This window comes from Myotis nattereri (genome assembly GCF_964212035.1).
Source record: "Myotis nattereri genome assembly, chromosome: 9".
In the NCBI taxonomy this organism is placed as follows: Eukaryota; Metazoa; Chordata; class Mammalia; order Chiroptera; family Vespertilionidae; genus Myotis; species Myotis nattereri.
The window spans coordinates 29,285,989-29,430,167 of NC_138084.1; the positions used below are offsets into that span (position 1 = coordinate 29,285,989).

Here is a 144,179-nt window from a genome sequence, read left to right on the forward strand (position 1 = left end):
ACAAAACAGATAAAAACATACTTCTCAGGAATGTGGTGAAGATTAAACGAGAGTACGTTGATAATAATGTAGAGCGCTGGCAAAATGCCTGCACCGTAGGGAGGTCACAGTAAATGCTAAAAACAAAAACATCAATGCCCCCAAAGAGAGAATACTAAATAAATAAATAAATAACCTGCACTCACATTCTCCTGAACATTGTTTATTCATGTTTTGATGATTCAGAAACTCTTTCCAGATCTTGCAGAACGACCAGCATCACCAGCACACGGTCGCTGTGTTAAGCCCCACAGAAACACTGCTTGGCACATATTTGGGTCCAATTAAAGACAAACCAATTCACTGTATTGATTTGAGCCAGAAGGGGATAGATCCATGAGGAACAATTCCAGATCCTACTGATGGAATTGGACCATGAATTTGGGTACATTTCTCCTCTATTTCATCAAGAACCCCATCATTTTCCTTCCCATCTCTCAGGCAATGCCAGCTTTCCACACGTCTTTCCTGATTTCCTGTGACAAAGGTGGTAGAGATGATCCCAGGGGCTGCTGACCAGTAAGCTGGTGTGTGTGAACTTCAAAGGCCTGTTGACACAGCTGCACAGCCCTGGGCCAGGGGTGGGACAGGCCTGTCTGAAATGCTTGAGAGCAGCAGATGCAGTGGCAGGGAGACCAATAAACCACCCCAGCTTTGGGGGCACTGTTATTTAGGCAACAAAAATGCAACCTGCAAAAGCGGTAGAGGGAGCAGTCAAATGCAACCATAATATATCTGGTATCATGCGGTATATTAGGTAGAACCAGATCCTGGAAACCATGACTTTAAGGGAATTTACAAGTGCCAAGGAGTTGAAGGACCTGTTTGAGGAAGAAGTGGCTTGTTAGAGGGCTTCGTGAAGGTCTGTAACCCTGTGGGGAGATGCCCCACCCCCACCGGAGCCTGACTTGGCTAATCAGGAGCCTGTTCTGTCTTCCTGGGTCCCTACTCCAACTGAGAGCTGGCTGAGGTTTAGCTAACCCTCTTAGGCTGACTTCAGTGATGATTCCAAGAGAAACCAGGCTTCCCCCAGTGACTCTGAAGCAGCAGTTTGAAAGACGCAGAAAAGTAGACAACTTGTCCAAATGAAGTCCATGTCTCTGGAACAGAGAGAAAGAGAGAGGTGGTAAGTGATCCAAGGAATGCCCCCATGTCCTATAGCTGATGCCCACCACATACCCTGGGCTCAGAGCAAGTGACCCATACACCTGGGCTAAAGGAAAAAAATTTTCTAGGAAAGAAAAATACATAAAATTTTAAAAAAAAGATTTTTGCTAAATTGAGTGGTAAAGAATTCTCACATTTACAGGGAAAAAATAAGATAACAGTAATAATAATAGCAAGCAACACTTTGTACCAGACACTGCTTGACTGTAAATTCCAAAAGGGCAAGGACTTTGTCTCTTCTGCTCACCTGTATATACTAAGCATCTAATTCAAATTAGTGCTTGGGGACATAGGAGGCATTCAGGGTACTATGTATAGTGAATGAACAGATAAAACAGTCATGACTAAAAGGGAGTTGGAAATAGTACTTAGCTAAGGTAAAAAACAAACAAACAAACAAAAAAACATTTTATAGGGTTGTTAATTATGAGATCATTTTTTCTGACACTAGAGAGTACCAAGTATGGGCCAGACATTGAACTTGATCCTGAAGATAGAGGTTAAAAGACAAGGTATATGCATCACCCATGGACACAGACAATGGCGTGCTGAAGGCCTGGGCAGGGATGAGGGGGGATGGGGGCGGGCTGAAGGGGGTCAATGAGGGGAAAAAGGGGACTAATGTAATACTTTCAACAATAAAGATTTATTTTAAAATAATTAATTAAATAAAAAAGACAAGGTATCTTCTGGGCTTGGTGATATGGCACTCAAGACTAGAACCTTATTCCATCAAGTAACATTTATCAAGCCCCTGGTCTGGGCCAGACACCCAGTTAAACACTGGGGTGGAGTGGGGAGTAGAGAAATAAAGAAGTTCCTCTCCCTGCCCTCCAGGAGCGCACAGTGGTGCAGGAGAGGGGTCTGTAACAGAGATGCACATACAGGGTCACAGGACAGGACCTGGGGATCTGCCTGAAGGGGGTCAGCACAGTTATGCTTCAAAGGATTGCAACCAAAGGATAGCAATCACTGATCAGGGAGGTTATGAGATTCCAGCACTGACTGGGTCTTTTTCATGTAATAAGTCCCGCCCCCACTCCCTGTGTGTATAGTTTTTTATTATTCTGGAACCCGGAAAAATTGGTTCTTCCAATCTACTGATAAGTGCCTACATGATCCTCAGCTTATGACAATTTTAAAATCAGATGCTGCAGTAAGACAATGAGGACAGAATTCAGACTCCAATTCTATAAAAGGGTCCTCAGTATTTTGTGTTCTATTATCTCCAAAGAATCTTCAACATTTAGATACAGTAATTACTCAATAAATGGCAGCAACTGTTACTGCTGTCACTGAATCCAGGGCTGCAGATAACCATCCAGGGCTCATCAGTTGAGTGGAGTTCCTCATGGGAAGTCACAGGAGAGTTGGAGGGGACTTGACAGACAGTCCAGCTGTAGCCATCAGCAGGCTCTGACCAAGTCAGCTCCGCAGTCAGCAGGAGCCAGCTCTCAGACCCTCCCATCTCCTGCATCAACCCTCCCGTCATATCAACCCTCTTCAAACTCTGCCCAGATTAGACCCAACACAATTTTGAGCAGAGTAACCAACTAGGCAAAAGGACGGGGGAGGGCTGAGGTACAGTCGTGAGCACCTGAGATCTAACCCGCATGCAGGGATTCGTGAAATTTAAAGCTCCAGACAGCTGCTTTGCGGTGACTGTACCTACAGGTACTACAGAAACAGCACAACCCCGCATTGCCCTGCTGGGTCAGGAAATGGAGCTGGTGATGGAGTCACTGGGGGTGGGGGAGGGGGAGGTGGCGGTGGCAAGAGGGCAAGAAGGAAAGGCTAGGAGCCCACTAGCCAGAGCAACTCCTTCCTTAGCCCCTCAGCCACCCTGTCAGTGGGAGAGGGGCCTGATCCTTTCCCACACGGTGTGTGAGGCTCTGGTGATGATGAAAACGGGCATGATTTCGAAATCCTGAAAGGTGCCTTTGAATCTAGACACCTCAAATGATGCCCATCCCCCCCTTTACCTCTGATATCTTTTTTCATTGTTTAGTGCTGAACGTGTTTCATAATATCTCAGCCCTCCAAGTTCTACAAGCTGCAAGTACGGCGGTACAGTTGAAAAACTGGTCTAACTTCAGTGACACACATGACACAGCATAATGAACAAAAGACCAGTAACAAATGCATGAATATCCCCATGGATTATGTAACTAATAACTGGAAAACACATTTGATGGGGAAGTAAGAAAACAGATTTCAACCTGTCCTCTCTGAATAGATCGGCTGCTTCTCTCTTGGCTGGGCAGTAAACCTAAAAGTTTTCAATAGATTTATACCTTTCTCTTACACTCATGCTGAACCTCAAATCAACACACTGTATAGTGTTGAGTGGAATTGTTTCAGCTGGCTTGCTTTTTTCGTTACCTTTATCTGAAAGGGTTAAGATTTCAAAACTAAATCATTGCACTCTTAATAGAGCCACTTTTCATCATAGTCAGTGAGTTGGGTTATAATTTCACATGCTTCAATAAGACATGACAATTGTCATTGAAATAAAATGTACATATCTGTTCTTCTATATTTTGTTATGTTGGAGGAAGGGTCATCAGTGGTTCTCAATCTTCCTAATGCCGCGACCCTTTAATACAGTTCCTCATGTTGTGGTGACCCCCAATTTCATTGTTACAAATTGAACATAATTAACGCATAGTGATTAATCACAAAAACAATAAGTAATTATATATGTGTTTTCTGGTGGTCTTACGCGACCCCTGTCAAAGGGTCATTCAACCCCCAAAGGGGTCGCGGCCCACAGGTTGAGAACCGCTGGGTTAGATGGTTGAGGGCTGGTCTAAGATGTCACCAAGACTGCTTTAATTGGAACTTTCGGAGGTTGTGAAATGGGATATACGAACTGGGAGCAGGTGACCTGTATTATAATGGTCTGACTCTATAGCTGACTTGGCCGTCACTGAAATCTTTTTGTGCCCGTTTTCCTCTCTATAAAATGGGTACAACCATCCTGCAAAGGAAGTGAAGATCAACACAGTGAAGAACACGACTCTCAGTAAAAAGCGCTCGGGAACAAACACTTGGCTTCAAATCCGTGCTGTCACTTACCCCTGAGTCCTTGGGTTTGTTACTTAAGAATGCGCTGCTTCTCTTTCTGGATCCTAACCCATGGTTAACGCCTGTGCTGAGAATTAAATGAGATGCCCTCCGTGCAGCGTCACCAGAGGTGGCTGCTCCTTGCACCATCTGCCCTACAAGTATTTGGGACTCAGACACCTGGGGTACGAAAGGCCCTGTAGACCACAGATGTGAGAGCATTAGTCACCGCCTCTGAACAGATCGGCTGCTTCTGAAAAGAGTCACTTTAAAGAGGACTCCGGGCCGTAAAAACTTCAGGGAGCGGGGCAAAGCTGAACGGGAGCACTCCTATGGGTACCAGGAGGGAGGAGGGGCAGCACAATTTGTGAAACATATAGTGGCTAGAGCAGAAGCACCAACTGCCCACTTTGGCTGATGCGTTTATACCTGCACCTTGCTCCAGAAAAGGTGTACGGGGCTCAGGAAGAACAACGCGCGGTCCTGTGACTCTCGCTTTATTTTAATTCCGAGAGCTCTAGGCAACCCAAGAGCCCGCTTTCAAGTCCAACGCTTTCTTGAGCAACAACACTTGCCAGGAGCCAGGCTGGTGCCAAGCTGGCAGCGAAGGGAGGACAGAGGCACCTAACGGGCGATCACCCTGCGCACTGAGGTCGAGTTCTGCTGGGGGAAGAGCCACTGCTTGTCACCCGACCACTGGGCCTGCGGCCGGTCGCTGTAGCACGGTGACCGCAGCCTCAGTATCACAGTATCCAGGCCCTTATATCGCATCCGGGAATGTAAAAATGTCCCGCGCCGCAAGTCAGCACCGGGTGATTCACAGACACAAAGTAGGAGACGGGACCCGGGAATCGTAGCCCAGGACTTGCTGTAGTTGACACACGAGATTACAAGAAAGGAGGAAGCCCTCGCACCGAACAGCCGAGAGACGGGCGCCCTGATCTAGGTGTGGTTGGGCAATGCCAGCGGTCCCGGAACTCCAACGCAGATCCCCACAAAAGGGGAAACGTTTTAGGGCAAATAACAGGAGCAGGACAACGAGGGCGCAGGCAAGGCGCGCTGCCGCCGGGCTCCGGTTTCCCCGTCTGCAAAACGAAGCGTGTGGGACTACAGCGTCTCCCAGTCCTACTATCAATCTAGAACTATATAATATTTCATGTTGAAGTTTCCCGAGGCTGGGAAACAGGGAAAAGAGGGAAGACGACAGGGAGGGGAAAGGGAGGAGCGGGTGGGAGACCAGGAGCGGGAACGGCAGACGCCCAGCAAGCCTGGCGGGTGTTCAACCCTAACCCTCCTCTTCACACACCTGAGTTCTCACGGCTCGGCCAACACCCCGCGCCCATCGAGTTCGGCCCCCGTTGGCCAAGCCTCCCCCTCCACACACCAATTTCTTTTCGGGGCATGGGGCAGATGGCGAACGGCACAATAATGCATGCCAGGGATGGCAGAGGGAATGGTCCCGCCTGGGGTCCGAAGGCAGGGGAATGGATCTGGGGCTGGGCAGGGGATCGCAGAGCGCGCGCGTCCCCGTCCGATGGCCCCTGCAGGGCCAAACTTCATTCCCCAACTCTGAGTCAGGGGAGGGGGTGCTTGCAAATTAAAAGGAAAAAAAAAGTTGCTGAACTTTTCCCCCAACACCGTCGTAGAGGCGGGACCGGAGGGCGGCGCCTGGACGGTGATTCGCGGCCGGTTCGGATCTGGAGGCTCGGATTGGCGCGCGATGTCCGGGGCCGGGAAGAGTGGGCGTGGGGGAGGGGAGCGGCCCGCCCTGCCCGCGGGATGGGCTCGCGCGGGGAGCGGGTTAATTTCAAATCGGGGGCTTGACTGCTCCTGGACGGTCACGCTACCTCTGCTCTCCCGCCGGCCTGCCAGTCCCGGTTCCGGCGTTGCCTTCTGGCACCCACCTCGGCGCGGCACAAGGACCGACTGACGGCCCGACTCGCTGGGCTCTGGAGCCTGAGTGGGGAAGAGGTGCGGAGGAGTCCCCGCTGAGATTCCGCCCGCTCCAACCGTGAGGTGAACTGACAGGTCAGCGGGACGCCGAGGGGAGCAGCGCCCGGCCGGCCGGGCACGGGGAGAGCGCTGGGAAGGGCTGCGGCAGCGGCGGCCGTTTCCCGCCTCTCGCTCCGCCGGGGGCCGCGGAGGGAGGAGCTGAGCTCCCGCGCAGAGGGGAGGGGGCGAGCGAGGGGGAGGGGCGGGGTGCCGAGGTTCCGGGCGCGGGTTTGCCCGCGCTCTAGCCCCGCGCTGCTAAGGGGCGGCGCCGGCCACAGTCCGGCTTTCCGCGCCAAATTTTTAAATCGAGGGCGGAAGGTCCGGGCCCGCCCCTGGCACCTCCAACCAATCACAGGCCCGCGGGTGGCTCTCTGAGTGGTCGGCAACCGTTGCCCTGGAAACCGCGAGGATGCTGTCCGGAAACTGCCCCGCGGGCGGCGCGCGAACCGGGCCTGGGGGGGAGGGGGCAATTGACCTGGTGGAGGGGAAAGAGCGCTGCGTGCGAAGCGTGTGGCGCCAGCGGGACTGTACCTGGTTACCTTACTGAGCAAGGGCAGTCCTCCAGGGTTGGGTTCAACATCGTGGCGCGAACTGGCCCTCCGAATAGCTAGTACATAGCGCTTTGCATCTTCAGGAAAATCTTTATAAAAACCTGAATCATAAGGCGTTCTTTAAATGCCCAGAGTGTGTTTGGAGCTTAAGAACTGAATTTGGAAGTTGCCTATCAAGCTATTTTACAAGACTTTACTGCTGAGCCTATGCGTGTGTGTGTGTGTGTGCGTGCGTGCGCGTGTGTGTGTGTGCGTGTGTGTGTGTGGAGGGAGAAATACTAGCATCGAAATTCAGACTTTTAACCGGATTCTTGGGGTCGTGTCAGTTCAGCGGAACCTGGGCTCGCGAGCTGAGTCTCAGCCCTGACCTGTGGCTAGGTGGGAGCCTGAGCTTGCTCCAATCCCTTCGGAGGGCTTCCGAGAGCGGCCTGACTTCTCTAAAGGTGAGAGAGGGCTGTCACTGGGAATTCTGTGGGTTGTTTGAAGTCCCATTACAGCGGATCCGTTTGCTGGAAGACTTGACTGGCGTTTGATGGAGCTCCCTGCCCAAGGGGGCTACCTCTGGTCTGGAGTAAAATGGAAATGCAGACTGTCAGTTTTCGTTAGTCTTTGTGTCGGTAGCCTATGGTGTCCGTGAAGGAATTTTCAGTGGAATTCCCGCTTTTATTTTTCTTTAATTTTGCTATTTCCTTTTTTCTTTAAGGATATTAAACTTTTTAATCAAATTGTTTGGACCACTTGAACCATCAGGATATTTGGAGGAACTTCAGATTTTTGATTTTTTAAGAGACTAAAAGTATGAGAAATTTACAGGATGGAGAACGAAAAGGTACCTTTTTAACTTCAGTATTTATCCTTTGTTTTAAAGAAATTATCCTGTTTTAACTCATAATGTTTCAATATCCAATATCTTAATAATTCTACATCCTCTTTTAGTTGGCTTCTGTAAAAATCCATAAGGAAGGGAAATTTAATTTTTGAAGAGGGAGACAGTTGCCCAGAGTTAAAATAATCTTAAGTCTCAAAGAGATAAGCAGAGAGAAAAGTTATTTTTAAGAATAGTAAAATTTGTTGAGTTTATTATGATATTTCTGAGAATTTTTGAACGAAAGGAATTCAGAAAGGTCATTTGACATGATTTAAGTTTGGACCTCTTTTAAGATATTTTATTTATTATATTATTTAAGTAAGATATGTTATATATTATTTTAAGATAATTTTTTACTAAATCACCAGCTTCTTTAACTATAGGGTCTGCAAACACTCTGAGGGAAAAAAACATTTTTGTAAAATTGCAAAAGAATTGTCAGCGGGAGTGTCTTGACTGGCGTTAAGTTAACAAAAAAAGAAATGTGCAAATTTCCAAAAAGTTTTATATATTAGTCGAGAAAATGGCGGTTTTGGCGGTTACTTTGATAGCCTGAGGCTAAGGACAGTGGCCTTTAGAAAAATCCCTTCCTGGGTGAGCACCTCTCCCTACACATGCTCAGGAGGGTTTCCCATTGGATCCCTTACGTGGCCTTATGTAAGACTGCCATAGTTGGATTGTGGGCTCATGTCGGGTGTGGCTTCTCTAAGCTGGCTGTCCTCTTCTGCAGAATGGGACTTTAGGATTTGGTGAAAATACAAATGGAAAAGCACTTGATAAATCCTAAGGAGTCACAGGCATACAAAATAGTCCCATTAATCTTTGTTTCTAAAGTCACTGAGGAATTAGTGTGTCTCTCTATTCTTTCGCTTATTGCCATTCCAAGCATTTTCTTTAAAAATAGATTGGAAGGATGTGTGAGGTCCCCAGTGTCCAAAAGTAGAAGAAACATTGTCTCAGTTAGTCTTATTTCTGAATTGCTGTCAATTTACCCTCTTATGTCTCAGTAGCAGTTCCCCCACTGCCAGAGAGTAGCTTTGTGACTTTGAGTAACTAATTTTATTCTCCATCAGTAAAGTGAAGGGGTAGATATTCAAAGGGCAGGCTTTTCTGGACAGAAATCCTACTTTTTGGCACTCTGGATTTTGCTCCCTACTGGATTTTTACCAGCAAGTCTGACCACGTGCTAGCCCTCGCCCTCGTCTTCTTGGCTCTCTGACTTCTACATCAGTGCTGTTTTATTGAGCACCTACTGCATGAAGCCATTGTGCTGGATACACAGATGAATGGGACATTGTTTCTGCAACAGAAACCTTTATTTATTACAATTTCACTTGTGTTAAGGGAAGCTGAGTGAAAGGTATAGAAACTCTCTATGCTATCTTTGCAACTTAACTCTAAAGCTAAAACTATTTCAACATAAAAAGTTAAAAATATGTAAGTTCTGAATTTTTTTAATCCTTAGAACAAGATATGAAAAAAATTAAATCCATGCTTTGTTGCAAAATAAAAAAAAAAGGGGGGGAGCTTTATTTTTTAGAATGGACAGGCATCAATATCGTTACTAATTTAATCAACTCTGCAACCTCCTTTGGCACTCTTTCCCGTAGCAATATTCTATTTATTGTATAATTTCTAAAGTCAAAAGCTATCTGATAAATCCTGTTTTACAGTGAATTTAATTATTGTTTTAAACCAGGAAAATCTCTTTTTTGAGCCACATAAAAGGGGACAGATGAAAACACCTCTGAAAGAATCCACTGCAGCAAATATAGTGTTGGCAGAGATCCAGCCCGACTTTGGCCCTTTAACCACACCCACCAAGCCCAAGGAAACCTCCCAGGGAGAACCCTGGACACCAACAGCCAACCTGAAAATGCTCATCAGTGCCGTGAGCCCCGAGATCCGCAACAGAGATCAGAAAAGGGGGCTGGTCAGCAACAGAAATGGATTACCTAAGTCCAAAGATTGTTTACACGTAGGTTTGCAGAGGACTGAAGGGATTTGGGGGGAGAAGAGTAGCCATTGAAGAAATGCCAGCAATATAATGCATCACCATCCCCAGACTATTAGCTCCTTCAAAGCACCAGAAAGATTTGGACCCCATCCATTATAGCACTGGGAATTCTAAATCTTTGACTTACTTGCAGCTAAAGCTTCCCTTTTAGATCTGCCACACAGCTTATACTGGCTCCACTCCTTATACTTCCCCTCCCCTTGAGCCCCCAATTTTGCAGCTATTGAAACAAAGCACTCGTACCAGTGTTAGTCATAGAATGCAGATGCCCCTAATATATCTGTCAAACTTGATTTCAGAATGAGACATATTTACCTCTTCCTTTGTAGGAACACTTATCAGGAGACGAATGTGAAAAATCCCAACCAAGTCGAAAAGAGAAAAGCTTAGGATTATTGTGTCATAAGTTCTTAGCACGATATCCTAACTATCCCAACCCTGCTGTGAATAACGACATCTGTCTTGACGAAGTAGCTGAGGAACTTAGTAAGTATGCAAACAGCTCGCTGAAATGGTGAATAGTTAAAGTGACTTCGTGGACATACTCCTCAGACCCATGCTCATCTAGACAGTGTTTGTAGTGACACAAAGAAGGCCACAGAGAATTATGAATCTCTAAAGCCCTATTAATTCAGGAATAAAGGCATATAGTTTCCAATGTCAGTGAGTCTTAAAACAAGCAAAAAATCACAGTGGAGATTGCTTGGGACTGCATTTCAAAAGCTCTGCAGCTTTAAAGGAAGGCAACATTGTTTTATGACTTATTTCAAAGCAGCTACAACTTGAAACTTCTCTCTTGGCTCTGTGATTGAAAAGCCAGGCTGCGGAATGGTGTCTGCACAGTTTATGATGAGCAGCAGCTTGGGTGGGGAGGAGCAGGGCTTTAGCGCTCCCTGCTGCTCAACGCTATTCTGCGCTATTCTGAGGACCAATGCGTTTTCCGAGCGTTTGGCAAAATTACTGTGTCCCCCTGCCCCCTTTTACTCCTTTCTTTAAAGACTAAATCTAGTTATAGCTAAGAAGAGGTCTACGGCAAATTTGGAGCACCTTTTCAATCCTGAAAGGATCTTAAACTTTGAAGAGATATGTAGGATATTTTAATATATAGCTATTATGCTATAAAGTTTTGATCTTCTAATACATGTTTATAAAGGTTAATTTACTTCACATTTTAAGAATATGCCATTGATAGTCATCTATTTACCTACATCATTGTAGCTATGTCGAATGTCCTCTGTAATTCAGCAGGCATCTACTGGTCACCTACTATGTGCTGGGCAGTGTTGTAGCCGCTTGTGATAACATCAGTGAACAGAAAGGAAAACTGCCTGCTCCCATGGAATCAACATTCTAGTGGGAGCAATAGACACTATTCAAAGGACATAATGAGAAATTATAACGTATGTTAGTTAGAAGGTCATACACGCTATGGAAATAAGAAAACGTGGACCACGATAAAAGGATTGAGCAGGAGTGCTAGGGGTGTGCTTTGCAATTTTAAAGTAAGCGGTCAGGTCAGGCCTCAGTTTGACAAGGTAACATCTGAGCAAGGACTTGAAAGAACTGAGGTGGGGAACCGTGAGGACATCTGGGAGAGGCATTCCAGGCAGAGGAATAGCCCAGCACCAAGGCCTTCAGGCACAGGCATATCTGGCAGGTTCCAGGAACAGTAAGAAATCTCAGCTCCTTATACCTATCATGACAACCGTGTGTCTGTATGTGTGTGTGTGTGTGTTTGGGGGGGGGGGGGTAACAGAAAAAAACAGGTTGTAAAGTGTGGGATTTGGAGTATAAAAGATTTGATTTTGCCACTTACTGGCTTTGTGCCCTGGGGTGAGCCACTTAGCCAGCCTGAGCCTCTATTTCCTCCTCATTCAGTTAGACTAGAAATTTCTTAAAGCTGTATGGCACATAGTAGACCCTCAATAAATGGCACTGCTAATTCATGTCAATTAATTTGTACCCTTTGAGAGTAGGGACATGTCTTTCTCATCTTCACCCTTGTTGAGTGTAAATAAGTTGTAACATCCAGAACCTACTGACAAATAACCACGGAAGAAAAAAAGTTATTCAATTCTGTACACATTCCAAAATCTGACCCTAGTAACATACAGCTGCTCATTCTTTGTAGATGTTGAGCGCCGACGCATTTACGATATCGTGAATGTCCTAGAGAGTTTACACATGGTGAGCCGCCTGGCCAAAAACAGGTACACTTGGCACGGGCGGCATAATCTCAACAAAACCCTGGGGACTTTGAAAAGCGTTGGGGAGGAAAACAAATACGCCGAGCAGATCATGATGATCAAGAAGAAGGAATATGAACAAGAGTTTGACTTCAGTAAGAGTTGCGGTACAGAGGATCATGTCACCAAGGCAAACACGGACCAAAACGGACACGCAGACATGTGTTTTGTCGAACTCCCTGGAGTGGAATTTCGGGCAGGTGAGAGCTGATATTCAAAAAGCCTTAAGAGAAGGTTCCTTAGGAAACTGCTCTAAAGCTACTGCTGCCTTTCACGTTAAAGTGCTGCAGTTGTCAACTGTCTGGTCTGGTGGTGGTATTTTTAGAAGTCATTTGTCCCTTTATGCCTTTTAATTCTCTAATCCTCATCCTTCTTCAAAGCCTCTGTAAACAGCCGCAAAGACAAGTCTTTAAGAGTGATGAGCCAGAAGTTTGTGATGCTGTTTCTGGTGTCTACGCCTCAGATAGTGAGCCTAGAAACTGCTGCCAAGATCTTAATTGGGGAGGACCACGTGGAAGATTTGGATAAAAGCAAGTTTAAAAGTAAGTGTCATGACTCCATGGACTTTTGGACCTATTCTTAAACAATAAAACCTCGGTTACAAACTGATTTCCAAATATATTTGCTATATAAACAGGTCTTCTCTAATTATGCTTTTGTATCTTCACTTCTCCCCAGAAGCCATGGCCATCCTGCTTTAACTAATGTGTACGATTCAAAAGATACGCAAATAACTACTCTTATTTGTCTGACACTTTGACTTATAGTTTCTTAAAAGTTACCTCATTTGCTACTGTAGCACTGTCGCATTTTACTAGTATACAATCTGTGGTTGCCTGAAGTTTAAATGAGCAGTAAATTGTAAAGTGGGACTGGAACTCAGGTCTCTGCTATTTCCACTGTCTCTCATATGTCAGAGTACAAATAACTCTTCTAAAATTGTCCCCAGAAGTGACCTGCTGCACAGTCAGTTTGCCAGTTTAAAAGAGTGGTTTTGGCCGGAATATTTGCTCAAAGTTGGAATAGGATTATAGATTGGATTCCTGGCACAGAGTTCTACCCTCACATCTATAAGACTTTGTAGGAACCTCCAGGAAGGCAGAAAGGGTGTGGATAAAAGTGCTTAGCAGACAGGGAGGGGTGTGCTGCACGCCCATCTCGCCTGGAGGCATTAGCAAACCACCAAGTAGGGAATGAGGCTAGCCTGAGCATGAGACACTTTGGGGATCCAGCCTTGTGGTGAGGAAGAGCCACCTCAAGCAACAGCAGAGGCTATGGGAACACATGGGGGCTGTCACACAGACCCCTTCCCATCCCTGAAGAGCTGTACTCGTCTCGTGAAAGTATATTCAGACATCCGTGGGTTGATAGTGCCTCTATCAAGATAAAACTAAGTAGAGAGAAAGGCAATAATGCTGACAATTGGCTTGGGAGATCTGCAATTTCAGAAAACACGTCCTGATACTACAAATGAGCTGCCTGCTTTTCTAAGTCGCCAGTTTTCAGCGCTCCGTTTCCCTGGTTAGTCACAGTCTTAGAAACCATTCCAGGAACTGCAGGTGTGTAATTTGCTGAATTCCCCAGGGAACTCAGAATCTCTGGCGTGGCTAGGAAGAAGGGGCTCAATTATAATTTTGTACTACCAAGCTGGAGGTAAAAGCAGACTACCTCTCACAAAACTCATTCAGATATATAAGATCTGTAGAATTAATAAATCTAGTCTTTGCATATTACATAAGGACAGTCTTACCATTTACAAATTTTCATGAGCTATGGAACTTTCCACACTTATGATATTAAATCAGTCTATTGTTATAAACTCTCACAAGCAGGGAAGCAATGCATTTATCATTAATGCTTTATTTCTTTTGTTCATAAAATTCTTCTGAATCCTCATTAGAAGATGGTCCAGTAATGGTGACTTTTGATCAAAAAAGCTGTGACATGTTCCTGACAGGGTGATCTCATTCAGTCAGTTTTCCTTTTTCAACACACGCTTCTGTCACTTCACAATTCAGTACAAATAACTCTAGATTACCAGACTAGATTTTTGTACCAGCAGTCACTTAGTCTTTTCAATATTTAAAACTACTTTTTTGTTTTAACTAAAGCAGTATCACTAGGCTAACTTTAAAAGAATCATATTTTCTCTGCCTAACATTGCCGGTTAGGATCGAATGGCTCTTTGAATATATGAAATCCTTAAGAAGCAAAGCCCTTGGATCTTTCATTATTCTATTAAGTGGTGTATATGAATTTTTTTCTCCCCAGCAAAAATTAGGAGGCTGTATGATATAGCTAATGTTCTGAGTAGCCTGGATCTCATCAAGAAAGTTCATGTCACTGAAGAAAGAGGCCGAAAACCAGCTTTTAAATGGACAGGCCCAGAAATCAGTCCTAACCCCAGTGGTATGTATCTGCTTTCTTAAATTCCTTGCTTCATTGTTTTGAATTAACACATATTTAGAGATTGTTCTCCCTCCCCCTGCCTACCCATACTCCACATGGGAAGAACATATACAGGATAAATGAGAAGATGAGTGCAATAAGGAAGGTCTGGCTCAGGGGTCCTCAAACTTTTTAAACAGGGGGCCAGTTCACTGTCCCTCAGACCATTGGAGGGCCGGACTATAGTTTAAAAAAAAAACTATGAACAAATTCTTATGCACACTGCACATATCTTATTTTGAAGTAAAAAAACAAAACGGGAACAAATACAATATTTGTATTTGCATGTGGCCCGCGGGCCGTAGTTTGAAGACCCCTGGTCTGGCTACTAGCTCCATCATCAACCTAAGGTTTATAACCACCTCCCACGCGGGCCCAGGAGGTAGAATCTGTATGGGAAAGGATTTGGAAAAGTTGAAAGCACCACAAAACATAAGATACTATGGCTATTGTTCTTATGCTTCTCAGTGACCATGACAGAGCCTGTCCACATGGAGAATATGAAATGAATTCGTTCCGGGGTCAGTATCCTAGTCTCCATTTCAGCTCTGGGATTCTGACAATGCATTCCATCAAAGCTCCCGCACAGAAGTGTCAGAAAGTGGCAAGAACATGGGCTGTGGAGGCAGAGGGAGACTTAGTGTCCGGTATCTGCTCTGCCACTTACTAGCTGTGTGGCCTTAGGCACCTTACTCCTCCAAGGCTGCGTTTCCTCACCTCAAAATGGGGAGAACCGTGGCGCCGTTGTGAGGTTACTGTGAGGTGGGACGTAATCTCAGAGAGAGGTCCTTTGGCCCAGGGATGTGGAGTGCAGGCTCTGGGGCCACCCTGGTGGAGTCCCACATTCCACCAGCTGAGAGACCATGCCTCAATTGGTTAAGGTCTGAAATGGGGGTGCATTTCCTGAGAAGTACCTCCCTCGTGGAGTTGTTGAGTGTCTTACTCAGTGTGTTCAGGCTGCTATAACAATACCATGGACTGAGTGGCTTATAAACAACAGAAATTTGTTTCTCACAGTTTTGGAAGTCCAAAATCAAAGTTTTCATTGTAAGCTCACATGAGGGAAGAGGAGCTCCGTGAGTTCTAATCCTGTTCAAGAAGGCTCTGCCCTCATAGCCTTAGCACCTCCCACAGGCCCCGCTTCCTAATATTATATTGAGCATTATGTTTTGACATATGAATTGGGTGGGTGGGGGGGCGCACACATATTCAGTCCATAGCAGTGAGGGTCACCGTATTTCATCAGATTAAGACTCCACTGATGCTCTGGCCAATGTTGCTCAGTGGCTTGGGCCATCCTCTCATACACCGAAGGGTCGTGGGTTCCATTCCCAGTCAGGGCACATACCCAGGTTGTGGGTTCAATCCCCAGCTGGGGCACATGTGGGAGGCAACCCATCAATGTTTCTCTCTCCCTCTCCCTTCCTCTCTAGAATCAATGAAAAACATCCTGGGGTGAGGATTAAAAAAATAAAAGACCACTGATTATAAGATGCACAATTCTTTATATATCAATAAGAAAAAAAAAAACCCCGATAATTATGCCATAGCACACCACTGCTTATATGTTACAATGGGTTTTCGAAATGCTAAGTATGAAATCTTATCTCAGAATTTATTTATTAGGATAAACAAAGTTTTGTTTAGATAAAAGCCCATAACAGTGTCTGGCATGTGATTGGTGATCTACAACTGCTGCCATTTAATTCCTAAAATCATGTTAGACCTGCTTTGACCTTACATCCCAAGAGGAAGAGTCGCCCACATTTTAACACCCCGCCCTTTTCTCTTTCAGGTGTGAACCCCGTCATTTCTTTCTCCACCTCAGACGTGGAAGTGAGGCAGCCTTCAAAAGAGAACTGTGCCAAAAACCTCTTTTCCACACACAGGAAGCCAAACTTTACGCGGCACCCATCTCTTATCAAACTGGTAAAGAGCATAGAAAGTGACCGGAGAAAGATCAATTCTGCTCCAAGTAGCCCTATCAAGACCAGCAAAGGTGTGTTTTCAGTCATGTCAGGGCTCTGCTCAGTAGAATTCCTTATTATCTGATTTTTTGTAGATCCCTATGGGACTTGTAGGAGAATTGTTTCCATATCCATATGCTTAACCCCCTTTGAAGCCTAACTTATGCATGAATTAGACTCTAATTATTAGAGGATAAGTAGTTTGTGGGGGTTTTCATTTAACTGCTGTGTGCTTTGGGGCGAGATGCATTTTTTGTGTTCCTTGGGCTTCAGTGACCTGTCATCTGCTTGAGCATTTATTCTTTCGCTTCGACCAATACCCACCCCCCTTCTTTCTATTTTACCAGCTGAGAGTTCTCAGAATTCTGCTCCCTTTCCAAGTAAAATGGCTCAGCTTGCAGCAATCTGCAAAATGCAGTTAGAAGAGCAATCAAGGTAGGTTGACAATCAAGGTAGGTGAGATGAATGACTTAGTTGCACCATTGGCTTACTTACTTTATGTAAGAAAAGGCACTAGCCTTGGAAACTGGGGAGACAGTCTTTTCTGAAACTCATAGCAAAATATTACAGAAACTATCTGCTGGTTTCATAAAAGCAAGGCTTTCAACCTGGGGCAATCTAAAGTGGTAGAACATTTTAGAGAAAATGTGTTTATGTCATGTTTTAAATCTTGTCTTTTAGTGAACCCAGAAAGAAAGCAAAACCACAGCTGGTGAGATCTGTGCCCTGCAAACCAGTGGCCCCTCTGGACTCCTCCGTGAATGCTGAGCTGGAGCTCCCAGCACCGCCCCTCATCCAGCCCCTGGGGGTGGTCCCTCTGTTCCCCAGCCCATTGTCATCTGCGGTGCCCGTGATCCTACCTCAAGCCCCTTCGGGCCCGTCCTATGCCATCTACTTGCAGCCTGCCCAAACCCACACCATGACACTGCCCCAAGGCCTGAGCCCGACAGTCTGCCCTAACCCCTCTTCTGAAGCTACAAGATCAAAAGACTGCACTGATGCCACCACTGAGAAAGCAGCCAACGATGCCACCAAGCCCAATGTCTCCATCAGGCCCGGAAGCCTGTTGCCCATGCCGGAGAGACATGGTGCACAGAACCAAGACACAGAACCTGCTGGAGAGAGAGGCTCAAAGAGGGCAAGCATGCTCGAAGACAGTGGTTCCAAAAAGAAATTTAAAGAGAACCTGAAAGGATTTGAAAATGTCTCCGCAGTAAGTACACCCTTGCAATGTACAAAGTATTAGGGACTTCCCAATTGATTAGAGGAGAATTTGGTGGCTTGTGAAATCTGCCAGATAAAAGAGCAGTCTCTCAGAAGACAAGGAACTGTTCCTTAGCATCTGTAATGCAAACAAAGCCCCAGACAGCTAATCCCCTGGCTGGGACGATGGCGGGGACATTTTTAGCCTTTGGAGGAAGGGATTATTTGCTGTCTTTTTAAAGCACCACGGGTGGTTGTCCTTAAGTCCATTTCTCCACCACACACTGGAATGCAAACACCTGTCATGAAAGTCTTAAATAATTTATAAGCAGATGTAACCTCCAATGAATGGATGGATAACGTGGGGTTCCGGTGACTCCTACTTTCTGAGTCAGTGCCTAATGTTTGTTCGATGTCATGTAACTGGCACCTGTTGCCTAGAAGATAAATTGCTCCCCCTGTTTTTACTTTCTAAAATGTAAACCAAAATTTCTATTTTGTGTAAGTAGAAAAATCTTAACTTGTAAGTATATTTGACACACTGGTTTCTAGGGATTGTGATGTTCCAGATCATTTTTTCCCTAGGTGGAGTTTAGTTCAAGAAGGAATTAACATTTATTGGATGTCAGAAAGATTAGGCACTTTTACATACATTATCTCATTTTCCTCCCTTAGGACAATTATATGTGAAAGACATGATCACAGAATGAGCACCACTCAATGTGGAAGCAGAAGTTAATCTCTCATTCTGTCCCTGCTACTAACTCGCGTTATTTTATTTCTCTACATCTGGTTTTCCCACATCTATAACGAATTTGTTCCACCAGTTTTTCCCGATCATCTGGGTATAAAACACTGTGCTGTGGTCCAAACCAAACCAAACCCAGCACCTTCTTTTGGTGATGGTTACTTTTGGGTACTTGCCCAGGGCCCTATTACAGTTTTTGTGAGGCTAGGTGAATTTATTACGTGATGATATATGTAAAGGGATGTGATTCTTATAAGATGAAGGGTATTATCTGTAACTTATTATTAAGGAGGCTTTAGAGTTTGTCAAGTCTTCCCTTAGGATGGCCTCATGGTAACCGTTCAAAATCTCTTAGTATAGTATCATCTTGTATTTAATATCCATGCTAGGGAGAAAATACAAGGCTTGTGCCTGAATGGATTTTTTTGGGATGTCCATAATCTCTTCAGGCCAATGGGGTAATTTAATAATGGTCTCCTGTTGCTCACTTAGTTATTCAGGATTAGGGTTTTCAGTGGATAGATTTTCCATGTCCCCCTGCTTCTTTTTTCATCTCTGTGACTTCATTTTGACCATTTCTTTGTAGCATGAACTGAGCAGAACAAAGAAAATGTATTAATTTGTGTGTTAATTCATTCAGCAAACATTTACTAAGATTCTACACTTCTGAGGGTGGGGAGAAGACAGTATACAAATAACACAAACATATCAGTAAATAATAAGAACTACAGTGAAAATAAAATAGAATGTGTAATAGGAAGAGGGGGTAAGAGGGCTAATGTAAGCTAGATGAGATCATAACATGCAAGTTGAAATATGTCAAATTCATTCATCCTGTTCACTTAATAATTCTTTTTTTTTTTTTTTTTCTAAAAGGGAATTGGCATGGTAGGCTAAAAGATGTTATGATGAATGTGGTTTGCAGAAAACTAAAAAATAACTATTAATGGAGTACTACAGGTTTTGCTAAAGACTTGAAAGAATTAAACCAGCAACTTGTACCACGAAAGCATGATTAACAATAGCAAAATAGCAAAGAGGATTTGTAAAATCCCAATTTTCATGGGTTAAAAATTTCTATCCCTTTCAAGGAACCTACCAGTAAAGAGAATGAACAGTGCCAAGCAGCTAAGAAACTGAATTTTAAAGTTTGTGGTCCACTTTTAGCATTGTGGATTCTGAACTGACTGGTTCCCAAGGAAAAGACAGGACCTATTAACAGCTAGATCAAAGTGTAGACTGTTGTTTTAACAATGTCCAGAGGAAGATCTGGAGGAAGATAAAAGGACACACACATACACACACACACACACCTGTTTACAAGAGCTGCTTTTAGCTATTGCCAGTCCTGCTCAGGGTAAGACTGAAGCAGGCTTCTTGGGCTTTCTCTGTTTGCTCATGTACAGTGATCTAGCAGGCATGGGGAGGATGCACACAGCCTAACACTTTGGCCATTTCCATTGGTCTGTAATGTTATTGCCTAAAGCTTTTGCTGCATGGCAGTGAGTCTCAGGTGAATTAATCCGTTCTCTTTTTTTACCTTAGTTTTTGAATTCTAGTGCCATGCTCTTTAGTTTGTAATAGTATAAGCATGTTTTCTTGATAATCACTAGAACCTAAAGTATTAGAAACAAATCTGTAGATGTATAATTCCTTTGTTCTAAGTCAGGGGTCAGTAAACATCATTCTGTAAAGGACAAGATAGTAAATATTTTTGACTTTGTAGACCATATGTCTCCGTTGTACCTATTCCACTCTGCCATGGTAAAAAGAAAATAGGAAAGCAGCTACAGACAATGCGTAAATGAATGGGCATGGCTGTGTTCCGATGCAATTTTACTTACAAAAACAGACAGGAGGCTGGCTTTTGGCCCATGATTTGGCAACCCCCTTCTCTAAGTCAACATTTCTTAAAATGTGTTTTCTCTGAATTCCACTACTACCAAAAATTTAGTTGCCAGATAGCCTGGGAAATGCTACAGGCTGGAGGCCCCCGCCTTGGAGATTTACAATGCATGCACTATTAAAGAAATTCTCTAATTAAAACACCATTTTCCTTTGTTGAATTCAGCAGTTCCCAAACATACGTGAGCATGATTCAAGCAGCGCCTGCTTGCATCCCCTGAAACTAGGGTACCTCAGAATACTCTTTGGAAAATACCATTCTATGTAATTCAAGAACAATCCATAATAACATAACAGTGCCACTATGGTGTCTAACTGCATTAACTTGGTTCCCACAGTTCGCACCACATCATACCAAGGAATCGGAGCAGGAATTAGAATGTCAGTGTGAAGGGGATCTGCTGGGTGAATCCTACTCTAAGCAGACTCAATGGTAGCGTTATGACACTTAAGGCCACAGAGGGCATTTAAGAAACACATGATTTGTGCCCTGGCTGGTAGGCTCAATGGTGAGATCACCAGCCTGCACACTGAAGGGTCACGGGTTCGATTCCTGGTCAAGGACCTATACCTGGGTTGCAGGTTTGATCCCCAGCTCTTGTTAAGGCTCATGCAGGAGGCAACCTATCAATATGTCTCTCTCACAACAATGTTTCTCTCTCTCTCTCTCCTTCCCCTGCCTCCCTTCCAGTATTTAAAATCAATGGAAAAAATATCCATGGTTTGTATGACTCAGGCCAAGTGTTAGAATGGAAGGGAGGGATATTGTCTTCAGGGAGCTGTATAGCTGTCCTGCCTGTAGCCCCACTGTTTGAAAGCATCAGTCTAATGAGACAACCACCAAGGTATATTAGTCCTGGAAGAGGCACAGGGCCATTTTTCTTCTAGTATTTGTGTTTAAAATAAACCCTTCCTCTTTGTTTTCTAGACACTGTTCCCATCAGGATATCTAATCCCTCTCACCCAGTGCTCATCCCTGGGGGCAGAGTCCCTTTTGTCTAGTAAAGAAAACTCAGGTACACTTTCCCCAAACCACAGGATCTACAGCTCCCCGATCGCAGGTGAGTGTACATCAAGCATTTATTCAAACACGAGGGGCCCAGTGCACGAATTCATGCACTTTGAAAGGAACTATGGGCCACAAGGCTGTAGTGGACACAGGGACGGGCCTTGGCCCATTTCCTGCACCCCCGCCCGGCCCCTCCCGTTGCAGCCCCCAGTCCCTTGTCTGCCGGCAGCCCCACTCCCGCCTCTGCTGCTCTCACGTGTTGATGGCGCCGCACCCTCTGGCAGCACAGAGCAATTGGGGCTGGTGCCAGCAGTGGGTGTGAGCAGGGCTGGCACCACCAGTGGGTGCTAGGGGTGGCTGCTGCCCCAATCACCCCTCAGGAGCAGGGGGTGGTGGAGAAGCCCTTAGGGGCCATCAGGGCCGGCAGCGGGTGCAAGCACCGGGTGAGACGCGGCACGCAGGAGCAAAGAATTTTCAGTAACCACCAGAGGCTCACCCCGATGACAGCGACCAATGTCCCACCTTGGTCTGGCACCCCCGCTCACCTGCTCCACCATCCTGCTGCAGCTGATGCCCACCATGTTCTGCGTGTACCCCCCTTGGTGGTCAGCACATGTCATAGCAACCGGTTCAGTTGTTCCACCCTTAAGTCTATTTGCATATTAGGGTTTTATAGATGGATCAGTCTGAAGTTCATTTAAACCTTGTAAACTTCTTGGAAAAATGCCTGTGCTTTTAAGATATTTCCCCTCCTTTTCTTCCCAGGTGTTATTCCAGTGACATCATCTGAACTCACTGCTGTTAATTTTCCCTCTTTTCATGTAACACCTTTGAAGCTAATGGTCTCACCAACTTCCGTGGCAGCCATACCTGTAGGGAACAGCCCGGCTCTCAGTTCGAGCCACCCCATTCCTGTCCAGAACCCAAGCTCAGCCATTGTAAACTTCACCCTGCAGCACTTGGGGCTCATCTCCCCCAGTGTGCAGGTGTCTGCCAGCTCCGGGCCCGCAACTCTTCCCATGTCCCCAAGAATAGAGGCTGTTAGTGTCGTACCAGAACATGTAGGCACTCAGCAAGGAAGGGCCACCCGGTATAACTCGCCAGTCCTGGGCCAGAACCAACCGAATGGACAGTCCCTTGCTATGATGGGGGCACAGCAGGTGAGAGTATTTCCATTTAATTTATTTTTTCCCTGGGGTTATTAAGTCCCAAATGTCAGTCTTGCTTTTGCTTTTCTTCTTTGGAGAGGGAAAGGATGGGGGTGTGAGGAGGCTGAAGGCCTGCCTGCTCTCCAAGCCTGGAAAAAGTGTGCAAATAATGCATATTATTGCATTACTGTGAGCTTTTTTTCTTGCCTTAACAAAAATAGCTGAGAATGGAAAACTCATCCAGGCTTACCTAGCCGATTTCAAAGTATGCTGGGCTCCCACGTGTGACATGGCCTTCTAGTCCAGTCTCATAAGGCTGCTAGAGTTAGAGCATACCTGTCTGTGGTGTGGGTTTGACTTCTTTATTCCATTCCTCTCTTTCCAATCAGCCTGTTCCAGTAACACCCAAAGGGTCACAATTAGTGGCTGAAAGTTTCTTCCGTACCCCAGGTGGACCAATGAAATCGACGGGCTCACCCTGCATGGATATTGATGGTGCTAATAAAACCTCCATAGGAACTCTCTTTGTCCCACAGCGAAAACTGGAAGTGTCAACGGAGGATGTCCATTAATTGACAAATTTGGCTTCATTTAATTTTCTAAAGAGTTGTTTAATAGAGAAAATGTACTCAGACTGGTTTGGAGAACACATTCCCTGAAAATACTGTAAATACGTTGGGGGTTTACTTAATTTCAAAAAAAAACACTTATTTTCATTCATATATATATATATATATATATATATATATATATTTGTATTAAGCTAAATTTGTCATTAATCCTAAAAAGTAAAAGTAAAATGTTGAACTAAGGTATATTAACTTCTAGGGGAAAAGAATGAATTATTTCACCTGTGCCTATACCATTATGCAAAGTAACTGTATTAAAGTTTACTTTCCTTTGAGTGAATATGTGACATGCCTAACACAGCATTCTCTTAAACTTTGCACAAAGAAAAAGCTGTGATGTATAATGTATTTTTAAATAGAACTATAGCTATATTTTTTGTAACTTTAATCTGTTTTTGTTGCAGTCTGTCTTTTTGTAAAGTTTGCAACAATCCTCAATCAAGTCTATGGAAAAATTATTTATAAATGTATTTTTAATCATAAATTGTTGAAATTAAAACTTTTCTAAAATGTATTTAACATTTTCATTTGACCAATTAGGGCACTATGGGAAGAAAATGAGAATTTATCTAACTGACCTCAAGGGCAAATTCTTGGTGTGGAGCATCATTCCTCCTGGGTTCCTTTAGAAACACAAAGTTTACCACATGTTCCTTGATTTTGCCTCTCATTTGATCTTCCATTGGCTCCATTTTTACAGAAGTGAAAATGGCTTCGGAGATGCTGTTGCTTGGTCAAGGTCACCAAGCTAAGTCTCATGTGCTTTCCTTCCTACCCAGGGAGGTTAGAAATGAAAGGGGGATCTGGGGTGCTTGCTACTCTGCCCTGGCACCACCAGCATCTACTCCAGGCCTGCTGTCTACAGAGGAGGTGCTGCAATACAGTCCTCTTACCACACTTTCCAAATGACCCAGCTCCAGGAAGTGGAAAGCAGCAGTTTCGGATTTCCTCCATACTCAAAGCTCTACACTAAATCCCTTGAGCTCCAAGAGAAAACATGAGTTACAATGTGCTGAGTGTGCATCTCCTTGCCCTTCCTTTGTTATGGGACAGATTGCACCTTGAGAATTGACATGTGCCCTCCCAGGTCAGGTCTTAAGGATCATCATATCTATTTCCCACATGTTTACTGTATGCCGGACACTGTGCTACTTATTTTTTAAAGCTACTCCCTCTATGAGCTAGGACTGAGGTCACTGAGGCTCTAAGAAATTAAAGCAATAAGTCCAGAGTCACACTCAACCATGTCTATGGCCCTCTTTATCCATTACCCACCTGCCTCCATATGCAAGCCTAGCAACTCTGGTAGAAACCAAATGCATTGTATCAGGATAATCTGAGCATTTGTAAGGTCACCCCTTTCAAATTATATATATATATATATATATATATATATATATATATATATATATATGTGTGTGTGTTTTGGTTTTTTTTACATAACCAAATACAGCTAAAAGGGGAGAGATTTTCACATTATCCCCTCTTCCTTCATACAACTAGATAACCAATATGAGCTATTCCAAAGCCTCTGCCTTTTACACTACTTGAAGGACATGTGAATGGTTCCTGATAGAAGAAATGGCTCCTGCCTTTAGGTGTTTATTTATAAAATGCAAGGGGTAGGCAAAAGTAGGTTTACAGTTGTCATAACAATAATATAAGAATAAACTTTCAGGGGCTGTGAGAGGTGCAGGAAGAGATTGGACAAAAATCTTACACCTATGGATGAGGACAGTGGCGGGGGGTAAGGGCGTGGGGTGGGAACTGGGTGGAGGGGAGCTATGGGGGGAAAAAAGAGTAAAATTTGTAATCTGGACAATAAAGATTTATTGAAAAAATAAAAATAAACTTTCTTGTACTCACAACTGTAAACCTATTTTTGCCCACCCCTGTATAGTTGAGGGAGACAATATATACGTGTGAATAAATGAAAGAATTTTCATGCAATAAAAACAAAAAAAATTACCAAATGGTAAATACAGACAAAAGATATATTTCAGTGGAGGCTATGAGATTCAACTGTGCCAGACAACTTTGAGGGAAGCACCAGCTAGAAGCTGTTTACATCCCGCCCCTCCCCTATAGCTGAGCTGGAGTGATTGGAGGCCTGGGTGTGGTTTGCCCCCCTCATCAGTTTTCCACAAGAAATACCTCCCCAGGATTGACATTTAGGGAAACCAGATGCACAGAAAGAGGTATGTTAGGCTCCACAGCAGCTCTGGGGATTATCCCACTCAGTTCTGCCACTCTGACAGATTCATGGGTTTGCTCCAACACCCACCTCCTGGTATTCATGTCGCTGTGCAACCCTCTCCCCTACAGTATATGTGGGACCTATGTGGGACCTATGAATCCCTTCTAACCAATAGACACGGTAAAAGTGATGGGATAGCATGATTACATACACACAATTATGTGCTTCCATAAGATTGTAGTGCCTGTATTGCTGGAGCCTCTCCCTTGCTTTGAGGAATCCAAGTAGCCATGTTATGGAACCCAACATAGCAAGGAACTGTATGCAGCCTCTGAGCTGAGGGCAGCCTGCAGCCAACAACCAGAAAAAAACTGAAATCCTCAGTCCTACCTAGAGCTACAAGGAAATGAATTTTGCCAGCAGCCTGAGTGAGCTCGCCAGTGGTTCTTCAGTCGGGCCTCAGATGAGACCACAACCCTAACTTACACCTTCATTGCAGCCTGATGAGATCCTAAGCAGTGAACCCAGGTAAGCAGTCCCTGGACTCTTGATGCATGGGAACTGTGATTTAATAAATGTGTGCTGCTTTAAGATGCTAAGTTTGTGGTAATGCTGTTAAGCAGCAATAGAGAACTAACACAACACACTGGTGCTCATAACTATCTTCACCAGTTTGTCTTATTATTGTTCATTGCTTTCATAGGCATTCATAGATGTAGACATCAGGGGGACGTGGTAACTCCAAAGGCTTTCATGGGAGAAGCACTGCCCATTTTTAAAGCTGGAAGCAACTTTAAAGATGCCACATAACACAGTACTGGACAAAGTTAATTGCCTGGTATGCAATTTCTGTCTTCAAACTGCCTTCTGATTTCCAGTTAAGGAATTACAGTGGGCTGTAACTGGAGGTCCCTCATCTCTATAGCAACGGTGGGCTTGCCATCCAGGCTAGGTCAACTTCCCTGAAATCTGATGTTTCATTTCATCCTAGCAATGATCTCACCTTTTTCAGTTCCCCTGAAAGTTTGTTGCTTGGGTTCCTGGTTCCCAGCCTCTGGAAAGGCTTTGGCACTTTCCCACGTTCAAACCTGATTTTCAGCCCTCTACCCATTCTGTGGGCCTTTGTATCCTTCCAATAAATTTCCTTTGATTGAAGTTGCCAATCATTTGTGAGCCTAGTAACCAAAGGACTCTTACAAATCACAGAGGGAAACCCAAAGCCAAAGCTTCCCAGTTCCCATACCAGTTAGTTCTCTGTTCCCTGGTCCTGGAGAAATACAGCCAACAAGTGAATAGAAAAAGCCTTCAGATATGCTTATCTCACCAGAAAATGCAAGCAACTCACCTATGTTCAAATGAATGCAAAGTGCCATTTAAAATACCTGGAAGGGAAATAGTTGAAATAAAAGGCACAAGGAATCTAGGAAACTAGAGCAATAGAATTTGATGAAAATACACACACACACACACACACACACACACACACGTATATATATTTTAAATCCAGCTTTAAAACATGTTTCCTCAGCCTTGTCCTTTTCAAGTGATTAGTGTTCCTACAGATAAAGGATAAGGAGATTTCCAAAACTTAAGCAGATAAGCAATCATATTAATAATATAGAAGACTATGGGCGGACTGTAGATTCTTTACAGTATTTATCATCACTTGGTAGTTTTCTAATCTTGAGGGCCTAAAATAGGAGATAAGCTGGAAGGAAACATGTCACTATTACATGTTTTAAAAAAGTATAACCTTTTATTTAACTTTTAAAGAAGTGGTTTTACATCTCAATTTCCTATGCATTCAGGTCAATTACTTACTCAGTCGGATAAGTAACTAAATGTGAACTTGTCATGATTGTCAACAATTCACAGAAAAATATAGGTAGTGAATATGTTATCAGTGTCCTCCAATAGTGAAGTAATTAACTGCATTTTGAAAGGCTGCAAGAGAATCTTCCAGAGTTCATGAGTTAGGCTCAGAGTCTGGTTTGTCCTGTAAATACTGAATTCTATTTTTTTAAAATATATATTTTATTGATTTTTTACAGAGAGGAAGGGAGAGAGAGATAGAGAGTTAGAAACATTGATGAGAGAGAAATATCGATCAGCTGCCTCCTGCACATCTCCCACTGGGGATGTGCCCGCAACCCAGGTACATGCCCTTGACCGGAATCGAACCTGGGACCTTTCAGTCCACAGGCCGACGCTCTATCCACTGAGCCAAACCGGTTTCGGCCTGAATTCTATTTTTAAAATATTTATTCAATTATTACCCTATGCTCTGCACTGTTTTATGCAAAAATCATGCCTGTTACCCTACTTTAGACAATAAAAGATTCTCTGTATGAATCTTCTAGAAGTTTATCTAAAATGAAAACATTTTTATTTTAGAGACTATTGATTAAAATCTTTCTAAAATGATAAAATAAGTTCCCCAGATTTCTAAATAGAGTTTCTTGAATATAATTTAACTTTTTCTTCATGTTTAAGAAAAAGATGAGCACTACTGTTTTGTTAAATTCAACAAACAATTTAAGCCACCTATGACAGAGTCATGCCTTGGGGGCTATTAAATGTGTAGATGTATATCCTCCTGAAATGAATGGCTCTAGAATATTGTATTTTTCAAGTTCTGATTCTATGGTTCTTTGTCTCCAACTTTTTGTGTGTTTGTTATCCTTACCCGAGGATATTTTTCCATTGATTTTTTTAGAGAGAATGGGAGAGAGGAGAGAGAGAAACGTATACATCAATTGGTTGCCTCCCACCTGTTCCCTGACCAGGGCCAGGGATCAAGCCTGCAACTGAGGTACATGCACTTGACCAGAATCAAACCCGGGAACCTTCAGTCCATGGGCTGATGCTCTATCCACTGAGCCAAACTGGCTAGGGCTATCTCCAACTTCTTTTTTTATCAGCTTCAACTTTCCTCTTCCCTCTACTCCCATGATTAATCTCTTGTGTCCTGACCTAGGAAAACTGCAGGATTCCAGGGGAACTACAGGCACTACCCTTGCTTCTATACACCATTCCAAGTTAACCGTTGTAACTACTTAAGAAACGCTCTGTTTCTCCCCTGTGTGGAGAAAGCAATAAGCTTCTTCCCAGGTGTTTTCCTTGCCCATCAGTGGTCTTTCTCATTGTCCACAGGAATCCAAACTTGTTGACCATTGGAATCTGGGACCTGATGAGATGCCAGGAATGCTGAATATAAATTATACACCTGTATTCATTATCAAAATCCAACACTCAGACAATAAGAGCATTTCTACATGGAGATATCCTGAGAAACAGGACAAATCCTAGATCTATTAGGGGAAAGGGTGAGACTTGAGGTATGAAAAGAATAATTTTTATTGAGCACCTCATTATATCTACTTCAAAACAATACTATGAGGTGGTTACTAGTGGCCCCGTTTTACAAGGGGCATAAGGAGCATGTCGCAGTCACACAGTATGTGTGCAAAGCCAGCATGTACTTGTCGGTATGTCTAGTGACAAAGCCCGTGCTGGTTCCAGAACACCGCACGCCAGAGCTTCATCACATGACAGCAGTCACGTGTTTTCAGAATGGGGTGAAACAGGCTGACTCCAGACTGTTCATGACTAATGAGAACAGAGCTTTGGGAGCATTACTCCCAAGGCAGGACAGCTATTTCTATTTCAGGCTGGCTGCCTACAGTGAATTACACTCAACTCGTTTAAGCCAGAACGACCTTTCACACAAAAAACCCTTCGTGTGTGGCTGTGCTTTTGACTTAGCCTTTTGGATTGACTGGTTGGCGACAGCTCTGATTCTCCAACTCGGCCTTCCAAACTTTCACTTCCACGGCTTCTCCTACAATCAATCGCACAAGGTCTCATTTCTATAAGAAGTCCCTTATTGCTCTAGCGGGTTTGGTTCAGTGAATATAGAGCATCAGCCCAAGGACTGAAGGGTCCCAGGTTTGATTCCGGTCAAGGGCATATGCCTCAGTTGCAGGCTCGATGCCTGGTCCTAGTTGGGGCATGTGTGGGAGGCAACCAATCAATGTGTCTCTCTCACTGTCTGATGTTTCTCTGTCTCTGTCTCTACGTCTCCCTTCCACTCTCCCTGGAAACCAATGGAAAAATATCCTTGGGTGAGGATTAACAAAACAAACAAACAAACAAATCCCCTATGCATAACTCATCATGGTCTGCTTCCCTGATTAAACCCTGACTATACAATACCATGTGGCACTTTTGAAAAGAAATGGGGTGGGGGGAGTTCGGTGGTGGCCAGGGGCTATCTACTACCCAGTGCCCAGGGAATAGGATGAGTCAGCTAGTTCGAACTTTATAAACTAGGGGCCATTTTGGTTGCCGATATTTTTATAGTTGCAAATCCAGGGGCTAAAACCTTTTTAAGTCAAAGTGCCCTTTACAAAGTTCCATTGCATGGAACTCAGCCACATTCCACTACAGCTATCTGACCCAGCTCAGTGACCAGGCCAGGAGACCCTGCATCCCAGATCCCACCTGGCTCAGCTCAGCTAGAAAATGCATGGCCCGGAAGTCAAAGTCTGGCTGCTCATCCTAGTTCTGACCCCTAAATAAGGCACTTACCTCCCAGGGCTGGTTTCTTCTTCAATCATTATAGAATGAGCTCAAATAATTTCTGAGGTCCCTTAGAAATAAACTTTTATGACAGGTAAATTTAAACTCACTAGTAATTCGTAGCACATAAGCAGAGCCTGTACTCAACCAAAAGAATTTTGTCAAATATATGGAAAGGGCTAATCCTACAGAGGAAAGGAGGCTCTTAATGAAACCACTAATCCTCAGACTTGAGCCTCCATGGCATTCCTCCTGGCTAACACCACATAAAGCAGATTTAGAACCTGCTGCTGTTATTATTGCAAGAAGTTGTAATTTCCACAAAACTAATCTTACAGGTTGTGAGTCCATTTATTCTCCTGTTGGTTTTAATATCTTGGCTTTTTCTACCAGTTCTCAATTTTCTTTTTGCTGCTCTGTTACAATATTTGAGATGACCTAAGTGATCGAGAGCTTCAGGTAGACATTTGAAGGAAGTGAGCAAACTGGCACCTCACTAACAAGCAGCTTTATGAATGGGATATCCTATATAATAAAAGCTGAATATGCAAATTGACCGAATGGTGGAATGACCGGTCGCTATTACACACACTAACCACTAGGGGGCAGATGCTCAATGCAAGAGCTGCCCCCTGGTGGTCAATGTGCTCCCACAGGGGGAGCACCATTCAGCTAGAAGTCGGGCTCACGGCTGGCAAGCGCAGCAGTGATGATGGGAGCCTCTCCCACATCCACAGTAGCACTAAGGATGTCCGACTGATGGCTCAGGCCCGCTCCAGTGAGGAGTGGGCCTAAGCCGTCAGTTGAACATTCCCTGAGGGCTCCTGGACTGCAAGAGGGTGCAGGCCTGGTGAGGTCGGGACGGCCCCGGTGAGGTCAAGACGGCCCTGGTGAGGACGAAACGGCCCCGGTGAGGCTGGGACAGCTCCCGTGAGGTTGGGACAGATAATGGGGACCAGTATAGACTGATGAACAGGGGTAGATGCAGAGGCAGAGCAGCATTGAACAGACTGTCAAACTACAGTGGGAAGCCTGGGGAGGGTTTTGGGGGGTTGGTTAAGAGATCAACTGAAGGACTTATATGCATGCATATAAGAATAACCAATGGACACAAGACACTAGGGGGTAGGGGCTGGGGGAATGTCAAGGGGGGTGGGGGGGTGGGAAGGAGACATATGTAATACTCTTTGTAATACTTCAAGCAATAAAAATTATTAAAAAAAAAGAAAAGAGGGTGCAGGCCATCCTGAGGGATCCCCCCTCCCCAAGTGCACAAATTTCATGCACTGGGCCTCTAGTTCTAAATAACATAGAGCCTGAGGTTCTGCGGCTTGGAAAGCACCTTGGAGATTATCTCAACAAAAGGTTCCCAAACTTCCATCCTGGACTGTAACTTGGGCCTTCAAGCCAGTGCCAGGTTAGCTAAAGGGTTTCGTGTTCAATTCCGGTCCAGGGCACATACCTCAATTGCAGGCTTGGTCCCTGGCCCTGGGCATGTGAGGGAGGCAACCAATCAAATCTCTCTCTCACATGGATGTTTCTCTCTCCTTCCCTTCCACTGTCTCTAAAAAACAATGGCTCAGGTGAGGATTAACAAAAAGAAGAAGAGGAAGAAGAAGAAGAAGAAGAAGAAAGAAGAAGAAGAAGAAGAAGAAGAAGAAGAAGAAGAAGAAGAGGAGGAGGAGGAGGAGGAGGAGGAGGAGGAGGAGGAGGAGGAGGAGGAGGAGGAGGAGAAGGAGAAGAAGAAGAAGAATCTCTTACCCTTAGAAACAGCATGGAGGGACCTGGAGAGTATTACAGTAAGCAAAGTAAGCCAATCAGAGAAAGACAATTGTCACATGATCTCACTGTTATGTGGAGTCTAATGATCAAAATAAACTGATGAACAAACTAGATCCAGAGCATGCAACACACTAATTTTGAAAGGGGGTGGGGGGTAATTAACCAAAGAATTCTAACATCTCTTCTTGATTCTTTTTTAGAATTTCTATTTCTCTGTTTACATTACCTGTTATTGCATATTGTCTACTTTTTCCATTAACGCTCTTAGCATATTAATGATAGTTGTTTTAAATTCCTAGACTGGTAATTCTAACATCCTTAAAGAACATGATGTACTGGGTAAAGAAACCTGGTACTGGTTCCCATGGAGGTTTATACTTATGAGTTTCTGCTCCTAAATCGTGATTCTCTGATTCCACCTATTTAACTCTCCAATTTGGGGAGCAGCAGTTTATCCTGTGATCTCAATTTTCTGATGGCTCTAAGAAAAGTTGTTGATATTCAATTTGTTCAGCCTTTACTTGTTAGAATGGAATAATGACCTCCAAGGTCCTTACATGCCAGAATGGAAACTAGAAGTCCCTCAAGTAGTCTTCAAGTGGAGAAGGATGAGCCCTATGGTAGATGTATACAATGGAAGATAACTCACCACATGGATGAATCTCAAATACACTATGCTAAGTGACAGAAACTTGGTTCAAAGGGCTGAACACTGTGTGATTCCATTTACATAACATTCTGGAAAAGGCAAAACTATAGGGTTAGAGTACAGATCAGTGGTTAACAGCGGTTAGGGATTGGAGTGGATTTAACTACAAAGGGTTAATACAAAGTAATTTGGAGAAGATGGAATTGTTCTGTATCTTGATTGTGGTGGTGGTTTGCCGGGAGCCGGTCCATCCTTGCTGTTTCAAAGGACCTGGCATATATGGCATACTGTTCTTAATATGTTTGCTCACCTTGGCACTATGTGTTTTAACCAAGGTCTCCTCTCTGAGAAAGGTTGTTTCCCCAGGTAGGGATTTTCCCCTGAAGTTAGGGAGGGAATAAAACCCCTCAACTAAGTGCCAGGCGGGTAATTAATCACTTTAACTATGAACAATCATGCTTAAGCTACATAATCTTTACTCCCTGGAATGAAGATAAGAAACGCCCTAACCTTTGTAATAGAGATTGATAGGATTGAATCAACTGGTATAAATACAGATGTAACAAGACAGCAAGACACAGAACTTAGGACACAGAACTTAGAAGACAGAACCTACACAGAACCTACAGACAGAAGAACTTCGCTGGAGAGAACATGGCAAAAGATCCTGGACTGAACCTGACTACAGAAATTGGCAAGAGAACCTGACTAGAACCTGGTGACTGAACCTGGCTGGAGAACCTGGACAGAACCTGGCTGGAGAACCTAGCGAGGGAACATGGCTACAGAACCTGGCTGGAGAACCTGGAGAACCTAGCAAGAGAACATGGACACAGAACCTGGCTGGAGATCCGAACCAGAACTTCGCTGGAGATCCAGACCAGAACTTGGCTGGAGATCCTGGCTAGAGATCCTGGCTAGGCTGCTAATCAACTGAATGCTGCTTCCGTGTCCTTCCTTCTTCGCCGACTCCGTCCACACCTTTGGGGACCCCTGGACCTGCTGGGGTCGGACCCCAGCAGTGGTTATGTGAGTTCATGCATTTTTCAGAATTCATAAAACTGCACATAAAAAGCACATAAATTTTAAAAAATTGCCATTATAACATCTCATCTGAGTTGTTTGCAAACTCTGCTTGAAGATTTTCTGTGATGAGGAATTAATCTTTTCAGAGGCCACTGGTCCTATGAATACAAAGCTTCCCCATGCTGTGAATGGGTTACAGGTTACCATGATATTAAACATCTCAGCCCTCAGGCAGTCGGGAGTCATTAGACCAATCTTTTCCATAGTGAGCTCTATAAATTCTGTAATTTTTCTCTTATTGCCACAAAGTGAAAAGGGATTCACTATGTTATTAGATAGCTCAAAGATTTTCTTCTACATTGAAACAATATCAGCCCATCTGCAGTGACAACCCTCATTGGTCCGAGGTTTTCCCTTTCTTGGAACCAATTTTCTCGCTCCTTATATATATAACAGTTCATCAGATATTTGGAGATTTGCTACACATTTTCATATTCCCACCATCACCAATTTTTCTCTGAGTAAATGTGCCTGGTTCCATGGGCTATTCCTCATATGGCATGTTTTTATGATTCATTTCCCAGAACAGGATCTTCATTGTCAATATTCCTTCCCAATTTCCCAAATAAAACATGATGTTTAAGTTTCAATTAGCATAGGACCTATAAGGAAAAATTTTTGTTTATTTAAATCAGTCCCATGATATCTGCCTTCACACACACAGCAAAGAAGGCATAATGCAATCTTCTTTTGCAGACTGAAAAAATTACAGGGTCTCATGACCATCAAGTTTTGTAATCTAACTGTACTGGCTCTATAGCCTCTGAGAGTCTTGCAACACTTTCAAATTCTAGTATTTTGGGAGAACTCACTAGAAGGAATTCATATACTTAAAACATCACCGAACAAGTCAACAATAACTGTAACACAACCACCAATACCATCTTCAGCATCTATAAAAGGATCCACATCTATAAAAATATCCACAGCTGTCATACCATATACTTGGCCACCCTCCACCACTATGGCATTCTGTTACTAGAGCTCCTTACTACACTGACCACTTAAACACTCATGAGGCAAGATCCTCCCATCTTCCAGTAAACAGGAGACCTTTCTTAGGTTCCAGCTAATCCTCTCAGGAAATTGTTTTTCAATCACAAAGCATCTTGCCATCTACTTAGTTCACATTCCAGTGGACAGGCATTGCCATCATAGTATGTACACTCAGCAAGAAAAAATTTTTTATCTCCTTCAGGTTTATGGAACATTAGTTGGAATCCCTTGGTCTATGGCTTCAGATGTAGCAAAAGTAGTTTTAACAAACTAGGTAACAAAAAAGGAAAAGAAATTGGGTTGAAGTCTGCCAACCCAAGACATCCCCTCAATGGATATTTGAAACACACATTGCAAGTTATAACTCAGATTTGACCACAGATGATTTTTCTAACTTCTATTTCTATTAATTCCTAGGTCAAGGAAATACAAATGGAACAAAGCCTATTTCTACAGGCTAGAAAGAAATGTCTGGATAAGTGGAATTTCTGCTAAAGCAATTCAAAAGTAGAATTTTGCTTGAATGGGTCTATAAAAAATGAGAACAGCTCTGCAAAAAGACACTGTCAAAAGAATGAGAAGGCAAACCACAGCTTGGGAGAAATTATTTGTAAAAGGCATTTGATAAAGGACTGTTATCTAAAATATACAAAGAACTCTTAAACTCAACAATAAGAAAATAAACAACTCAATTAAAAAATGGGCAAGCCCTGGCTGGTGTGGCTAAGTTGGTTGGGCATCATCCTGTGCACCAAAAGGTCACTGGTTTGATTCCCAGGCAGGGTTGCAGGCTTGATCCCCAGTAGGGAGCATGTAGGAGTCAGCGATCCATCCATCTCTCTCTCTCTCTCTCGCTCGCTCTCTCTCTCTCTCTCTCTCTCTCTCCTCCCTTTCTCCCTCTCTTTCTCTTTCTTTAAAATTAGTAAAGACATTTTTTAATAGGAAAAAGTCCTGAAAAGACACCTCATCAAAGAAGATATACAGAGAGCAAATATCACATTAAAAGATGTTCAATATATATGTCATTAGGGAACTGAAAGTAAAACAATGAGATACCACTACACACCTTTTGCTATCAGGAATGTGGAGCAATAGGAATTCTCATTCATTGCTGGTGGGAATACAAAATGGTACAGCCACTTTGAAAATCAGTTTGGTAGGCTAAAAAGGTCCCAGTGAGGCTGAGACGGTCCCTGTGAGGCTGAAACGGTCCAAGTGAGGCTGAAACGGCCCCTGTGAGACTGAGACGTTCCCTGTAAGGCTGAGACAGTCCCAGTGGGGCTGAGACGGTCCCTGTGAGGCTGAGACGGTCCCAGTGAGGCTGAGACAGTCCCAGTGGGGCTGAGATGGTCCCTGTGAGGCTGAGACGGTCCCAGTGAGGCTGAGATAGCCCCTGTGAGGCTGAGATGGTCCCTGCAAGGCTGAGACGGCCCCTGCGAGGCTGAGACGTTCCCTGTGAGGCTGAGACGGTCCCAGTGAGGCTGAGACGGTCCCTGTGAGGCTGAGACGGTCCCAGTGAGGCTGAGATGGCCCCTGCGAGGCTGAGACAGTCCCTGCGAGGCTGCAACGGCCCCTGGGAAGCCAGCGGAACCACACAAGCCGCCCAGATGGCTTCGTCGATGGCCTGCAAACCAGCACGCAGACCCAAGCACAACTATCACCCGAAGGGCGAGAGGGGTGAGAGCAGCTGTAGTGTTGCTTTCTCCTCACTTTTGGTAATGAAATCCTCATTTTAAACATAAGAGGACACATTATTTTAAAAAGCTGTTACGTGTCTCCATACCCTTTCTGAGTAGAGCGTGAACAAGTTGTGAGAGACCTTTCCGAACACAGGGACACATTGCGAATGGAAATAGCTACATTTTCCATATGTATGACCTTTGACCCGGCAACAAAAAGCATACACCTATGGATGAGGACAGTGGCGGGGTAAGGGCAGAGGGTGGGGTGGGAACTGGGTGGAGGGGAACTATGGGGGGGAAAAAAGGGAACAACTGTAATAATCTGAACAATAAAGATTTATTTAAAAAAAAAAAAAGAAAATCAGTTTGGTGGTTTTTTACAAAACTAAACATGCTGCTACCAAACAATACAGTAATTCCACTCTTAGTATCCACCCAAAAGAGTTAAAAACGTATGTTCACACAAAAACCTATACACAGATGTTTATTGAAGTTTTATTCATAACTGCCAAAGCTTGGAAGCAACCAAGATGTCCTACATGGTTCACTTAGTTTTAGATAACTAACTAAGTTGCAGTACATCCAGACAATGGAATATTATTCATCAGTAAAAAGAAATCACCGATCAAGCTATGAAAAGAAATGAAAGAACCTCAAATGCATAGTACTAAGTGAAAGAAGCCAATCAGAAAAGGCTTCATACTATATGATTCTAACCATATGACATTCTGGAAAAGGCAAAACTATGGACACAATAAAAAGATCCATTTTTCAGAGGTCAGGAGGGAAGGAAGGGTGAATAGATAGAGCACAGAGGATTTTTAGGGCATTGAAACTATTCTGTATGATACTATCATTGTCGATATATATCATTATACATTTGTCAAGATTCATAGAATGTATGCATAGCCCATGGACACAGACAACAGTGTGATGGAGGCTGGGCCCAGGGGGTGGAAGGAGGGGCTGGGTAGAGATGAGCAAGGGGTAGGGGGGGATGTGGGACATCTGTAATACTGTCAACAATAAAAAAAGCCATCAAGAGTGAGCGAGCCCTGATGTAAACTATGGAATTTAGATGATAATGAGGTATCCGTGGAGGCTCACTGATTGAATGTGCCACTCTGGTAGAGGAAACTGATACTGGGGGAGGCTGTTGCATGTGGGGGCAGAGGGTGTAGAGGGTGTATGGAAACTCTATGCACCTTCCACTCAATGTTGCTGTGAACCTGAAATTGCTCTAAAAAATAAAGCTTTTTTCAATGGATAAAACAGCATTTCAGAATATTGGAGGGGGGAGGTGCTTTCTTGTTATGCAAAAGGAAACTGCCACAGCACCCAGCAAGAGCCAGCAACACAGGGACACAGGTCCACTCACCGTCTTGAGGATTCCGTTCCCAATTTTCTCTGTACCTGTGACATATTGTAAGAATGCCTTCCCTAAAATCCTGAGCTTAAAACTCAACATCCAAGCACCTCTCCTTCCTCTCCAAACTGTTTTCATGTATGACCTTTCCACTTTATTCTCTTCTTTATCTTTATGAACCCAACAGGGCAACTATTATTTCTGAGGTTATCGCCTTGCCTAATGTATAGCCTTTCAATTTTAAAGGGACAGAGCCCTGATGTTTTGATAGTAAGGAGCTTTTTGTCAGCTCTTTTGTTTGTTTGTTTGTTTCCCTCTCTAATGAACTCTCACTTCATAAAATATTTTGTACTTTTTCTAATACTCAGATTTTATGTAGTGGGGCCATGGTAGGACATAGGTGTTTTTATGACAAGATAGAATGTCTGCTCTTATTACTAAGGGGTCTTCACACTCAAAGAAAAATAAAGACTTAGCTTTTCTAACTAGAAAAGAAGAATCATCAAATTTTAGAATTAGAAGACAACTTAAAAGCCATTTTACCCAGCATGAACGTTTGTAAATAATGAATCAGAAAGGGGAGCCAACTTGTCAAAGGCACACAGCTAAGCTAATAACAGAGCTAAGACTAGAAACCCATATCTGTCCATTCCAACCCATTCCAACTCTTTCCGCTTTAGCCACAGCACAGACTTTTTGGGAGAGCCAATAAAAGTCTTCCAACTGTTCTAAAAATGTATCCAATTCTTTAACAGTTTAGGTAGAGTGACTATATGCTTAAATAATTTCTTCTTGCTAAGTCTGTGCTTTCTGTTTTACTGATTAACTCAGATCTCATAGGAATTTAATATATCATACCTCTCAGTAATATGAATAAATTTAACCCAAAATTTTCAGCTTGCCTAACCAGGTGCCAACTCCAAGAATAAAGATAATCCAGGTGCTCTCTGTTCCCTAAGCGTTTACCATCTCATGAGCCAAAATAACATGTGAACCAGACACAGTTCCTTGTAATGAGAAGTGTGAAGGGAGTGTTTGGGGGCCTGGCACAGAGAGTGGCACATTCTACCTGGTGGGGGTGGGGGTGGAGGTCTGCACTGAAGAGGCAGCATCTGAGCTGCTCATGGGAGGATGAAGAAGATTCCACCAGAGGGGGCTGGTTCAGGAGGCAAAGGACATTCCAGGCAGAGGATGGATCATGAGCAAAGCAGAGAGGCATGAAACTACTCGCTATTTTTAGAGAACAGTGATTAGACTGGAGAGGCTGAAAGATAGGATAAGGGAAAGTGGGATGGTGGGAGAAAGCATTGGAAAGTTAATTTGGGGCAAGATGAAGAAAATTGAACACCAAGTGAAAGGTTTTTTGTTTTTAATCCTCATCCAAAGATACGTTTTTATTGATTTGAGAGAGAGAGAGAGAGAGAGAGAGAGAGAGAGAGAGAGAGAGAGAAACATAGATATGAAGAGAAAAACATTGATCAGTTGGTTGCTCCTTCAACCTTTTGGTATATAGGATGATGATCCAAGCAACTGAACCACGACAGCCTGGCCTGTATCAAAGATTTTTAATCTGATCTTATAGTAATGGGGTGTCAACAGTGCTCTTCAAGCTGAAGGGTGCCATCATCAGACCTGTGTTTGGAAAGAGGGTTCTGGTAGCAGCGTGAGACATGGAGAGAGGTGGGGAAAACTGCATGGGAGGCTTCAGAAAACGTCTAGGCAGATATTTGAACCAGAGCAATAAGAGGAGCAGGGCTAAAGAGGGCTGGATTCAAAGAACTGTTGAAGTATCTGTTGCTGACACAGGTGGACTGTCATGGAATCTACTCAACCCATGGAAATATCTTCTAAGAAAACAATTTCATTGATCCACTCTAAATCTCTGTGAGTTCATTGCATTTGCCAATTTGCTGGCCTTGCACGGGTCAGGGGGCTTGAACTGCTTTGGGCTTCTCCTAGACTAGAGGCTTTGTACTGGCTGAATAACAAATGTAGGAACAGCTTCTACTGAACCCATAGGACCACTGATGTAAAGCTCTGCTGATCTCTCAGTGCAAGCTGAACTTTGGCTATGGAGGTGCTCAGACCGACAGTGGTTCTGGGATCTACACTGTCCTCTCTCCTGACGCCAACCAGATGTGTTGGAATTGCCCTCAGAGCACTGCCTCTGGAGCAGAGAACCTGGTTCAACCCCTGACTTTACCATTAATTAGCTGTGTAACCTGCACTCTCAAGTCAGGTTCTCTGTCTATAAAAAGGGAATAATAACCCCTACATCCTCCCCTGCTTGAGAGAAACACAGAAACAGACATAGAGGGACAGAGAGAGGAAAGAGATCACACCTGAGAGAGGAAACACGTGGTCATGCTTTTAAGCTGAAAGCATTATGTAAAGAACACATTATCACTATAATCAGCAAGTGATGAATGGCCATAAAAAACAAGAAAAATTTTAAAAATCTGGATGATGCATGTAAATTCAGCTATTTGTTTCATCAAGTCTCACTTCATTTTAGTGAAGATGGCAATATTTATTTTTATCTCTTGGGGGGAAAGCATCTTAATACATTTAAGTGTGACTTTACCCATTTCTCTGCCTTTCCTGGATGGACATGTGGCCAGGAGCAACCTTTGAATGATAGTCTTAAATTAATTCTATCTTTGCAATAAGAACCAGAGACACATGTCATGCTCATGGTGCACAGAAATACTGAGGAGCCCTAGTAACGCTAAGAACGTGGCTGATATTGAACACATTAAGGTCCAATCATGTTTCCTTTCAGAGTGGCTGGGCGAGCAGATAGAAGCTGAGATTCCCAGGCCTCTGTGATTGACAGCCTGTTCCTTCTTTGTATGGCATGGTGTACAGCAGTGGTTTCCAAAGTTTAAGGGGACCAGCACCTGAGGGAGCATGTGAAACAATACTGGAGTATGAGAAAATAAATTGAAACTTTTATTATAATTATTTCTATATTTTTAGTATATCCCTTTGAGTACATTTCATTATGTATATATTACAGTAATTTTTATAATTTATAAATATATGTACACATATGTACATATGCATGTATGTGTGTGTATTGTTCAAACATGTTTACTGAGGGGACCATGATCAAACAATTTGGGGAACCACCACTGTGGTTCATTCGTCAAAGGGGTTTGATCTGAGTTTAAATTTCTCTGTCTCCTTAGTGATCTGTGTTTCCAAATGACTTACCAGTTTTTAGTGATTTTAGGGGAATGAAGAGAAAGTAGTGGATTCGAGGCCTGACATTGCCACTGGCTTACTGTTGACTCACTGTGTGGCCTCAGAGAAGTAACTTAGCCTTCCAGAGCTGCACTTATTTCATTTCTCCTTCAGACAATGGGTATAATACCTTCCTTACAAAGTTTCATGAGGACTAAGTAGAATAATGTTTATTCTGACTTGGGGTATAAAAGTCATGTTTTAAGGCATGTATGTGTTTAAGATTGTACTCATTGTTCCACCTCACTCTCTTGCCCAATCTTCTTCATGTCCTACATTTCTCAATGGCTTACTCATTTATGGTTGTTCTGGGGGAACAATGAGACAGAGAAGAGTGGATTCTAGTCTTAATCTTACAATTCACCTACTGCTGAGTCAACATTCAGCTAATATTAATTGAGCACGCTGCTATGTATCTATCACATGCTTACTATTATCTGCTCTTCATAGAGTCCAAAGGGATTTGCTTCATTTGTCAGATGAAGACGCTCAGCAGTACTGTTCAAGGGAATGTCTGCAGTAATGTAAACATGCTCTGTCTAGGCCGTTCAATTTGTAGACACTAGCCATGTGTGGGCATTTGGAATATGGCAACTGTGACTGGGAACTGAATTTTTAATTTTTTTAAATTTTACATAATTTCAATGTAAATAGCCACTTGTGACTACTGGCTGTTGTACTGAACAGAACAACTCTAGAGACTGTTGAACTAGCATCCACGTGTAAGGCAAAATTAAGGCTGTTATGGGCTGAATTGTGTTTCCCCCACATTCACATATTGAAGTCCTACCCCCAGTACCTCAGAATGTGATTGTATTTGAAGACATTTCCTTTAAAAATAAAATGAAGTCATATGAGTGGGTCACAATCCAATGTAACTGGTGTCCTTATAAGAAGAGGTAATTAGGACATAGACACACATGAGGGAAGAACTTATGAAAACATGTGGAGAACATGATCGTCTACAAGCCAAGGAGACAAGCCTCAGAAGAAACCAACCCTGTTGATACCTTGATCTTGGACTTCCAGCCTCCAGAATTGTAAGAAAATTAATTTTTTATGTTTAAGCCACCTAGTGTAGGGTGTTTGTTATAGCAGTTCTAGTAAACTAATAGAAAGACCCTTTTCAATTATGTGAGAATTTAGTTCATTTACAGAGACTCTATCAATGGATTTATCAAGAATGCATACCAATGTTGCCCCAATAAATTTAATAATAAAAGAATGGATTCTCTCTCACCCTCTCAGAATTTAAAATGTAAGATAAAGAAAGCAGTAAAATGTATAATTAGGTTCAAATAACCACTGATGCATAATGAACAAAATGAATTACAACCTGGAACTAAAATCTCAGATGATCTGCACATGGAAGGTGGTGGGCAGGTGTGTATTTCCAAGGGCAACATGAAGGAAGAGGGCAACGTGATGATGGTAAGAGTGTGTTAAGGTTCTTAAAAGTTTCTCATCTCACAGAAGAAACAGAATATAACTACCAATTAAATCTAGATGCCAATAAAAATATTTATTATAACATTAGTTTTTAAATTAGAGGAAGAGAATAATTTCTAATTCATTAGAGAAAAATATGGCACAATTACAACCATTATTAAAAGGCCAAAAAATAAAAAGGAAACATTATAAAAATAGAACAAAATAAGATGAAAGGAATCATTCCTTATGTATCCAAAATCGCTATAAATGTGAATGAGTTAAGATCCCCTTTTAAAAGATGACTCAAGTTAGTAAAACCCAAAATATTATTGGTTATTAACTCTAGGAAGGCAAGTAGGATTATGGGTGGAAATTTTCACATTTTACCCTAAACACATCCTTATTGTTTAGTCTTTCATAATAAAAATGTTCTCCTGTGCTATATAATTAGAAATGCTTTTTAAAAAAAGAGCCAGAGACACTATAGTCAAACCCAAATTTCCTGGCTCCAGAAATAATCCTACATAATAAAAGGCTAATATGCAAATTGTCCCCTCGGGAGTTCTATGGACTGGGAGTTCGACTGCTCACTATGATGTGTGCTGACCACCAGGGGGCGGCACGGAATGAAGGAAGGCCCCGGCCGACAGCCAGCAGCCAAGGAAGGAAGGCCCTGGCCAGCAGCCGGCAGCTGGAGGGAGGAAGGTCAACCAGGGGCAGGAAGGTCCTGGCCGGCAGCCGGAAGGTCCGCATCGACCCTGATCGCTGGCCAGGCCTAGGGACCCTACCCATGCACAATTTTGTGCACCGGGCCTCTAGTTTATTATTAAAATTATGTATAATAAACTAGAGGCCCGGTGCACAAAAATGTGTGCACTCAGGGGCGGGGGGTCCCTCAGCCCAGCCTGTGACCTCTCACAGTCTGGCACCCCTCGGAGGATGTCCACCTGCTGGCTTAGGCCCACTCCCCAGGAGATCAGGCCTAAGCTGGAAGTTAGACATCCCTCTGGCAGCCCGGGAGCCCTTGGGGGAATGTCCACTTGCCAGCGAGGAGCAGGCCTAAGCTGCAGTCGGACATCCTTAGCACTGCTGAGGAGGCGGGAGAGGCTCCCACCACCACCGCTGTACTGGCAGCCATCAGCCCGGCTTGTGGCTGAACAGAGCTCCCCATGTGGGAGCGCACTCACCACCAGGGGGCAGCTCCTGCATTGAGTGTCTGCCCCCTGGTGGTCAGTGTGTGTCATAGTGACCAGTCATTTCCAGTCGTTCTGCTGTTAGGGTCAATTTGCATATTACCCTTTTGTTATATAGGATAGACCACCTATTTTTGGCAGGTAAGTTCCTCTTTTATCAGCTTTATATATTGAAGTTCCATTTAACATGGGGGAAAAAAGTATTATCATTCTAAAAAACCACTTGAAATTTGAAAGCTGCTATTCTAGGAGACTTCTAAAGTCCCTTATAACTTTAACATTCTAGACTACTCACCATTTCCCCATTTCTAAGATGAAGACTTTTGCATGAAAACATAGACCAAGGATATTTCATAGGTTGTACTATGTTCATATTTGTGAAATTAACACAACCTTTTTACAGTGAAATAGTCCATAACTCAACCAATTTTTTTTTTGTGGGCCTATAACTAAAGGGCTAATATGGCTGATAGAAACTAATACAAATTTTATGTATATACCTTTTGATTAGGAACTACCTACATCTAATCTCAACATCCCGGTCAACACTAGTGGAAAGTGCCTTCACCTGAGAGACAAATGACCTGAACTGCAATCTGGAACCTGCCAACGGCTTATTGTCTGGCCTTGAGGAAGTAGGTTACCTCAGCCATAACATGAAGAATTAGTTTATTAAATCTCTGAATTTCTTGTCAACTATCAAATTCTACAATTCATGTGAGTCCTTGATGCTTGATCCAAAATATGTCATACCAGGCAAAAAGAAATTAAACCTCCAATGAACATGTGGATTTACAGAGACTTATAAAAACTGGTCATAAATATGATGCCTGTGGGGTTAAATTCTTAAGTAGAAAAGATGGTGTGCAAAGTAACTCAAAACTTTTGAGAGAGAACTTTTTTTCCTAGAATAGTGGGCCATGGAGCAACAGGACCCTGATGATTACTGAGCTTTCCCCCCAAGCTTCTTTGAAGAGTGTGTCTAAGGATTGTTTCAGACACCCATCACTCTTATTTTTAGCTCTGAGTTCTCTTCACGAGTGTACTGACCTGTGCCTTGGAGTTCAAGAGGGCTCCCAGATATGGCTCATGATTCATTTGCAGGTACCTCGCATTGATTTCCAGAAAGGTCAGAGGAGTAGGAGCCTGGAAAAATGATTTTGGACATAAATTCCTTCTTTGCGTTTGTTCCTGGTCCAACCAATTGATCAGAAATTTACACTCCACAAATTGATCTCTTAGGTGCCATAGGCGATTGGCAATGAAAACAGAAGCAATATTGTTCTCCAAGGGCCCCACAGCTGGTGTGGGGGGAACAAAATGCAGGGCTTTGGTCACAGGCTATTTTCAGCCTCTGATAGCAGTTGTGTTACTCATGTCTCCCCTCAGCCTCCCTCCCGCCCTTCCCTCTGCAGGCCAAGGCTGGCGAAGGCCTCCATATATTTAAAAGGACATTAGCCCCTCCTTACTCAGTTGAGCTGACAGAGACCGAACAGACAGGTAAGTTGAGAAAAACAAGTGTTTGGGCTGGAGGTGGGCTCCCGGCTTGGTGGCTGGTTGAGACTATGGAAGGTCCCATAGAGTAAGGACGTGTTTCACATCCCAAGTATGAGCAACCACTCTGGTGGTCCTGTGTGAGGATATTCAGTTATGCTCAACTCTGGTGTGGACCTAACTGTTGTTTAGAAAATTCCTAAAAAGGGCAATTAACATTTGGGGGCTTAAGAGAACCTCACAGACAGATAAATGAGTAAGGTGTTATTTTTTATCTAAAACTATTTTCATGGTGGAATAATGTTTCCTATTATCTTAGCCTAAAGACCTGAATTCTAGTCCTAGAACCACATAATGAATGGATGTGTGACTCTGAGAAGCTCCTGTCCTCAGGGTCTTGGTCTCCTCTGCAAGGATCAGTATGGATGTAGTGGCTTTTTTCTAGAATGTAAAATACTGCACAGTTATAAACTGGTGTGATAGGTACAGTAGAGCAGAAGCCAGCTTTCCAGTGCTCCAAATACAAGGAATTGTGCTATTCCAAAGGTGTAAGTGAGTGAGTGAGATTTTTATTCTTCACCATGCTGTCTTGCATATAGGAAATACTCGGTGACATTTGTTGGTTTAAAATAGATTTTCCTATCCCAAGGATGTTTAGCAAAAGACTTGCTTTTAACAATTTTAAATTAACCAAAACAGTATCTGAAAAAGGTATTGCTATGTTGAAAATCCACTGAGGGCTCTATTTAGTAGGAGGATAATTCCTAACCAGGAGTGAGGGGGTGATTCCCAGTGTTTCCTCTAGGCTCCTGTCAAGAACTTTTTCTTTTCTTCTCCTCGCCTCCCGCCTCCTCCCACCCTTTTTTTTTTTACATCCCAGTGAATGACAGGCATGAGTGTGACTAAGAATGAGGAGTGGTTTTAAGCAATGGTCTGAGCGGAGACGCTACCCAAAGAACAAAGCCGCCACCTCTAATTTCTGTTCCCATCCCTGAGATGGGACTGTGACTCCTCTAACAAGGAGAAATTGGTGAACTAGTAGAAGAAATTTTGTCTCTCTGCAGTGCAATTCAATGAAAATTTAATGAACCTGTATTAACCACATCCTGTTCCAGGTCTGGGGAGGCAGAGGCAGCACTAATGCAGGGAAGGGTGGGCTGGAACAGCAGGAAGGGTGGGGAAGTAGGAAGAGCCTGTGTCCTCAGTTTACTTTTGGGGCTGAATCTCAAGATTGGGTACATCCAATTCATCACAGTGTATGTAAAACTGCTTTATGACCCAGAAAATGTATGGGATTCTTCTGGCTTGGCTTTGGTTCCATTTTTTAAAAAATATATTTTTATTGATTTCAGAGAGGAAGTAAGAGGGAGAGAAAAGTAGAAATACCAACAATGAAAGAGAATCATTGATCGGCTGCCTCCTGCACACCCCCTACTGGGGATCAAGCCCGCCGCAACCCGGGCATGAGCCCTGACTGGGAATCAAACCCTGACCTCCTGGTTCATAGGTCGACACTCAACCACTGAGCCACCCCGGCTGGGCCTTTGGTTCCATTTTTATGAACTCAGTCATTAAAATGAGCCCTGGCTGCTGGCAGGGAGCACAGCTGGCCCTCAGGACTTGGTGTTCTCTCCAGTCCAGGCAGACAGCTGCTCTGGGGCCCACATGCACAAGCCATTCATTAGAGAACAGGGAGGCAGCCTGAACATCACTTCTCTGAGTTTCCATTTTCTGAGCAGGAAAATTAAGGTAAGGCCAAAGGGATTTGCTAGATTCCAATGCGATGAAGTATAGGAAAGTACTTTGCAAAGCGTAATAAAGCTGCACAATACTCGAGACCTTTGAGAAAAGGCGCAGGCCAAACCCCATGGGCTGCAGGAGGATTTCCTGCTAAGTGCAAGTGTGATGACAAAAGTCCAGAGGTCAGAGTGAATAAGCTGAGCGGGAGTTAGAAGATGATTGATTCGTTTTACAAGAGGAAGGACCCAGGATAGAAATATAATACACAGGAAATATAACTCCCGAGCAGGCAGACTTCCAGTTACAAGCGTAGGGCTCAGATATCTGGGAATACTGTGTCCACGGTGGGACTTCATGGCCAAAGAGAAATGTGATGCCTTCAAATGTAAAAAACTAGTTCTTGATCGCAGTGAAGAAAAGGAGGAAGACCATGATTGTCTTAAGGGCCACGGAGGACGGGAGACTCTTCTGAGCCTCAATAAGGTCCTCATCACGGGAAAGGGTTGATCATGATTTGCTGGTTGTTTACTGCCCTTTTTTACTGTGGCAGGGGAACAATAGTAGCTTATTGAACTGGCACAATGAGTCCTGCAAGAAGTCATTCTTCAGGGGAAGAAACAAGTTTAAGGCAGTGAAGTAATTACTCAGGGTCACACGGCTAGAAAGTGACAGAGCCAGTGCTACAGGGTCTTTATAAACAAATTACAGCGCGGCTGGTGTGGCTCAGTGGTTGAGTGTCATCCCATGAACCAGAAGGTCACTGGTTTGATTCCCAGTCAGAGCACATGCCCAGATTACAGGCTTGATCCCCGCTGGGGGATGTGCAGGAGACAGCTGATCAATGTTGATTCACTCCCATCAATGTTTCTATCTCTTTCTCCCTTCCTCTCTTTCTAAAATCAATAAAAGCATATTTTTTTAAAAAATTACAAAGGTCAAAGTAGAACAAAGTGAGTTTCTGAGAGTGAAAGTTGGCCCTCCTTCAGAGATAATATCAGGAAAGATGTAATATGACCCCCATGTTACACCCTAAGAGTAACAGGCAGGCATGTCTACTGTGTCTACATTTTAAAGGGCCTTTTCACAGGGAAGAAGCTTAGGAGGAAGCTATTGACCTTGAGTGTCCTACATGTGGGAGCTGAAGGGCACTGTCTCCCTGAGCCACAGGGAGGGACTCTGCTTGGCTCTGCTGCTTCCCTTCAAAGCACAGGTCACCAGAGAGGTCAGCTGGAGTTAGGCAACAGAGCTGCCAAAGCAAGGAAGTGCTGCCCTCGGTCACCAGGCACTCTGATCCCCCAAGGGGGCTGCCTCTCTCCCTGGCCTGGCTGTGTCTCTTCCTGGGTGCAGCACACTCTGAAGGCTGAGAAACAGAATTGCTTCACAGTCTGAACCAGAAGGGCCACAGAGTAGAAGTAAAGAGAAATTGCTTGTTTTAAGAAAATGGATTTAGACCCTGGGTGGGTAGCTCAGTTAGTTAGAGCATCATTCCAATACACCAAGGTTGTGGGTTCAATCCCCAGTCAGGGCATGTACAAGAAACAACCAGTGAATGCATAAATAAGTGAAACAATAAGTCGATGTTTATCTCTCTCTTGCTCTCTCTAAAAATCAATAAATAAAAATTTAAAAAAAATAGAGGTAAAAATAATAATAGCAACACAAACTATTAAACACCTGCTATGTATTAAGGATCTATATATGACATCTTTGCTATTATTATTATTATTATTTTATTTAACCTGAAAAGAACCTTCTAATTCAAGCCTCCCCATCCTGTCTTTGTATGAGGACACTGGGCTCAGAGATGTTATGCAATTAGCCGACAATACCACTGATTGTGTCGTTAGAAATCTGGCCAGTCTTTCCGAAGCCTGAGTTCCACTATGCCACATCATCTCCCTTACCTGGATTAAGTGACAAGAGAGGAGGCAGTGTTTGAGAGGGGATGCAACTGGGGCAACATTTCTGTAAGGTGAGGCTCCAGTTGCCATTCAGATCCCTCAATCTGTCTCTGGGCTCGAAGGACCCTTGAAGGAGACTCACAACACTGCAGCACTTGGACATCCATCCCCAGTCGAAGTAATATAAATAGTGAGAGAGAACTCTTCAGCCCCAAAGGAGTCCTTTCCATGTTTGAATAGCATGGCTCTTAGAAAGTCCTTTATGTTACTGAACCGAATTCAGTCTCCCTGTTACTCCCACCCACGAGTACTCTGTCCCATGGAGAGACGATGGGTTAACAAATTCCAATGCCCATTGTCTGGGACGTTTGGTTAATGGAGGTGCTGAGTCTTGACCCCTCTCCAGTGGGTTGTGAGCAGGGACATGGGACATAGAACCAGCTTAGCTGAGGTTTCAATTGACGCTCTGCCATTTACCAGCCGTGTGACCTCAGACAAGTCACTTATGCTCTAAGTCTGTTTTATTTATCTGCAAAATGGGAATAACAAACTTAGCTCTGTAGGATAGTTACACTAAAAATAGTTTATATAAAGGCAACTGATGCATGGTTAACAATAAGTAATAGTTAACATTAATATAAGAACATAGCTTTGGGGTCAGAGAGACCCCAGTTTCAAGTAACCATGCGACCTTGGGCAATGTAATTTCCCTCAGACTCCATTTCCCCATCTCTAAATTTTGTAATATTACCTAGCTTGAAGGGCTGCTGTGAAGATTAAATGAGATATGACACAGGCCCAAGGGTAGGTCCTCAGACACACATTAGCTTCAATAATAATCCTATATAATAAAAGTGTAGTATGCAAACTGTCCCCTCCACTAGGAGTTGTCCGGGAGTTCGACCAGGAGGCAGGGCCGGCTAGGGGAAGGGAGGGAGTATTTAGCCAGCAGCTAGCAGCTGCTAGGGAACCTACCAGTGCATGAATTTCATGCACCAGGCCTCTACTGTTATTATATTAGCAAAAATTATTATCTCTTAGGTTCCAGATAAAAGTTTCCAAGATCCAAAATCTTTGTCTCAGCCAGTGCAGACAACTAAATCACTGTGGGATGATCAGGCATCTAATAGGATGACTAAATGAACCAACACTGAGCTAAAAGTGGCATTTTCGATTGAGGTCCCTGCTCGGTCAGGGCCTAAGATTCCTTCCCAGGTACTTTAATGGACAAAGAGGAAACTGAATCATCACTGGGTGCCCATTTTATCCACCCCACCCACTTTTGCCCTAAGGTATCACCCTTCCACTCCATAGTTGGTATTTAAAAAACAAAGAAACAAAGTGTTGAATTAGGAAGAATGTGCCTAAGATACACAGTTGGTTTTTCTTTTAAAAATTCACATGGATGCATGGCCACTTTGAGTTAGTACTGAACTAACGGGCTCTTACATTTTATAATACTCTACAGTTGACAAAGTTATTTGAGGTACTTGAAATGCTACAGACCTACCAGCAAGAGCAAAACAGACAGGACTATGATGCCCGTTTTAGAGAGGATACTGAGGTTCAGAGCGTTGAAGGGTTTTCCCGATCATATAGCTCCGAAGAGGCAAGACAGATCTGGGACTCTGATCTGCATCTCACCAGGGCTTTCCCAGCCCCCACTACGGCACCGTCCCAGCGTGATCGCTGCCACAGCGTTATTCATTCAGAAGTCTGCACAAGTTGTCTCTCACTGGGACCCGGGACCCAAAAGTCTGGAGTCCCCCTCGCACCAGCTGACGTAGCAGGGCCCTGCCTTCTGTCTCATCCCCATCAGTCTCAGACTGCACCCCGTTTCAATCATGAGCAACTTCCTCAGTGACAACGCAGCCATCTTCCCTCCCCCACCCTCCCAGGCCCAGGACATGGATGGAGACTGTGACCCAGGGGACAAATGGGGCTGAGTGACAGGCAAGCCTATATTTGGTGTCCCACCCCTTAATGGCCCTCGCCTGTGCCGGGCAACACTGATAAGCCCACGGCCCATCCCTTGGTGTCTTGCCAGCGTGAACTCACATTGTGGGCCTGGCGAGGGGAGTGTTGAGACACAGGAATTCCAAAGTAATGCAGGAGGCTAAGGAGGTTATGCACGGCAGCCAAGGGCCTAGATGTGCTTTCAGACCACAGTGACTTACTGCGCAGCTGGTGCTGATGCAGGCCCTGCTATAAAGGGCGCGACGACGCCCTGCCTGTGAATAGCTTCTCCATAAAGTCCCCCTTACCCCAGGCTCTGATTTTCCGTGGTTCCGGTCACCGGCAGTCAGCCTTGGCCCAAACATAGTAAATGGAAAATTCCAAGAAGTCAACAATTCGTACGTTTTCCATTGCAAGCCGTTCTATGCTGCGTGATGAAACCGCCCATTCTAAGTGGGGATGAAATCTCGCGATGCGTCACCCAGGACGTGAATCTCGCATTCACGCTGCGCACGCGCCCCGCCCCTGCCGGTCACTCAGTCACCGGGTCGGTTTTCGGAACAAGTGTTGTGAGACCCCAGGGCTGTGGGTCAAGTCGCCCGCATTTTTCTGAATAATGGCCCCAAACTGGGAGAGTGGCAGCGCTGGCAACTCAGACATGGCCCAGAGGAGCCGTGCAGCGTCTCCTGCAAGTGAAACGGTACGGATAGGGCGCACTCTTCTGCCTGGTGTCAGGCATCCTCGGGGGTCCCGGGGGGTCCCGGGACATGTCCCTGCAGGGATTCTGCTGCAATGCTTTAAACCCCGCCTTTCCTCGACCTTCACAGTGGTCCTGTGCGGAACGTGCAGGCGGTGGTATTATCGCCATTTTTCACCCAAATTCAAGGTCGCCAGGTCAAGCATAGAATCCATGTCCTCCAATTCAGGGTGCTTTACCACACCCTTATCTCTGGGCCTTGAAGCATTGAAAGAAAAAAATCGGGGGTGTCTTCTGTGTTTGGCCTCCACTGCTACAATCCCATCTTTAGAGATCAAACTGGGCACCTGTTTAATCGAACCTTTACGGATTTCTATTGTGGGTTTCAAATCCCGACATGTGTATGTCAGATGTTTATGATCACTTTTTTTAAAAACCTGTACTAGGATAGGTTACTTTGTGAATAAGTTATTATCTATAATCTTATCCTCACTTTTAAAAGTATCACGTGTAGGCGATTGCAGAACACACCCCTCATACATCCAAGAGGCATATCTCTCTCCCATTAACTTGCAGAACCTGCCAATGAAATCTCCAGAGGAGATCTGAAGGGAGAAATTTGACCTCGGGTTTTTTTCCTTGAACATTTCCACATCATTAATTTCACAAGTGTCACTGTCACATTCCTGGAGGTCTATGACATTTCTCCTTTATTTTATATCCTATTGAAACTCTGGATCAGAATGAACATGGGCAAAATTATGTGATTCTATTCTTTTCCAGAGAATATATCATCTTTAATAAGGGAACGATGACTCTAAGGAAAGGAGGTTAGCTAAGAAAATACTACCAAATGTTTACTTAGGCCTCACCTTGTTTGTAAATGAGGGCGTTGGTCAATCATGAAAATCTATTCCAATCATAAAAGTCCTAAAATTTTAATGAAGTAAAATAAATAAGCAGTTTGGGCTTGGGGGGGGGGAGGGGGGGGCGGGATATTAAGGCCTCTATGCCTTTCTGTGTGCTCTTTTCTCTGCCTGAAGTGTTCTTCCTCTTTCTCTGACGAACTCTTAGTCACCCTTCAAAACCCCATTTGGATGTGACATCCTCTGTGATCCTTCAACACCACTGCTCTCATTTCTAAGCTAAACGTGGGTAGCCATTTCCTCCGAGTCTGCATGGCACGTCTCACAAGACTCTTCTCTGGTGCCTACCTTCCTCAATAGAATGTGGACTTCTCAGTTCTGGGGGACACAATTCTCTTATTATTTTTATGTTTTCCTCCCTTGGATCCCTCACTAGTACCTGATGCAGTGCTTGACACATGATAGTTAGGTAGAAAATGCATAGTGAATGAATGAATGAATGAATGAATGAATACCGACTTGATTTCCAAGCCTTTCAACTCAAAATTCATTATTCTTTCCACTAACCAAACAACTTGAACTATAGAAATAGAAGCATTAATTGTTTCCTTTAAAAAAAAAAAAGTTCTCTACAATTATACTGAAATAAAGAGCCTGCTTCTATGAGAGGAAGGATAGGATGTTCCCGGCTAACCTCACTCTGTTTTTGTAAATGGGAAAAGCTCCTTGCAGGGACATTCAGGTAGGGATGTTCCCTTTGGTCTGAGTATCAGGTTCAGTGGTCTGTTTGCTATTTACCTTCTGTTTCTTAGCAAAACCTGTCCTTGCTATGAGTCTGGGAGACACATTCCTGACCAGTGACCAGGAGGGCTTAGTGGCAATGGCCAACTATTATAAGAAGGTGACTAGCTCCCCAGGAGGGAAAGAGAAGGTCAGAAGCAGCCACTTGGAATGAGCTGATAGTGTTTGGTGTCGTGACAAGATGACACACCAGGCTTCGAGAAACCAAAGGGTCCCAGTGAAAATTCAAGCCCCCCTGGGGCTGGCAGGATTTCAGAAATTTCACTGAGTATGGATGATTTATTTTAGTTTTGCTCTGGAGAAACTGAAAACTGGATTCATACTTATCCACAGACACAGAAAGAAAACCATTTTTCTGATGCTCCTCCTTACCTAGTCTCTCTCTCTCTCTCTCTTTCGCTCTCGCTCTCGCTCTCTCTCTTTTATCCTCACCTGAGGATATTTTTTCATTGATTTTTAGAGAGAGTAAGAGAGAGGGAAAGACAGAGAGAAATATCAATGTGAGAGAAACACATTGATTGGTTGCCTCCTGCATGAGCCCTGACCAGGCCTCCAGCCGGGAGCAGCCTACAACTGAGGTACATGCACTTGACAGGAATCAAACCTGGGCACCCTTCAGTCAGCAGGCCGATGCTCTATCCATTGAGCCAAACCGTCTAGAGCTGCCTAGTATCTCTTAACTCTGTAGTGAGGAGACAGTGATGGCCCAGGGCTGTGGGTATCCGCAGCTCCTTGCAGCGGAATGTGCTCAAAGGGTGTGGGGAGATACACAGCATCCTCACCTGGCTCTTGTGATCACACCTGGCCCTAGGAGCTCTGTCATGTACCTTCCTGCACATCATGTCACTTGGTCCTCTAAACAACACTATGAAGCAGCAAGGAAAAGAGTGACTCTCTTGATAGCATAGCTGGGAAGACAGATGTAAGAAAAGCTACGCAGTTGTTCTCAATGCGCACAGCGAGGTGTGGGTAGCCCCGAGAGCAGAAGGTCGGTTTCCAGACCACTGATCTAGGATAGTGCCAATATAGCTTATTGCCTGGGCTGGGATATTTCCTTAAAAAGGAATTAATAGGAGGAATAAATCTGAACAGGATATTTTATAGATGATAGATTATAGATTATATGTATTTTTATCAGCAAGATTAGCTAAGGCTTTGCTACCCAAAGGGTGGTCCACTACTAGGAGCATTAGCACTGCCTGGAGTCGGTTAGAAATGCAGAATTTCCTGCTTCTTCCACCAGAATCTGCATATTATTAGCAAGATCCGAGGTAAATGGAGAAGCACTGGACTAGGTCAGAAAATAATGCCACTTTAATAGGTTATTGCCACATCTTCTTCTTTTGAATTGCCACTTCTGATGGAATATTTCTTAAAACCCTAGATGGAAAAAATTATGACAATATTTGTATATAATTTTATAGACACAAAATTAGCTCATCCATTCCCTCCAAGAACACTGAGAAGTCCATAGGAGCAGGTGCTTTTGAAATTTAACAGAAGAGGAAACTGAGTCCCAATGTAGCGAAGTGACTTGCTCAGAGCCTTCCTTATTCAATGACTTGCACACAGTAACTACTGAATGAATGAATGAATGAATGAATGAATGAACGAACGAATGAACCACAAACAAAATGGGGCGGTATCCTGATCTTCAGACCACTGCATTGTCAATGATTGGTTCACTCCCGAGGCTGCCTAAATTTGGGGTATTTGCTTTATATCTTGTTAGACTTGACCTTGGTCAGAAAGTCTTCAAGATGCCGAATTTGGGTGGCGGTGCAAAATGTGGAGCCTGTGAAAAGACAGTCTACCACGCGGAAGAAATCCAGTGCAACGGAAGGAGTTTCCACAAGACCTGTTTCCACTGCAGTGAGTTGGGTGAACACCACGAGGGCCCCTCGGCATGCAGGGGGCGTTTCAAAGCTCACATTTAGCCACCGATACTTATATGTCCATGGTTCTCAAAGTGGTCCCGGGACTAGCAACATCAGTGTCACCTGGAACTTTGTGGCTCCCACCTTAGGAAGGGACGGTGCTCGCCTGAGCACCCTCTCTCCAGCCACTTGCCCAGCTCAGAGGCCATTTCCCTGCAGCTCAAAGTCAGAGCAAGCTGGCCTCAGTGGTGAAAACTTTAACCCAGTGGTGACATTTGCAAGGTGTGACTTGGCAGAGAAAGACGGCCATTGGTTATCTGGACAGGATGGATTTGGCTCTAGGTGTCTTTCCCACTGGCCAGCTGTCACTGAAGTCAGCTGCAACTGGCTTTTCCTAAGAAAGAACTTGTGTCAGACAGGGGAACACATGCCAGTTGTTTAAGAGTCAGAAAAGGAAGCGGTTCTGGGCCTGAGCACCAGTCACTTGCAAAGGGAATTTTTAGCATCACCTGCCAGACGCAGATTCACAAATGTTGAAGCTGGGGCAATTTTAAGATCTCGTGGTCCACCTGGGAGTCTGGCTCTGCTGGACTCCAGTGACTTCGGATAAGTCATTTCTCACCTGTGAGTCTGGGCTGTAAGCATCCATAGCAGAGCCAGGAATAGCACCTGAATCTTTGACTCCCTCTAGTCCAGCGGTTTTCAACCTGTGGGTCGCGACCCCTTTGGGGGGGGGGTCGAATGACCCTTTCACAGGGGTTGCCTGAGACCATCGGAAAACACATATATAATTACATATTGTTTTTGTGATTAATCACTATGCTTTAATTACGTTCAATTTGTAACAATGAAAATACATCCTGCATATCAGATATTTACATTATGATTCATAACAGTAGCAAAATTACAGTTATGAAGTAGCAACGAAAATAATTTTATGGTTGGGGGTCACCACAACATGAGGAACTGTATTAAAGGGTCGCGGCATTAGAAGGTTGAGAACCACTGCCTAGTCAAATCACACTTTGACATTAGTGCATTCTGGAATTTTTAGTAGCTAGCCCTATTTTGGGAGAACAGTCTATTTTGGCCACTTACCTTCTTTGCTTCCCTCCAGTAGATCTGGCTTAAGGGTCAGCTTTACTGGATATTTGGCAGATTCCCTCCTCCCATAGTCTCCCACCCCCACCTCCCTGCCACAGCCCAGTGACCACAAGGTATCACACTGTTTCAAACAGAACTTCAAGGGGTGGGCTCCATCTGTTGCGACAGGAGACACTGTCCTTAAGCTGCCAGAAACAGTAGCGTTTTATCTGCTGCAGGCGTTTCCATTCTCTCTAACCTCCCGCAGCAAACATAAATATCATCGAAGAACAGGGGAGAATACTGTTCCGAGTGATTGGGTTGGCAGATTTACTGATGCTTTGAGTTTTTAACAATGGGTAATTCTTTTAAGTCACCAGACACGTCCATCAGATTCATTATTATTACAGTTATCCAAAAGTCACTGCTCAAGAGAGTTTATCCCATAACCCTATGGCTTTTGTCCAAAAACAGCTCGTGTTCTTAACAAAGAGTGGGAGTGAGGAATATTGGAAAGAACACCGGCATTGGAGTAAAAATGACTAGGGTTTGAGTCTGGGTTCTGCCATATACTGTGAGACCTTGGGCAAGTCATTTCTCCATCAGGCCTCAATCTCCCCATCTATAAACGCAGGTGGCCATACCTACCATACGGGTTGTTATAAGAAGAAAGCTGGAGGTCTTGATGTGGAAATTCAGCTTTCTAGGCCTTTGTTCTCCTTTGGTCAACTTTGATACCTGAGTAGGAACAGAAAATGGTAGTGAAGGTCCCCGCGGTAGGGGGTCTGTGTTTCCCGGTCCGCAGGAGGACGTCCCTGTTCAATAGAGCCGTGGCGGAAAGGATGTGAGCATGTGGTGGTGCATTCCTTTCCACCCTTTGATGTTTTCCTTAGAACGCGTAGGTGGGATGGATGGGGATCTGAACAGTATACATTCCTAAAGTGGTAGACAGAAAGATCCGAGAGAGAAGCACACTTTTTAGTATTACCATCGAAAAGTAAGTTCACAGGCGACCCTATAATTCCCAGAAATGGGGTTCAGAGAGGCACAGTCTACCTAAGCCTGTCCCCACCAGTGTTTGCCCAACTTCTAGACAAATCTTAATACTTCCTACCAGCACTGTCCAAAGTAAATATAAGCCACATATGTAAATTTAAATTTTCTAGTAACCATATTTGTAAAAGGTACAAAGAAACAGGTGAAATCAATTGTAAAACGCTTCACTTAATATATATAAAACTAGAGGCCCAGTGCATGAAATTCGTGCACTGGGGGGGGGGGGCGGGGAGTGTTCCTCAGCCTGGCCTGCAGTCCAGGAGCCCTCAGGGGATATCTGACTGATGGCTTAGGCCTACTCCCCTGGGGGAGCGCACTGACCACCAGGGGGAAGCTCCTGTGTTGAGCATCCTGTGTCCCATCATAGCAACTGGTCATTCCCCCTTTTGGTTGATTTGCATATTAGCCTTTTATTATATAGGATAATAATTTATGTGTAATCAATATACAAATTATTAACAAATTATTTTATATTCTTATTTTGTCTGTATTGAGTGTTTGAAATCCACTGCACACTTTGCAATTATAGTACTTCACGTGGCAGGCGAGTGTCTGGGGTACTGGATAGCACAGCTCACTGTGTCTGTGCTTGAGAGTGGGTCAAGCACAGGAGCGGTATCAAATGGGCCAGGGTGTGCCAGGGCATCAGCAGTCCTGCAGTGACAGGAATGAGCACTGGAGGAGGAGTCAAAGCTCTGAGGCCAGGCATGGCTCAGTTGTATAATCGTGGGCAAGTCACTCATCTTCATTTACACATGCATGCATGCATTCATCCACCTATTCATCCATCCATCTATCCATCCATCTACCCATTCAACAAATGTTTATAGAGGACTACTAATTCTGGGCCAGACTCCATGCTATGTTCTGGGGATATTAACATGAAAGTCTTGCCCTTAAGGAACTCAGAATCTAGAACATCTATAAATATTTAAGAAATTGTTCTAATTGGTAACTGAGAGCAACAAGGGCAGAGACAGATATACACCTTATGTGCCCAGATATAAAGCATTTTCCTCCCCAAATTATCCCTCATAAGGGTTTTTCTTGTTTTCAAAGCTTTATAAAGTCTCCCATGCTATAAAACACTCTCAATTATTTTATTATTTTTTTATTTTAACAGAATTTTTAATACCCATACCATTGACATAATTGTTTCATGAACTTCCATATGTCTCTTTCCCCAATCACACAGCCACCAGCCTCTGGCCAGTTCTACCTCATCTATATCTTTATCTTCTACACACACTCTCTTATTCAATTCATTTTTTAAAATAAAATACCATTTGAGGAAGGCATATGAACCTGAAACAACCTCATCCAATGCTGAATTGCTTATAGAGGTCATTTGATGGAACTGGTTTAAAAATTAAAAAGGAGGCAAGTAAATTGAATGTATGTGAGTTCTTATTCCTGGGACTGTGACTTCCCTCTCATGATCACTGAGCATCACCATGAACAACCATGAAGGATCATTGTTACAAAGCAATCGAGCCTGTTGTTACTTTGTGGAAATCCTACATATTTCTAAAAGCTGCCCTCATGTCATGTTAACAGGTACTTCTGATTGAGACACAATTTCCAGGTGACAGCCTCCCACCAGGTGCAAACGGGGCTGCGGAGAGTGGAGATGAGCTGTCCGGGAGGCTGGGCCAGGTGTCTCAGAGACACTGCTGATGCTGAAGATGCAGAGAAACAATCTGGATACCATTGTTTCCCAAATTTGTGTGCAATTAGGAAAAAAAAAATAACATCTCCAAATCAACATGTGATTGAATTATGTTGTTAAATACTGTAAGTAGGGATTTGACACTTTCATTTATATCCTTAAAAGTTTTTCTTTTAAATTGGCAAAATAAATCTTTCTATAAATCCTCTCTCTGGGAAAATGGGGGTTTGCTTCGTACACTTTTCCTTATGGGGGACACTTTACATTAGATAACATTACGGTGACCAGGGGGCTTGAGCCAAGATAAGCCCTAAGGGTCTCTGAGGCAGGACTGCCCCCCTCGCCTCCTCTCGGCTTCCAGAACTGGATCAGAAAAAGCCTCCATGTCAACTGTCTCCTTGAATGTCGCAGTGCCCTTCTAAGGCCATGATAAGTAGAGAAACTTCTCAATCCTAATTCTTATGTGATTAAGAAAAAGTAAGTTCCTCTCCTGCCTCAGCCCCTTACCTTCTACTCACACACATACTTCCCTGATTTCATTTAGGAAGTCACTCCGGAATTCAGGTTCTTCCGATTCAGGGACAATAATCTTAGCTGACCCAAGCCCACACGCCTGGTTCCACTTCCACCTCTTTCTCGCTGGGCACCACTGAACACACTGCTTCCCTCTCTGTGCCCCAGGACAGGTGCACCGGTCAGGAATCAAAGTCTTCTTGGCCGAGGGCCCCTCTGCTCGGTCTCTTGGCCTCGAGCATGGCTTTGGAGGTGCAGGGAAGTGGGGAGGAGCCTAACCCCAACCTCCGGACCTTCCTCTCTTCGGCAGTGGCCTGTAGGAAGGCTCTGGACAGCACCACGGTCGCAGCTCACGATTCGGAGATCTACTGCAAGGCCTGCTATGGGCGCAAGTACGGCCCCAAGGGGATCGGGTTTGGACAAGGCGCTGGCTGCCTCAGCACCGACACAGGCGAACACCTGGGCCTCCAGTTCCAAGAGTGAGTGGCTGCCGCGCTTCTCCCAGCCTGCACAGCCCCAGTTATCAGGACAGTTCATCCCGTTCCCATAGCAACGTTTCCTGAAAGTGGGAGAATGAACTATTGTTGACTTGCCCACCATAGGAATCCTCAGTCTGACCAAGTTTTAATAATGGGCCATCTCCCCCAAAGACTCTTTAAATTATCTGCCTTTCTAAAGGGCAGTTACTTGTACACCATGGCCCTTGGTTTTCATGTCAAGAGAAAACCAAGAAAGTGCAGATGCTTCTTTGTTTGACCTTTATAAAACTGCGTGGAGTCTCATTTCTTCCCTTTGAGCTCTTCTGTGTAAATCACACAAATATGGCAGGGAAGCAATGGCCGTTTGCTGTGTGTATGTTACTAAAAGATTTCTTCCCTTGGGTTGTACGATGACTAATGTCCACAGGAGGAGTGGTTCTGGGGGGGGGCGGGGGGGCCTGGGCCTCAGGAGCAGGGGTCCTCAAACTACAGCCCGCGGGCCACATGCGGCCCGCCGAAAACATTTATCCCGCCCGCTGGGTGTTTTTGCCGCTGCTGTGTGCATAGGAATTTGTTCATAGTTTTTTTTTTTAAACTATAGTCCAGCCCTCCAGCGGTCTGAGGGACAGTGAACTGGCCCCGTTTAAAAAGTTTGAGGACCCCTCCTGCTCAGGAGTAAACAATTACAACTACCCTGTGGGTCCCCCCTGCTGCCTGTTGCCAACACAGTGCTGAGGTTTCCCCCACCATTATCCTAGGGGAGCTGGGACCTCACACTGTGCCTCCTCCATCTGCCAGTCTGTCCTGATGACCACGCTGACCCCCAGCCCAGAACTCAGTCTAGACTGGCAGCCACTCACCTGCAGCTGCTGTCTGGCCAGCTGGTGGCCGGGCTCTGCTGTCTGGCCAGCTGGTGGCCGGGCTCAGCTCTGCGGTGGGACTGGGCAGAAAGGCCGTGTCCCAGGGAGGGCCTGCCCCACAGAGCAGTCAGACCATCTGAAGAGCCACCTGGTCCCTTCCAAAGAGAAGAGCCCACGGTAGAGCCTGAGCAAGTGCAAGGATGTGTGATTAGTCATTTTAATTTCTCTCATTACTCATTCCCAACCAGATACTCTGTTTAAAGAAGACAATACCAAGTGAATTCTCTGCCATGCTCTACCCAAGGCTCACTCTTCTACGTTAGGGTTTTCTTATGATGCTGCACAAAGAGGGACAAGAGTCTGGAGACCCTGTCCCAGTGCTTATGAGTGGCCCCTCCACCCTCACTTTCCTCCAACTAGCCCTGCCCACTTTAGAGGTCATGGTGAGAGTCAAGGGATAAGTGGACAAGAAAACACCAAAAGATATGGAAACACGGGGGTTGTTATTGTGCCTCTATTTTGTACGTTGCTCTCATGGGGACAAGGAATGGACTACGGTTTGTTTAGTATTAACTGTCAAGATCCCATCTTGCCCTATAATATTTTCACCACTCATTTTGGAAAGTAGACCAATGGGCTTCCAGATGGAACAGAAAAATCTCTACAGTCACAGCAATAATAACAACACAGCAACAAAATGACAATAATAAAAGCTAACATACATGGAACACTTCCTAAGTGCTTTACCATAGAAAAGAAAGGTTTAAACTAATCATAGCTAACATTTAGGAACCCTTATACATACCAGGCAGGCACTGTTCTAAAAGCTTTGCTCATGTCACCTCATTTAACCCTCTCAACAACTCTGTGAGGAAGGCACTATGACTGTCCCCATTTTCTAGATGAGGAGTCTGATGCACAGAGAAGTTAAGTAACTTGCTCAAGGGAGGGCAATATGTTTCATTCATCTATTTCCATCAGGTCCCCAAAGCAAGCACGGTCAGCCACCACCAGCAACCCTTCCAAGTTCACTGCGAAGTTCGGAGAATCAGAGAAGTGCCCTCGATGCGGAAAGTCAGTCTATGCTGCGGAGAAGGTGATGGGAGGGGGCAAGGTAAGGACTTCTATATGAGCCAAATGGGAACTCCTTATCTTCACTGGATTGGCTGGGAGGAATGAGAGAAGCAAGTAGAACTGTGGGTGGGAGCCAGACCCTTCATTCCCTTCAGCTCTGAGGGACCACTTTAGGAGCCATCCATCCTCACCCGCTTTCCCGGGCTGAGGCTGTCCCCTGCAATGCCCTTGGAAACCAGAACTGGTGACTTCAGTGCAACAGGCACTAGCCCACTAGCTATGAGCCACTCGGTAGAAGCTCCAGAGATAAACATGCTCAAGCCTCCCTGCCCTTCTGGGTCCCAATGCTTCCAGAAGGTGCCACCACTACATAACTCAGTCTGCTGCTGGCCTCACCACTGACAGAGCAAACATCTCACAGCAGCAAGACACAACCTCCCTCAAATGTCCTGGCAATCGGGAGAGTGATCAAATGTCTGACACAGCAAAGCACACTCGCTCTACAAGCTCCTCTTTCAGGCCTGACCCCAGGCTCTGCACCAAAGGATCTGGGCCTGACGAAAGGAAAACATCCTGCTTACACTGAGGGGTGGAAGGGCCATGGAGAGCAGTGACTGACTGACTTCAAATATCAGGGCAGTGTCCACCCCAGAGTGAAGACACATGAGAACCCCTGGACCATGCCTGGTAGACATGCAGATGTGCAGAAGGCAGGTGATCTGAATGACCCAAGCCATGCACTCTTCCGACCGGAAATAGAGAGTTAAATGAGGTTGAGTTACCTGGATAATTGCTTTATTCACTTTTCTTCTTTAACTTTATATTCCATATAAATGTTACCCACTGTCCCAAATCCAAGCTCCCCTCTCCAGTTTCTTGGTCTTCTAGCCTGTTCTGAAGGGATACATATGGAAATCACAACGATAAGTTTATTTTTTAGGGGTTCTGAGAATTGCTGGCCAAGTCCATAGCATCTCATTTTCTTCAAATCCCTGGAAAAATTATTCTGGAGGCTGATTAGGTACAGGAATGGTCAAGGCAGTGGCACTCCTTTAGATGCGCTGGTCAGGGTAGTGAACATGGAAGCAGATGTGCTGCCCCCGCATTAAGTATGTAACTCTCCTGTGCTCCTCAGCCTTGGCACAAGACCTGTTTTCGCTGCGCCATCTGTGGGAAGAGCCTAGAGTCCACGAACGTCACTGACAAAGATGGAGAACTTTATTGCAAAGGTGAGTGGTTCCGGAGACTCTCTTGAGATGTTTTCCTGAGGAGGGTCCTGAGGAGAAGGCTCCTGTCTGCAGGACGCACGGCTGCTCAGCCTGAGCAGGGGTTGGGATCTCAGGATGGGAAGACCACCTAAAAAAGAAATCTGCCTGACCCAGCTCTGGTCCTCTCCATTGGGGCATGTGGGGGATGATGCTTACAAATGCTCAGGGGTGGTGCCCAGGGGAGAGAAGATGAGGAGGAAGAGACCACAGGCCTGGACAAATAGCATCACATTTTCTGAAAACCCAAAAGCCCTCTGTCCACCTGAGTGGCAGGTAGGACTGATTGGGGAGGATGAACTCAGTTTGCCCTCTCCTCAGTTCATCAAAACATATCCTTCTTCCCTCCCTCCCTCCACTGCTCTTTCCCTCTTTCCTTCCTGACATTACTGCTGCTGACATTGCATATCACTTTACTAACAGAGATAGAACCGACAAGTAGGTTTTCCTTTTGGTCCTCGCAGCTCTGCCCCTAGCTGCCTCCATGATCCCTTTGCCTTGCGCAGAGGTAATAGAGGCATAGCTCTTCCCTGATGCTACAAAAGGGAAGGGATGCGTTAGGGCCAAGGTAATGTGTCCTCAACCTCAGAGCCTCTTCCAGACCCCAGGAGCTGTGCTGGAGTTGGGTGAGGGGAACACTGATAGGGGAGCAGAGGGAGGACATTACTAATCAAGACTGTAGGTTGCCAAGGCTTTTCCCATGAAGAGACTGAATGGTTGGCTTCTCCTGGCAGGAGAGGACACAGTGTCCTCAGCATTCATAAGCCATAAAACCCTAAAAGGCTGCTGTGAGCAGCAGGGAGATCAACATGTAGACAAATAATTGCATGTCAACTGAAAAAAGCTCTCACAGCAGAGACCTACACAAGGCTGTGACATACAGAGAGGCCAGTGATCAGGGTGGGATGTGAGGGATGCTTCTTAGAGGACAAGCTTCCTCTGGTCTTGAAGGATGAGTGTGGCTTTGGGAGGGGGCATTCCAGGCACAGGAAGCAGTGAGCACAAAGGTCCCAAACTTGGGGCATCGTTGTCTGAGCCTGGAGAGGCAGGAAGCAGCAGGGGACAGGGCTGGGCAGGCAGCCAGGGGCCAGACTGTGTCAACTCCAATGAGAAAACATCTGTGAGCATAGTGAAGCACAAAGAAGTATAAGCAATTTTTATCAGAAGATCTAAAGTAAAGTATTCATTTTACTTATAAATTATCTTACAAAAAAACATTTATTAAAAGGACTAGAGGCTCGGTGCACGAAATTCGTGCATGGGTAGGGTCCCTAAGCCTGGCCGGCAATTAGGGCCAATCTGTGGGGCAACCAGCAGGGTGATCTGGGGGTGGAGGGGCCCACTGGCACCCACCTTTGCTGGCCTGGTGCCACCCACTCGCCGGCCCTGCCCCCCATTGCCAGTCAACTCTCTCTGTGGGGCAACCAGTGGGGCGATTGGGGGGCCCACACTGGCACCTGCCTTGGCTGGCCTGGGGCCTGTGGGCTGAGGGAAGCTCCTGCATTGAGCATCTGCCCCCTGGTGGTCAGTGTGTGTAATAGCAACCAGTCGTTCTGCTGTTTGGTCAATTTGCTTATTAGGCTTTTATTATATAGGATGCTTCTTACAGGTGAAAACTGTAGGCAGACAAGGAACTGAAATAATGGTGCTAACCAACCCTTCTCTCTCCCCCACCCTTTTTTTGTTCCCAGTTTGCTATGCCAAAAATTTTGGCCCAACAGGTATTGGGTTTGGAGGTCTCACACAACAAGTGGAAAAGAAGGAGTGAAAAGTGTACCCGTTCTCTGATCTTTCATCGGCCTGAAACATTTCCCAGTGATTTTGCCCAGATGGACACCCTCCCAAACATCCTCTCGTCGGTAGTTGGACAGGACTTCTCTTCAGACGTGATCATAGTCTTCACCCAAAGTTAGAAGAGACCTTTAGAAGCAAATTATTAAAAGTTTAATCTGATTCCTGGGATAGGAGAGGCAATAAATACTTTACCAGTAACTTGTATGTCTCTGGATCTTTTCTTTCAAATTGAGGAGAGTTTTTAAAAAGAGAGGTAGCTCGACAAACTAGCTGCAAAGAACTAATACATGTTGGTGTCAATGTGGACGGAGCGAGGAGGAGGACACACAGGCCAGAGAAGAGCAGTCTTCCTGAATCTTCAGCTGAGCTTCCTGTAGTCTCAGCTAACAGAGAAGAAAACAGGGTCCCTGCAGAAACAGACAACTCGACAGCAGATTTGAAAAGGGAATCAAAACTAACAAAACTGCTGAAGAGGAGGTCCTTTTGTCCCATCACAGGCTTGGCAATGTTACACATTTTGTGAAAACTAAGAAAAGGAATGAAATGTGGCATTGGCATCTGTGTCATAAATGATATGAGGATGATTTTCTTTTATTCTGGCACAATTCCTGAGGGTTTAGCAATTTCTTAAAACTTCCCTTACATCAAATTGCCAGCACTGCGAATGAAATGCAGCCAATTAAAAATGTCGGTCTGCCGCCTCAGCAAGTTCTCTGTGGCTCAAGTATCTGTCTTCGGCCTCTGCTTTTCACCACCAAAGCTTTTCTCCCACCACATGCACTTCTGAATTATTTGGAGTAAATGGAAATAAAAATCTGTTGCTAGCCCTGGCTACTGTGGCTTGGTTGGTTGAATGTCGTCCCATGCACCAAATGGTCACTAGTTCTATTCCTGGTCAAGGCACATGCCCAGGTTGAGGGCTTGATCCCCAGTAGAGCGTGTGCAGGAGGCAGGCTATAGATATTTCTCTCTCTCCCTCTCCCTCTAAAATCAATAAGAATATATTTTTAAAAATTGATAAAAATCATGAAGCACTCAACTGAACCATAGGCTTTTCTATGCTCAAGTCCCAAGAATGCTTTCTTTAAAATGAGCAGTTATTCAGGGCTGCTTACATGCTATCATGGTCAAGGCCCTGCACGACATTTATTATTTACTTTTTGATGCTTAAAATGCAATTACACCTGATCCCTTTCTGCATTTGATTGGCATTAATAGAATGGTTCAGAAAGAAAAAATAGCTAGCAGAGGTTGTTTCCCATTCCACTTTCAAAGAGAAAATGCAACTCAAGCCAGTGCGGCTCATTTGGTTGGAGTGTTGGCTCATAAACCAAAACTTCATGGGTTCAATGCCCAATCAGGGCGCATGCCTTGGTTGTGGGTTTGATCCCTGGTCCGGGAGTGTTCAGGAAACAAACTATCGATAACTCTCTCACATCGATGTATGCTTCACTTGTCCAGGAACTCTCACTGGGGTCATTCAGTTCCATCAAAACAGCCTGATGATGTAGTTTACATTCTCTTCAGAAGCAAGCACAGGACCATGTAGTTTTAACTTAACTTTTTTGCCAGAGCTTTATAAGAGACTAGAGGCCCGATGCATGAAATTCGTGCAAGGGGCTCAGCCCTCGCAGCCTCCGCTTCATCCAGAAGGATGTCTGGAAGGACATCCAGAAGGTGGTTCAGCTGTTTTGCCTAATTAGCATATTGCCCTTTTATTATTATAGATTCCCATCATTGTCAATAATTAATAATACCAGTGATTAATTGAACTAACTAAACCCAGTCCTCTTTAACCTGCCTGACTTTGAAAGCAGTACACTACCCTGGCCCTTCAGGAGGAAGTCCCCACACTAGAGACTTGCAGGCTGAAGCTAAAAACTTCCGTCACCCTTAGCATTGCCCTCGCCCTCACCCTTCCTTGCCTCACTCTCTAAGCCTCCCTGATTCTGACTCCAAAACATCTCTAGAACATACCCCTCCATTCCTATTCTTTGGTATGTGTTTCAGTCTGCTAGGCTTCCATAACAAAGTACCATGGGTTGGGTGACTTACACAACAGAAATGACTTTTTCACAGTTTCAGCAGCTAGAAGTCTGAGACCAAGGTGTCGGCAGAGCTGATTTCTTCTGAGGCCTCTCTCCTTGGCTTGTAGATGACCACCTTCTCCCTGTAGTCTTGTGTGCGTGTGTGTGCATGTGTGTGTCCTGATAGTTTTTTCTTCTGAGAACACCAGTCATGTAGGATTAGGGAGCACTTGAATGACCTCATTTTAATCTAATTACCTCCGTAAAGACCCTATATCCAAACACAATCACATTCTGAGGAGTGGTGTCAGCGTGGAAGGAGCAAGGAGGAGTTAGAACTTCAACATATAAATTTGGGGGCATGGGTATAATTTGGCCCATAACAGCATGTCATATAAGGATTTTCATGAATTGGCCTTGGACTTACCTCTTCAACTTACTTTAGTTTAGACAATCTCTTCCATATAAGTAAGCTCCACCTGTACTTGAAGACTTAAAGCTTTCCAAAGATGCCAAGTAGCCTCACGCCATCATGCTTTTGCCAATGCTGTTCCTGTTGCCTGGAATGTCTGGAAGATGGAATCCCCTCCATCTTTACCCTCTCATCCAACTCCTTAGCCTGGTGAACTCAAAGTCACAGGTCCAATGCCATCTCCTCTGCAAAACCTCTGCTAAACTACCTGAGAATTAATCTAGCTCTGTTTCCACAGCCAGTATATAATATGGCATGTGAAACCTTGAATTCTCACCTGTCTTTGTTAGAATGTGGCAGGCTTGTCTTCACAGTGCCCGACAAATAGCAGGCACTTAACAAACATTTGTTGAGTGAGTGAAATGGAAGAGTGCAGGCAGAACTAAATGCAAATTCTGCAAGAATTTCAAAAGAGTTTACTAGTACTATCTACTGGAGTGAAAGGCCTTGGTATTGGAAAAATAACAAAACAAAACCAAGACAACATTATTGTGGATCAGCAGTCTTCCTATTTCTCCTCTGCCTCAGGGCACACTGTTCTATTACATCTCCCATGCTCCCCTGCCAGAGACTGGGACACGGGGCTCAGTTGGCCAATGGAGGTCTGACCTCCAAGGAGACCGGGGGAGTCTCCGGGCGAGTCTCCATTCTCTCCAGACCTGTGGATGTAGAAGGCCAGTGGGCACTGAGGCCCTAGGCAACAGTGGAGCCACTAGGTTGGGAAGGAGCCTGGGTCCCTGCATGGAAGAACACCTGCTAACAGCTAAATGGACTAATGTAAAAGGGAGAAATATGTCTTGTTGTGTTAAGCCACTGAGATTTAGGGGATGTATATTATAGCATTAACTCCTTTGCCTAACACCCACCTGAAACACTGGATGTCTTACACCTGAGATGTGTATATCTCACTGCTCAGTGTCCATCCTGTTCATTTAAATCACAGGAAGAAGCATCAGGATTTTGCCCAATATTTGTGAAACCGATTCGGATGTGCTATTTCTAATGTGGCTATACAAACATTTGGGAAAAGAAATGAAGTTAGGGCAAAATAATCTAACAGTCGCATTCCTTAGGCCCCAAATAACATGATCAGGTTTCTTAGCTTTAAAAAAAATTAAAACAAAACCTTTCTTTTCACCTCCAAGCTATGGCCTTCTCCTCTCCTTTCAGAGTCCACTTAGTTCTTAGCATCTCAGCATCTCCCACCCGAAGCCACCTTCTAATCATAAACTCTCTGGTCTTTCTTCAGTTGTTTTTCTAAACTCTCCTTCGTTCCTGACCACTGACTGTTTCCTCTTTGAAATTAATTCTTCTTGAATTCCATGACGCTGTACTCTCTTGATTATCCTCTTACCCAACCTCCTCCAGTCCTTTCTTCCTCCTCCAGTTCTCCAAATCCATATTTCTCCACAAGGTCACATTCCTGCCCTTCTCCTCTCTCTCACACATTTTTTTTGTTTGTTTGCGTTGTCACCTTTGGTCTCTTTTTCAAATTGATGTTCTCATTTCAGGGGGGCAGCTCTCTTTTTCATTCTCATCCCAATTTTCTTCTTCTCCCTTGTAACAATCTCATCATCCGTGCAGATGACGTTGGCCTCTTTCTGGCTGCCTTCTAGACTTTTCCACTGGATAGCCTGCAAGTATCTCAAACAGCAGGCACCAACCACCAAACTCATCCCTTAGTCTCTCCGCCTGTTTTCCTTATCTTAGAATAGCACTGCCATCCTCTCATTCACTGGGTTCAACACCTCAAAGTCACCTGTGATTCCTCTCCCTCTCCCCGACATTCACTCAGTAATCTGGGCCTGCCGGATTGCTTCTGTGCCTTCAATACTTCTAGCCTGGACCATTATTAAAAGCTTATCTCTAACATACTTTATCAGTCTGGGTCCAGTCAGAAAAACAGAAACCACACCAGTTGTGTGTTGTTGTTTTTTAAGAGAAATAAAATAATAGAGGGAATTGGCTAAACAGCAGCTAATATTTTTGAAAATGTAAGGAGGAACACACTGACCTAACACAGAGGTAACTGCAGGAAGCGTCTACCACCTCTGGGGTGGGGAGACAGAAAACAGGTGGAGGAATCCTAGTTTGGATGCCTCGAGGAGAAGTCTCCCAGGGACTAAGTCAGACCTCTGAGGAGAGAGCCCTGCCTGGTTACTGCTGGTGCTTCTAAGGGGTATAACAGGACTGCTTTGGGGAGTGGGAGGTAAGGCAGACACTGATTTTCAGGTGTCACTGTCAGGGTGAAGGGCCATTGTTCAAACAACACTGAGAGGAATAGCCGGCAAGTACAATGGAATAACTCCTTTCTTCCCCTCTTTCTTCCAGTTTACTGTCAGAATTTAATAGAAAGTCAGCTGGCAAGGAGATAGTTTTCAGAATTCTGGCCCCAGAACAGGCAACACAGAGGACAGAAGGGTGAATTTGGTGCATTTCCCTACCACTACCACAAGTTAGTCTCTCTCTCTCTCTTCTCTCTCTCCCTCCCTCTCTCTCTCTCTCTCTCTCTCTCTCTCTCTCTCTCTCTCTCTCTCTCTCTCTCTCTCTTCAGTCTATTTCCCAAAGATTTCTAAATAGCCAGCATTTATTGATCATTTACTATGTGCCTGTTAGAATTCTAACCACTTTACATGTATTAACACATTTAATCCTCTCAACATTTGGAGGTATATGCTATTAGTATCCACATAATACAAATGAAGATACTGAGGCATGAGGATATTAAGTCATTTGCCCAGAGTACAAGTAGCTTGTAACTAGTAGATCCAGGAGTCGAACCAAGGTGTCTAACTATAAAACACTGATTCTCATACCTTTTTTTTTTTTTTAAACTTTCACACTGTGTACTTGAGGGAAAAGCCAAAATAGAATGGTGGAAAGTAAGATTCCTTAATTAAAAATAGTTCTCAAACTACAGCATGTGCACGTAAGAACCACCAAGGAACTTTGAGACAATATGGATTCCAGAATTCACTTCTCAGACAGTAATTTGGAAGGTCTGAGATGAGGAATTTAAACTCTGAACACTTAATCCTGGATGCCACACCCCGACCTGTGCCCAGCCTGATTCTGATGTAAACTGTCTATGGACCACAAGTTGAGAAGACTTACCTGGCAGTGGTTGATAAGAGAGGAAGAGAAGCTATAACTTGAAAAAAAAAATCCTTCCATAGGTTCCCATTGCTCTTGGGGTAAAAGGTAAGTTGAGAATCAGTTTTCAAATACAACTCTTGATCACATCATGTCCTGCTTAAAACCCTTCAATTCATTCAACAAGCTATTCCACAGATTAACTCAAATAGTTATTGAACACATATGTGTCAGGCAGTATTCTAAGTGACTGGGACTCTAGAGTGGTCGTCCCACTTAGTGTCTATGTAACCTTGGAGAAGATACAACTTCTTTAGATATCATTTCCTTACCTGCAAAGGCTCTGTAGGAGAAAGAACGAATCTGGTTAGAGTACAAAGCTTGGTGCAGAGTGAGCACGGTAAACAAAATAATGTTCTGTTGTTTATTCAGAGCCTCAGAAGTTACATGAGGATTTTAGCTTTTACCCTAAGAGCAATGGGAACCTATGGAAGGGTTTTCAGCAGGAAAGTGACATATCCAAGGGTGTATAATATACAATACCAAGAATTAAAGTCAGTATTTCCTCCAGGACAAGGGAAATTAGCAATTATAATCACACCAGTCTAATATTTTCAGGTTACTTAGTGAAAATAATTCATCTTTAAGACTTCTTATGTTCAATTTTCTAAGTAAGATGGAAAACTAAATTAAATCTTGCTTATTGGTGTTAACAGTGATCTCAACTCATGACTAGAATCATGAATCAGTTTGTTTTATACGTACCTTTCCTCAATTTAAGATTTGAGAAATGTTAAGTGTCAGAAACTACAAAAGAACTACAAAAGTTTTTTTTATTAAGTGTGAAAGCAAAACAGTATATCTATTTAAATATTTTTACATATTTATAGATAAAACAAAGACAAATAATTTATCAAAAATTACAAGTTTAAAGAACAGACTATTTTGAAACAGCCAATAAAGTATCTGAAAATAACACTTTTTATCCATAATTAGTGAATATTATCCCCCCCAAAAGTAACTTGCATTTGTAAAAAATATAAAAGTTTTTTTTTTAGATGTCTGCCAAGACTGCTCTTGCTAACTCTAAAAAAAGTATAATGCCTTTATCGACAACTTCTGTTTTCACCAAATGGCTTTAAAAACCACCTGTGTTTCCTCTGGGCTTAGGTGAACTCTAAATCTTCACTTTTACACCACAGGGCGTGAACATAAACATAAACACAAACAAATCAGAGTGAGAGCTTTGGGCTGCTTTGCTTCATACTGAGCGAAGAACTTTTTCCTTAGCTGGGTGAAAGACCATGGTGTATTGTGACGTCCAATCTACTGCATAGGGCTTCACCAAGCCAAAGCAGCCACACTGAAAGAAATCTGCAAGGTTCTGGGTGAACCCAAGGCTGCAAGAAAGGAAGAGAACATGTCTTACTACGTTTCCTGTGTAGCTCTTGACAAACGTTCATTCACACCATAAACATTCACTGAGATTGTACAATGTATAATGTCCTTTGGAGCTCCTACAGGAATCCAGAAGTGAATCAGTTACTGGGCTTATGGGACCTTAAAACAGAAGCCTAGTTCCAGTTCTGGAACTGAATCCCTAATTTCAAGAGTCCCTGGCTTCTGCCCAGAAACCAAATAGCTTCATTTTGGGTCTCCCACTCACTGGGACTGGTCACTGCCATCAGTAAGTTTCTTTCTTTCCTTCCCACTGCCCTAATTCACTTTGATTATCTCAAAGCCCAGAAAAAAAACAATCAACAAGATGGGTTTTTTCTAAACCTATATAGCTCTCTAAATGATGCCCATCTCAATTCCTCCCAGTTCACTTTACATCCTGGAGATTGTCTAGTCCTCCAAAACACTATTGATATAGTCATAGCCCTTCCTTCCATCTCCATCATGCTCGCCCCACAACTTTCAAGGCTCAGCTGAAAATTCCACCTCTACCACAAAGGCTTCCATACTTTAGTATTTATCCCTCTGGTTAAACCACTAAGAAAGGGACTTTATTAATATCACTGCCAGTCTGAAACAATCATCACCAGCTTAATACCGCTCTCCGCTCTCTATCACTTTAGCCACCTCTTCCCAATAAAGTCATTTTCTTTCCTCTTTAAATACACATCAGAGTCACATCCCAGGCTCTGATTTCCTTGTCTAACAGCCTAACAGTTTCATCTTGTACCACAAATGTGCTTTAAAATAGACTGCTCATGAGATATGCAGTGAGTGCTCAAATCCCTGGAGGACTCTGGGTCACCTCCATAGCATTCCCAGCCTCCAAGACCCCTATACATGTGACAGGGAGATAAGCTTCAAAGCCTGATCCTTCATATCTTAAGATGACGACCTTCCTATACAAACATTCTCATTTTCAACTGAGGACAGGTTTTATACAACCAACACTCTAGGAAGAACATACCCCAACCTCAAAAGCTGGCTTCTCCCTGACACAGGTGGGCACCTTAAACATAGGGCTGAAATAATTACTGGTGATAGAAAGCCAGGTTGAAGATCTTGGCAAAGTTCACAATCTAACGCTTTGTACAGATAGCCTTATGGCTGCCTTTCTCAGCCACATGCTTAATTATCTCACATTGACTTCATGCCAGCAATATGCAACCTTGTGACCATGTGGCTTGACTGCAGAGATTCCCCATCTTGGCAAAACTTCACAGTCACTTATTATTTGTGCTGAGTCCAATAGACTAAATCCCAAATTCTTACCACCTTGGGGCTCATGACCTTACCACTCATCTCCACTGAGGCTTCCAAGAAAAAAGAGGGTCAACTCTACCAGATAGCAAGTCAGAGGACACCAGCATGGCCAAGGGTGGTGACACTGGATTGGGCAACCAATGGCTAGACTAGCATCTTCCTTAGGACTCAGTGCAAAGCACAGATCTCACTTACTTGTATGGTGTCCTCCTGAGGGACAATGGCTGCTTCATATGCCTGCTCTGCTTCAGCAGGCTGGTTCTCTCATGGGAGGTCAGGCCCAGAAAAGCAATCTGAAAACGGTTGGGAGGTACATGAAAAATACCACATCAGGGCTCCATCACTCTTAGCAGTGCACCATGGGAAACTGGAAAACATGCAGTACCACCCCCCCTAAAAAAAACAAGTCAGTATCACCTAGACTTCTCACCAAAGGTCAAGGTGAAGGCAGAGACTCAGCAGCGCTAAGTAGACTCTCCTATGTAAATCTAGTAGCTGGGCTTTCTTTTTTATTGTCTTATTTTATTAACCTTCAGGAAAGCACAGTACACTGACTTAATGAGAGTCATGAAATAACTGCTTTAGTAATTACTTCAAGCCATGGCTTATGGCCATGTTTAGATTCTCAATAAATTCAGCATGCAACTTTTAGATAAATAAAATAATATAAGCTCCGTATCAATGCAATTATTTCAACTTGCATATTCTTCTTAGTATCTCTTTGAAAATAGCCAAGTGAAAAAGTTAATAATCTTAAGTAAAGAATATTTAAATCCCTATATTTGGAGAGAGTTAAGAATTAAGGTAACTTGAAAACTCCCAAGTCATTAAAAACACTACTATTGCCCAGCAGGTGTGGCTCAGTGGTTGAGCATCGATCTATGAACCAGGAGGTCACTGTTTGATTCACAGTCGGGGCACATGTCCAGGTTGTGGGCTCAATCCCCCCTGGGGGGTGTGCAGGAGGCAGCCTATCAATGATTCTCTCTCATAATTGGTGCTTCTATCTCTCTTCTTTCCTCTCTGAAATCAATAAAAATATATATTTTAAAAAATACTACTATTTACTGAGTTATCTCATTTAATCCCCCCAAAAAACCCAAACATCAAGTTCCTTATCTTTAAAACAGAGATTATCATCTTCATTAGATTGTTTAAGGGTTTGAGATAATATATTTAAAATACCTAGTGCAGAGGCTTACAGGGGTGAAGCAACTGGTCCAAGGCCCCACAGCTTAGAAAGTGGCAGAACTGGGACTGACACCTCGGTCAATGTGAGAACAGAGCCCATGGTCCTAACTAGCAGTCGACAGTCTCAGTATGACTGGCCACAGTCAAAACCATAACTCACCAGAGCCCTCAGGAACTGAAAGGCTTCGAATAACTGAGCTGTTTTGTTTATTAAGAAAACTTTGCTCTGAATTCCTATACTTGAAAACTATCCAAAGCATTGAGTCCATTTTCCTGCCTTAGAAAATATACACAAATACATTAACCTTTTTTTGTTTATAAATTTAAGAATATTATAGTCTCACATACTTGTACTTATTCTAAGAGTCCATAAAAGGAGGAAGAAAATTAGAATTGATGCCTCAAGTCTTAGGTTCTACATCTAACTCCTCTTGCTGGCCCTATGGCCACAAGCAAGGCATTCAGCATCTTTAGGTTTAGTTTGCTCATCCATATAATGGAGGAGATACTACTCTGGCACAGTCTGCATCTCAAATGTTTGTAAGGAAACAGATGGGAAAGTGCTTTGGAATATGTAAAGCAAGTATAAATATTAGGTATTATAAATGACAGTAATTCCTGTTAATAATCGCAGATGCTGATATCCATTCTTAGCACTAGAGTCTGTAGATATCAGAGGGATAGGAATTTAAGATGAATGTTCAGAAACTTCAGTTCAGTCAGTTTTATTAGCTTAATTCCTTTCCTTAGCAATCTTCCCTTTTAAAATTTTCTTTATTATTATTATTGTAGAATTGATTACTTCCCCATAAAAGTGGAACGTATTTTGCTTTCATTGAATAATGCTCTAATTATCTCAAGTCTTACAGTAAATGACGCAGAGGCGCAGACTGATCAGGGATGGAAACGCCATAGAAAGCTGAAGATGACTACTGCCCTGGAGCCTGGACTTTCTAATGGCCATGACCTTCTCTGGAAGTGCAATTACCATGTCCACTGGTTAGTGGTGTGTATTTCATTTCTTCTCCACTTCTATCCACTTAAGCACTGCATAATAATGATAACAGGCTTGGAAAAGTGAGGGAGAATAATCGCCTCATGCTTGCATGCTTTACGGTTTATACCATGCTTTCAAACACCATACATTTTCACTGCATGATGGAAAAAGCCCTTAAATGGGACTGTCAAAAGACCTAAGTTTCCCGTTCAGATTTTCCTACTCATTGGATGACCTTGAACAATTCAATTCACCTCTGTACCTGTGTAAAATAATAGGTTAGATAATTCCTAGGGCCAACACTTAACAATTTATCATTCTAACTTTAAACCCTGCTGTGAGAGTAGACAGGCATTATTATCCCCATTTCACAGACAAGGAAACTGAAATTCAGGAGTCAAATAACATGCCTACACCCACAGAGAACGTGACAGTCACTAGAAACTAAGTCTTCTGATTTGAAATTAAAGTCTTTCTACCCTAATACAGGTTATTGGAAATATTACCCAAAGGCATTATAAGAAGAGAAATAAATACCTGAAAGAGTTGATTTACTAATAAAAATGATGACCATGAGAAATGGAAAGTTGCCAGCAGGAAGATATATAAAACCCAAGGGGAACAAGCCACAATCTGATTGAGGTAGGTCCATAGTCCATCTTCTCTGAATGTTGTGGCACAATGATTTGACCAATCTGTGAATTCACAAAAAGGAACACATTATTTAAAAAGACAATAAATTGCTGATCATTATGCAGGAAGATTAAAAACCACTGAAGTTTTTTAGGGAAAAAAGAAAGGAAGACATAATGGCCCAGATCAGAACCTGACTTCAAGATTTTATCTCCCAAATGCCAGCTCTTCTAACACAGATGAAAAACGGTACCTCACTGTTAATTATGGCTATGATAACAATGCATTGGTAGTCAGCAGTGAAGAAAAAAAAGCAAAAAAGGTCAACGAAATCATCATTAAGATCAGCATATTCAGCATAAAATGCACTGGCCAGAGAAGTTAATTGTTCAAGAACTCAGGAATGATTATATCCTATCTAATAAAGAGGGAATATGCTAATTGACCCTCACACTGTTGCAAATATGGCAGCGCCCTCAGCCAATAAGGAGGGAATATGCTAATTGCTGCCACACCCTCAAAGATGGCAGCGCCCACAGCCACAAGATGGCCAGCAGGTGAGGGCAGTTGTGGGAGATCAGGCCAGCAGGGGAGAATAGTTAGGGGCAACCAGGCCAGCAGGGGAGGGTTGTTAGGGACGACTGGGCTGGCAAGGGAGTGGTTAGGGGATGATCAGGCTGGCAGACAGAAGTAGTTAGGGGCAATCAGGCAGACAGGCAGGCAGGCAGGTGAGCAGTTGGGAGCCAGCAGTCCCAGACTGTGAGAGGACTGTCCGACTGCCGGTTTAGGCTTGATCCCACAGGGGCTAAATTTCATGCACTGGGCCTCTAGTTTAATAGATATTTGTCTTAGAAAATTCTCTATCTTATCCATGTTATAGCAAGATATGGGCCATCACAGAACTAAATATAAACTCTTATTAAAGCCATTGTTGTGGGCACAAGAAATCCTGTAAGCACCTAGATACCACTGGAACACAAGCTAAGAGCATGCAGTTTCCGAGCGTACTTCTGCACTGGCACCGTAATTTATCCTGCAGAGGGAAAAAGGCCAGGTGAGGAAATGCACGAGAAAGATGCCCCAAGAAAAGTACAGAAAGAGAGTAAGATTCATATGATCACAGCTCAGTTTTTCCCATAGGAGAATTTATTTATATGCCAATTAAAAGAGGACTTCACTGTGATCTTCAGAAAACTGACCCCTAACCCATATAGCTAAGACAGTAGTGAGGTGAAAGTAGGTAGGAAGCAGGAGAAACAAGGAAACAGACCTTTAAGGTTATATAAAGCCAATGACTTTTACAGGCACCATGACTGTTAATAAAGGGCAAACTATTTTTGAAATGAGAAATCTGTAGATTTGTACCCGGAGGTTTCATAAATGCCTCTGACAATTTGATCAGCAGTTTTAGGCAATTTCCCAGAGCAATACTTAAGAGCTCCTGGGACAGGAAGGATATATGAGTCCATGACTTCACTATCAACCGACTGTCCATTTTTGTCCCAAATATCTATATATTTTTTTGTATCATTTAAGTCCCAGCTATCTTTCATGGGTATATGCCAGAAGCATTCTAACAGCAATCATTACAGAACAATAATCAAGGTAACAAGGCAAATTACACTCTTCAGAGCTTCTCACTGGGACGGCACAGAAAGAAGCATCCCATGCACCTGGTATGACATAAGAGAATGTAATTTCCACCAGCAGGCAGCAAAGACAGCTGAGTAGGAAGAGTATTGACTTTCTTTCAGCTTATGGTCTTCCACTGGGAATTATTTCGATAACACAGCATGACCTCAAACTAAAGATTCCATAGAACTGATTTCAGATTTAATATAAAAGATATACTGTAAGTGGCCATGTACATTATCTGATATGCAATATAACACTTTAATATGTACTAACACATTCACTGGCTAATGAGAGGGAACTCCTATTGTGGTTCCAAGTCAATTTTTTTCATCTTTAGATCGCTCGGATACTTAGAATGTTCTTTCTAGCAATAATCTAAGATCTTTCTCCCTGTAACTTGTACAATGCAGACACGTTGAGTTACTTATTGTCCACCCTGAAAACAGACCTCTCAAGATGAAATGGATGGTGCCTGTACAGAGCCAAAAGGAGCTGCAACTGGATCACACAGAGAGGGTGCACAGCAACAGGAGTGTTAATGGTAAACAAAAAAGGTGGGAAGACAGGGAGGACGCATTAGAAAAATGGAGCACTTTTTTTTTAAGTTCATTTTTCCTGTATGTGAAATGATAAAAGATACAATGTCCTCATTCATTGTAAAAAAAAAAAAACCTGTCAAAATATAAATGGGATAAAAGTAACCAGATATGTTCAGCTAGTTGTAAGTGAATGTAAAGGTGAGACTGTTCCTAAGAAACAAAACGTTATATACAAATTCGTTCAGAGCCAGAGGATACAGACAAAGAGGAGGGAAGAACTAATGCATGTCATAAGAAAACAACTTGGAAAGAATGAATGTAATGGAAAATCACTTCTGTCCTTATCAATACAGTCTTATGCTGGACAGACACACCAAACAAAGGGGACTATTTTTAGTGGAGAGAGAAGGAGGAGAGACAAGAGTGGTGTAAAATCTGGCTCCTTTTCCCTAGGATCAAGTCCAAGGCACATGCTGGTCCATGGGCCAGCTTAAAAAGGTTTTCCAGGAACATGCTTTAATGTCAGGCCTTCAAAGGGCAGCCCTTTCAACAGAAAGAAGCACTGAAAAAATCTTTTATTTTCTACACCACAGGACATAATCTAAGAAGTTTCAAATTCCAATGCGCAGGATCCCTGATGGCCTTTGGCAAGAACTGAGATCAGGGATCACAACCTTCTGACTATAAGACCCATTTGAGATGGTGACAGTTATATTGAGCCACAAAAGCATTCCCAAGTGATGTCAGGTGGGAAAGGGGCTGGCAAGGTAATTGAAGTCCTCTCCATGCCTATAGCAGAGCAAGAAACAAACCATTTCACATAGATATTAGCAACCTCTAAAAATGAAACCCCAGACCAAACAGAACTTATAATACTGAATGTTTCTGGGGAGGGGAGCTGGGAGGCTGGGGGACAATGTAGAAGCAACTATCTTTCAAAAACTAAAAATTTTAACTAAAGAAAACCAGGAGGGCAGGGAGGACTTAGGGAGGGGTGGAGCATGGGATGATAAAGGAAAAAGAAAAAAAAGTAGGAAAAAACTTTCCTAATGTCTTCCTGAATCGTTCCAGATTTTAGTTCAAGCAATAAATTAGTATTTTATTGGCAAAATACAAGACTTGAGCATAAATATATGCTCAACAGGAGGGGGGATGGAAATAGAAGCTCTAGAGCCAAACTCTCCCAAAGTTTTCACAATAAATACACAACAGAGTCAAAATAAACTACAATAACAAAGTCAAAATAAATCACAAGCACTACAGGTTTTTCCAGTAAGGTAACGTATTCCAAGGTTTGAAAAGCAGTCATGCATTCTTAGGAGCTACCAAAATCCTTCTTGCTACAACTTAAAAGCTGTTCTTAGTTGATCACCTTGGAACAGCTGGCGTCACTCCCTACATGAGATGCCCAGAGATGGCCTTTACACTGCTCCTAAAAAGTCATTTTCCTTGCTCAGGAATGCAGAATAAGTGATCTAATATTTTCTTCCAAGTTATTATTTCCAACCTTTCAATGATTGGTACAGTTATAAGTTGTGACCTGAGATTTATCAAAGGAAATGAGCTTTGAGTTTTGTTCCAATGTGACAACCTTCCAAGTCCCCCAACCTGTCTTCCTCCAATCTCCCCCTGCCTCCTTTTATTTACTTACCACTCCACTTGCTTTTGTACCTGAGCAGCTGATTTTTCCTCCTTTCACTGGATGATAAATCTGCACTTGCCTTAAATAAATTTGTATTTTTTAACACTTTTCTAATTTATCAAGATCATTTTAGAGTAAAATCTTTTCAAAGGTATTGACAACTAACCTCTCGTAGCATTTCCTGCAGCTTCCCAATGCCAAGAATCTTACCAACATCCATTTAGATTTTATTAGGGTATAGTTTATAGTCACCTAGCCCAAATGTGATATATAAGAGTTCACAAGGACAAGTGTATGTAGATGTGGGTACATGAGCTTGCTGTAAGAAAAATTTATACTTACACATGAAAGATTCATATATAATCCAGTTACACACAACGGAAAGGAAAAATAAGAAGAATATGTAATAGCGATGGTTGCCGAAACCTACATAAAAAAGAAAATCAACATATTTAATATTTTCGTACAATTATGTTCCAGACCAAGAGCCTATTAACCACTTCCTGTCCACAGCCTTCACAAAAGTAAAGAAATAAGCTGTTGCTGTGCTTTTAAGTACCATTAAATCAAAACCAAACATGTCATGGTCAATTGTCCATGTTAACTGAACTAATATTTATTCAATACTTAAAAGAGGTTTTTTGTTTTTGTTTTTAATACAACAAAGTTTACTAAACATATACAGCTCTAGGATGGCCTATACCAGTGATGGCGAACCTATGACACGCGTGTCAAAGGTGACACGCGAACTCATTTTTTGGTTGCTTTTTCTTTGTTAAATGGCATTTAAATATATAAAATAAGTATCAAAAATATAAATCTTTGTTTTACTATGGTTGCAAATATCAAAAAATTTCTTTATGTGACACAGCACCAGAGTTAAGTTAGGGTTTTTCAAAATGCTGACACGCCGAGCTCAAAAGGTTCGCCATCACTGGCCTATACTGTGCTGGAGGGAGAAGCAGGCAGGAATTGGGGAAAATCATACCCTGTCTCTCCCTTTCTTCCATGTGATAAGCTTATACAGGTATTGCTTCTAGACAGCCGGCTTCTGGCTGAGCAGCACTCCCCCTGTGGAAGCGCACTGACCACCAGGGGGCAGCTCCTCCATTGAGCATCTGCCCCCTGGTGATCAGTGTGTATCATGGCAACCGATTGTTCCGCAGTTAGAGAAGATTCTCTGACAAGCAAGAGCTACAAAATGGATTCCCTTCTACTTTTTCTATGAGTCACACACATAACTAAATATAAGCTTAACTTTATGTGGTAATTGAAAAATTTTCACCTATGCACCGTCCAGTCCACAGGCAGTGTTGGTCGTATCGAGCCACACAGGATTTGCACACAGGGCAATGGAGTGACCTTAGTGGCTTCCTTACCTAAGTGGGCAATTAAGAGAGGACCAAGCAAAAATCAGTCTCTCAAACTGGTAACAAATCACAAACAAAATCTTATTCCTAAATCATAAAGACAGTGGCACAAATCATCCTAAATATCAGACCATCAATTCATAGAAAGGCTCTGGAATGCCTTTGTAATATTTACAACTACATGTCCATTTTGTCAAAGCCATCACTAAAGGGGACCTGAATTCCAGGGCTACCAGCACTGACTAATGGGATGAGGCAGTACCATACAGCACAGTGGGCACTGGACTGAGGAGAAGGTAAAATGAGGTACATTTCTGGCTCTGCCAATAATTGGGAGAAAGTTAATTCTCCGTTTAGGCTATAATACCTAAACTGCAAAATGAGAAGTTTCACTAAGTGGTTCTTGGGTCACCATGAGCCTCTGGCTCCAAGTTAGTTTTAACATATGCTTCGTGGCAGGAAAAAGCAAACAAAACATACAAAGAGATTTTTAATCATAGACAACGTCAAGAGATCATAAACATCATTCCCCATATGTTCAAGGCAGAAAATTGTCCTGACAGTAATGCAAAATTAGAACCTGGTAGAAACAAAGGTGTAGAAATATACCGCAAAGATTTGATAAATGTTTACATGAGCAATGTAACCAAGAATTTGCTTTTACTATGGGAGAACATTATGAAGAAAAGGCTCACTCACAAGACACGATGTACAAAATGTCCTGAAGTCCAGACAGCCAGTCTCTGCGAGGGTGATGATATTCTGAAAGATATGCAGTTTGACCTTACATTTGCATTTACTAGGGAATGTATAATGCATGGTCATATACCATAATCACAGCTCTCTCCCCAAACTGAAGTAGCTAGCAGAGCAATTTGGAAGATTTGCCAACACATCATTCTGTGCCTGAAATAATGTAATTTTTTTCAAGGCTGTATTTTCAACTACAGCCAATAAATTAGAATGCACAAAAATTATACCCCCTTCTCTCCATCAATGGCAATGACCTCCCAGTTATAATCTGTTGGAGAAAAATAAACACAGACACTCCTAAAAAGAAACAAAAACTACCAGCATACAACAGAACTGATGGTTATAAGCACCAAGAGCTCAGTCTTTGAGGAACACGGGGTTTAGGTAACAAAGATGACACTCTCCCCAATTTCTAAACATTCACAGGCAATGGAAGACATGCCATGTCATCTGACAACTTCATATCTTAGTCAATAAGGAGGAGGACCCTCCTGCCCCCCGCCAGCTCCTGCCTACTCCATGCATTAAATGAGGGACTTTAATTATATGATCATTATCTAAGCGTTACTATAAAAAAGCAGAAGACCATATCTGCCAACAGAAATTACATCTGAAAAAGTCTTGGTGAGGTATTACTTTAAAGAAATTAAAAATATATATTTCTTTAATTTTCATATAAACAAATGAAAAAGTATGACAGTAGAGAGATATTATTTTGCTGATTCATACATTCCACATTTAATATTATTAGGTGCCAGGCACTAGACAGTCATGACAGAAACCAACATGGCTATGAAGTTCACCCTCCTATTTTAAAATCAGTAACATTACAAAGAAAGCTCACCGTTTTCCTTTCTTCTTCAGAAGCCTTAGTGAAGCCTGGATCCGTTGCCCAAGTCTTATAGAAAAAATAGAGGAAGCCTATCATGCTGAAAATAAAAACAAAATAGAAAGGAGTGCCTGCCAGATGTTAAAGCCAAGTTAAGGAACATATTGGACCTCCCATAATTATGACACAAGCAAATTTCATCATTGGTGCCTAAGACTCTCTCTTCTCTGCATTCTATCCTCATCTTCCTTTATGTAACACATCCTGCCCCCATAGCTGGCTCCATCCTATGTTCTAATCCTATGGGAATTTGGTCATGGTTGACAAATTAATCCCTTGTCAAATAGTTGAAACCCACATGAAATATTGATAGGAAGAGTTGCAATACATGAAGAGCATCCTGAAGAATGAAAAACATTCAAGATCCAAATAAATTAATCTCTAATGGTATAATGTGGCTCTCCTGAGAGCATCCAGAAAAATATTTTCTGATCATTCTAACCAAATCATTCAAAGAAAAAAGCCACTTGGTTCAGAGATTTCAACTAAAACTATTTTTTTATATATTAAATGCTTGCAAAAATTTCCTACTGCAAAGTTTAATACCTAGACATAAGTGATTTAGACTGAGTTAATTTAAAACAAAAGAAACTGCTCTCCCTGCAAAGTGATTATAAGTCAAATATTATTTGGGAAAGGCACATGATATAAACTGAGATAAAAATTGTTTCAAGTATAAATGAACAGTCCTCACTACAAAATCTTTGTATAAAAATTAAAATTTTGCTCCAGTAAAATTGTGTGCAGTAATCAACCAATACGCCAGTAATAAACCAACGTCCTTGCCCAATTTAAATCATTATTGACACAGTAGCTTTATTTGCCTTCCAGGGTGTTGCCAAGACGTCTGGTGCCAAACTTCAGAGTAGAAAAGGTGGTCATAAAATAAGACTCTTAAACACTTGCTGCTCAAATTGTGAGCCTTGGACCCACAGCAATGGCTTTACCTGGGAGCTTGTTAGAGGCAAGAACCACAGACCTTACCCCAAAACAGCAGAATCACTCTGCTGTAACTCACAGAAACCAGCACAACCACATCTGGTTCAGGTCAGAAGGAACGAATCTTATTGGTTTAGTTTACTAGTTAATCTGTAGCTAGGCCTGGCTTTAAGAAAGAGATAGGGTACAGAAAATTGTGTGAAATTGAATTTTAACAAATATGCTTACTTAGAATTAATTAAGAACACTATTTAAAAGTCCACAGGACAGATCTTTTGTTAAAGAATCCCATCCTTCTGCTCCCCCTGCCCCAGAAAATCGTGATCAACATATATGACACATTCCCAAAAACACACCAATGAATCATATGATTACCCCTCTTATTAAACTAACTGAATTTCTGCTCTGAATAACTTACAACTCCTCTCCCTCTAAGTAAAGTGAATTGCACTCTATCTCCTCACATAAAAGCCAAACATTCCTTGCTTCCACGCCCTTGCTTTGTGTGCTTCACTGACCTCAAATGCTCCCCCCTCTCCACCACCGCCCCTTCCCCGTCTAATTATAAAACCACACTTTTAGCATGTCCAGGTTCTAAACGCCTTCCAGACCTAACTTACACCCCCTTCCCTTTGTAGGTCATTCCCTACAGAGGCTTCTCCCTCTTATCGGAATCTAAGAATGCTTATTCTATGGCACTTATACCTCAAATTATAGTTATTTGTAGACATCTCAACCTTTCCAGTTAGCTTGTGACTCCTGCAGTCAATAAGTTTCTCAACTTGGACTAACTGGCTTTATTTCCTTAAGAATTCTTTAGATACTTCAGCTCTACCCTATAGATCTACCCTACAGAAGCCTATTCCTCATGCTCAGTGAGTGCTCATTCTACACAATGCACTGGTTTCCAAATGATAGATTTCCAAATGCGAAGGCAGTGCTCAGGCTAAGCAGCAACATTATTCTTCACAAAACACTGTTCCTTACACAACATTGTTCCTGGTCAAGTTCCTGTTTATGCTCCTGCCTGCCCTTTTCTTTTAAAAGAACAGAATTGAAAACAGAACAAACACACTTCAGGTGTGTGCTGACCAGTGCAGAGGACAGAGAGACTGCTGCTGTCCTTTGCTTGGACACTCAAAGCCTCATAACCCTATTGGCGGATACGCTGGCTTCCGTGACAGCGCATCACTACCCACACCCGGCTTTTAGTCAAAGCCCCTGGTTCTTGTTCACTTGACCTGAAGCTATGTCATTTTCACACGTGCTTGTACATATTCTCTGAAACCCAGTACGGGACTTCACATGAGTTTATGCCTCTTAAACTTTACTCAGCTATAGCCAGAATCTTTCATCTTTAGTCTTTAATCTTACTTCCCAACTCATTAGTATGATCTTACCTCCTTCACTTGATACTGTCTCATAAAAACCATTATTTCCTGAGCCAAAATAAACTGATCATCTGAGGAGCTAACCTAGAGCTGCCCTTAAAATTAATTTCAACATGCAGCCTTCTACACAGATTTTATTTATAAGACTAGTTAATAATAATAATAGGTATTATTTACAGAATTCCAATTACGTAATGGGGACCATGGTCAGCAATTTACAAACATCATAGCACAGTAGTCCTTGCAGCCACCCCACTATTATCCCCAGTTTAAAGAAAAACTGAGACTCAGTGAAATTAAATAACTTGTCCAATGGTACATAATAAGGAAAAGGGCCAAAACTTAAATTCATGCTGATTCCAAAGATGGTCCTCTTTCCACAGTGCCCCAGACCCTCTTCCCACATGGCAGCTGTAGAAGCAGAAGCCCCCACACAATCCAGACTTGGCAACCTGAGACAAAACTAGTTTAAACACTCAGATGAGCCTTTACAGGGTAGCGCTTTAGTTCATACCCATGGCAGTTCAAACAGCATTTACCATTCAGCTTGAAAAACACCGATCCGACAGCGAAGTGTGCCACCTACTGACTGACATTCTCCCACCAGTAACAGGCTCATATGGATGCCTGGATCAAATGGCTTTATGCTGAACATGTGAGTAAAATATCCCATCTCGTCAACTCCAACATCTTAACATTCTGTCTGGCTACGGAAATCAGTTCTTCTGATGTAATGGCATCTTTTCAAACAGTGAACAGTTTGTAATTAAACTCAGCTGCATACCAAATTCTTCAACTGAGGTTTTTAAACTACAGTAGAATTACATTGTTGTTAATATTGATTCTATAAACCTGAAATAATTGTAAAGAATAACTACAGTACTTTTTGTGCAAAAATTGAAATAATGTAGTTGCTCACAATTTTAAAAATTCATCAAGAAACACAATTGTAGAAAAACCAAGATGGCGGCATAGGTAAACATCTGAGTTAGCTGCCTCGAACAACCACTTCACAAATACAACTAAAAGACGGAACGGACATCACCCAGAACCACGGGAAAGCTGGCTGAGGGGAAATTCTTCAACTAGAAGGAAAGAGAACAGCATTTGAGACTCAGAGGAGGCGCAGTGCGGAAAATACAAAGGTGCGGAGGTGCGCGCGGAGCGGGCTGGTAGCTGAGGGCGCGGTTGTCGTTTTCAATCAGGAGGGAGTCTCAGATTCTGAGCTCCAGTTCTGGGTGAGTCTCTAGGGACCCAGACTCAAACGGGAGAAGCGGGACTGTCTGGCTTCGGTCGGAACGCGAGGGCAGCTTTCTCTCCGAGGTCTGCAGCGGTTGCTGGGACTCTGAGAGGCAGAGCCTCTGGGGACGGGACTGAGAGCAGCCATAACTGCTCCCTCTGCCCGCTCTGTTGATCCTGTGTGACCCGCCCCGCCCAAGCCCTGCACAGTGTCATTCACTGGATAGCCTCAGGCAAAGGCTAGATTAGCACCTCCCTAGAGGACAGAAGTTTTCCCACTGCAGACACAGCTGATTCTCACAGCCAGTTGGCCTGGAGGTCAAATCCCCCTAGTATTAACTACAACAATCAAGGCTTAACTACAACAAGACTGCGCACAAAGACCACTAGGGAGTGCACCAAGAAAGCATAAAAAATGTGGAGACAAAGAAACAGGACAAAACTGTCAATGGAGGATATTGAGTTCAGAACCACACTTTTAAGGTCTCTCAAGAACTATCTAGAAGCCGCCGATAAAGTTACTGAGATCCTCAAGAAATCTAATGAGACCCTCGATGTTATGATAAAGAACCAACTAGAAATTAAGCATACACGGACTGAAATAACGAATATTATACAGACTCCCAACAGCAGTCCAGAGGAGCGCAAGAATCAAGGCAAAGATTTGAAATGCGAAGAAGCAAAAAACACCCAACCAGAAAAGCAAAATGAAAAAAGAATCCGAAAATACAAAGATAGTGTAAGGAGCCTCTGGGATAGCTTCAAGCGTACCAACATCAGAATTATAGGGGTGCCAGAAGAAGGGAGAGAGCAAGATATTGAAAATCTATTTGAAGAAATAATGACAGAAAACTTCCCCTACCTGGTCAAAGAAATAGACTTACAAGTCCAGGAAGCGCAGAGAACCCCAAACAAAAGGAATCCAAAGAGGACCACACCAAGAACCATCATAATTAAAATGCCAAGAGCAAAAGACAAAGAGAGAATCTTAAAAGCAGCAAGAGAAAGAAACTCAGTTACCTACAAGGGAATACCCATACGACTGTCAGCTGATTTCTCAACAGAAACTTTGCAGGCCATAAGGGAGTGGCAAGAAATATTCAAAGTGATGAATGCCAAGAACCTACAACCAAGATTACTTTATCCAGCAAAGCTATCATTCAGAATTGAAGGTCAGATAAAGAGCTTCACAGATAAAGAAAAGCTAAAGGAGTTCATCACCACCAAACCAGTATTATATGAAATGCTGAAAGGTATCCTTTAAGAAGAGAAGAAGAAAAAGGTAAAGATACTAATTATGAACAACAAATATGCATCTATCAACAAGTGAATCTAAGAATCAAGTGAATAAATAATCTGATGAACAAAAAAAAAAAAAAAAAGAAACACAATTGTAAAACTGTTTACTCCAATGCCACATGGGTTGTTAAACAAACGAACAAACAAACAAAATCAGCCATCTCTTCTCAACAGTATGTCAATTACCCGAGAATTTACCAGCCTTGGGATCTCTGTGCTGTTACTTGATGGTTATGTGTAAATTTAATTATTTTTATATCACATAATGATATCATCTAAGCTTTCATTAAATGGTGGCAATAAGGTTAGTGCTTAAAAAGCTGCCCCCAAATCAGTAATTATGAGACAAAGGTTAAATTAATAAAGTCAAATGAACTCCATGGTATGCTGTACCATTCATTTAGATTAAAGGAATCTGAAAAATATTAGCAATAATGCTCAGAAATAAGAAGCACCATTAAAGTAGAAACGTGCTATAATGAAAGTAGATGTATACACTCTAAGAGTTCATATGCCTCTCACTTTACAAATGAAAAAATATTCTTAAATTTGAGTGTATGAATCTCTCCCATAAGTACTACTCTTTCTTTTTAAAATGCCATTACCAGAAATAGAAATAACAGAGAAGTTAAAGGAATATGCTTAAAGGTACATTTCTATTCACCACATTCCTTCTCCTACCTGTAAGGAAAACAAGTTTATAATGGGTTTCTAGAATCCTTGGAAGGGAATAAGGGATACTGGAAAGAAGTAGGAAGATGGAAAATTGGAGGAAATGCCTCCCTCGTACTGGGAGCTATAAATAGCTATAAACTAAGAAGTAATCCCTGTTCCTACTTCTAGGTGACTAGATTTTGGTCAACCCTAAAAGCACAGCACACCCCTACGCTGGACTTGGTCTGAGCCCTGCTCTTCAAGTGATAAACCTACTTGTTAGGTGAGTTTTGTTGTTGTTGTTTGTAAACCATGGGCTGCCATCCATTAGCAGGCCATGAAAGAATTAAGTGGGCTGTGACCAGCATGTTTTTTAAAAAGAAATCTAATAGGATAAAATAAAATTTCAGAGTAAAACACATATTAGGAATACCATTTTCTGAAATGTTTGCTTCACATATGTTTTGGGTAGCAATGTATACTTATTTTTATTGTGGACTAAGATTCACCACCTAGGTTAATAACACTGTATTGGCCACTGCTGAGGAGGCCACATTTCCCCCAAATCCCTCCATGTAGGCCACCTTGGTACCCAGAAGATTTATTAATAACTATAACCGCTGACCAAGTTAAAAGATCCATCTGACCTTGAAGAGAAACTCAATGCAATACAATAATATTTTATGGACCCAAATAAAATAATATTTCATTCTACTGTTTCCTTCCAATGAGTAATAAATACTAGACACCTACTGTTTCCATTGTGTGCTCTGAGATTATTTTCAAAGTTGAGTAGATTTTCAACACTAAACATATTCAACTAAAATCACTAACTGAATACAAATATTAATTGCATTCCCTGGATCTAGTCTAACATCTATATTTCTAACAATGGCATTACTATTTTTTAAAGGCAAAAAGAGATAGGCATTTAAATTTAAGCTTGAAGGATATGAGGGAAGAATAAGATGAACCAAGTCACAAATATCCAAAAAATGGAACTTAGCAGAAAGACCGTTGGTAAGTACACAAGGCACTTATACCCAAACAAGAACCTAAAAGAGAAAAAGATACACAGGAGGTATTAGTGAAAACAAGTATGACTCACATTAATTTTAGTTCTAAATTCCATTAAATAGTAACAGTGATAATAATGATTCCCTTAAATACCAACAACAGCTTTCACTTACCGCTTACCATGTGCCACTTTCCACAAGGTAATGAGCTATGCATTAGCATCCACCGTTTTACTCATGAGAAAACTGAAGCACAAGGGCTCTCAAGAAGTAAATGTTCTCGTTCTTACAGCTAACTTACACATTACTTCATCCCCAATCACTTTATATTTTCAATGATTCTTTTATTTCTATTGAGACATATCATATTTGTATTTATTTTGGGGGTGGTCACAATCATATGTACAAATAATCCAAAATGCAAATTTTAAATACTTGGAGATTCACCTTCCCATCTGACAAGCTTTCTTCTAGAGCAGTGGTTCTCAACCTTCCTAATGCAGTGACCCTTTAATATAGTTCCTCATGTTGTGGTGACCCCCAACCATAAAATTATTTTCGTTGCTACTGCATAACTGTAATTTTGCTACTGTTATGAATCGTAATGTAAATATCTGATATGTTATATGTGTTTTCCAATGGTAGCGACCCACAGGTTGAGAACCGCTGTTCTAGAGGCTTGCAGGCTATTTCTGAAACATACATCCCTTTCATCCCACAACAGCTTGAGAAGCAGCCACTGGACATAAAAAGATACATAAAGATTAAAAGTGGCACTAGTCATCAGAACACCAACCATCTCACTTGGATATAACAAGAAGCTTGGAAGTCCACACAAAACTTACTCAAATGTTAATATGGTAGTTTCAAAATAAAAAAATAAATAAATCTGTCTTTCACATTACATACTCAATATAGTAAATCTATGCATGAATATCGTTTACCTGGACCTGTTTTTAAATTTATAGGAGGAAAAGACAACAGTTGATGACAGGCATGAAAACGGTTTTTTAAAAGCTATCAAGATCATTAGGATATTATGATAAAATATTTGAGAACTAAAATCCCAAACCTAATATGCTGCCAGAATAGGCCATATGGAGCCCATGTAACCTCCAGGGCATGACCTGACTGAGATTGTGCAGCAAAAATGTGTTTGAACTAATTAAGTAGTACAGTGAACTATCTCATTTGTAAAAGACTGTTTACTTCTGACAGGCATCACATAGCAGCCTGGATCAATAAGCAACTGCCCCTGGAGCCTAATAATAGTAGAAGTTTGCAGCTGCTTACCTCCACGAAATTGGGCTCTACAATTTGTGAGAGAAATAAAAGCAGTATGGATAAAGTGGCCATATGCATTTGTCTCCCATTTGAATTGTGTTAATATGTCAAGCCTGGCATATGAAGCCCTCAACTCACTTATCAAAAACAAAAGTCTTCATATACTTTTTTATAATTTGGGTTTTTATTAAAATAAACAAAATTTCAAATACCCCTATCCAAGATCAGTAAATACTACCCTTGCTTTCTCTCTGGAAAAACAAAAAAGTGATGATTATGATACCTGGTGATTTGGCTTAAATTTTGTTTGGAGACTGAGTCAATCCACTTAGTGAAAAATGAATGACTATTTCTAAGTTATAAGTTTTCTGAATAGCAGACAATTTAGAAACTTCACTATTTTCCATAAATTTGAGCTTTTACTTTATGTTTAAATTCTAATTCACTTCCAGCCAACTGTCCTGCTCTTGAGTGACAGAGAATCCTAAATGGTAAGATTCCTCTAATACTCTGTTTTTTCTTATGACAAAGTAGCATATGCTTATTCCAGAAAAAGCTGGCAGGCATAAGAAGGGCAGAGGAATCTCATGATCACACCCTGAAGAGAGCAACACTATTTACTTTAAGGTCTTTTCCTATGGATCATCATTACAGTTTTCTTTCACTCAGGAGAGGTTTCCTACTTGTATGGGCCTTGCATTCCAGGAAACAGTGGTTAAGTGCTATGAAGAAAACAAATGGGGAATCGGAAGGCCTCACTAAGGAGGTGGTATTGGAACTTGGGCCTGAATGAGACATCTCCAGCTATGCAATCAGAACATGTCAGACAGAGACCAAGTGAAAGCCAAGGCCCAGGGTGAGAGGAGTTTGATGTGTTCTAAAACCAGAAAGAAGGGTAGAGACAATGAAGGAAGGAGATGAAGTCAGAGGGGAGGAAATGAATCACATAATACCTCCTAGGCAAGGAGTTTTGATTTTATTCTGAGTAGAAGGAAAGCCCATGGAGGGCTTTAAGCAGGGAAAAAAGACAGAACCTAATCTGCCTTTTTAAAAGACTATACTGATTGCTAAGTGGGGATGAGCTGGGGGGGGGGGGGGGGGGGGGCGGGGCGGTGGGGGGAGAATAAGAGTTGGAGTCAGGAGGCCAGTTAGGTTTGACCGAGGGTGCCAGTTGTGGAGATGCAGAGAGAAGATCCAATGTAGGCTGAGCAAGAAGGACTTGGTAATGAGCTGGATGTGGGAAGTGAAGAGAAGGGAAGAATTGAGAATGGCATTAATCCAAGGATGATAGCCATTATTCAACGTGAGAAACTGGAAAGGGTAAAAGAGATGAGTGTGTGACAAAATTATTCAGCATTGCGTGTCAGCCATGATTCTAACCATTGAATGTGTGTTGACCATGAGACAGGCATTGTCAAAATTATTATCCTCATTTTATACACGGAAAAATTGAGGCACAGAAAGGTAAAGCAACTTGTTCAAGATTGGCCTGCTATATGAATCTGACTCTTAACCAATGACTATATGGAACCATCTATAATAATAAATGAATAATATGCTAATTAGACCGGACATCCTTCCAGACATCCTTCCTTCCGGACAAAGCCGCAGTGGGCGGGGGACGAGGCAGAGGCGGCCACTGCGGCAACAGGGGGCCAAGGCCCTTGCACAAATTTCGTGCATTGGGCCTCTAGTGTATAAATATTTTCCTAAAAATAGAACCACACCATAGTTACTATTTTATAACCTCCTGTAATTTAACTAGGTTGTTTCCACCAAATAACATTAAGAACAAAAATAATTAGTTCAAAATGAATTTAGATTTAGAAAAGAAAAAAGCAAAATTTCTGAAAAATAGGCAAAAATGCTTCAAGATGCAAATTAGTTAAAAAAATCTCCCCATTACTCACCAAAATTACCATTTCAAAAAGTGAGCTAGGATATTTATTTTCAACTAGTTGTCAATTCAATTAAATTATTGTGTTGACCAATTAGCTTTCAGTCCAAGCACATGCTACCAAAGTCCTTCCTTCCCAGCAACCCTGAGGATGTTTCTATGTGATAAGTAACAGAGCTCAATAAAAACCTGTAATTTCAGCTAGTCAATAATAGAAATAAGCAATCAAATTGGAATGCAATAATCAGCCTTGCAAAGACTAATATACACACCTTGGAAACAAAGATGTCAGAAAAAGCAATGTTATTAGAAGACATCCTTTTAAAAGCCAAGAATCTGAATTGAAGTCCAGTATGTATCCAACAGCCCACATGGTAATCACAGAAAGCATCAGCAGCAGGAAGAGCTATTAAGAGATTCAGAGTTTTAGAACTTTATGGATTTTACCTCCTAAGTATCTAATAATAATTAGTTCATCAGCAGAGCTACTTCTTAAACATATAATAACAAGTAATACAATAGCAGAACAGAGTTTTCCTTCAAAATTGCTGATTGATAAATCTGATGTTTGAGAAATTACAAATCTTGGAAACAATCTTTCAAAAGCCTTACATTTTATAAAATGTTACTTACACATATTTTGTTTTGCTTTCCTCTCCGTCAAGAAATGGTGGTCGTTTAGAAAAGTGTTCATGATAGCTGACATTTAGAAAAGCAATAATTTCTTTCAAACAATATTATATGCCAGAAAGCATAAACCAAGACAAAAAGGCCACACAAAAATCAATACACCCAAGATTTAATGAGGAGAATATAAGAGTTCCAATCTGGGCACCAGATGGTGCCATTCCCTAATAAAGAGGGTGAGAAGGAACAAGTTTTCAGAAAAGATGAGTTTAGCTTAGCACATGTGGAATTTTAGATGAATGTGGACACCTAGTGGATATTCAGGAGGCAGTCAGAAAAGCAGGTCTACCACTCAGGAGGAAACCTGGACTTATCAGCATATAGGGGGTAAAGTCATGAATGAACAACATTCCAAGGACTGTGTGCAGGTACAAAGGGGGAGAATCTTGGCCAACACAAATAATTAAGGAGAAAAAGCTAAGTCCTCGGAGGTAACTAAGAAAGAGTGACCAGTGCGATCAGAAATGCAGGATGAGAACCAGGAGAAAGAAAGGTTCCCCAGAAGCCAGGGAGGAGTTTCAAGACTGGAGTCATTCTTGGTGTCAATGTCACACAGCGGCCAGAGACTGAAACATGTCCTCGCAAAGTCAAAAGAATGAAAGCCTATGAACCAACAGTGTGGCTACCTGCACTGAAGCTGGCACCACATTTTTACAATGCATGACCTTGGCAGCAAACAGAGAAAATATATTCTGCCCTATCTTCTTCAATTTTTACTTCTCTGAGCCATATTCTAAGAATGGATAATTTCAAATGATATCAAATCTTTAAAATTTTTCCAAATTAGATTGCATAACACCAAATGAGCAAATTTAATTTTTAGACAAAAAAGGTAAACTTAAAATCTACAAGCAATTTAACTTCAGAACAGAAATAAGAATTAAATATGGAACTCAAAATTTTAACTCCAGATGTAACACTCATAAATGAGCCACACTATTCATTTATTCAACAATTATTCCAGAGCATATACAGGGTGGGGCAAAAGTAGGTTTACAGTTGTTCGTATGGGAAATACAATAATCCTATTTAATAAAAGGGTAATATGGAAAATACAATAATTCTATTTAATAAAAGGGTAATATGCAAATTGACCCTAATAGCAGAACCACTGGGAATGACTGGTCACTATGACACACACTGACCACCAGGGGGCAGACACTCAATGCAGGAGCTGCCCCCTGGTGGTCAGTGCATTCCCACAGGGGGAGCTCTGCTCAGCCACAAGCCAGGCTGATGGCTACCAGCACAGCGGTGGTGGTGGGAGCCTCTCCTGCCTCCTCAGCAGCGCTAAGGATGTCCAACTGCAGCTTAGGACTGCTCCCCGCTGGCAAGTGGACATCCCCCGAGGGCTCCCGGGCTGCCAGAGGGATGTCTGACTGCCAGCTTAGGCCCGATCCCCCGGGAAGCAGGCCTAAGCCAGCAGGTGGTCATCCCTTGAGGGGCCCCAGACTGTGAGAGGGCACAGGCCGGGCTGAGGGACTCTCCCCCACCCCGAGTGCACAAATTTTTGTGCACCAGGCCTCTAGTTAATAAATAATACAAAATTAAACTCTGTGTTTTGTGTATTCACAACTGTAAATCTACTTTTGCCCCACCCTGTGTATGTAGGCACTATTCTAAGCACCTCAGATACATCAATGAATTTAAGGTCTTTCTCTCATGAAGTTTAAATTCTAGCAGGGAAAAACAGACAAATGTACTAAGAGAATTTTATAATACATAAAAAGCTCCAGCCCTTGTAAGGACTTTGGAGCCTTGTAAGGACTTTGGCTTTTATTCTGAGAGAAAGGAAGAAATGTAGGATTCTGAGCAGATAAATGATAGGATCTGACATACATTTTAAAAGATTCATCTGGCTGCTCTGTTGAGAACAGACTAGAGGTGAGTCAGACAACTGCAATAATTTATATGAAAGATAATGGTGGCTAGACCAAAATGCCATTGGTGGAATGGTGAGCAGGCATTAATGGATATAAACTGAGGGCAGAGTAGCCTATACCTTTTTCTAATGGCCTAGATACATGTTATGACTGAGAAAAGGCACAGGTGATTGGAAAGCTGGAGTTGCCATGTACAGAGCTGTGGAAGGCTATGAATGGAATAATTAGGGAGGGGTGGGGAGAAGATGAGGATTTCAGTTTTGGATGTTGTATGGAGATGCCTATCAGACACTGAACTGGATAAGTTATACAGGTAACTGGGAGATACGAGTCTGGAAAGGTCTGAACTAGTGAAAACATTGGGAGTTACCAATACTGTATATAGATGGCATTCAAAGCCATGTAAATGCATGAAATCACTAAAGGAATGAATGAATACAAATAAAAGAAGTCCAAGGACAAAGTCCTGGGGCACCCTACTGTATGAGGTGGGGGAAAAGCAAAGGAGTTGGCAAAGGAGACTAAAATAAATAAACCATTATTTATTTCTCTCTCCCTCAAATACCTAAATGCAAAATAGGTGTAGTATTCATGATGACCCTCTCCATAGAAATCTGGTGTTAGTTAATTTAGAATCATTCTGAAAGTATAGTTACCTCGCATTTCTGTAGCCACCTCCAAAGTCTGAACTTTTTGTTAGCTCTCATTTTGGCTTCTGTTTTTAGCATGTGAATAATGAGCCGATTTTTACTTTGTAGAGCCATCTCAAGAGGTGTTTCTCCCTAAAAAAAGAAAAAAAAAGTTCAATCACATTTTTTTAAATATTTTATTGACTTTTTACAGAGAGGAAGGGAGAGGGATAGAGAGTTAGAAACATCGATAAGAGAGAAGCATCGATCAGCTGCCTCCTGCACACCCCCTACTGGGGATATGCCTGCAACCAAGGTACATGCCCTTAACCGGAATCGAACCTGGGACTCTTCAGTCCCCAGGCCAACACTCTATAATATCCAAACCGGCTAGGGCTCAATCACATATTTTATATAGCATGGGTACTAGACTTTTTTTTTTTATTGTATGATTCCATTTTTTTTTTTAAATTGAATTTATTGGGGTGACAATAGTTCACAAAACCATACAGGTTTCAAATGTACAACTCAATAAAACATCATCAGCACACTGCATCCTGTGCCCCAAGCAAAGTCTCTTTCCATCCCCATTCCCCTGCTCCTTGCCCATCTCCACCTGGTCTCCACCCCACTTTCCCTCTGCTTGTCACCACCCTGTTGCCTGTGTCTCTGTGTTATATATACATACTTTTTGGCTAATCCCTTCACCTTCTTTTATCCAGTTCCCCCACCCTACTTCTCCCTAACAGCTATCAGTCTGTCTCATGTATATCCATGCCTCTGTTTCTTTTTTTATATATATACACATTTTTATTGATTTCAGAGAAGAAGGGAGAGGGAGAGAGAGAAACATCAACAATGAGAGAGAATCATTGGTTGGCTGCCTCCTGCATGCTCCCCACTGGGAATCGAGCCCACAATCCAGGCATGTGCCCTTGACCAGAACCAAATCTGGGACCCTTCAGTCTGCAGGCTGACACTCGATCCGCTGAGCCAAACTGGGTAGGGCCATACCTCTGTTTCTATTTTGTTCATGAGTTTATTTTGTTATTAGATTCCACATATAAGTGAGATCATATGCTATTTGTCTTTCTCTGACTGGCTCGTTTCACTTAGCCTAATAATCTTTAGATCCATCCATGCTGTTGCAAAAGGTAAGAGTTCCTTCTTTCCCATGGCTGCATAGTATTACATTGTATAAATATACCACAGCTTTTTTACCTATTCATCTACAGATGGGCACTTGGGCTGTTTCCAGATCTTGGCTATTGTAAATAACACTGCAATGAACAGAGGGGTACATTTATTCTTTTGAATTAGTGTTTCACATTCTTAGGTTATATTCTCAGAAGTGGGATCTTAAAATATATCCCCTAAAGTGAGATCACTGGGTCAAAAAACAGTTCCATTTTTAATTATTTGAGGAAACTCCCTACTGTTTTCCACAATGGCTGTACCAGTCTGCATTCCCAACACGAATGCAAGAGGGTTCCCTTTTCTCCACATCCTTGCCAACACTTGTTGTTTGTTGATTTATTGATGATAGCCATTACGGCAGGTGTGAGGTGATATCTCATTGTGGTTTTAATTTGCATGTCTCTGATGATTAGTAATGTAGAGCATTTTTTAAAAACCTCATCAGATTCATAGACTTAACATATTTGTTAGCCAGCTATTATTATTTACATCTATCCTGTAATAACTGAAGTCATATGTATAGCTTACCTTTATGTTAATTTATCAATCTTCTAACTGAAGATATAATAAACTAAGGGAGATAAATACCTGGTCATACCTTAACATTTCGGATATCCAGGCTAGAACCAGCTTCCAAAAGTTTATCAACTGCAGTAACATTTCCTGCTGCCACTGCCCAGTGAAGTGGGGTGTTTTGGTGTATTTTATCAACCACATTGAGAGAAGGATTAAACTTTAAAAGAAATCCAGTTGGTTCTGGCCTGTTTCAAAACAATAAAATACCAAGGGGTATTAGAGAGATGAATGATTTGAGGGGAAAATGTAAATAACCAATCTTTTAAGCTAATATATCAATTAACAAATCAAAATTCTGAAAACTAAGTACCTTCTTTGTACAGAGTTCTATTGTAGTTGCTAATAGAAGAGAAGCACATGCCCCTCAAAAAGATATCTATTGTGTGACTATATAGAAAATATAATTTTCACATCAATACAATGAAATAACTACTTTTGTTTTTCAAACTTTTACTTTCATGCTGTTATTTTATTAACATTTTCTTTTAAATTATACATTTAACTTTGGCCAATATAAAATTCTATGTTATTCATCTAATTAAAAATTAAATGTACAATACTATATTTGAGGAGATAAATCAAAAGCTAACTTCACATTTTCCTTCTAACCTATTATTAAATAAAGTTGGGTATAAATAATATTCTAAAATATGTGTTTATCTTAGAAAGTTATGGACTAAAAGGCAGAATTCAATAAATATTGTTTTATCATCAATACCTCCCTGACCTTCATGACTACTTGAGATTCTTTTAATAAAATAATATTCTACTTAACTTATTCTACCGAGATCTGTAAACACTGTATCTGACTTCAGAGTTATCGGCAAAGATGACAAAAAGCTTTCTAATAAAATTCTACCACTACCCCACCACTCTATGAATGAAAAGGAAATGACATCAGAACTAACTCTGTTCCTAGAAAAAAAGTCTAAAGTAAAATCAAAATCAGAAATTGAGCATAACCTTGGAAATAAACTGACAAAGTGAAAACTAAAGCATATATTTGAGAGAAAAAACACAGAAGATGGACTATATGCTGGTCATTAATCATGTGTTTATAAAAGAAATACACAGAAAAACTTAAATATGCAAGTACTTGATGTGAACATATACACTATTTCCATAGGTCAGTTACAATTAATATTTTCTGAGCAGTCATCAATGTTGGAGATCCTCAACATTCATTGTGTTCTGCAAAGCAGATTTATCATCTAGATTTCAAATTATGAGAACATTTAAACTTGTCTTTGTTATGCATATATATTTTTATTGTTGACAATATTACAGATGTCCTGAATTCCCCCCCCCCATTGCCATTTTTAAAAAATGCATAATAAGAAACGTAAGTCATGTTAATAAGTATATGCTATCAGGGGAGGGCAGAGGTGGGGGAGAAATCAACCAATGAACAACCAATGAACTCATATGCATATATGCAAAACCCATAGACACAGACAGTGGGTGGTGAAGGCTTGTGGGGGAGAGGGGTTGAAGAGGGCAATGGAGAAAAATAAAAGGGACATATGTAATACTTTCAACAATAAAGATTTATTTAAAAAATAATAAATATATGCTATGGAATCTCTATCTGTTCTATAAAGAAATTATCCTATATAATAAAAGGCTAATATGCAAATTGTCCCCTCAGGAGTTTGACCAACCAGGAGTTCAAACGCTTGCTATGACGTGCACTGACCACCAGGGCATGGCACGGAACAAAGGAAGGCCCCAGCCAGCAGCCAGCAGCCAAGGGAAGGAAGGCCCTGATTGGCCCTGATCGCCGGCCAGGCCTAGGGACCCTACCCGTGCATGAATTTTGTGCACCACGCCTCTAGTTTTCTTATAGTAGCTTTCAAACTCTTCCCCTAAGCTATCAGAAAAGAGAAAATTATTTCAATAGTGCTTTTCTAAATATAACTACATAAAAAGTCCATATCACAATCACAGAGGGGAAAATCTTATTTTATTCTTCAGAATGTACTATCATTTCATATAGATTAAGATACTTAAAGTTATATACACAAAAAAAGAAATGGTCAGAAGCAAGAATCAGAATGAGGCAATTCAATTAAACTCACTTACCCAAGTACTTTGTGAGCTGATAGCATGAGAGGTGTCTGCCCATTTAAATCTGTCATATTCACACTCTGTTCAAAAAGAAGGGTCAATCAGCTTAACTGCAGACACAGTCAAAATTCTCTTTTTTTTCTTAATAGAGGTATCTCTTCAATGCATTAGCACTACCACTGTGTCTATAAGGAGGGTTCAAGTATCATTTAATAAAAGAATGTTCTGCTTCACAGCCATAGGATAAAAGTTCATTGATTTATAGAAAATATTTTTAAAAGGTATATCTGAATATGTGATTCAAAGTGTTATATAATATGAATGGAAGAGAGCTAAGGGAAAGAGAGAAATAATAATCACCATCAAATATAAGAGACTTTAGAAGCAAAGACCCTAGAAGTCATCTAGTTTTAGACCTTAACTGGTAGTACATTCACCGGTACTATCACCTTTTACACAAAGTCATTCAGTCTCTACTTAAACACGTAACAGTAATAGTGAACAACTATCTTCTGATTGTATTTTCTTTTATCATATTATGTTTTAAAAGGTAACACATGAAAAATTCTTTTCTATTTTTCTAGAATATAACAAAAAGAAAAAAGAAATCATACCTCCTTTTAATACAATGGGCCCAGGTTCGAGGTATACAATAATGGTTCCAACCAAGCCAAAGAAAGAGTCTCAATTATTGAAGGTCTTTATGGGCCTTGGAGGAGTACAACATGGGAAGGAACCCAAAGAGAAGCAGGAAGGATTCCTCCTCAAACATATTTCCAAAGTGAGCCCAAGGAGGTTATAACTATTCTACTTCAACTGGCTAAGTCTGAGAGAAAGTGCTCATTTACAGAGAGCATAGTCATTCCACAGCATTTGTGCAAACATGTGTCCACGCCTGTTATAGGCGAGTCTGCTAATACATAAACTACTTTGCTAAGAGAAAGCATATCCCAGACAAATATAGCTGACAGTGACACTCCCACTGCCAATAACCTATAATTTAACCTGTGCCATAAATGGATGCCTCTTAAGGCAAGTCATTTTTCATGGAATTACTTTAGAGAACAATAAGAAGCACACATTCAAATTGGTCTCCCATTTAGACTCAAACAATGAAAGCAATGATGGGTTAATTCAGTGATCTGATTACCATTTCTACATTCAGCCAGAAGAAAAATATAGGCTTTGAAGTCATGTTTTTGAAAATCTCTGCAAGAATCATAAGGAAAACTATTACTGGCTTACAAGCTTAAAAACATCTATTACATATTACTGAGCTAAATGACCTGTCCTTTTTGCTCCAATGAAGCTAGAAAAGAATATTCAACAGCTAGACCTACTGAGGCTAATATTTGAATATCTAGATATTTTTCACTTATACTTTAAAAATGAGAACAGACTACTAATCATCTTCTCAATCTCTTCAAATTTATAATAGCTATAGTATAAGATATGTTTCAAGATATACCTGTCCCTTTGAGATGAGATAGGCTATAATGGGCATGTGTTGAAATAATACTGCCAGGTGGATGCTGCTGAATCCTTCTCCATCGATGAGGGTGGGGTCTGCACCATACTGCAGTAATAATATGACCATGGGTAAATGTCCTTGTCTGTAAATAAAGAATAAAAAGTATACTGTATTTCTGTAGCAAAAAATAAAAATAAAAAATTCAGGGAGAAATTGATATCCCTGAGAAATGAGAGATTTTAGTTAGATATAAAAAGTATTTCCTAACAATAAGGTTTTTAAAACTCTGGAGATTTTCTAAATGTCCTTTACTTAGGTGTTCCACACTTAGAACTATCTGGACAGTCCTTCTTGAGGGCAGGTAATAACCTTAATAACCTCCCAATCTACCTTAAACCTTTGTTGCTACCATGTATAAATAATAATATTACAGGACTAATGCTAAAAATGTAAACTTTAAAACCAGTTAGACTTCACTGTTGCTACTTTAAAATAATCATGAGCCAGATACCCTGCAATATAACATTCAGTCTGCTGGTATACTGTAATATTATTCTTAGGAACTAGATATTTTTACACCTGAATATGGATCATTTTCCACATGAAGCTTACATGTGGATGAGTTCACCCTAGATTCTTCAAATTTATTGGCTATGGAGAAAAGATTCAATACCTTGCCTTAAATGAACAATTATTCACTTTAGTTTCAGGTTCATGTCAACCCCATCAACCATACAGAATGGAGTTAAGATGAAAAATTAAGAAATTGTTAGGTATTTAGACAGGCCTATTAACTTCAGCTTCAGATAGCTAATATTTACCAGAGGAAAAAAAATTGATTTATAGTTCACTAAACTACCACTTTTAACCATGTGATCAAGTACAAAATGTATGTATTTTGATTACATAAAAGAAAGTATAAGACACACATTTGAGTTTGAGCATCACATTGGAGGCCCAAGTTAAACACAAAAAACATCTGTCTTTGGAAACTCCTTAAAGCTACATTTGTTTGTTTGTTTGTTTGTTTAATGAAGGGGGGAGGAAAGAAAGCCCTTCAAATGGTCTCTAACTGCAGTTTCCAATATGATGGCTAATAGCTACATGAGGCTATTTGATTTCATATTAGTTAAAATTAAATAAAATAAATTTTAAATTAAATTTAAAATTCAATTCCTTAGTTACATTAGCCCCATTTCATATTTCACATATGGCTAGTGGCTACCATACTGGATAGCACAGAAGAGAATCCCAGAAAATTCTAGTGGAAAATGCTGATCATTAATGTTCAGAAAATAAACTTAAGTCACTTGACTTTGAATAGCAATGTCAGTGTACAAAAAAACCTTTACCTGATGGCCCAGTGAAGAGGAGTTGAATTTAAATCTCCACCCAACTGATCAACCACAGCACCTTTTGAAATATAAAACCTGTTAAAAACAGACATAGATAAACAGATTTAAAACTTAAAATTCATATTGAGAAAGAAAACTTTATTCTTAGTAATAAATGTATTGGAAAACAGAAATTATAAGAACCCTCCCTAAAACCTCACAGATCAACAGAAATCTGAAAGATTCACACAACAGCATCAAACAGAACCCTAGTGAAATATTCATAGCATATAAGTAATTACTCCTGGTGTCATGAGCATTCATTATAACTTACATACTGAGCATGTGATAACTATTCTGCATATTCTAACTACCACAACACTCTGAAAGGTTTATATGTAAAAGGTTCAGGATCACACAGATATGCTACTTAAATTGAAAGAAAAAGTGAAATTATATCACTTTAAACAGCTTAAGATTAGAATTACTATCTGGGAATGAATTTTAAAAATAGTAAAAAATAATTCAAAATCCTTTTAGAAAAGTTAGACATTCTGAATGTTTTGCTTTCTATTTGGAGACACAGATATGATACATTGAATAAGTGAATCTGTAAGGCAAAGAGACATTTTCTTCTGTGGTTTACAGGAATTAGTCTCATTATCTCAAAGTTGAGCTTCGCATATCATTATCAAACAACGCATCAGTTTATTTTCACAGAAGAGGGGTTCATCTGTATGTGTATTTATTTTAAACTTTAGTATAGTTTTATTTTCTCAAACCTCCAAAATTTAATATATATAATACAATTACATGTAATTCACATACATACATATATTTTACATGCTAAGGTATAAAATAAAAAATAATGGTAAGGCAGTATTGCTTTACGAAGAGAAAGTATTTTCTACAATCCAATACATGCCTACTTAAAAATGTATTGCACATTTAGCTTTTAAAAAAGGTTAAATTATTCCCCTATTCATCCATTCCCCCTGGCATTATTAAGCAATGTAAAATATTTCAATGTTTCTTCTATACTACCTGAATGAAACTTTCTGTTCTATCCGGAGAAAGTTTATCTTACACTTTTTCTTTTAAAAACAATGTTCAATTACATTGCCTGAACTTTATCTTTATAATGGGCCCTGTGGCTTTGTCTTCAATTTTCCTTTTTGAGCCAATGACACCCCTGGACTGGATGATCTCCACGGTCCTTTTCAACGCTCAGATAACTGATGTGTGGCACAGTTTCAGGTATTCATTTACAATAAAGGACTATGGATGCTTCAACATTAAAAGTTGCACTTGAAGAAAACACAAATGAAGGAGAGGTCTAGAATTATAAATACACAATTAATACACATATATCCCATCTTACTTTACAAGATCCAGTCTGTTGTTAATAGCAGCCCAATGAAGAAGCGACACATTTTCTTTGTCTGGTTGCCTGACATCATATCCTGCTTCTACCAATTCTTTACATCGTTCAAAAATCCCGTATCTCAAATAAGAAAAAAAAGGACATAATTGATACCATTAAAATAATTTCAAATATCAAAATTTCTTTCTTTTACCAGGTTTTATCTCATCTTTCAGTCAACACAGAAATACATTAACAAAGATACATATCAAGAGGCCATATTGTAAAGCCAAACAACATCCATTTGGAGTTGAACTTGATTTTCTTAAATAAACTTTAACATTCACATTTGCCCTCCTTCAATAAGTTTCATTAGATTCTCCACTATATGCCAGGAATGTATGGTGCTGATTCCTGACTATAATCTCAATTCTTGAATCAAAAAACCAAGCCCATGCAATGACCTCCCAATTAAGGAGAGAGACTAAAATTTGGGATGGGATAAAGTCAACAATAAAATGTAAACATAGCATAAGGTATGTATGGCAAAGGAAGAAATCAGACATTCTGAAGGGGATGAACCATGGTTTATGAACTATGTTTTGCAGGCTGAAGGGAGGGCATTTCAGGCAGAGGGAACAGCATGTACAACAATCAGAGATGTGAGACTGCACAGATGTTCAGAGAAATAGAAGCAATTTAACACTGAGGAAGGATAAAGCATATGGAAGAGCACGGTAAAATATGAGGATAGAATGGAGAGACTGCCTGGGCCTTCTGTGCCATGCTTTGAAGTTCGTAATTCATCTATTGTTCAAAGGGAAACTACTGCAAGCTTTAAGGAGGAACGCTCTAAGACTCGAGTTTTAAGGAAGATCGCGTTAGTGGCAGTATGGAAACTAATTTGCAGAGGGTGAAGCAGAGACTGAAAGACCAGTTTAGAGGCTCTTGCAATAAATACAGGTGAGAGGCAATGAGAGCCTAAAGAGAGGGATGGACCTGAGGAATGTTTAAGAGAGTTATTTAATTGATTGACTATAAGAATGAGAAACAGGAGAGAAGTATATATTTTAAGACCATAATAACTTTTAAAATAATTCATTAGCAATATTTCTTTTAACAAAAAATATTAAGTCCCAACAGACCACATTTAGCACGATATAAAATTAAATCATTTCTACCTCACCAAAATGTGTGTGTGTCCCTATCTATCTGCCTTTATGGCATTTTTAAGATAGAGATAACTATCTTACAATGCTAAATGAAAATATTAATAAAAGTAAATTGTTGATGATACATACATTTTTCATCTTTTAAATGTCAACTTTAACATAAGGGAAAAAATAGTCCCTTTACATGAGAAATATAAGAGTACACACTAATGAGGATTTTCGTGGTTTAGAAAACACAAACACACACATACACGCGCACACACACACACACGCACACACACGCTAGCTTTTGTTTTTTGTGGGGTTTTTTTTTTGCCTTCCCACATCTATCTAAAGATCTTCCCACAATGACTTAAGAAGGTCTAAGACCTCAAAGGAAAGTTTAGGAATGATATAAAATGTGAGATTTTTTAAATATACATATTTTTATTTCAGGGAGTAAGAGCAAGATAGAAACATCAATGATATGAGAAAATCATTGACTGAGGTCGAGCCCGCAACCCAGGCATGTGCCCTGACCAGGAATCAAACAGTGACTTCCTGGATCATAGGTCAGTGTTCAACCACTGAGCCACACTGGCAGGGTTAAAATGTGAGTTTTTAATTTCCTGTGTGCATAGCCTAATTTTTCACATTTATCTTATAGAAATTTACCAGTAGCAGAGAAACATTTAAATGTTTCCATTCTAATTAAAGCTAATATTTATCTTAAGAACATTCTCATCTTCATATAAATATAATAATATAAACAATATCAAATAATATTCATGTAAAGTAGTGGTTCCCAGGGCCTCGAGAATTCATATAAATTAATATTTAGAATATCCAAATAACTGTCAATTATTTTTTAACAAAAATTATATACAGTGGGGCCTTGACTTACGAGTGTCCCGACTAACGAGTTTTTTGAGATACGAGCCATCTCTCGGCCGATTTTTTGCTTTGAGTTGCGAGCTAAAATTCGGGTTACGAGCCAGCTTCAGATACCCCACCGCTAGTTGGCGCAGCGAACGTCACAGTGAACACCACAACATCAGCCCAGCATCACGTGTCTCACTCGTTCACTTTAAGATTTGACATACGAGTAATTTGAGTTATGAGCTCCGTCACGGAACGAATTAAACTCGTAAGTCAAGGCCCCACTGTATTAGTCTACATTAAGGCCAAACAGGCTAATTAATCACCAAACATCCTTGCTTTTGACAACAATTATATCAAGTTAGTGTGGCAACATTAGTTCTTTTCATGCTGATTAGAAGCTCTGATAGTCAGATTTATATTTGATTATTAAGAAAATGTATTAAAAATCAATGTAGCTTGATGGACAAAATATTTCAAAATATATTCAATGGCAAGAGATGGGTGGATGTTAATAATCAATGAGATTCACGAGGATAAACATGCTAGAAATGATTTAATACCCATATCTAGAGATCTTAAGGATCTCCTTTCAAAACATAATTTCATTTTTGGTGCACGCAAAACAACCCACTATATGCTTCACGTGGTCAGGAAGCCTAATTCTACTTTACTGACTTTCTTCTAGCACACAATAGGTACACAGAAAGTACTCAATAAATAAATGTTTAAAATATCCATAAAGGTGTGAGCTGGTATTTTTCCATCCCACCTATATATTTTGGTTGTAGTACATTTTAAAAGACTCAGATTTGTGTTTCAGACTCAGAGGCTAGTTCAGTGATGGCGAACCTTTTGAGCTCGGCGTGTCAGCATTTTGAAAAACCCTAACTTAACTCTGGTGCCATGTCACATATAGAAATTTTTTGATATTTGCAACCATAGTAAAACAAAGATGTATATTTTTGATATTTATTTTATATATTTAAATGCCATTTAACAAAGAAAAGTCAACCAAAATAATGAGTTCGCGTGTCACCTCTGACATGCGTGTCATAGGTTCGCCATCACTGGTCTAGTTTTAGTGTCACTTAAAATGATTCATTCATTCAAGCCAGAAGACAATAAAAGCATTTACTGGGCACCTAATACAAGGCAGGAACTGTGCAAAAGCATGGGGCTACAAAGATGAAAAAAAAACATGCTTTTGCTAAGAAGCTGCTCACAATCTAATGAGACAGACTGGTAATAAACAGCTAAGGTACACTGCGTTAAGTGGTCTGATGCTGCTATAACAAACATACTAGCAATGGAGTAGGAAGTGAGCTGGGTATACACTGGATGCCATGAACTGCACATACATTATTACACTTGAACAGAACATAAAGGTAAAACAAAGAACTGGGAAGACTTACTGAGTAGCTTTTACAATGTCACAGTTACTAGAGTCCTCTATAAGAGGAAGAGCTTCTCTTGCCTTGGCAAGTTCTTTGTTTTCATGTGCACAGACTCCATGTCGACCAAATCCTGGAGGGTGGGGGCCATGGCTGTGATTCCTGCACTGGAGAGTAGGAGTAATTTGACAAAGCACAGGAAGAGAATTAATGTCACATTCAATTACATAATGAAGAATTTGCTACTGTCACCAATATCTATGTTATTAAATTTAAAATATTTTGAGTCTTAGAGTTGAATACAAGGGAAGATTTTCATCTTCATTCTCTTCACGAGGATTAGATGCTTAATATTAGAAAATTCCAAAGTATATGTATGTTTTGTCATAAGACAAAGCAAAGGCACACAAATAGATCTTAATACTTATAGTAGGTGGAAGGTCATGGCTATTGACATTACAAATAGGAAGGTCGCCATGCCTGTTTTGGGAGTTGTGGCAGATACACACTAAAGAGATCCCTAATGAATCAAGTTCTTGAACATGTATAGCTTGAGTCCCACAAGAAGAGGGGGAGATATTTTAAAATATTTGACTAAACAATAGCCAAAAATCTGCCAAATTTAGTGAAAAACTACAAACCCACAGCTCCTAGAAGCTCAAAAAAAAAAAATCAAGCAGAATAAACCTCAAATTCTCATACCAAGGTATATCATAATCCAATCACTAAATAAATAAAGACATAATCTTAAGAGCAACCTTAGGAAAAAGACACATTATGTTCAAAAACAAAGATAAGAATGAATTCAGACTTCTCATCAGTAAGTGCAAGCCAGAAGACAAAAAAAAGCACAATAGTTTTAAAGAGCTGAAGGAAAATACTGTAAGCCTGGAAACACCAGCAAAAATATTCTGCAAAACAGGGATGAAATGTACACTTTTTCAGACAAAAGTTAAGAAAATTGCCATTTTTTAACTGAGCTATTTGTTTCCTTAAAAAGTTTTGAGAGTTCTTTATATTATATATTCTAGACAAAAGTCCTCTGTTAGATATGTGATTTGCAAATAATCCAATCTTACATTACCAGAGATACTATTATTTAATTTCGGGTATCCTTTGTCATTATGTATACAGGCAGTCCTCAGGTTACGTATGTCGTTTCGTGGTTATGTCACCATCTCCCATTTATTTATAAAAAAAGAAAAGTTCCATCATTTCGACGTATGTACATATGTGCTTTATGTTTTTTATTATTTATTTACCACAAATAAAGGTCAGGAATTGTTAGCTTTCTTTTAAATTTTTTTAACTGTTTCACTTCATTACTGCTGTGTATGTGCTCCATGTGAGTGACGTAGGTGCTTATGTAGATGGGTTCCGACTTACAGAGAAAATCACCTTACGTCGCACCATAGGAACGGATCTCCGACATAACCAGAGGACCTACTGTGTACTCTAACATATCTACCATTATACAGTATATATACATATATGCTTTTGTCATTTTCTTAATATTTATTTTTTAAAAACAATGGGATCGCATTCATCAACTTGCTTGTCTCACTTAACCATGTACTATGTATAGCTATGCTGGTCAGTAATAGTTGAATATTATTCAATTGTATAGATCTAGCATCATTTATTCAACCACCTCCCTATTGTTAGTTCTGTAGGTTAATTTCAGTCTTCACTTCTACAAATAATCCTATAATTAACATCCAGTACATTCCTGCCAATCTGATGGCTAAAATATGACACCTTGTTTTTCATTTGTGTGCCCCTCATAGCTAATCGGAGTTTTGGTAGTTTGTTCGTTATGTTGACTAGCTCTCATAATTTCTCTTTGGTGGACTGCCTTTTCACAGTCTACTGTTTTTCTAGTAGACTGTGTATCTTTTTCCATTTGTATGTTAGGAAGATTAACCCTTTGTTTATATACAGATTTTTCATCACAGAAAATTGACTCATTCTAAAGATACAAATTTGTTTCCTCTAATAATGTCTTAAAGCATTAAGGACATCAGCTTCATTTTTCATGTAGGAACTTAGGGAGGATTACACATGTCAATGTAAAGAACATGGGCAATTAAGAGCATTTATTTACTTATTCAACAATTAATTATTGTGTACTTATGATGTACACGGCCCCCACCCTCTGAAGACATGGGTATTTATCCTCCAGGAATTTAAGTCTAATAGTGCAGGTAAATCAGAGACATATGGAAGGCAATATGATTAAATGGCAAAAATGGGCGATAAAGACTAGAGAACAGCATTTTGTTTGGGGGGGGGGGGAGGGACCCTAAATCCAGATCAGAGTAAAACCTAAAAATGATTATATAAACTCAAAGCCTGCTTTCAGTCAATGGTCTCCAAAGTGAGGCAAGTGTACATAAGGCTATATATGCACTGACCCATTAGATAATGGGAAAAATGTTAAAGTTTCTATTCTATTACAATGCCTTTGATCTTTATTTTTAAGAGAAAGATGCAAAATTTTATAAATTTGGCCTCTTTAAGCTTTACTGATTTGAGCACTAAGTTGCCCTCCCAAAATGAGCAAGTGAGTTAAAGTATAAAGAGGCCATGAATTAAGATAATAACAGCATAAGTACGCACAAACAAGAGTACTGCAGAGCTGACACTACTCTTCAGAGCAGGTAATCTTCATTAGTCACACAAAGTAAAAACAAAGACAATCTAAACAAAATGCCAGCTTCCCTCCAAAAATATTCAAAATTACCAAAAAGGGTGATTTGAAGCAAATTTATATTTACTATCCATAATTTAAAACCTTACCATGTGTATATGTTGACCTATTAATGAATGAATATAGTTTAGAAATATATTGTCAAATCTTACAATAACATGCTCCATGACAATATGAATTTGGTGACTGACCCCTGTCCCAAGCCCCCATGTACATCAAATAGAGGGGTGCTGAACTGTTTAAGTCCCAGACAACCATATAACAGAGAATCATCCCCATCGCATAGGGGTTAGAGTTACCCATTGCCAACAAGTGATGATAAATTGCAGTCAGCGCCTGGATGATCTGTACTGTGCAGCTGGATCCCTGAGCTCCCAGCCAGCTTGCAGTGCAAGCTCCATTCATCACTCCATTCAGCTCAAAATTAGTGATATTTTACAAAAATGAAAATTTTGGATCCTACTTTTCACATTAGTGTTTTATTCTAGGGGTACAAGTTCAAAATTGTTTTACTGATAGCAGTGCATGATCAAAAAAGTTTAGAGACGACAGCTCTAAGTTATCTCCTTTGCTCTAGATTTGCTCCTTCCCAAAATTTTCCACAAGAGCTACAGGTGAGACAGGAGATGACCTGCTTTGGGGGAGGTTAACTAACGAGAGACAGTCCCATAAAGATGTTTAAGGAAAACAACCATATATTCCCATCACAAAGATTAAAGCAGTTTATTTATGTCATGATATGAAATCCTTCTTAGAGATTACTCTCTAGTTATCAAAAAATTATTTTTATGGTATTCTCTAGTTGTTTCATTTTTACTACATTGAAAATGCAAACTCCTTGAGAATAAGGTCAAAGTCTCAGATTTCATGTTGGCTTGTATGATGGTGGCTAATTACCCCATTTTTGGCTTCAGCTTCTACATTTGTAAAATGGAAGAAGCAGGTCATATAGCTATAAAGTTCTTTCCAACTCCATGTTGTATGGTAAGAAGAACTGTTACAAGAGTCATTAATGACATGTGCACTGGTAAAGACTTCACCACACAAACAAACATCCTTTTGCAGTGGAAGCTTAACTGCTACATGGCTACCTACAATATTAAGGTAAACAGAACAGATGAAGCAAATTCTCAGGAAGCCAGCAAATTACTGAGTATTCATTAATCATTCATTCAGGGAAATGTAAAGAACACCTACTACCTACCAATCACAGTACTAAGGAACTAGGTAACTAGGTAATCGAGTAAGACACAATTCCTACTACAATCCATTCATTCATTCATCAGATATTAACTGAATGCCTAGTATGTGCCAGGTACTGTTCTAGATGCAGGATATGGCAGTGAACACAACAGACAAGATTTACAAAAAGGAGCGTAGCTAGCTGACTACTCTCCTTCATGGGGATAACAAGATATTATGAAAATCACATCTGTGGTGATTTTTATAGCAAAGCCCCCAACTTCTTTGATACTTCTCCATCACAGGAGAGGTTCCATGTCCTTCCTCACAGAGGAAGCTCAGTGACACTCCACTACTAAATTCTCAGAAGTGATTCCCAGGCCTTAGAAACCGGCAGCTTCCTCCTGTCTCCTGAGATGCTCACTCTTGGAACCCAGCCACCATGCTGTGCAGAGGCCCAGCCACACGTAGGTGACCCTGCTGAAAGTCAGCATCAACTGCCAGACATGTGAGTGACGACAACACCAGCCCTCGGTGCTGAGTCATCCCAGTTCACGAGTCTTTCTAGCAGAGGCCCCAGATACGGTGCAGCAGAAACAAACCATTCCTGCTATGCCATGTCCAAATTCCTGACAGAGTCCATGAGGGTGGCAATAGCTGGTTTACACCACTATGGTTTAGGATGACTTGTTACACAGCAATAGGTCACAGGAACATCTTTAAGATATAAGGGATCATATGATATTTCCATGAGATATCACGAATCAAATCATTTTACTAAGTAGTAAATAAATACATTTAAAGTTACAATAGGCATTAATTTTAGAGAAACCCAAAATCTGCAAAACCGTATGCAAACTCTGATGAGGGTCACTGTTCTGCAAGATTATCAAATAAAACAAAAAGAGAGATCTGACTGATAACCTTTAAAATTTCTCAAGACATTAACAGAAGTACCAGAGTTCAGTTTCCAAGTTCATTCACTGGACAATTATTTACAGAGTACCCACTAGCGCTAGGTATACAGCAGTGAACACAACAGATAAACATCTCTGTCCTCAAAGCCCTTAATTCAGTGGAGGGAAAGAGACAACAAACAAGACAAGTAAGTATGTTAAATGGTATTAAATGCTGAGAAGAGATAAAAGCAAGGAAGGTAACTAGGGAATGTTGCTGGTGATACTGGGGAGGGCTTGCCACACGGAGGTGACATTTATGTCAAGACCTTAATGAGGTGTGGAAATAAGCCATGCGGGTATGAGGAAAGAGTATTCCAGATAGAGCAAATATTAAGTACCAAGGCCTTGAGGCCAGTATGGCCGGGGTTAATTGAGCAAGCAAGCAAGTAATAAAAAATGAGGTCAGAGAGGAAACTGGGAGCCAGATGGTACAGGCCTAGCTTGGAGATACTGGGGGTTCAGTTCCAGACCCCTGCAATAAAGTGAGTATCTCAATAAAGCGAGTCACACACATTTTTTGGTTTCCCAGTGCCTATAAAAGCTATGTTCACACTATAGTGTAGTCTATTAAGTGTGCAATGGCATTACGTCTACAAAAACAATGTGCATACCTTAATTTAAAAACTCCTATTGCTAACAAATGCTAACCACCATCTGAGCCTTTAACGGGTCGTAATCTTTTTGCTGGTGAAGGGCCTTACCTTCAATTTGTAAAAAAGCAGTATCTGCGAAGCACAATGAAGCAAAGCGCAATAAAACAAGGTATGCAAATTGTACTGGCAAATTCTGCCCCAAAAAAACATCAGTTCTCAAGGTGGAACCAGAACCAAATTCAACCAGAGCAGGAGTGTTTTTGTCTGTATTGTTCTGGTTTATCTCTGCACCTGTAACAGTACCTAACTCCCAGTAGAACAAATGAAGTCTTGGCTCTGTTACTTAACGGCTATTAGACTTTTCACAGATGACGTCCATATTTTAAGCCTCAGGCCTAATCTCTAAAACTAGAATCATGATCCCTCCCCACCTCACAGCGTCACAGTGAAGGTCAAGAATGGGGGAATATTTTGCAAACTGTAAAGTACCATATGTAGGTAAGATCTTTACACAACTATGGAAACACTTAGTAGCAATTATTATTAACAACAATGATATCTCTACCTTGCCCCATTAATTTCAACCTCTGAATCACTCTCTCCTTCCATCTCTCACGGAACTGGGGCAGGGCTGCCTTCCCTTCAGCAAGAGGGAGTGGACTTTTAGCCCTTTAAAGGCTTTTGTAAATGAGTGGCAGTAATTAAGATATGATGGTTACTCCTCTCAGCTTTTCCTTGAAACTCTGGGGGGCAGGGGGGGGTGGGGAGGGGGGGATGAGACATAGCTCCCATGTGAAAATTCTACACTCTTTTGGAAAATCCAGTCTGCATGCGAACCTTTTTTATTTTTGCCTGTCAAAATCCAAGAACACCTACTAAGAACGCCTTGACAACTCCCCACGTCTTATTCCTCACGTAAAGCTACATCAGACTGTTGGAAGAAGGAAGGGGCAGGGGGAGCATGAGAAACACTCTCTAGATTGGACTTCTTTGAGAGGCCAAGTAATCCAATCATCCAACACTGCTTGAACCCTGCTGACAACAGAAAATCCACTGCCTAACTCACTCCAACTGGAGACAGCGTCAGTGTTCTCATCTGTATCTAGAGATTGCCATCTTCTCAAGGATGCGTCCATTCTGGAATAAAATAATGCATTTAAAGGCACTTGGCACATGCTCAACATTCACTAAAAGTTGGCTGAATCTGGGTATGCTTCATTTGTTCAACATATTGTGACAGCTACAACATGCATTGGGAAAGGGCCATTTTTCTTTTTCTTTTTTTTCAAAAAAGGACAAAAAATCTTGTTCTCTTGGAGCGAACTTGTACCTCCTGTAACGCCCCCCAGCGGCCCGTTCTGTTCTCTGGAACTACATCTGGCTGCTGGTAGTACCTCCACATTAGAGAGTCCTTTGGGTTCTGCAGGCAGCTATCCCCGCACCTCCCCTCCCAGCCCCCTTTCTCCAGCCTGAACGAGCACCCCGGCCTCTTCCAAGGAGTAAGCAGGGGTGTGGGAACCAGAGCTGCAGCAGGGCTGGGTGGTGCGAAGGCGGGTGCCCCGGCGCCTCTGCCAAAAGGGAAATCAACAGAACCGCACTGACTCCGGCCCAAGGTCAAGACCGGCGGGTCCAACTCAGGTGTGTCACCTGACACCTCTCCCAGGAACAGCCACCCTCCCCTCCCAGGCCCCACAGCGGCCCCGGCCAGGCACCGGGGGAGTACCGGTCCCCGGGGGTGCTGTGGCCCGAGCGAGGAGGCTGGAGGCTTGGCGAAGGCGCTCAACCCTCTGTCCAGGCCTCCTCCTCCCGGTCTCCTCGGAGAAACGCCAGCATCGTCCTCGGGGTTTCCAGGCCCCGCGGGGAGCTTCCTCAACCCACGCCCTCGCCTGCCCGCAGCCGCCGCGCCGCGCCGCGCCAGGCCCCCGGGTCAGCCATCCCCGGCCGCACTCACCTGCGAGCCTAGGCCCGGCCCCTCCATCGCCCCAGTGACCGCAGGGACGCCGCGAAGTGGCGGATGCAACCCGCTGGCCAGCGCGCCGCGAGCCTCCCGTATCCTACTTCCTGCTCTCGGCCCCGCCTCCGCCGCAGCCCCGCTCACGCCTGTCTCCGTCAGTCGGCCTCGGGAAAGCCAATCCCTGCTCTCCTCTCGCCTGGGGGCGGGACTTTCCTGCCACCGGGAAGGCGAGTGGGGAACCGGGAGCTGGAGGCCCCGCCCCCAGTCTGCGGTGAAGTTCCAGCCCCAGGTCAAGACCGCATTCGGAACTTGAATCCCAGCTCCCGCACAGCCTGAGTCCCCGCCCCGCCTGCCGCGTCCGGTAAAGCCCGCTGCCCCCGTCCACCGCCAATGTCTGAATCTAGTAAGGAATCAACAAATGTTAACTGAAAACATTTGCCACTCTCTACTTCTGCCACCTTGGCAAGTCGCTCCCACCATCTGGGGTTCTGTTTTCTTCATACAACACAGAAAATAGATGAATTCCATAGCTCAGGCTACAGGAGGATTGGGCAAGAGGTCGCCACCTGCACTCCCCACGCCTCTTTAATGTCTGCACTGAAGGAGCTGGCATCTAAGATCTGTTCAGCTCAAAAGACAGCTATGAAGATAGGCTAAGCCTTGGTCCCTGACCTTGGGGAGCTCCAGTGGTGCAGTGGGGCTCTCCCACTCAGTCCCCAGAAAACCGGAGCTTTTCTAGCCCGGCACTAACACAATCGTTGTCATTATTCTTTGAAATATCTGTTGCTAGGCTAAACTAGATTAAGACCTTTAGGAGTTAAATTGGGGGAAAAACTGAACGTGTTATGATTCTTTTATTCTATTAAAGCAATACTAAATCACAATATAAATGTCTAGAAATCTAATGAAGTGCTGGTTTTTCCCATGATAAATACTATAATAAATAAAATTGTTAAAATGTGTTATTGTTTTTATTATAACACCCCTGCCTATTGGGCACACCAACCATGAGTTGTCCCAAAAGCCCATCATCATGCCCTTTTAGGGTGGGAACCATTGGTACCCATCTCTGAACTCCCAGGGCCCATCACAGCCCAGGGATATGGAAAATGCTCAGTATAATTTTATTGAGTGGAGGAGCACATGGATAGGTGTGTCATCAACTTCTATGATACAAGGAAGGACAAATTGAGTGACAAATGGAAGTGCAGGCAACTTCTGGAAGAGCCAGAGGAGCAAGCAATTAATTTAGTCAAGCTAGGATAAGGCAAGGCTTCACAGAGGAGAGAGTCTTTGGTATGGCCATTTTGCTTAGCTAATAAGAGCACTGTTTATTGATCACTTCCTATGCATTGGCACCCATGACAGTGTTTTCACATACATTATGTCTAATCTGTAAGATGAGTGTTATTTTTCCCATCTCCCAGAAGAAAACAACTGAGGTTCAGACTGATATCATAAACCCCCAAGTCACTCAGCTGATAAACGGTGAGAGAAGATTCAAACCCATTTCTCTTACTGCAAAGTGCTTTGACTAAAGTGGTTTGGTTATTTCACTTTCAAGGACTGAATTAGAAGATGTTTTGGAACTTGAGGGAGGCTTGATGTCTGCTATTTCAATGCTTGCGCATTAATATCCTAACAGATCAGAAGGTTCTGGAACAAGTAAGTCCTAACACTTCCCTCTGCTTCTTTTATGCCTCCCCTGAGCTACTTCAGATTGGGATAAGGATATGCATTACTAATGGCTATATGAAATCAAACCCAGTGAGGCCTGAAGTGCCATCATTACCTCTCATCTTTGCAAATGCCTTTGGCCTGTAGACATACCACAGCAGAATAGCATGATACATGGAAGCATGTTCCTGGAGAAGACTGCGTGAGCCTGAATCCCAGCTCCAGCACAGAGTATCTGTATGCTCTTGGGCAAGTTGCTCAATTTCTTTGTGCTTCCGTTTCTCATCTGGACTCAGAAGGGTTCCTAATATATGATATGCACTATACTGTATGGGTTAGCTCTTATCATCATCGCCAGCGTCCCCAACGTGAGTGGATGTGGGGGAGAGCACTGAGTGGACCAGCCAAGTGGCGTCATGCAAAGAGTTTAAGATATAGATTCAGCAGACCCATCTTCTTGTCCTAACTTTGCCTTCACTTAACTTTGCCATAACAAAGTACCACAGACTGGGTGGCTCACAACAGAAATTTATTTTCCCACAATTCTGGAATCTAGAAGTCCAAGATCATGTCTCCACAGGGTAGTTTCTTCTGGGGCCTCTTTCCTTGGCTTGTAGATGTCCATCTTTTCTCTGTGTCTTCACATGGTCTTCCTTTTGTGCATGGTATCTGTGTCCTAATCTCTTCTTATAAGACCACTAGAGGCCTGGTGCGAGAAATTCACGAACAGGTAGTGTCCCTACACCTGGCCAGCGATCAGGGCCAATCAGGGCCTTCCTTACAACTGCTGGCCAGGGCCTTCCTTCGTTCCTCATTGCCCCCTGGTGGTCAACACATGTCATAGTGAGAGATTGAACTCCTGGTCTCCCAGTCGGACTCCCAAGGGGAGGTTTTGCATTATGTTTGTGTGTGTGTGTATACACACACACACACACACATACACACACATACACACTGGAGGCCCAGTGCACGAATTCATGCACATTGAAAGGAAATTAATTAGAAGAAATATTTTAGAGGCCATTAGGGGCCATGGGAGGTTGGCTCCAGGGCGTGCCCAGCCCATCTTACCCAGTCCCTATCAGCCAGACCCCAGCAGCAAGCTAACCTACTGGTCGGATTGTCTGCCCCCTGGTGTTCAGTGTGCATCATAGCAACTGGTCGAGCATATTAGGCTTTTATAGAAGATAAGTCATAATGGATTAGGGCCCTCCCATAAGACCTCATTTTAACTTACCTCTTTAAAGAGCCTACTTCCAAATATAGTCATATTCTGAGGTACTGGGTGTTAAGGTTTCAACATATGACTTTGGGAGTGCAAAATGTAGGCCATAACACTGTGTTATCCTGGGCAAATCACTTTCCCTCTCTGTGACGGTTTCCTTATGGGGCTGCGAGTAGCAGCAAAAACACTAATCTGGAATGTCCCGCTCAGCTTCCATCATGTAATTTCCCCAGCAGAGACTAAGCTCTACCTCTCCAATCCCCATAGCACTATTTTTTTTTTAAATCTCTTTTCAATGACATGATTTTCCTAATTCTGCAAATGTATAGTATTGAGTTCCTACTATGTACCAAACACCATTCAGCACTGGGGATTTAATACTGAGCAAGACAAAAACACCTATTCCCTGGCTTCCTGGGGCTAACTGTCCAGCAGCAAGTGACATACTTTAATCAAACAGGCTCACAAATATTGACCTCTTAGAGTCAGCCTTGTCTTCTTGGGTAGGTCTTCTTTCCTCTACTTGGCCATGGGCTCCTGGTGCACATCCATCTCAAGATCTGGCATGTGCTAAAGCCTGTAAGAAGTGCTGTCCAAACAAATGAACAAATGAAGGAATACAGCGAAAGCAATGGTTTACAAAAGGACATCTAAGGCAGTTCAGCTCCCTAAATCACTCTAAGAAGTACTGACTTCACAGTGCTTCACAATCCTTGGCTTTGAAAAAATATTCCGCATTAGGGTTTGCTAATCCTTACTGTCACACTATGGATGGCAACTGACTGTGTTTTTTTACTGAACTTTTGGTTCTGGCCTTGTTTCTTCAATGACCCTGGAAAGGACAGGGGCATTTTTTTGAAACAGGGGCTTTGGTTATAATTATTTCAGCATTGGAATCAAAATGAGCATTTGAAATGTTAAAAAAAAAAACAACACACAAACACACACACACACACACCACACATCTGTCAGCACAAAGCTTCTCTCAGATACCAGTTAGGAAACCCCCCTGCTCTCTGGTACTCAGCTAGCAGGGCTGGGGTGGGGATGAGTGCTCGCAGGGAACAATTCAGGCAACAAATATTTATTGAGCTCCTAATATGTGCCAGGCACAGGCTAAAACATGTAAGTACAGTCTCTATTCTTCTGCATTTCAAGTCTTTTGGGGAGGCAAATACTGATAGAGGTAGGGGTGTGTGTGTGTGTGTGTGTGTGTGTGTGTGTGTGTGTGTGTGTGTGTTTAAAGAACTAGAGACAATGATAAGTGCTAACAAGAAAAAGTACCAAGAATATAACACAGGGACCCACATTAGCCTGGGGGGATAAGGTAGGGTAGAGGCCCTTTTCATAATTTATAACACTAGCTCAAAGGACTTTTCCAATTTCCTGTTTATAAATGGGGAAACAGGCTCCAGGAGGGAAGTGACTTGTCTAAGATCGCCCTGTAAATTAGTGGTGCAGATAGGATTAGGACACCAGCCCTCAAGCAGCCTCAGATTTCTAACTATAACCAGCCTCACAGATTCTCACAGCTGGCGGTTGCAAGATGGGTCAGAGATAGCTTAGAAGTCTTGTGCCATCTCTTATCTCCTATCTATGAAAAGCTTCACAGTTAAAAAGTGTGAGTCTTTCTTTTCATTTTATATACAAATCATCAAGGTCTGGTAATTAGGTACTCTAAGAACTACAGTTAATATGATCTGGGTGTAGAGATCATGGTGCACACCTCCTATATTTTATTTTATATTTTACCTGCCAGATTAACCAGATTCTTATGGGTGTGTGCGGCGGGTGGGGGAGGAGGCAGAAGGAGAGGGATGGAAAAGCAGGAAGTATTCCTACTATATTTTGCTGGTTGCTATTTTGAGTCTTAGTCACCTGCTTGCAGTCACGCATTTAAATACCAACTCCTACGGAAAGTTTTCTGGATGTGTCCAAATTGCAACAGCAATACTCCAGACTAGGTAATAAATCTACTTTGACTCTAATATATATTTTGAAAAAATCTTTTCTCTATCTTTTGCATCCATCTATCATAGCTCTGTATTAATTGGTTTACATATGCATCTCCCCCTGGCCTCTATGCTCCTAGAAGACACTTAAATATCATTTCCTCAGGAAACCCTTCCTAGATTCCTAGAGCAGGTTAGGACCCCTGGTAAGTGTCCCTATTACCTGTCATTCTTCTAACAGCACCATAAAACATTATTTAATTCATGTTTTGAATATCTGTCTTCTCTGTATACCATAAGCAGTCTGGCCCTGTCTCAGACACAGATTAATTCCAAATGCATAGCCAGTACCTGGCCCATGGAGCCACTCAATGTTCAGTTGTTGAATGAATAAACAACCTTATATTATTCATTTTTATTTATACCCCTATTGGCTAGCACAGTGGTTGGCAAACTGCGGCTCGTGAGCCACATGCGGCTCTTTGCCCCCTTGAGTGTGGCTCTTCCACAAAATACCGACTTCTGCGCATGGACCACAAAGTTTCAATCGCACTGTATGTGCGCGCCCGCACGTGGTATTTTGTGATATTTTGTGGAAGAGCCACACTCAAGGGTCCAAAGAGCTGCATGTGGCTCGTGAGCCGCAGTTTGTCGACCACGACCCCAGAGCATCAGGCTAGAGAATGGAAGAGCCCAGGCCCAGAATCTCTGATGACAGTGGCAGGACTGTCTCCTGTGTGACAAGGCTGTGGCCTTGCCAATGCTGTTACTGACAAGAATCAAGTTCAGGGCCTCGGAACTAGCTGCAGGTTCAGGGTCTTTCAAAACTTCATACAGGTATTTTTTCCAAAAGTATTTTCAGATTCCTACCTGCTTGAGGGAATCAAGGTGGGACGTGAGTTTTAGAAGCTCACTTTCTGTGTACACGTAGAAAGAGACCTTTCTACTTTGAGCCTCCAGGCTCTCATCTGTAAAATGGGAATAGTAATAGAATCCACTTCATAAAGTAGTTGTCAGGATTAAGTGGAAGAATGCATGTAGTGTGCATACACTAAGTGCTGTATAAATGTTGGCCGTTACTAGGTACAAAGGCAACTGAGAAAAACTGAAATAGGAGGGGAAACGTGGCCTCAACATTGATCAGAACCCAACTCTGGAATATTCATGACTGTATAGGAAATATAATGACCAAGGTTCCACTGGCCAAAATGTATTCCAAATTTCAAAGAGGACTTTGGTTTGTGACATTTAATAGGAATCATTGTTCTCTCTCCACCACCCTGCCCTACACACTATACCATTTGTGTTGATGAGAAAAGCCGCATGGCCCTCAGCTTTGCCTTCACCAGAGGACAAGACACTGGTTAAATCTGCTGTTAGCTATTGCCTGTCGGGCTCCAATTATAGCAACAGAGTGGTGTCCATGGTAACCAGCCAAGCTGGCTTGCCGTCGTGCAAGTTGTTCAAAAATAGAGAAGAAAGGGCCATGGAAGGCCAAATTGGTTAACTGTCATCTGTTTCTAAATGAAGAAAACCCACACTGTGCTTTGGATAGATGGTGAATCCAGGCAACATCTGGATTTCCCAAGCTAAAGGCACTAAGGTCATTCCTCAGGCCACTGAGTTCCTGCTGAATCTGACCACTGGGCGAGCGGATTGTCAGCAATGGCAGTAGGTGAGATGGCAGGAGTGGCAGAACATTGAATAAAATGTTAGGGTCAAATTCTGCCACTTTTTGGACCTTCTCTGTCTCCCTATTGCCTGCTCTAAAGTTCTTTGTGGGACTGGAGTTGAGCACTGAGACACCTTTAAAAAAAACAAGGTAGCCATGATCTGTCTCTATTTCCCCTTTTGTGTCTCTGTGCCTCTGGGCATCTGTCCTGTTCTCTCTTTAATTCAGGGTCTTCTGCTTACTCGTGTTTTCTGCTTGCTTACAACTTCTGCATGTACATGCCATTGACTCCAGCCTTGACTTTGTAAGATTTTACAGACCCAGCTTTGACTCTGTAAGGTTTGACAAGCAGGTCACTGTTTCTGTGCCTCTTCACTTAAACCAGTGGTCGGCAAACTGCGGCTCACGAGCCACATGTGGCTCTTTGGCCCCTTGAGTGTGGCTCTTTCACAAAATCCCACGTGCGGACACACACGTACAGTGCGATTGAAACTTCGTGACCCATGTGCAGAAGTCGGTATTTTGTGGAAGAGCCACACTCAAGGGGCCAAAGAGCCGCATGTGGCTCGCGAGCCGCAGTTTACCGACCACTGACTTAGACTATTGAAAGAGAGAATCCACTTGGCTCTTATTAATTAGTGGCTTAGATGGCCCTCGGTCACTTATCTACTGTGACCAGTCATCTGTGATGGAGTGGCTTGATTTTGCCATGATCACCAAGAGATTTAGCAAGCACTGTAGGTGGGGACAATTCACAGGGAAGGATACCTATATTACCTGAAATGCTCTGAATCAGGAATTCATTTGCACTTACAAGTAAACACATTCAGCAGGATGTATTAGTTTCCTAAGGCTGCCATAACAAAATACCAAACTGGGTGACTTAAAAGAACAGAAATCTATTCTCTCACAGTTCTGCAGGCTCCATCCTAAATCAAGGTGTTGGCAGGGCCACACTCTCTCTGAAGGTTCTAGGGGAAGATCCCTCCTTGCCTTCTCCTAGCTTCTGGTGGTTGATGGCAATCCTTATTGTTCCTTGGTTTGTGGGCACATCGCTCTCCAATCTCTGCCTCCTTCATGGTATTCTCCCTGTGTGCGTCTCTCGGTGTCCAAATCTCCCTCTTATAAAAACAGTCATTGGATTAGGGCCCATCCTGATCCAATATACTCTCATCTTAAGTTGATTACATCTTCTAAGACCCTATTTCCATATTCACAGGTGCCAGGAGTTAGGAGTTCAACATATCTTTTGGGGTGGACACAATTCAACCCACAATAGAGGGTAAGAACTGTCAAGAGAATTAACTTAATCCCAGTGTGTCTGTCTGAGAGGTCCTGAGAAGACAGCAGTTTCTATTAGGGAGGAGGCAGACTTAAACTAGAGGTAGTTATGGGACTTGAGGCACTTCCTGGAGGGAGAGGCCAGGATAAGGTAGGGTAATGACTACTAGGAGACAGTGATGGGAACTGGGTTACTCAGCAGTTGGGGGGAAAAAAACATCAGGAAATGAGAAAAGATAGACTTTTTCTTATTTCACAAACCATGGCCCAGGACCCACTGAGAGGTCACAGGAATCCAGAGCCAACTCGCAATAACACCTAAGACAGTGCCTAGTAAATAATAGGTACTCAGGAGATTTTAGTGAGAGAAGGAGAGAGAAAGGAAGGAGGAAGAACAGGCTGAGGAAGAAGAGAAAGATTGGCTGCACCGTGCAAGGGCTCCCATGATACCATTCTCTGCACCATGGCACTCTCCGATGCACCTGTCTCACTGTATTGCAACCTCCTGTCTACCTGTCTGCCTCTGCCGTCAGTCTCTGACTCTGAGTCAAGGATGCGTGTCCTGCACAATTGAACATACAAAGCAGGTGCTTCATTGTTTTCTGGATGTGTTGGGGACAATAAATGACGCCTGTTTTTCCTCCACCCAAGTTCAGAACACGTTATGAGTGACACACACAAAAGTCAGATGCATAGAGATAAAAAATGTCAGCTTTATTAGTGACAGAAACTATTATTAGAGAAAGGGGTTTAAGTCTGCTGGCCAATGGGCTTCTAATACATCACCTAATACATCATCTAATGCATGAGAGAATTACCCAATCACAATTCCTGGTGGTCCTGGACCACTGCAAGCATTGGAGTGTTTGGGCACTTGGTTTAGAGTAGAAGGGGTGCTCCTTGCAGGCAGGCAGTTTCCAAAGGGAAGATCAAGAGGCTGAGCTGAGTGTGCAAAGCTTGGCTCCCAAACTCTCTTGGTAGATAAGTCTCTCCTCCTCTCTTCGGGATGGGGGAAGGAAATGAAGAGGGAGAAATAGAGAGAAGCCAGAAGTATTACTCCAACCTCCCTCCACATGAAAACACAAAGCCAGGGGAAGGAAATTTTCCAAAAGGATTGGTTGAATAAATGAATCAACAAATAAATGTTTCTAATGCTGTTCATTCTTCATCTACTATTTATTTGTCTGCCTCAGTCCATGACTCTGAGTCAAGGGTCTGTACTGGGGAGTCTAGAACTGTTGCAGGGTAGAGACCCTATGCTATAAATAACCACCCTCACCAGGCCTGCCACCAAGGCCCAAAGTGCGGAGAGGACAGTGGACAATAGTATGTTAGTCACTTGCTGAGATATGCCTCAACTGCTGAGTTGACTACAGATGGTCCTTCCTAAGCGACTCCTATGTACCCAGCTGGCATGGATTTTATTGGCTATACCTCCCCAGTCTCAAAAACAGGATACCCATTCCCTTGCTGGATAATATATTGCATTTGCTCAGGAGGGAGAAGTTTGGTGTCGTTGGGCGGTAAAGAAGGTATAGGATGCATCAGCTCAAGTGGGATTCCTTGAGGCTTCTGTATATAAAGACAGCAGTGACTAGAGATAATGTTAGGCCACAATTTATTTAAGCCATGGCCTAACTGAAGGGCTACTGAAGTCCTGCTCATTCTTAGCTCTTTGGTGCCCCAACACAACTTGACCTTGATTCCCAAAGGTAACTGGCAGAGGGCCTAATAAGCCAGATCAACATGCTCTAAACAGTACTTTTTTTCTTACCCAGCCAAGTATGAAATGGCCAGATTCTTAATCCCTCTCAATAAGTGCTTGTTAAAGATTACCTTGATTCAGCAAGTGCATAAGGAAGGCTGGAGCTGAGGCACTGGCTTCGACAAGGTAAACAGTGTGTGTCCCGAGAGGCAGTATGGTCAATGCGAAACCTAGGAGTAAGGTTTCTACTACACATTAACTTGCTACAGACCACTGAACTCAGGTTCTCTAGGCCTCAGGCTCCTCATCTGTGAAATGGGCTGGGGAAGGGCTGGGTTCAATGCCTTCAGCCCAAGCAGAGCACCCAGACTGCTGGCTGGCCACCAGGGATGTCCTGCCTGGTGAAAATCTTTTGACAGTAATTTTTCTGACTGCTCCATGTTTTTTGCATCTTCTTGCAGCAGGTGTTTTCTCCTGAGTGTGGCGTGTGTAGAATATTAAAATACAAAACAAAAGTGTCACGGTGACTCACAATTTAATATTTGCATTGTGATTATCTATGACAGCTGTCTTCTGAATCCTCAGATATTAACATTCCAAACCTCTCCCAAGTCATATTTCATAATCGCTCCAACGCACATCCATCCATGAATAAGATTTCATTATTAAGAATTTCATTTCTCATAATGGATTTTATTTCTAATTTAGGCTTCATGAGCAATGCGCTGAGGTGACATGATTTATTGCTCCCAGGTTGCTGGCCTTGGATACTAATTCTGCCTGTGTACTGCTTTTATGGCAGGGTGAACTTCTGCTTCTTCATCAGCCTATTCCCAAAGGAGGAAAAACTGTAGCCCTAACACAGTCAAAACCAACCAACCAACAACAATAACAAAATCCTAGAATGTGGAGGCAAACATTTCCTTAGAATGAAAGGGTCACATTTGTTCAAAAGGCTATTATCCCATCCATGGGATACTGAAGTTGGACAGAAGAAAACATCAGACAAATAACTGTTCTAGTAGGAAATGAAGCAGACTGATTAATTTTTAATTAGCACCCATATAGAATAAACATTCTTGTATAGTAAATATGCAAGCAATCATAAGCATTAGATTTCTACTCATAATGGAGGTCTTTCTTATCAGCAGTGAAATAATATATATGGAAATGTGTATCATTTGTTATATATACATGTGCACGTGCATTTTCCAGAGCTCAGCAAGATTGTGAAGAGAGGGAAAATTAACACTTACTTAAGGTATTCGTTTCCTGTAGTTTCTATAACAAAGTAACATAAATTTGATATCTTAAAGCAACAGAAATTAATTCTCCCATAGTTCTTGAGGCCAGAAACCCAAAACCAGTATCACTGGGCCAAAATCAAGTTGTTGGCCAGGCTGCACTGACTGTAGAGACTCTAGGAAAGAATCCATTCCTTTTCAGTTCCAACTTCTGGTGGCCACCAGCATTGCTTGGCTTCTGGACCCATCTCCCAGTCTCTTTCTTTTTTATCTTTATACCATCTTCTGCTCGGTATGTATAAAATCTCTCTCTGCCTTAGATTCTCACAGCCAGTTGGCCTGGAGGTCAAATCCCTCCCAGTGTTACCTACAACAATCAAGGCTTAACTACAACAAGACTGCGCACAAAGACCACTAGGGGGTGCACCAAGAAAGCATAAAAAATGCGGAGACAAAGAAACAGGACACAAATGACAGAAATGGAGGAAAGCAAAATGCTGGATATAGAGTTCAAAACCACATTTTAAGGTCTCTCAAGAACTGTCTAGAAGCCGCCGATAAATTTAGTAAGGCCCTCGAAAAGACTGGTGAGACTGCCGATAAATATAGTGAGATCCTCAAGAAATCTAATGAGACCCTTGATGTTGTGATAAAGGACCAACTAGAAATTAAGCATACACTGACTGAAATAAAGAATATTATACAGACTCCCAACAGCAGACCAGAGGAGTGCAAGAATCAAGTCAAAGATTTGAAATATGAAGAAGCAAAAAACACCCAACCAGAAAAGCAAAGTGAAAAAAGAATCCGAAAATACGAAGATAGTGTAAGGAGCCTCTGGGACAGCTTCAAGCGTACCAACATCAGAATTATAGGGGTGCCAGAAGAAGAGAGAGAGCAAGATATTGAAAATCTATTTGAAGAAATAATGACAGAAAACTTCCCCTACCTGGTGAAAGAAATAGACTTATAAGTCCAGGAAGCACAGAGAACCCCAAACAAAAGGAATCCAAAGAGGACCACACCAAGACACATCATAATTAAAATGCCAAGAGCAAAAGACAAAGAGAGAATCTTAAAAGCAGCAAGAGAAAGAAACTCAGTTACCTACAAGGGAATACCCATACGACTGTCAGCTGATTTCTCAACAGAAACTTTGCAGGCCAGAAGGAAGTGGCAAGAAATATTCAAAGTGATAAATACCAAGAACCTACAACCAAGATTATTTTATCCAGCAAAGCTATCATTCAGAATCGAAGGTCAGATAAAGAGCTTCACAGATAAGGAAAAGCTAAAGGAGTTCATCACCACCAAACCAGGATTATATGAAATGCTGAAAGGTATCCTTTAAGAAGAGGAAGAAGAAGAAAAAGGTAAAGATACAAATTATGAACAAGAAATACACATCTATCAACAAGTGAATCTAAGAATCAAGTGAATAAATAATCTGATGAACAGAATGAACTGGTGATTATAATAGAATCAGGGACATAGAAAGGGAATGGACTGACTATTCTTGAGGGGGAAAGGGGTTTGGGGGATGCAGGAAGAGACTGGACAAAAATCGTGCACCTATGGATGAGGACAGTGGGTGGGGAGTGAGGGCGGAGGGTGGGGTGGGAACTAGGAGGAGTGGAGTTATGGGGGGATAAAAGAGGAACAAATGTAATAATCTGAACAATAAAGATTTAATTTAAAAAAAATCTCTCTCTGCCTTCCTTTTATAAGTGTGCACATGATTGCATTTAGGGCACAGACAGATAATCCAGAATAATCTTCCCACCTTAAACTATTTAACTTAATCACATATGCAAAAATTCCCATCCCTCCCCACTTTTGCCATAAAAGGCAACATTCATAGATTCCAAGTATTGGGACAAGAATATCTTTTGAAGGGCCATTTTTCCTTCCTACCGCACTGAGCATTTACTCTGTACCATTTCCTAGTGCTGTGTTCAATGAGCAATGTCCGCCCTGAGCACAGAACTTAAAGGGTGCAGGTTTCCTCATTCCCAGCTCAGGGTTTTTTCCTACTGCATGCTGCTCATAGATGGCTGTAGGAGGATGTGCAGGTATACAGACACAGGTAGGAAATCCACAAGGATAGTTTGAAAATAACATCAAGAGGCACATAAATCTTGTGCTAGTGTTTTCTTGACTCACAACAGCTATGTGGTATGTGTCAGCCTGAAGTCAAGTCTTCAGGTAACCAAGCACCACCAGCTCTGTCTGTTCAAATTATAACCCTTCAAGGACTATTGAATATGCACCCCTCTAGGAAGTCTTCCCTGATAGGACAGCAAGTGCTTTTTCCCAACTCCTGTGCATTTTGTCATATGCATTTCAAGTTTCCCTTAGATAGGGACAGGAACAAGTCATCCCTGTCTCCACAGAGGTTTCATGGGCTTTTACGAAAAAGCCTTTAAGTGAATTCCCTAAAACTCACCTCCAAGATTTCAAAGTTTAAAGCTAACCTTTCCCCACACCCCCAGGGTCAACTGAGAGAGACCAGGCAAGTTGAACCAGCTTCATCCCCTGTTCTGCCATCACTTCCCGACCACATGGGCAAGATAAGAGGAGGCTTGGGAATAAGGATAGGGTTGGCTTTTGGAGAAAGCCATGTTTGAGGAGAAGGTTATCTATCTCCTTTGCTCACCTCCCCAGAGGGAAGTGCACAGGGCTCTTGACTGGTTTTTCTCTCTGCAGCAAAGTTCCCATACATTTGGTTGGGATTGCATTTGGGTGCAAGTAACAGAAAAAGTGACCTGAAGTGCATTGAGCTGGTGGTTGCTGTATTAGGTCCTATTGGGCATGCTCAACCGTGCCATCAAGGACACAGGCTATTTCTTTTTGTCCCACCATCCTTATGTTGGTTTTCATCCTCTAGCTTGTCACTTTATAGATGCAAAAGGGCTTTTTCACTTCCAGGTTTTCTAGTGTTTAACACAGGAAGAAGGGGGAAGAAAAAGGACACTCTCCTTGCAGGCTCAGCCTTCTGCCCCTGCTCCCTACACACGTATTGTATGCTTCCATGGCCCGAACTGGGTCACTTGCCTGCCTAAAGGCCATCATCTGCCAACGGGCAAGAGGTTCTATGTCTGACTTTGATGAATCCAAATGCATCTCTTAGAGCTCCTCTCCTGATAACATGGGATCTCTGCCTGTGCAAAGTAAAGAAAGGGAGCTGTAAAGGCTCCTGGGCAGGCAATGGATAGTTTCTGCCCCACCTTAAGAGAATCAATAGCTATTTTGGTGTCGACAAAAAGAGGACACTGACACACCATTCCCTGACTGGGCACTTGCCAGGTCCCAGGCTGGCTTGCCTGCATCAGTGCCATCAGATTGGGACAAAAGGACACTGGAGAGAGCTGGGCAGGCAGAAAGGGGGAGACAGGCACTGCTCCCTGGACTTCCGGATTATTGAGAGATAAGGAAGATGACTCCCGCCCATGCCAAGTACCTCAGGGTCAGGGACCGAGGTGGACAGGTGAGATGGGGGTTATGGGCTTGTGGGTGACCATCACTGATGCAGTAAGAGTCAGCTTGCATCCGGGGCATGAGTGTAAATTGAGGCTGCACAGTCAAAGGCATTACAGTTTGTAAAAGAAGAAGCATTTTTAAAAGGCTCCACCCTCTGTGTAGTTTCACACAGATTCCTTCAATGCCTTCCCATCACATTTTTCACAACCATCATGTCAACACCGTACCTTTGTATTCAGGGAGCAACTGTCTCTCTTTCCGTTCCCCTCACCCTTCAGTCTAGTCTCTAGCTGCTTCTGGACCCAGTCTGTTAGGAACTGAGAATATGGGCAATGTGGTTGTCAAGTACACCAACTGTAGTAGCAAGCAAGGGCTTGTTCTTAGAAGTTAACAAGACCCAGGTTATAAGCACGGAAGTCCAAGGTCAGCCCCTTCCATGCTGAGGCAGCAATTCCCTGCTGAGAGTCTGGCTGCAACATGTCTAGCTGATTGTAATGCAAAGCAGACTGAGAGGAGAATGCTACTTTATAGATGAAGAAACTGGAGCTCAGAGAAGTGAAATGAGTTGCCTATAGGCAACTGAGAGGTCACAGAACCTATAAGTGACAGAGCTGTCTATCTTGTCCAGGTCTCCTGGGGTCGCATTCTTGGCTCTCTGCCACACCATGCTGCCCTGAGCCTTTAAGAAAGAAAGAGGTGGTCCCCTCCCCTCTTCCCTTCCCTCCAGTATTTTCTGTCTCTAATGGATTTACCACCTTGATACCACATTCAGCTCACTTGGCATCTCTATGGAGAAGCCAGATCTCGTCCTTCAAACCTTTTCCTTCCGAGAGCCCTTATTGCTCATCAGGAGCCTGGGGAGGAGGGACCAGCTATGGGGCCAATAGGAAAATCTGGGGGTTACATTCCCAGAAGTATATAAATTGGTACACATTTTCTGGAGAGTCGGTAGCAATGTGTATCAAAAGTCTTAACAATAGGGGTACACTTTAATTCAGCAATTCCTACAACAAACTTATCCTGAGGAAATAATCAAATAAGTGAATTAAAATACAACCAAGTGCAAGAAAAGAAAAAACAAAGTCCAAAAGGTTTCAGTAAGAGATTAGGTATCTATACAATGCAACACCATGCAATCGAAGTGATGATGTCTGTCCACACTTATTGTTATGTAAATAAACATGATAAATAAAAAATAGGCCATATGTATAGTATGTATAGTCTGATCTCATCCTTTGTAAATACATTATAGTCTGTGTGTGTGTGTGTGTGTGTGTGTGTTTCTATACAGTGTGAACTCTCCTAATTAACATCCAGTCACTTAGCTGACTCACCAGTTGAGTCACTTCTCCCCTTCCACCTGGAAAACATCCGGGGCTGATGCTTGAGCCACTGAGGCTTCTGGATGGAGAGCTGGGGGCCTTTGCACCCATTCACTGCTCTCCCACCAGATAACTCATGTGCTTAGTGGATTCAGTTATGAAGTTCTCTAACCTCTTTATTCCTATTGACTTGTTATTGTAATTTCGTGGTTAAATATTGTATAAATTGAAAATAAATGAGTGAAAACAGAAAAAAAGCAACTTTAAAAAACTAATTTCACTTAGTTTTTAAATAGGGTAAGAGCTATTGTATTGGGAAAAGAACATAGGTTCCTAAAAATTCAAGATTCTTCTCTCAGACTGCTGCACAAACATTTATTTGTTTGTTTGTTTGTTTGTTTGTTTTTTGTTTTCTTTCTTATTCAAAAAAGCCAAAACAAAAATTTGGAGATGCAATGTTATAGTGTCTCTATAAAAAAGTTAAAGGTGAACTCCCTTCAGCAGTGACATAAAAGGCTATATCAAAACACTGATATATTTTCCGTTAAAATTGAAGATTTAAAATATACATTTAATATTATAATTTCTTACTTCAACTTCTTTCTTTTTTTTTGCTTAACCCACTAAATACTAGTCCTAATACTAACACATAAAAAGACTTCTTTTACATATATCTAGAAAAAGAAAGTTATTCCTGATATATCTGGAGGAATATAGTGAGATTCTGGTTGATTTTTACTCTCTTTTTTGTACCTTTCTTCACTTTAAAAAGTAAGTGTATCTATGACTTTTAAAATTATAAAATATCACAAAGTCAGCATCATTTTTGGAAAGGTAAACAGGAACTTCAGGATTAAGGAAATGACATGATTGTCATTGGGGCTATGCTATCTGTCTTCTCCTGATATCTGAACTGTTTGGATTATGGATTTATAAACCCTAATAGTGATGATGAGTTTGGCTCCTTGGTTCCACCCCATCCTAAGAGTCAGGTGATGTCAGCACTCAGACATCTCAACACAAGTAATTACCATAAGAAGGGGGGCAGGACTTGGGCAGAGCAGGGCTTGGGAGGAGAAATGGGCATTCCCAGGTGATACAAACAGAGAACTGTGAGGAAGCCAGAGCAGAATTAGGATGCAAACCCGAGAGGCACAGTTCTGAACTCCTCCGGTTCCTTTCATTCACAGAGCTTGCAGTGATTGTTAAGTCATGTGCTGACAGAAGTCGCCTTGCAGGAAGACGGGCTCAACTTTCTCATATAACTAAAACCACAAGCCTTATTTTTTTATAAATATAATTCTTATAATTATTTATAAGTAATTATTCATTCTTGACTTACAGAAATATCTGTTGAATATTAACTTTTAATCATAATAACTAATCTAAAATTATAATAAAGTTGTTCAAAGTCTTATGTTAAAAAAAAAAGGAAACAAAAATCTGTTCTTTTTTCAATGCCTTTCTACAATACATTGTGTTTTGGTGCTGAAAAGGCTGAGGCGATCAGACATGAAAAAAAAAGAAAACACCTGACAGGTTGAAGTCCTGCCTGTGGAAATAGGGTTATTAATTATGCAAGGATGTTCTGGGGAGATGGAATTTGTGGCAGCTCAAGTAGAAAAGACTTGGAGCTCTTGGAGATAACAGTCAAGGCGGGGGGGGTCACTTATGAAAGTAAATGGCGGTCTCATCACACACAGTCTAGCTGTGACTGGCACAGGGACTCAGCTTAAGGAACAGTCACCATTCAGGCAGGAGCACAGGACCTGCAAAGGAGCAGAGATGAGAATGGATTCCACCTTCCCTTCCAGTGGCTGTTGAGAGCAATGGCAGGCATCTCTCTGAGATTAGAGCCCTGAGATCATTCAATCCCATTCCAGGCAGTACTTGGTGAATTAACCTCAATCTCATGCCTAGTGATGGGCTTTGGAGTCAGCTAGACCTGGATCTGGATTCACCTGCTCGCTCTACCACATCTGAATTCTTCAACACAGAGTTTTAAACCAGTTTAAAATAGAGGACATGCTGGAGGGTACTTGGGCTCAAATTTGGTCAGCATGTCCCTGCAAGGTGGCATGTAAAGCAAGTGCTAGTTAAATGCATGAAGGGCACATCCTCTCTTCTCTCTCATATTTACACATACACAGAAATCAGTGTAACCCACAAGACTCAGAAGTACATCATTTTTCACATTTTTCTAAATCAACACAAATCTTGCTCAGCCCTCACCTATCTGGTTGGCAGAGTCAGGAGATACAATCTTGGTCATTCTGAGGGTTGCTGCATACAATGCCCTGTGATTGTACATGAAGGTGGACCTTGCACAATCCAGAAATTCTGAGGAGGGGCCTAGATCCTCAGACAACTACGCAGATGCTGCTGGTCAAGCCAGTGCATGTCATCCATTTCAAGGTGGTGGCTCTGCTGGTGGTGATCACACCACCTCAGGTACACTTGGCTGCTGGGCCTTCACGTGGCTCCAAGCCATGGTGCTCTGTGCCTAGTCCACCCGCAGCCCCATAGCCCTCCCCCTTCTACCTCCAGGGAATGGAAGGAGGTGGGGCTTCTCAATCCTCCATTAGCCCAGTCCTGTCACCCCAGCTCCCCAGGCTAGGCTTTTGTGCTTTTGAAGGCTCTAAATCCTTTCTTATGGACCCATCTACCTTACTCCCCAACCCGAGAGCTAAAACAGAGAAGTTGTCACCTTCCCACAACCATCCTTGTCAGGGGGAGCCCAGATCTTATAACTGAACACTTGAATGAACTTTCTGGGAGGAGAAAGAGAAAATTTACCCTTCTTTTCTCTCTCTTTTTTTAATTTTCTTTCTCTCTGTGTTTGTTATTGAGTCCATAACAACAAAAAGGATGATATACTGAATAATTTTTCAATAACTCAATACTTTTTAAAATCAGAAAGCCTTTATCAAGTCTTCTAACAGAGCCAAAACAGCCTCTAGGGCAGTGGTTCTCAACCTGTGGGTCGCGACCCCTTTGGGGGTCGAACGACCCTTTCACAGGGGTCCCCTAAGACCATCGGAAAACACATATATAATTACATATTGTTTTTGTGATTAATCACTATGCTTTAATTATGTTCAATTTGTAACAATGAAAATATATCCTGCATATCAGATATTTACATTACGATTCATAACAGCAGCAAAATTACAGTTATGTAGTAGCAACGAAAATAATTTTATGGTTGGGGGGTCACCACAACATGAGAAACTGTATTAAAGGGTCGTGGCATTAGGAAGGTTGAGAACCACTGCTCTAGAGGTTTAATTAATAATCACCTCCCAGTAATTGCTTTCTAGATAGTTTTATTTATTTATTTTTTAAATATATTTTATTGATTTTTCACAGAGAGGAAGGGAGAGGGATAGAGAGCCAGAAACATCAATGAGAGAGAAACATTGATTAGCTGCCTCCCGCACACCTCCTACTGGGGATGGGCCCACAAACAAGGTATATGCCCTTGACCAGAACCGAACCTGGGACCTTTCAGTCCACAGGCCGACGCTCTATCCACTGAGCCAAACCAGCCAGGGCTAGATAGTTTTATTTTTAAGTGACATAACCAATAGCATAAACTTATGATGGTCACATGGCACTTAAAAAACTCTAGAGGCCTAATGGACACAGACAACAGGGCGGTAGGGCATGAGTGGGGGGGATAGGGGGTAACGTGGGGATAAGGACACATATGTAATAACCTAATCAATAAAAAAATTTAAAAAAGAAAACTCTAGAGGCAACATTCTCTTTGAGATCAGGGCCATAGGTTTGAATCGAATTTCATCACTTACCAGTGTGTGATCTTGGACTAGTTAATTAACCACTTTTGAGCTAAACTGTATCACAAAGGCCATTTGTTTACTCTCCTACTCTCAGGCACAGTGCTTGGGATACTGAAGGCATTCAATAAATGCACTGAATTAATGAGCAAACTAAGGGCACCTAGCACAAACTAAAGGTTCCTTCTGCATCTCTACAATTTTGTCAATTTGGCAACATTTCATAAATGAAACCATACAGCATCCAACCTTTTAACATTCACTTTTTGCACTTAAGGCACATGCCCTTGAGACACATCCAAGTTGTTGGCATGTATCAATAATTCATTCTTTTTTATTTCTGGGTAGTGTCCATGGTTGGGATGTACCACAGTTTATTTAATTCTCACCCACTGAAGAGCACTTGGGTTATTTCCACCTTGGGGCTACTACAAATAAAGCTGCTATAAGCCCTTGTGTAAAGGACATTTTTGGTGAACCATGTGCTGTGAATATTTTGTGTGAAATAAGTTTGTGTGAAAAAAATTGTGCTGTGAAGATTTGTGTGAACGTAAGTTTTCACTTCTCTGAAATAAACGCCCAGGATTAAGATTCATGAGTCATATAGCAAGTATATGTTTAACTTCTAAGAAATTGCCAGACAGGTATCCAGAGGGCTGTACCATTTTACATGCCCACCAAGAATATATGAAAGATCCAGTTGCTCCACATCCTCACCAGCATTTGTTTTTTCAATGTGTTTTTTTTTATTTTAGCCATTCTAATAGATGCATGGTGGTATCACGTTGTGGTTTTACTTTGCATTTTCTTGATAACTAGTGATGTTTATCATCTTTTGAAATTTATTTGCCATCTGCATATCTTCTTTGGTGATGTGTCTAAATCTTTTGCTCATTTCCTAATTGGATTGTTTCATTACAGTTGAGCTTAAAGGGTTCTTGGTTCTGAAAACAACTCTTTTGTCAGATATGTAATTTGCAAATTTTCCTAGTCCATATTTTATTCTCTTAACCTAACCACGTCTTTCACTGAGAAAAACTTTTAATTTAATAAAGTCCAATCAGTTAATTTTTTAAATGAATTGTTATTTTAGATCACGAAGATTTTCTCCTATGTCCTCTCCTAAAAGTTTATGGTTTTATATTTTAAATTTAGATCTCTGGTCCATTTTGAGTTTATTTTTGTATAAGGTTTGAGGAGTATAGGTCAAGGTTCATTTTATTGGCTATTGATGTCCTATCCATTTGTTTCTGCCAAGTGAGAGAAGAGCACCAGGTTCTACAGGAGTCCCAGAGGTAAGATAGCACTCAGGGAGGTGGGATGTCTGAACAGTCCCTTGCAGAAAAGTAATCACCCTTACAGGTGTATCTAGAACAAGCTTGATGCTATGGAAACCAAGCATTTCATCAGTGAGTCTTCCTTCTGCAATCCTATTGTGCAATTAAATACTGTTCATACAGGATCCCTGAGGAGACTCCTGCTGCCTCTTACATCACAGCCTCGAGTGAATTTCTGTTTGAAGCAGGAAATGAACATCGGAAATCCCTGTTGCACATGATAACATATTATTTAAGGGTAGGAAAGGGTGTGTCTTATCCGAAGTCTGGTCTCAGAGGTGACAAGGGCCCAAACCAGGAATCCCTTCTATAGCTTCTTTGCCAAGAAGAACAATCTTTCATTCAACAAACATACACTGAGTAGCTACTACATGTCAGGAACTAGGCAATGAAAGATGTAGTGAACAAAACAGATGTCCCCGCCCTCTGGTGGAGTACAGGTAATTATATAGGTACACAATACTTCCAGCAATGCTTCCTGGAAGAAGTGACACTGAACTTGAGACCTCACAGGTGACTAGTAGAGAGTTAAGTAAAGTGGAGTGGAGTGGAGTGGGTGGGAATGATAATAAGAAAGAAGAGTCTTCCAGAGAGGAAAGAGCGTGTGCAAAGGCCCAGGCGTGGGAGTACATGCAGCGGGGTGTGGATCTAAAGCATCCAGTATTACTAGTGTGTAATATCCAAGGGGAAAGGGCAATGGCTACGGCTGCCCAGGTCAGACCATGAAGGGCCTTAAAAGTCACTGTGGAATTTATGGCCAAAAGAAAGTCATGGCCAAGGAATTCAGCCATTTCATGAGGACACCAGAAATCCACTGGAGGGCTCCTAGCAGGGATGTAACAGATCCCCATTTACAGTGTAGAACTTTCTCCAGCACCATGGAGACAGATTGGTGAGAATCTAGGTGACTGGCTAGGGTGTTGGTCAGGAGATTGTTACAAGAGATAATGGGACCAGAATGGGGACAGTGGAGAATGGTTGATGCATTAGCATTGGAGTAGGATCTGCGGCTTACGGGGAGAGGATAAGGTTTTGAGATCACTTTGAGAAATAGGGGCCAGAGTTGTGCAGAGAAACAGAAGTGAGTTGAGGAATCAGTTGCAGTTGGAACCATTGTGTGGACACTCCTACTAAGGAAGAGCGAGCTTATTCCTTCAACTTACAACTAGTTTCTATAATCACGTCTCATTTGACATGGTTCCCATCCCTCCTCTTTCGGTAGTCCTCTACCTCCTATCTTCAATTTAATCACCTGGTGTCAGAAATCTGGATAGAATCCATTCAGCCAGAGAACAGCCAGCCTCCCTTTCTGGAGCCTGGGCATTCTTTCCCAGCACCCCTCCACCCAGTACTTCTGCCCTTGTCATGGAAGTTGCCTCCCTTCCCTGAACATTAGAGCCTACATCCCCCTCAGTGAGATCTGTGGTCACCCTGGGCATTGGGGACAGGACTGGGCTCAGAGCCTCAGATGGGGAAACAGGTTTGACAAGGCCATCACTGACTCACCCCTGACAGTAGGCAAGCTGGGAGCACATGACCCAGCCTCAGACAGAAATGGATTTCCTGCCTTTTTTCTGCTGAGAATCATGACACCAAGGACTAACCACTGACTGGTGTGGGGTGTGGAGTTTGTTAGGAAAACAGAGTTGGGACACTGGTTCTGTTTCGGGAACTATGTAACATTTTTAGGAGAGAGGAGAGAGAATGGGTGGTCAGAGAGAATGCGTTTACAGAGCAGATGAGGTCACAGCTACCAGTAGCCCTTGAAGGACAGGGGAATATCAGCTGGTGAGAAGAATAAGGCGGTGCTGTGGGATGGAAAAGGTCAGAGTGTCTAAGGTGGGCACAGCAGGAAAAGAAAAGAAGATACTGTGGTCAGAGCAGAGACTCTTCATATGAGAACATTGAGAAAACATGCAGCAAATGAAGATTGGAACATATTGGGATGCCGGCCATAGACTTCTGTGGTTTTTAGGCAGATCTGCACTTAATGTGGTTACCGCAGTTACAAGGGGCAAAACAGGTCCCGTAAGGGTAAAGCAAAAAAGTCCGCCTTGGCAATTAGCACTCAGGTCACCGCAGAGCTCACCGTATTGGCATCTGCTCCAACAGGAAAACCCGCATGCCTGTCAATGACATTCTAAACCCTCCCATTTGGGCTGTGGCACCAGCATGACCAAGCCATGCTTGGCAAAGGATGGATCCTGTCTGGCTGTGGGCTGATGGCACGGATGAAACCCAATATTACCTTGGGGAATTGACTGAGTTCCAAGTTCTGAGTTTAGAACTTTGTTTGCCCTATGTTGACCAACCTCCACTGGGATTAAAAGGAGGTGGATGTATCTTTGTCATTAAATACATCATGACAAATTAGCCATTCATTCAAAAATGTGCATGAGCAATTGCTATTTACATTAAATATATAAGTATTGGATGGATGGATGGATGGATGGAGAGATCCAGGACCTGGTTCACAATATTACTTACCATCTGGACATATGAACCAGGATATTTTCAGTTACAAGTGACATAAATCTAAATCTAAGTAGTTTATGAGGGAATAAGATATGCATTGACTTATATATTTGAAAACTCTTCAAGAGTTTTAAAAAAGTCCCTTCTTATCTTGCACTTCTGGTTTCTTCTGTGTTAGCTTCATCTTTAGACAGTCTTTCCCCTACCCAGTGGCCAGGTGCACAATCAGCAGCTCCAGGCTTTCATTCATCTAGTTTAGCAACCCCAAAAGAAAAAGTGCCTTTCTCCCAAGAGTTCTAGAAAAAGTCCTTAAGAGGGTTCTCACTGGCCCAGTGTGGGTCATGTATTCATCCCTGGACAAATCCCATGGCTGGGAGACTGCAACATTCTGATTGGCTGGGCATTCCCACAAAGTCTAGAGGTGATGTCAGCTCCAGCCCTATGGACTGATAGTGAGGACAGGAAGGCATTCCCAGAGGAGAAGGGAATGGATGCTGGGCAGGCAAAAAGCTCAGCCATCCTTTCTCTGGGTAACCGTAAGGCAGTCTCTTTGCCACTTGGAACCTGATTGTCCTCACTGCACAGGCTTCTTGTGATGTGAAAGCCCTTTGACAAGGTGGGGTTATTCTTTTCTCTGGTCATTTATTAGTAGCCACCATGGCTCCTCTGGCTCCTCTTCCTCCTTGAAGCCCTCCCCCAATATGTTGGCCTTCAAATTCCTCCCATTTCTGACTTAGGTCATTTAACTTTTCATGCCACCCATTGGATGACTAATCACCAAGTATATCTGGAGCAGAAAAAGTGCCTAGACTCTTGCCAGACCCAACAAGAAATATTACAATGAATAAAACCTTCTCTTTCCACATAGAAGACTCCCAATGTAGTTAGTGACAAATCTAGCATTGTTTCCTAACTGCTTTGTCTATAAGTTTCATCCCTAAAACAAACCACCGGTTCTTTGTGAGCAAGGCCATGCCTCAGCCTTCTGTCATCTTGAGAGTATCAATCATTTGCTGCTTGGCTTTTTGGCTAAGGTCAAGTGTGGAGAGTACTAGTCAAGGGCCCCTGGAGGCCCCGTCACTGAAATGGTTGGAAGCCCTACCCCATGGGTTCTGACCTTCCTCTTTAAAGGACCCCCATGCTCCCAGCAACCAGGACAGTCCTCCTCTCTGTTGCCTCATACTATGTGCCTTGCTTCCTACACCATCTCATCCTGAAGCCCTCAGTCACCACAACATTGGTACCCTCACGCCCAACTTAACAGTGACTTCCATCTTTAGTTTATAAAGCCATTAGAGCTCTGTGGCCCTGGCTGCCCTTTGGATCTAGCCACTTCCAAGCTGAGGAGGAAAAGATCCTTCTCTAGCTTGTATCACACCATCTTGCAAGGCCAGAAGCAGAGTGGCAGCTTCAAGATATGCTCCTTTATTCAACAAATATCTTCTGAGCATCCACCCTTCTGTGCTCAGAATATGTGCTGGGGAAAGTGGTAAAGAGGCAGGCAGAGTCCTGTCTGTCCTTCAGGAGTTCACAAACCAGCAGGAAAGACTCCCCACCCAAACCTGGGAGAGAAGCTTCTCACACCTCCACAGTGATCCCTTCTATTCATTCCCTGGAAAGTGGATGAAAGGAACCTGGTACAACTGCCCCAAATGGCTTGGTTGTGGTTCAGGGAGTGGGGAGGAAAGGAGAGGAGTGGCTCTCATGATCAGCAACTCAAAATGGTCCTTTATGTCATTTGTGAATCATGTCCCTGGACTTAGCACGTGGACCCAAACTCATTCTCTCCACTTACTGCTAAGGACACAAGCTGGAGCATCTTAGCTTTGGCTTCAGGCATCAGGGCTCTCCAGGGAGGTGCCTGTGCTTACACCAATGTACCCCAATCTTCAGTGGGTATATGCTTAAACCCTTACTTCCCTTGCATCCTTCATGTCACCTAACACAGTCCTGTGTGCTAGACACCAGCTCAACAGACAACTGATGGGTAAGTCTAACGTGAAATGAAGCCAGTCAGATTGAATGGCCCTCTCCTAGGCTCTTCCAGACAGAAGTTGATTTTTGAAAAATGAGGAGCATTTTCTTTTTTTTTTTTTTTATTATTAGTTAAGGTATTACAAATGTGTCCTCATCCCCCACTTTAACCCCCAACCTCCCCCCCACAGAGGAGCATTTTCTGATCCATCTCCTCTTCACTTGAACTCCTTCTGAAGGTAGGCATTTCCCTGGCATAAATCTGTTCTTCTCTCCTTTGAACTCAGAGGTGAAATGACTCCTGGGAACTCAGGGGTGAAATGAAGTCCCCCAGCCACCTCTTTTCTGACATTAAAATCAGTCTCTGTCTTTCATATCCACACAGGAGGGGGGTGGGGCTCCACTAATGAATGTTTGAGAAACCCTTTGAGATCTTGGATGAAAGGCACCTTATAAAATACAATTAAAAATAATAGGGGTCATTACTAGCTGGGCTTGTCCCTGTAGGATAATTAGAGAGTTTTCCTCTGGCAGATTCTGAATTTGCGCAGAAACACAAGGGTTCAAACAGCAAAACTGATCTGAGATTTCAGGGGTCACTGTTATGCTTCCTCCATTCAAAGATCCTGTTCTGGAGTCTCTTCTGAAATCTGAGGTTCATTGCATCAGGCTATAGCTAGAAAGGATTTTTGAGACAATCTGTCCAACCTCCTTATTTGCAGATAAAGCCAGTGAGGTCCAGAGAGATGATGTGACTGGCTCAAAGTTGCCCAGCAAGTGTGAGAGAGCCACAACTCTAGAGCTCCATCCCCTGGACACCCCAATTTGGGGGCTCCTGTAACCACTCCTAATCAATAACACACCCTTTCCAATCTCTACATACTGGTGACCGTCTACGGTGCAGTAGACAATTGGAATTAGAGCCAGACAGCTGAATTCAAATCCCAGTTCTGACACTTATGAAAGACAATAGCTGGCAAGTAAGCCTCATTTTCTTGTGTGTAAAATGGGCATAATAATACCTATCTTGTAGGGTTGCTGGGTGGAGCCAGTGAGCAATGCACACCGAAGCACCTGGCATGGAGCATGTGTTCTGTCAAGGCTGCAAGAATGAGTCTTGGCAGTTCGAGGGCTTTACCTACAGTCTGCTTTATATAGCTACTAGAGGCCCAATGCACGAAAATCATGCAAGGTGCTCAGCCTGCACTGCTGCAGCTTCATCCCGAAGGTCATCCAGAAGGTCGTCCAGAAGGACATCTGGTCTAATTAGCATATTAAACTTTTATTGTTATAGATGTTCAGGCTGTACTTAATGAGCACCTATTATGTGCCAAACACTGCAAAGCTCTCCAGTACTTTAGCTCATTTCGTCAGTATCACATCCAATGAGATGGGCCATGCGAAACTGAGGTTCAGGGAAGTTAGTTAACTTGTCCAAGACCACACAGCTGAAGGGAAGGGAAGCCTGGAAACTGTGCTCTCAGCCACTATGCAGGCTGCCTTCCTTCATGAAAACAAGCATGAACTTTGATGTAACCACACTGAAGCCACCTAAGGATTCTCTGCTGTGACACGGGAGAGGAGGCACGCAGAGGAGTGGGCAGGGACCGGTTGTAGCCTAAGATGATCCCCTGAAGCATTTTTGCTTTCAAGGTTGTGAAAATGAAACTCTTCTCCTTTCATAAGGCTTATGTATTCTGAGGGGCTGCAATGATGCAAGGAGTCAAATGATCTCTCCCAAGAAGGGCAGTCAGTAGCTGGAGCTGAATAATTTGTAACCAAGAACCCTAGATTCAAGTCCTGGATCTGCTCCTTAGAAGCCAATTACCTTTGCTCAAGTCCTTAAGATCTCTGTCTTCGGAGTGTCTTCTGAGGATCAAATGGGAATGAACACGAAGGTACCTTGTCAATTGCAATCTTCTGTACAAATGTAAATCCTTACTGTCACCGCTGCTGCTTAGAAGATTTTTCAATGTAATAAAGAAGGTGGCTGAAGCCCCAGGCTGGCGGACTTCAGCAAGACTGACTCAACACACTTGGCGGGCAGGGGACGGTACACATTCCTTGTCTCCAGAGGACAGCTCTGAGTGCTCTGAGCTCTGAGCTCAGATTATTTGGTTGGGAGAGGGCATTTTAGGGACTCGGCCCTTTGAAATTCAATTGTAAATGTAATGGGTTCCATTTATTTCAGGTTTTAATTTTTTCCCAGCTGAAACCCAAGATGGAGACCTGCTGGGCCACACACCCTTCTTCTGTGTGCATAGAGGAAACCAGGCCCCTGTGACCGCCGCTGGGAGAGGCCAGAATGGAGGAAAGAAGCTTTTCTGAGAGTCGTTAATCACTCATCAATTTCCTCATCAATCAAGACTTTTCCAAATACTTCCTAGAAACTAGAACAACCAGGACTGTATTTTTCTGATTACCCTGCTCAGAATGGCTAACTCTGAGTCATCCTCTCCAGAGATTTCCAAGGTTGACTAACAGAATGACAATGCGTCAGACTATCAGAGCCCAAGGTGTCTGGCAAGTCACCCTCTGCCAGACACGTAACACCCCCAGTGATGGGCACACCTTCACATCGTTAGACACGCTTCAGCCACTGTCTGCCTCCACGGGATTCTCACAGTCCATTTCTCTGGCTACCCTGCTCTGGTCCTTAGAACAGAGGCAGAATGGAAAATGGCATTTTGAATTGTCATAAGCAGTTTAGGGATTGGTTAAAGTCCAGTGTATTGGAGAACATTTTCATGAGGAAATGAAAACCTGATGATTCATTTCAGGGCCATGTGTGAGCTCTGTGATTTTTTACTTCAAAGCACAGCGAGTATTGTGCTACATGGACTCTGGACATTTGGGAGAATTCTTGGAAGCCCTGTGTGTCCTGAGGAGGGAGCATGGACCACCAACTACTCCCACCCCTGCCTCTTTCCTCCTCCAGAACATTGATGCAGGCAGCACCCAATAGGAGGAAGAGTCAGCAGAGGCCTGGCTCACAGGGTGTCTGGGTGCCCTGGGAAGAGGGTTCCTAGATGTGCTGGGCATCTTTTATGTCCCACTTCACATATCCTAGGCTCACCTTTTTCATTTGGCCGTGTGCTGTGGCAACCAGCTGTACCACAGCTACACAGAATATCTCTTACTTTCAGATAGCTACTCATTAGCTGTGTGACCTTGGACAAATTTCTTAACCTCTCTGTGTCTTAATTTCATCACATAGAAAAGGGGGGTGGTGATAATGGTACCTAGTTCATATGGTTGTAGTGAAGATTATATGATTTATTAAGTACAGAGTGCTTTAGCAATGCCTGGCACAGATAGATGGTGCTGTAATTACTATCATCACTATTATTGTCATTACTGTTATTACTCTATCTAGGACCTGGTACTAGAGGAGGAAGATCAAGCTTCCTAGCTCTGAATCTGCTGAGTTGGAGCCTGACTTACCATGGATGGGAGTGGACTTCAGTCCTCAGGCCTGTGGGGTGGGAGTGGGGGTGGGGCAGGGAGGACAGGAACTGCCACTTATCAAAGGTGCGGAATCACAGAGGATACTCCTCACACCTCAGGGAGAAGATGCTCTCGCTATCTCCTTTATAGAAATGAGGAAACCAAGGCTGGAAGAGCTGGTGGGACTTGCCCAAGGTCACATGGCCAGGAATGGCTGACCAGGGCTGCAGCCAGACCCAGTGAGCTTGGTCTCTATGGCCCCATGGGAGAAGGGGGCAGAGGCAGGAAAGGAAAGTGAGTGTCTCTATTACTGCTGCCTAATATTATCTAGGAAGAAGAGAGAGGTGGCAGAGAGGTGCCTCCCAGCTCCCTGTACCTGCCCACAAATACTGCAGGGTATCAACTGTCAGGGCTCTGAGAGAAGGTGGACCCTGGGCACTGCTTCCCTGATGGTCACCTAGGGGCTCAGGCTCCGGGTGAGGTGAGCAGGAGGTAGGACGCCTGTTATAAAGAGCACTGGGCCAGGAGTCAGGACATGGATTTCAGGCCTGGCTCTCCGCACAAATTCCAACACCAAAAGTAGAACCTGCCAGGCAATGGGTCTCAATCAATATTTATTTAATAAGTGGATGAATAAACCAATGAACGAATGGTCTCTGCTCTCAGGAAGTTCCCAACCTAAAGGACAGACCCATAAATATCAAGTTAGAGCAGCGTGTGCTGTGTCAAACCTACGGAGCAGAGCATGGGAGTTACAACTGAGGAAAGTACCCTATAACCAGCTGTATTCCAAACAAGAGCTCGAAGGATATAGGGGATTCAAAGAGGCAGAGAAGAGGGAAGAACACAGAACATAAGGCTTGCGTGCACACAGGATTGGAGGTATTTGGGAGGTACAGGAAAAGACAGTTTGATGCTGTATGGATCCTTCCATTCTGGAACATATTCTGCTCCAGTAAGACCTTCCTCTTCATTCTCCCAAGGCACAACTCCCCACTCCAATCTGTAAATGGGCATGAGCCCAACCCTCCAACACTGGTTTTCTAAAGTCCGGCCCCATCCCAGGAGCTGGTTTAGTACAGTGACCTGTCAGTTCCCAGACCCCACAGGTCTCCTCCATCCAGCAACCACAACAAGGCCTGGTTCCAACCAGCCCTCAGAAAGCTGCAGTTTAAGTGGAACCCAGCCTGGGTCTGGACCTCTGCCCTCCTCCTTGGCTGTCCAACCTGCCACCACAGTGTTCACTCACACACCCTCCCCACCAAGCCCCGGTCTAACCCTAGCAGAGAAGCTGGAGAAAACCAGACTGCTGAGCCTCACCAGGTAGCAGCCGGATCTTAAGGAACCCAGGAGAAAAGGGCGACACGAAGGTCACTGGGGCTCCCTGAAGCCACAAAGACACAGAGAGGAGCTGCTGTCTGCTGGGACCTACATGGCAGAGAGTCTCGCTCTTCTGCTCCTCAACAAATGTCTGCGAGAGCTGAAGAATTATACCAACTAGTTATAATGATCCTCTACAACAGCGGTTCTCAACCTGTGGG

General features: G+C 42.4%; 3 protein-coding genes across 4 annotated transcripts; 2 read left to right on the forward strand and 1 right to left on the reverse strand.

The window, feature by feature from the left end:
- Nucleotides 1-7,629: 7,629 nt before the first annotated feature.
- Nucleotides 7,630-22,946, forward strand: E2F8 (E2F transcription factor 8; the record flags this gene model as incomplete). The annotated part of the gene is made up of 12 exons (XM_081098937.1): nt 7,630-7,644; nt 9,383-9,661; nt 10,030-10,186; nt 11,832-12,146; nt 12,327-12,488; nt 14,218-14,355; nt 16,190-16,393; nt 16,709-16,796; nt 17,043-17,574; nt 21,146-21,278; nt 21,992-22,386; nt 22,764-22,946. 12 exons carry the CDS (start codon nt 7,630-7,632, stop codon nt 22,944-22,946), a joined length of 2,601 nt encoding a protein of 866 aa, XP_080955063.1.
- Nucleotides 22,947-44,325: 21,379 nt separating this feature from the next.
- Nucleotides 44,326-65,169, forward strand: CSRP3 (cysteine and glycine rich protein 3). Its single transcript, XM_081099628.1, has 6 exons — nt 44,326-44,712; nt 54,400-54,539; nt 59,176-59,344; nt 61,186-61,318; nt 62,414-62,507; nt 64,235-65,169. The coding sequence occupies exons 2-6, from the start codon at nt 54,428-54,430 to the stop codon at nt 64,309-64,311; spliced, it is 585 nt and encodes a 194-aa protein (XP_080955754.1). The 5' UTR covers nt 44,326-44,712; nt 54,400-54,427; the 3' UTR covers nt 64,312-65,169.
- Nucleotides 65,170-70,358: 5,189 nt separating this feature from the next.
- On the reverse strand, nt 70,359-114,162 carry ZDHHC13 (zDHHC palmitoyltransferase 13). Of its 2 annotated transcripts, XM_081098097.1 has the most exons (17): nt 114,045-114,162; nt 106,671-106,816; nt 103,244-103,366; nt 101,881-101,958; nt 100,526-100,670; nt 99,073-99,137; nt 97,013-97,175; nt 95,245-95,370; nt 92,291-92,424; nt 88,776-88,876; nt 82,255-82,379; nt 81,357-81,419; nt 80,573-80,666; nt 79,630-79,713; nt 75,376-75,533; nt 72,846-72,943; nt 70,359-71,329 (listed from the first exon to the last, which is right to left on the reverse strand). In XM_081098097.1, the coding sequence occupies exons 1-17, from the start codon at nt 114,069-114,071 to the stop codon at nt 71,191-71,193; spliced, it is 1,869 nt and encodes a 622-aa protein (XP_080954223.1). In that variant the 5' UTR covers nt 114,072-114,162; the 3' UTR covers nt 70,359-71,190. The 2 variants fall into 2 exon arrangements, with proteins under 2 accessions (XP_080954223.1, XP_080954224.1); XM_081098098.1 differs by lacking the exons at nt 106,671-106,816; nt 114,045-114,162 and having other exon boundaries at nt 101,881-101,941; nt 103,244-103,322.
- Between the last annotated feature and the right edge of the window lie 30,017 nt (nt 114,163-144,179).

Coding starts and splice junctions, on each gene's coding strand:
- CSRP3 (XM_081099628.1), top strand. CDS start 54,428: ATGCCGAATTTGGGTGGCGGTGCAAAATGTGGAGCCTGTGAAAAGACA. Junction 54,540..59,175: donor CAAGACCTGTTTCCACTGCA/GTGAGTTGGGTG, acceptor TCTCTTCGGCAG/TGGCCTGTAGGAAGGCTCTG. Junction 59,345..61,185: donor CTGGGCCTCCAGTTCCAAGA/GTGAGTGGCTGC, acceptor TATTTCCATCAG/GTCCCCAAAGCAAGCACGGT.
- ZDHHC13 (XM_081098097.1), bottom strand. CDS start 114,071: ATGGAGGGGCCGGGCCTAGGCTCGCAG. Junction 106,817..114,044: donor GGCCGGGCCTAGGCTCGCAG/GTGAGTGCGGCC, acceptor CCTACTCTCCAG/TGCAGGAATCACAGCCATGG. Junction 80,667..81,356: donor CATTTTGTACATCGTGTCTT/GTGAGTGAGCCT, acceptor TTGCCCACTTAG/GTAAGGAAGCCACTAAGGTC.